Below are 144,179 nucleotides of genomic sequence, written 5' to 3'. Positions count from 1 at the left end.
TCCAAGCCCCAGAGCAGGAGCAGGTGCTCGTGTCCAGCCCTGTGCTTAGCCTTCCCCGGTCCCCAGCACTGCACAGCTCACCGCTTTGCCTTCTCACCTCCTGGGTTTGCGCTCTCAGGGTGTTTCATTGTCCCTATTAGCTGGGTCAAGTATAAGGTCTTGGAGCTCTGGGGTTGGATTTTACTCCAAGTGTTTGACAAAAAAGCCCATCAGTGTTTAGGCTTTTTGTTATATCTGGTTCTCCACTGCTTTGTTAAAAACTACTATTAAAATATGCAATATGCATAAGATGCATATGCATATGTGCAATATGTATATGATGACTGACTTAGAAAGTAAAGCCAAACCTAAACTCATTGCACCTTACACACAAATCTGCAGTGCCTGGGCAGCCCCATGTCCTATAGCTCAGCTGAGAACCTAGAAAACTAGCCTTTGAATGAAAATTTCTTTCAAAAACCAGCACAAGTGACTGGAAGTTGACACTGTTTGTCTCTCCGCCTCGCACCCACTCAGCTTTGAATACAAAATGAGTTTCTGCCGCTCAGACTCTCCTGACTCTCATTTTGCCCTTAGCTGTGTAAAACTAGCAACAGGGCATCAGTCCAAGACCCTCGTCTCAAGTTGGACGAGTCCTCTAGATGGCGGGATTTATTGTTGCCATACTAATATAAACCTAAGAAATGGAGTGCTTCACCAGTGAAGACAAAACTGCTTCAGTTTTATAGTTTATAACCAGCTTGTTCTGCTGGGATGGGTTAAAAGAAATCACACTCTTTCCCTAAGCAGGGATGAGACAATCCTGGCTCATCTCCCGCTGGTTTTAGTTCTTCTCTTCCCCACGTAGCCAGTGTTCAGACTGACACTGCTTTACATCACAGGGTGGAACAGCCTGATAAGATACCAAGTGGCTCCCTTGAGCACAGTACCTTGCATAAATATTTGTCCCAGCAACTGTAATAGTGAGAAGAGCAGAAAACTTCAGCTCATCAAGAATTCTTACTCATAGCTGAATTCCTATGGTATGTTTCCCTAAGCAATATCTGCATTTTCAACACTGAATTGGCTTCCTTAAAGCCTTTGACAACGGTAGGAATTAGTAGCAGGGGACTGGATATTTGTATTGATTTTGACTAGCAATGAAGGCATTGTTATATTTAAATATCAAGTTCGGGGTTGATTTTAGTGCACATTCTTTTCAGAGGAACTGCCAAATGACCATAAATGTAATTCCTGCTGGAAAAATTGTCACAAATCAGTTCTATTACCTCTCATCTCAGCAGGACCACGAGGTCTGGTTGCAGCCATGCCTTCCGCTGGAAGTATCATGAACTCCCAGAGAAGTACTAGAAGTGGACTCGAGCCTTCTAGCGATCTGGCTATTCCATTTCAAAGTGAAGTTATATGGCTCATATCATAAACCAGAATAAATGCTGAGTCTGACTTTCATCTATTGGAGGGAATTTTACATGCATTAGAGGCCAAGCAAAACATAAATAGTCTCATTTATTTGGTGATCAAGACCTAGTCACACAGATGAGCCATTAGAGGATAAGGCCTATGGTCTGCAAGAGAGGACTGTGCACACTTTGTGTTGCAGCCACCTACAATGAACGTTATTTAAAGTACTAATTCCTGTCCTTAGAATAGAAAATGCCAGAAATACTGCATAATTTTAACTTCTGCCAGCAGTGGATAACCAGCTTTCATTGGCACACCATACACAAGCTGGGACCTCCAGGGACTATTTCTGTGACTAAGTAGCTGTGGTATTGGGTTATCAGCATATGTACTTCATGTTCACTTCTTCTGTACTTCCAAAGATTGCAGTGCAACCATTTTAGCTCTTTCCCTGCCTTATTTATGGCTTAAATCGAAATACCTCCCTGAACATACACCTCTGTTTGCTTGACATTAGTGGAGACTGCATGACTTAACACCCTCCCTCATCTCCCACCTTAAAGTCTCAAACTTGCATCTGTCTCATTACCTTTCAAGTTAAAAGGGCAGTCAGTAGGATAAATTCATCAGTTCACAGCTACTTCTGCCTTTTTGCATCTCAAGGTCAGTGCAGCCAGAGGATGAACCAATGCTTTTAACATCACCGTGCCCCTGAGCAGAGGCGCAGTGGTGCTGGCCTGGGCTGTTGGTACCAACATCCGTCCTAGACCACAGGGATCCAGGACCAGCAGAGCTGAAATCAAATGCTGTGCTTTCAGGGGTTAATTTCATGGTCACAGATAACAGGAACTCAGGACAGACCTCCTTCTGAGGAGCCCAAACACAGGGTTAAAGGTTTCAGTAAGAAACAGAAGCACAAAGCTGTTTCCTCTCACCCCAAGACTCCAGCGAGCTGTTGCAGTCGGCTGGGCTCGGGTCAGAGCAGTGCCTCTAATCTGCTTTCAGGTTTGCATTTTCTTTCCGTAGCTACTTCCCAGACCACATCCCCAGCACAGGTACAGCAGGGCAGGGCTGAGCAAACAAGCACCCAGCGCCCAGCAAGCTCACTGCCGTGGGGTGGATTCTCCTCCCAGTCCAAAGGGAGAGCAGCACGCTTCAGTAGCACATCTATAAACAAAAACCAGCTTGTTGAAGAGCGGTTTGCCTGAACTTCTTGGTTTTAAGGGGTTTTCTGTAAGTGTTGAGTGGGCCCAGAAGTTTGTGGGATATTGAATGAATTATATCAATTACTGGTTAATGATACATTTGCATTTAGATAATGCATTATAAGAGTTCCAAGTATTTTGCAGACTTGTATTAATCCAATTCTGCAAGGTCTCTCTAAGAAAAATTATCTCCTTTCCACAAAAGTAGTGCTGCCGTCAATTCCAGGAATTCAATAATTCAGGCCCCAAAATACCATGATAGGCTTAAAAAGGTCTTAATAAGAACAACAACATGAATGAATTTCTTTTTAGTCACCTTTCACTGTGTGAATGTTCCTTTATAGTTACGAAGATTAGACTTTTTTTGAACAAAAGGAAACTTCTCACATATTCATATAATTATAGAAGCTCTCAAACAAAAAATAAGATTGTTTCAACACAATGCACTGAGAAAACAAAGATATAACTTTGTCTGAACTTTCTATGTATTCTTCAGATGAATTAATATGCTGTTTGGAACTACAGAGATATTTAGCTCCTATCTTTAGGGTAACCTCTAAAGTATAAAGAGGTTCTTATCAGTCTAAGGACTTTGAGTTACATTCATGAAACGGTAGTGCTGGTAGTAAATTTTTATGAATTACTTTTGCTGCAAAGTTAAACAGCACCATGAGCAGATAATTTAGAAAAAGCAGCAATACATGTCCAACACCTTTGATATCTGTGTAGTCTACTGTGACAAGATCACAGAGAGGAGAAACAGGATGAGGGCAGGGGGTTGTTTTTTGTGGTAGTTGGTTGTGTTTTTTTGATAAAACTGGAGGGTTTTTTTGTCTTTTGTTGCCCAAACATGTTTACATTTCTGTTTATTTTGGAAACATTTTAATTTTTTATTTAGTCTTCAGATTTTTGCCTTTCATAGGTTTTTGCTGAATTTCTCTTAGCCTTAATCTATTTGCATGTTTTGGTTAAGGTGCTGCATTACTTGTGCAAAAGTGTCTAATACTTTTTTTTTATGCTTCTCATATTTAGAAACTGAGAAAAGCTGGTCAGGAAGTGTGTCCATCACTTTTACTCTTGCGGCAGTGGTTTAGCGGGGCAGCTGTTCACCAGCCTGCACACCACACAGGCATTCCCAGGCGGGTGTTGCTGTGCACTCTCCTCACCCCAGCCAGCTGCGCTGTAGGGAGGGCATTCCTCTTAAGCTTCAGCTGCTTTAAATACAAACTCCGGCATCTTTTGTCCAAGTCATCTTCATTTACAGCACTGTGCAGCGCTTTGCACCACACTAACTGAGGCATCTGGACATTTTCCCTCTACTCTGCTGCAAAGTCAGCAATTTCCAGTGGAGTGGGCAGCAAATAGAATCATAGAATCATAGAATAGTTTGAGTTGGAAGGGATCTCCAAAGGCCATCTAGTTCAACCCCCCTGCAATCAGCAGGGACATCTTCAACTAGATCAGGTTACTTAGAGTCCCATCCAACCTGACCTGGAATGTCCCCAGGGATGGGGCATCTACCACCTCTCTGGGCAACCTGTGCCAGGGTTTCACCACCTTCATTGGGAAAAATTTCTTCCTTATATCTGCTCTAGATCTATCCTTGGTGACTTTAAAACCATTACCCCTTGTCCTATCGCAAGAGGCCCTGCTAAAAACTCTGTCCCCATCTTTCTTATAAGACCTGTTTAAGTACTGGAAGGCTGCAAGAAGGTCTCCCCAGCGCCTTCTCTTCTCCAGGCTGAACAACGCCAACTCGCTCAGCTTGTCCTTATAGGAGAGGTGTTCCATGCCTCTGATCATTTTGGTGGCCTCCTCTGGACCCTCTCCAACAGGTCCATGTCTTTCCTGTGCTGAGGGCTCCAGAGCTGGACACAGGACTCCAGGTGGGGTCTCACCAGAGTGCAGTAGAGGGGCAGAGTGCCCTCCGTCAACCTGCTGGCCACCCTGCTTTGGATGCAGCCAGGATACAGTTGGCCTTCTGGGCTGCGAGCGCCCATTGCCGGCTCATGTCCAGCTTTTCATTCACCAGTACCCCCGAGTCCTTCTCAGCAGGGCTGCTCTCAATCCCTTCATCCCCCAGCCTGTACTGATACTGGGGGTTGCCCCAACCCAGGTGCAGGACCCTGCACTTGACCTTGTGGAACCTCATGACATTCACATGGTTCCATTCCTCGAGCTTGTCCAGGTCCCTCTGGATGGCATCCTGTCCCTCAGGCATGTCAACTGCTGGTGTCGTAGGAGGAATCATTTCATCTGTTGGCGGAAAGATCACCTTTGTCAGACATTGACATTTTTATTAATTATCTCTTAAATGACAGTTATATTTTAAAGTTCTTTTTTTACTAAGAATCGAATCATGTTTACTTTAAAAAATACAAATCAGGTTATTCTTTTAATCCCTGCTAAGTAACAGTCCTGTTGCTTCCAGTAACACCTTAACTCAAAAAAGAAATAAGAAAACACAAGGCTATTCTTGCATTTGCTATTATGGTTATTTTTAAAAGCAGGCATGAGAGAAATAGCAGGTTTTGACAGTGGTATAGTTTTTCAGGTAAAAATAAAAGCTGGACTTGTGTGTTTACAGTTTGACTACAAAAGCGTATTTACAGCTAATTCCTACAAAGTACTAATTATTCTTACAGTTGGCAACTTCCTGTCACTGCAAGTTTTTACTAAATTAACCTTGGTGAGCGTGACAGAAGCAAATTTATTTTCCTTATTTTGTTTTTATTCTTTACTTTTTGGATGTTTGTGGAATCCAGTTTTAAATATGCCACCTTTGCAGCCTTTCTGCTACATTTTAAGAGTGGATGTCAGTTTTGGTTTTAGGTTTGTTTTTCTTTGCTTTTAATATCTAGCTACTGTGGAAGTTATGTGTGTATATTTTTATGTAGATATTTTCTAGGTTGCTTGCAGAAAGGAAAGCATTTTGTTAAGGAAGAACAAGTATTTGACAGTAGAAAAGCTGTGAGGGGCACATGGAAGGGAATGTTACATAAATGTTAAACAAGTTCTACTTAAATAGCATGCCATAATTGTCTCTTATAAAGATTTTATTCATATAACATAAATGCATGTGTTCTTAATTTATTTGTAAACGTTAGTTCTTTATCTCTTATAAGGCTAATATAAACACTTTGTATCTTTAACACAGTACTATGTATCTCTAGTACAATCCTAAAGTTTCGTTTCTAATTTTTACCCAATCTAAAAAAAACCACAAACTTTGACCAAAGATTTTATCAGAGATCACCCAGAAATATATTTTCATGCCATTGGGGATTTCTGTAGGTGACCTTTGCTTCTGTATTTAGACAACAGTGACTATTGTGTGAGGATCTACACAAGATGCAGGTCATGACTGCAATCAAGACTTACTTTTACAGTGGTTTCTACTGGTTATTGAAAACTGGAGTTAGTCAAGTCAATCTCTGGGGAAGGTCTCTTGGCCTGTGCCACAGAGCACATGGCCAGCTTTTTGTCGGAAGAGTAAAGCTATTTAAGAGGAGGAACAAAGTTTCTGGATGCACGACAGATAGATACATTATTTTACGAGAAAGAGAATTCAGTTCTGAGGACAAGAGCTGTGATCATCCTGTGTGCCCCCAGGAGGGCTTCCAGGAGCAACGTGTGGGTCCAGCCGTACTGGTGACGACCCAGGCGCAGCTGCCACCCACAGGAGCCAGCACGGCTGAGCTGACCGGGCATCTGGCACAGAGTGAGCCTCCCCTCCCCTTCATCTGCTGCTGCTATCTCACCACTTTCGAGTCGGATGCTGGCCCCGTGCGTTGTTACCAATTCAAATAATAATTTATCTCACTCCTGCCATTGCCTTACTACCCTTACAGGCAGAAAGGAATCTTTCTGGCTGGCTGTGTTACGGTTCCAAGCCACATCTAACTCTCATTTACTCGCACTTCAAAAGGGAAGGCTCACAAGAGGAAGGCAAGAAAAGGCGAAAACGAAAGAAAAGAAAATGCGACATTCCTAAGGGCCTTAATTATATTGGCTTGCGCGAATTCAAAGACAACAGGTCGCTGGCTCACTCCTCTATTTTTCTTTCCAAACAGAGCAGGGCTTCTCATTTACCCCTCAAGGTCCTTGCTTGCTTGCCGGTTTGACAAGGAGTCCGTAGTTTTCCCCTGTATATGCTCTGTTCGCTGAGCAGCCATGGGCTGGCCCAGGTCAGCTCCAGCTGAGCCATTAGAGTCAAGGGGCTGTCATCAGACCAGCTAGATGGTAGCCAGGGCAGCACCTCTGGCTATGCGTTTTTTGCTGATCACTTTTGATGCAAAGTCCTGTTGCAAAACAGCAGAGACCACAAAGGAGAGAGAAGCGGCATGAAGTGAACAGCATTAGTGCTACTTACGCCACCCGGGGTGGCAGGACCTCAGTGGGCAGAGCAGGGGGATCGCAGTCTTCCAGGGGATTTTCAGAGGTGGTGTGCAGGGATGCTTCTGCTGTGCTAAAATCCTTGCAGATCTGTGGAGAACCACATTAGAATCACTGTGGGGTTTTTTTTATTTAGCTACAATAATGTGGCTTCTGAAGATACATGCAATTTTTAATCTTGTAGTCAAGGTCAAAATCTCAACACTGTATCTATCTAGACATCTTACACACACTGGCCTGCCATCACGCTAAACTGATTTTTTAATTAGAGAGGCAAGAGTTTGTTAGTTTACTTGTATTTCAGTAAACTTTGGCAAAGACTTTGCCGAGAATAGCCAGAATCAGTGCCATAAATGCACAGTGACAGAGCCTGCACAGTGTCTGAGGCTACAGTTCTGCAGGCTTTCCTCCACCACGTGGCATACATCAGTCCAGACTGTTGTAACCAAGAACTTCTGGCTCTAACAGCAGGTCCAGGAACTTGCATTTTTTCCTAAGTCACCACTCTGGAAACCAAAACTGTATCTGGTAGCTTGTACTTCAGCAGTCTTTCAGCAGGTGCCATCCACCAGGGATGCAAGTGTTCTTCACAGTCCCTATGGTACTCGTAGCAAATCCTGCCTTCCAGAGCCAAGTATTTAAATCCTTTTGTAGATCTAACGCACTCTGGTCATCTCTCTCTTCTATTTAGCGTGCTCAGTCACTATGCTGACAAAATACTGCAGGTAGGAACTATTAAAGTAGTGGCCTTCAGATGTGGAGCTGGACCATGGGCAAGGTTTGCTTGGACCTCTCCCAGCTGGCAGACCCATAAGTCCTCAGCCTCCTCAAGGCAGAGCCCACGTTTCTCAACATCCTCTTGTCCCTGAGGAATAGATTCACTGTGCTGCGCGTGGGGGCTGGCAGGACTGGAGGTCACCTACTGCTTCCTGAGGAACATGCCTCCCAAAACGCAGCAGGCAGCATTGCGTCCTGCACAGGCATTCAAAATGACATCTTTCACCCACATATGGTAGAAAAGGAGGCAGTACTGCTCTCAGCATGCAGAGGGAAAACTGAGATATGTGTTTGTTACGTAGCCTGGCTATAATTGGCTCTGAAGTCAAGGAAGGGATCAAGAATAAAATTAAGATGTCATCCTTAGCCCTGGTGTTGCTGTAAGCTCAGAGAAGCCTCTTTCCAACCAAATTCTATGCATGAAATTACTTCTTCAGAGGAAATGTGAATCAACTAGCGTATCTACATGCTATTTCATGACTTGTAGCAGTTTTTAATGGTTTTTGGTAATCTGGACCGCAAGTTATGGAAGAAGTTGCCTGTACAATCTGAATGGAAAATTATACTTGCACAGAAGTTTGATTTTTCTCCATCCAGCATGCCTCCAGCTCTAAGCAGTTTAGAGAAAAATCTGTATTTAGTCTCAAGAGAGTATCTTTTTTCAGTGTGTGCCAAAGTGCAGAGTATTTCCAGGCCCCACCTGTCAGAGATAAGACCACACCTTAAAGAAAGTATCGGATGTACCAGACGAAATCATGACGTATTTTCTTTTCATGTGGGAGAATGACATAACTTCTTACTCACAGACGAAACAACAGATCCTTTTTTGGCACTTAGTCCTTTCTTGATTCAGTAAAAAGGACACTGTCTAGTCCTCAAACACCACTGGTGTGAGTAACATCAGGGGGACTACTTGCCTGAGCAAACATCTGGAAGGACTAGCAGCAGTTCTCTTCTCAACTCTTCTTGTTCATTGTATGATGCAATCCCAAACCCTGGCAGGGTTGACAGAGATGCCCTTTACCAACTCATCACCTCTTTTCAGGTTTCTGTATAAGATTTTTATCTGCAAGAAGGCCTCGATCCAATAACCTTCATGAAGACAAGTTTTGTTGCACTCAGAATATAGCAGTCATATCCTGCAGCCAAACATATGTATTTAAATCCCTAATTAAGAAAAGAGCTGTGTGGTACAAATTGGTTGTTTTCAAAGTAATGTATGAAAGAGATGTTCAATGCATTTAAATGGAGCATAGTTTACACAAAAACTGTTCTTGGTGATAAAAGATCTCATAAAACCAAGTGAGTGGGTAAAAAGATGGCAGGTGACCAGTCACCGTTGAGTGTGATCTGAACACAGTATGCAATGGCAGCCAAACATGCCAACAAATTGTGGACCCTCATCAAGAAGAGTACTGAAGACAGGAAAGAAAGCAATGTTTTGTCACTCGCTAAAACCTAGCATCTTGAGTAGTATGTGTAGCAGCCTCTGCCTCTCAGGTAGGATAGCGTTAGAGAAGGAAGAGAGAAGAGCAACAAACACAGTGAAGTGGTTGGAGCAGCTGCCTTAGGGGAGACACTAAAAGGATTGGGACTTTTTGGTTTGGAAAGGACATGGCTGAGGAGGAAAGGACTGATAATTTCAAATTCACAAAGCTAGTGGAGAAGGTGTGAAAAACTGCTGTTCATAAGGTTCCATAGATGATATCCCTAAATAGCATCTCCTCTTGCCCCTTTTCCTCCCCCCTCAGAGGCAGCACAGGGCTGGAAGCACCACTGGTCCATAGCAGTAGGGTATTTCTCCTCACTGGGTTCTTAGATTCCTTTTTGATAATTCTCCAGGGGCAGTCTGAAGTCCATAAACCAAGGAATATCGATTTGCTTTGCCAAAAGTATCAGATGATGGATTTCTGTATGGGTCGAGCACTTACCTGAGACACCAGAGGGACATATTTATTACAGAATCAGAGAATCACAGAATCATTAAGGTTGGAAAAGACCTTTAAGATCATCAAGTCCAACCATCAACCCAACACCACCATGCCCATTATTGCATCACTTTAACCCACAGGGTTGCATTTATTGATAGATTGTGACAATACAGCTGCACTGGGCAGCTCCCTTCCCAGGGCTTCATCAGCTGGGCACAACATCCCGGGCACAGCACAGATGCCAGGGGAGTTTCTCCAGTGGAAGCCCATGTGCCAAAGGATTTTAGGCATATCCTAGTGGGGCTGGGTGGCTCCCAAGTACAAATGGTGGCAAAAATGTTGTGATGGAAGCTAAAGGAGCATCCAGCCTCAGTGGCTCAGTTCTGAACAGAGCAAGTTCAGGAGAAGCAAATGCAGTCAGTCATGCCACAAGAATGCATGAAGGGGAAGAGGAAAATCTTAAGGCACGGAAGACTGAAAATATAGCTGAAAAGAAACTGAAATGATATTATGATGGCAAAGCTTGAGAACATCCTACTAGGCATCACTCAGTGATTCAACAGTATTTAGAGATGAAATACATGCTGAGCACCCTCAGAGCAAAGCTGTGAATAGGAGAAATACACATGTGCTAGTGAAAGCCACAGGAGGACACAGAAACAGTATCCTGGTCATGTAAAAATTATTGAGGTCCATCCTAGGTTCAGCAAAAGCTAAAACGTTAAGCAATTCAGTGAAAACCACGCAGAGTCAGAGGAGAATGAGTGCAAAACTCAGCAGGGCTGTAGGTCTTTCCTCCAGAGAAGCTCCCATTCGCCCTGGGAGTGCTGCCTGCCCAGTGCCTGCCCAGTGCCCACCCCAACTCCCTTGCCTGCTCACCTTCCCTCAGGTGGGCAGTATCAGGTCCAGTGGGGGATGTGGCATCCTGGGGATGGCTGCACCCACCAAGAAAGCAGTGCAAGCGGGGAAGAAATGCTAGTCCCTGTATGCAGTATGTACAGGTGCAGCATTTGAAATCAGACGTCGTCAGGGTATCCATGTGATAGTCTGAATTTTCCCATTAAAATTTTCCACCTCCCTTTCTCCTGTTGGTCCAAAAAGCAGAGTTTGGTTCCAGGCAACCCACGTCTAACTAACTGGAGGCTTTTCATCACACACACACAGAGTCTCTGCTTTCTGCACACCATGCTGCTCTGAAATAGGATGTTTTCTTGATGTCAGAGCACTTGCACAAACTTGCTGCTTAACCTAGAGGGCATAAATACATAGACACGACTGCCACTTAGAAAATAATTTGACTTGAAAATTACTCAAGTATAACTTTCAAAACTTGGAGGAAGCGTGTTACACTAATCATTTTCTTAGCAAATTATTAACCAGGTGATGAGACAGTGCTGGCACTATAAAGTGAGCCACACAGGACTAGTGTGCTCTCACCTGGGGGTGCGTTGTCCTCGCCGTCTGACAGCAGGGAACATGTTGCAGCAAAATTGCTAAAATCAGAAGTAATTAGTACACTGAATTTCAGTGTCTTTAGGCAAAAAGCCTTTGATGATATTACCTATGTGATTGCAGAGGATAAATGCAGAAATACTGCCAGCCCCTGTGTGAGATGGTCCCTGAGAGAGGAGGTCCTGCTTGCCCCGATGTCTGTAGGAGATTTCTGGAGTGAGAGCACCACGAGGAGGGGACAGTCTGGGGGGTTGTGTGTCAGGCTGCCCACTAATACGTCGTGCATTCCCTGGTCATGGCAGATACCACACTACTTCCTGCAGCCATCCGATGTTAGGTCCCTGCAGGTCACTGGCCCATGGTCTCTTCTGGAAGCAACAGCAGGAGCAAGGCTTCTCCACAGCCTTTCTGGGGCATAACACAGTTGTGTTCCCTTTTTTATACTATGGGAGGCTACATTTAGAGACCTGGAAGTCACTAAATAAATCTCCCATGGAGTCTGCCACATTTAGAAGTGCTGGTGGAATATGACCATCAATGTGACATTTAGCATAACTTTAACACCCGATGTCACATGTACCTTGGGTGCTACCACACACTTAGCATTGCATGGGTTCTACAAGTGGACAAACACAAAAGAATCCACATTTTGTCCTGGCCTGTCACTCCCGTGCTACCCCACTGAACCAGAACTGATGGGGACTGCAGGCAAGGTGGGCAGTTCTCATTAAATATTATTTTGTGCATCTGAAAGACACATATGTTAAACATCAGCAGTATGCTGAACACCACCACAACTCAGAGTGTTTCCCCTCTTAACTGAGAGACACTCTCTAGTGAGTCCAGAAAAGAGAGTTAGGGGAGGACCAGCCCCACAGTTCTCACCAGCTTTTCTCTCCTGCATTTGTGGTTCAAGCACAGGAATGATTTAGAAAGTACATTCAACTCTACAGTCTTCAGAGGCATTGCAAGGAATGAGTTGCAGGATTCACTTTTGGAAATTCAAGAATTTATTAGTCCAAGGATGTCACCAGTAAAACACCATTAGTACCGCTTGCCACCTCACCTCTTCTCTAGCTAATCATAGAGGGTCTCTTCCCACACCTTTCTACTGGATGGACTGCAAGACTGGGACTGGAGGAGCAAAGTCTCTCCAACTGTAAAAGATCAGGTTCAAGACCACCTGAGGAACCTGAGTATATACAAGTCTATAGCACCTGATGAGATGCATCCCAGAGTCCTGAGGGAATTGGCTGATGCAGTTGCCATGATATCTGAAAAGTCATGGCAGTCAGGTGAAGCCCATGGAGACTGGGCAAAGGGAAATATTGCACCCATTTTTAAAAAAGGTAGCAAGGAGGACCTTGGGAACTACCAACCTGTCAGCCTCACCTCTGTGGCTGGGAAAATCATGGAACAGATCCTCCTAGAAGGTCTGCTAAGGCACATGGAGGACAGCGAGATTATTCGAGACAGCCAGCATGTTTCACCAAGGGCAAGTCCTGCCTGACCAACCTAGGGGCCTTCTATGATGGAGTGACTGAATCAGTGGACAAAGGAAGAGCTATGGATGTCGTCTACCTGGACTTCTCTAAGGCATTTGACATGGCCCTCCACAACATCTTTCTCTCTAAATTGGAGAGAGATGGATTTGATGGATGGACTGTTGGGTGGATGAGGAATTGGTTGGGTGGTCACATCCAGAGGGTAGTGGTCAACAGCTCAATGTCCAGATGGAGATGAATGACAAGTGGTGTCCCTCAAGGACCAGATGCCATCCAGAGCGACCTGGACAAGCTTGAAAAGTGGGCTTGGGTGATCCTCATGAAGTTCCACAAGACTAAGTGCAGGGTCCTGCACCTGGGTCAGGGCAACCCCCAGTATCAGTACAGGCTGGGGGATGAAGGGATTGAGAGCAGCCCTGCTGAGAAGGACTCGGGGGTACTGGTGAATGAAAAGCTGGACATGAGCCGGCAATGGGCGCTCGCAGCCCAGAAGGCCAACTGTATCCTGGCTGCATCCAAAGCAGGGTGGCCAGCAGGTCGAGGGAGGGAATTCTGCCCCTCTACTGCACTCTGGTGAGACCCCACCTGGAGTCCTGTGTCCAGCTCTGGAGCCCTCAGCACAGGAAAGACATGGACCTGTTGGAGAGGGTCCAGAGGAGGCCACCAAAATGATCAGAGGCAGGGAACACCTCTCCTATAAGGACAAGCTGAGTGAGTTGGCGTTGTTCAGCCTGGAGAAGAGAAGGCGCTGGGGAGACCTTCTTGCAGCCTTCCAGTACTTAAACAGGTCTTATAAGAAAGATGGGGACAGAGTTTTTAGCAGGGCCTCTTGCGATAGGACAAGGGGTAACGGTTTTAAAGTCACCAAGGATAGATCTAGAGCAGATATAAGGAAGAAATTTTTCCCAATGAAGGTGGTGAAACCCTGGCACAGGTTGCCCAGAGAGGTGGTAGATGCCCCATCCCTGGAAACATTCCAGGTCAGGTTGGACGGGGCTCTGAGCAATCTGACCTAGTTGCAGATGTCCCTGCTGATTGCAGGGGGGTTGGACTAGATGACCTTTAAAGGTCCCTTCCAACTCAAACCGTTCTATGATTCTATGATTGTGTGATTTAATACTGCATAGAAATCAGCTGGTTCCTGATCTGCTTCAGCCCTCTGTAGATCACATTATCATCACCAGGACTGCGGCTGTCAAGAGCCCATTTACGTCTACATTTATGTCTGCACTCCAAAGCAGCCCAAGAGAGATAACTCTGGTCCATGGTCTTTAAGGCTTTCCAAGGGATTGACGTTGAAAGGTCTGTACATGTGAGTGTTAAATACACAGTGCATCCATTGATTTTATTGAAAATGTCTTTCTTCTACTTGACTAAATTTTACCAATAATTCTTTTAAATCTGAATATACGTTGCACCCTGCAAATCCACATAGTGCCATAATAATGAATAATTTCTTAGTGGAATTTTCTCCCAAAGCATAAGTAAACCTTTCTTCTTGCAGTTAATCTGTCATGATTAAAGCTGGGCATGGTCCCTAATTCCTCTTGCTGATCTGATCTATCTTCCTAAAAAGAGCTTTTTATAACAGCTATTACGCTATAATTGGCATTTCGCATGTTCTTAGAATTTTTTTTGCTGTATTTATTTTATTTTATTTGGACTCTGTGGGTTTTGCCGTTTTGGCCTTGGTGCGCTCACTGCTGTGACTCATGTATTCCACAGCTACTGCCAGATCTCTGAGGCCGACATTGTAATTATCACATTAGGATCTGTCATTGTAGCTCTGACTTAATAAATAGCCGGAGCAGTGATTAGAATCGCTGATTGATCCGTTCCATGGTTTGGGACACTCACATCTGAGATGAACAGAGGGGCTGTGAATGTTAAGGGTTTGAAATGTCAGCATTTCAGGTTAAATTAGTATTAATCCGTCGTTCCAGGTACACTAGCTGTTACATGTAGTAAGCATTTCTGTATTTGATAGTCTGGTGATGATCAGCTAAAACCGTGACTCAGATTCATCTCATAAACTGCAGAAGAAAGCCCTGGTCCTTCCCCTGTGCCCACAACTTTCTGGAGCCATGCAGCGCACAGCAGGTGACCGGGGTCCCTTCCAGATGAAACTCACGCTGCCCTTCAGGAGTGCAACTCAGGCATTGCAGTCCCAGGTGGGCATTTGGTCCATGGGACCAGACTAGACCTGGTCCAAAGCAAGAAAAGCCCTGTAACGTGCAGAGTGTGGATCCTCAGCACCAACCCTCTCACTCCACATCCAGAGGTCAGACAGTAACACACCCTGACAGTGTCTGGGCAAACTGAAGCAACAGCTCCATGGAGGTGCTTCTTCACCCCACAGCTTCCTCCATGCTCTCCCTGAAAACTCAGGGCAAGCCAGGAGCCTGCAGGGTGGACCAAGAGGGCCAGTGAGAGGTTGACTGGAACATGCAAGGTAGAGGCAGCTCTTTAAAATGTTTTGATCCAAAAGCAGTGCTGTGTTATTCAGAGGGTCCTGCTGCCCTGGTCCAGCAGAAGCCTCAGAAGACAGACTTGCAGTGATGTCTGTTCCCCCTGGCCAGGGGGGAAAACGTGGTGATACGGCATGCCGTGCATGACTACCGCACGGCTCTTTGAGGCATCTTGTGGCAGCTCTCAGGAATGGGCCTCCCATACTGTTTTTTTCTTTAAAAAATCATATGTTTTAGAAGGAAGTTTTGTTGTCCTGGGAAGGAGCAGAAGAAGATGAGTGAGGGCATCAAAACCTACTATGTAACTCCAAACTTTTATGATAACATCTATGCATCCAGTGGTGATGTGAACATGGATGGCTTTTACCCCTAAAGGCTATGTGATCAACATGGACATTCGATATTTCTTCAAAACCTGCTTGGTTTAGATATGTTGTGTCCATAGCTTGACAGGCATAGAACAGACTAAGGAAATGTGCTGGTTTTGTCCAGCTATACTTTCAGTTATTAAAAATAATATTGAAACTTTGTTTAATTTGTGCGATTTTGTTTTCATTCTTCAATGGGGAAAAGGTTTTGAGAGTTTAAAAGTTCTGAAAACTGTTGTCGGAGTGAGTATCATTCTCTAGACTGCTCTGGGTTGACCTTAAGTTGCATGCTGACAACTCTACAGCATTCGTTCAAAATCCAGTGACAGGGATCTTGTCTGCTCTATTCAAAATGTTGTTTTCTGTTCTTGCCAACAGTTTATTCTAGATCAGGAATTCCTTTCCACGGAGATCTGAATACTGCATAAGCAGAGAGTCATCCTGCGTAATGATATTTTACCCCTAGAGAACCGCTAAAAGTCATCCCCTCAGCAGAGACAATTTTGGGCAAACACTCAGCAAGCTCACTCCTTTCCAAAGCATTTGGCGCATGAAAGCTGCACAGCCCAAGATGGGGAACCCAATCTTCACCTTATTGGTGCTGCATTTTATTGTCTTCATAATCAAGGAAGATGAGCTGCCAGCCTGGAGATTTGGCTTTTCTGAGCCACCTGCGGGCAAAAAATGTAATAACTGTACCTCTACCTTGGACTCTGGGGTGTGCCCACAAAAAACAGCGTAGTCAGGAGGAAAACAACACAATTATGCCCAACAGTAATTGAGAATTAGGGCATACCATGCCAGCTACCTGCTTTCTGTCCCTGAATGTAGCATTTTACTTCTTTTTGTCTCCAAAATTGGGGTAACAGTACTCATTTAAATTTCTAAAGTGTTTTCAGGCTTAGGGCCAAATACCTTTTTTAAGAATGATTTATTTTTATCTCTGTCACCACAACCCCACTTGCACATGAGTGATACCATGCACTCATAGCTTTGGGGCTGCAGATGATTCTTGTTTTGTAATCCTATGTTGCTAAGTAGCCTGTGTTGAGAGACGTATGGAATCCTCGCTGTAGTTGTCATGTAGCAATCCTGCCCAGCATTCAAAATATTTTCTCAACTTCAAAAAATTCTTAGGGATTTCCCACTGAGGCTCAAAGGCAATCATATATTTTATTTATTTTATTACAAGGCATGTAAGTAAAAACTTGTATATCTGAAAAAAAGATATTAGATAGAAAACAGTAATAAAATTAACATTATTCTTTTAAGAAACTTGGTAATAAATACAATTCCCCTCAACATTAAAATGCTTGTTGTTTTGCACAACAATAAATACAGCATAGCTCTGGCATAGAGAAAGGCCAAGGCTGGATACAAGAAGTCCATGTGGTTTCTTACAAAAGCTCAGGTGATTTATAAAGGTTTGGCATCCTGCACTTGATGCACTTGCACTTTAATTTTAATTTTACTATGATTTTTAATCAGTCTCATAATATGGAAATATGAGAGGAAAAATTGTTTGATTAAGATTTTTCCTTTAAATATTTTCAAAGTAAGAGATGTGTAAACTCATTGAAACCAATCCTTAAAAGAAAGAAAAAAAACAAACACACAAGTGTCTTGGTGGCTATTCTACAAAAATGCAGGTTTTTTAGCTGTAGGTGCTCAAGTCTGACCAGCCAAGTGGCAAAGGACCAATCCCCAGTCAGTTTCTCAATTCTTTACACAGTTTAAAAAAAAAGAAATAATAATAACAATGAGAAAGAGTAAAGAGTGTAGTATTCACTTCCCATGTTTGAGGTTCTTACACTATTATCTGAAGGTGAGAGGAGAAAGAACAGGTATACTCCAGAACACTTCCCAGCATAACTTTGGGTCATTCTGGTCTATACTTTTCTTTTAATACTACTGACAAAAAAAAGGAAAAGAGATATTTCCATGCACTGTGCTGTTCTTATGCCAGCACGTATCATCACAATCACAGCTGTGAACCTAAGTCACTTTGATAGCCCAATCTAATATAGATTGATTGATTGTCCCACGACATAGTTAGATAATGTCCACAAAATGCCACAAGCTCTGCCAGAGTCCAACGTTCTTAAAGTACTGATAGGTCATGGCAAGACTTGGACTTGAGTTTGAAGGCCATGTTCTTGTTGTTCTTGGCAACTATTTTTCCCCAAAACCTCCTGGCTTTCTTGGGGATGCTCTCTCTCCGTTTCTGGTATGCCAGCCGCTTCTCATTCTTTTCCTTGCTGTCCCTCCGGAGCCGGACTTGCCGCACGATGCCTTCAAACAACTCTTTCACGTTGTGCTGCACGGCTGCCGAGGTCTCAATGAACTTGCAGTCAAAAACGACAGCGCAGGCTCGTCCCTCTGCAAAAGTGCAAGGTGGATATGTCATGAGGCATCACGGGCAGGGGGGAGGCAAAGCAGCCCCAGGCTGCCACGTGTGGGGAGCCGGGGCCACTGGGGGAATTCCTCAAGCCTAATATAGCCATGGATAAGTCTTTAATCACCCGATGCTGCCTGCTAGCCCATGACTTATCTGCTCTGTGTCACACTCCCTTCCCAGACAAGGAGGGGTAAATCCCCTCCTAGAAAAGCCCAGTCCCCGCTGTTGGCTGTGAAGGGAGCTGGGGCTGACCAACTCATGCTGAGACACTGAAGGCTGAGAGGTCAGCGATGACTCAAAACCACCTGGTCATCTTACATGCAGACTCCCTCAAGTCGCATTAAAGGGTGATGACAGCACCCTCCAGACACACAGCACAGCTCTTGTCACCATAAGAGGCAGAGCCCAGCCTCTTCCATGGGTTGTGGGACAGTGGCAACTTCGGCGTGAAGAGGCACACGTGCAAAACCCTTAAATAAAGGCAGAACTATGCCTATCGTTTACCACACATCTGAAATCATAGTTCTTCTCCTCAGTTACATGAACCTAAGCTAAACTTGACAGATGCCTTTCACACACAAGCCAATTTATTCTGTCTTCCGGCTTGCTGTGAACTCATCGCCAGGATGACTAAAATAGCATGAATGCATCTATCACCTTTCAAAAGATTTTTCAAGTAGGGCAAAGAGAAATGAGAAGGCAAATAGACATCCCTGGGCTCCCGATGAGCTACCTCAGTTCAAACTCTTCACCTGAGGCAACTGTGACAGGGGCCAAAGGAGCTGTGCACATCCCCAGTGGGAAAAAAAAAAGAGTCTAGCTCAATTGGGAAACAGAAGAGCCAAATGGCAGCAAGAGAAAGAAATGCCAAGCAGAGGAGCCCGTGTTTCTGATGGGCCTAGATGAGATCATCTAATGCATTGCTGTGTGTTATGTTGTGTCACCTAAGCCTCAGAGAAGACTCTCCAAGAAGAGATATTACTGACTGCACACCTTGGGAGCCTGCAGCAGGTTTCCCACCTGTCTCTCTATTCCTATTTATGGGCTTAGGGCTCTCCAGGCTTTGGGAGAGTGGCAAAGGTTGGTTATTTGTTTGTATGCAGCAGTGAGGGCTGTTTCAGCATCCCAAAGAAAGACAGCAAGGAGACCTCTCCTGAAAGGTGCACAGTTCCTGCCCAGACTGGCAAAACAAAGGGTGAGAGGGAATTTTAATTCATCAGGGAGGACAGAGAACTGGTTAAATGGAGAGAAAATCTTTGGCAGCAGAATAAAGGAGGCTAAACATACTATGCATAAGCACATATTGGAAGCCCAAAGGGCTTCCAGCTACCAGAGATATCACATACTGCAGTGGTCTTACACTAGGAGCTGGAGGAGAAGACATTCGGGCTGCTTTTATGATGGTGCTTAATACATTCAGAAAAGTGATTAACTGACATGTAACAGCAGTGTCAGGACAAGCTTAAGGACCTGGCAGACCCCTCCCAGTCCCCTGCCCTCTGTTCCAGTTCTCTGCTGTTTTATTGCCCAGTCCTGATCACAGTGTACTCCCTCTGCATTTTGTTCAAAAGCTACTAGACGACTCTTAATGTTTACGTCGTTTTTATCCTCATCATTTTTCTTACCTGTCACTGAAACTTCACGGCACCTGACAAGGTCACTTTTGTTGCCAACAAGAATAATGGGGATGTCTTCTTTCTGGCGTGCCCTGCGGAGCTGTATTCTGAGTTCGGAGGCCTTCTCAAAGCTTGCTCGGTCTGTGATGGAGTAGACAATCAAGTATGCGTCTCCCACTTGCATGCAGTGGTCTCGAATCCACTCTCCCCCACGCTGTTCAAATGAAATGGTCAGACATCGTTATGACCAGAGCAGATTTTACTTAGAAAATATAACATTAGAGAATCCAAATACATTCCTGCTGTAACTGTAATGGGTACGGTTTGAATCACAACTATACTGAAAGTAATTCCAATGCTGTGATGGTATGAATCCTTCACCACAAAGGAGGGCAAAACTTGCCCCAAATAATTCATTGTGCTGGCTTTAGGCTGGAATGAACACAGTCTGGAAAATGGCTTGAATGTTTTGTCTTATCATTAAAAAAATAAAGCAAGCTTATGCTTCTCAGGCTCACACTGCAGAGTTGTTAGGCGTGCTTGGCTTGGTGTGGGGGTGAGCTTAATGTCATATTTTCCCTAATGTTGAAGTATGGAAAACACCTACTTTCTTTCCCAAAAGATACCTACTTTTGATATTAGCAGTCATTCATATGTACTTTTCTTTTGGCATTTTTCTAGAACAAATTAAAGTACCTTATTATCCCACATGTCGAGCAGTATAATGGTTGCACTTTCCCCATCCACCATCAGGGTTCTTTCATACGTGTCTTCTGGAAAGAAAATCAGAAAGGCTGGTAATATATTATTTTGTGGCATCATGCACATTACAAAAAACAAGTAGTTGAATATGTATAATTTGTTCACAGTTCAAGTTATTGAGCCAAATTTTGTGCTGGCTCACATTCAGTTCTTTCCTCATTTCCATCAGCACTGAAGCTGCCCTCTGTGCATTACTGGTTGTCTTACTTTCCATGATATATGAAGGAGGCTGAAAGATCAGGAAACGAAATGTTCATTATTTTGGCTGATATTCTCTTTATCTTATGTGGGAGAGAGAAAATAGAACCAGTGGAAGAAATAACCAAAGGCTGAACATTTGCCCCATGGGAGCAGCAGAGTCCAGCGAGGCTGAGTAATGGAAAATATTTGCTTTCACTTTAGCAGGGACAGTTTACGGGTGAACAGTCACTGCTGTGGAGAGCAATACAGCTAACAGCCTACCAAGCAATGAGGACAGGGTTTTGTGAGACAAGAGCTGTTGAGTTTTAGAGAGACTGAGTCTTCTGCTGCGTCCTAGTTCTCTCCCATTTCACGGTTTCCCACATTACCTTTGATGTCAAAAAGCAAAGGAATCAACAAACCACAAAAGTTCAGTTAGTTTGTACTGAGGCCATAAAAATTCATAGCTACATCATAAACACCATGTGACGAAGTTCTGCTTAGATCTGGGGGGGGCTGTTCCCACTCATAATTTCGATCAACCCTTGCTGTGAAATCTCAGTCTAGCTTCTGCTTCAGATACTAATCTTCCTTCTTTCCCTCAAATCTGGGGACATTTGGATGAGCAATATGAGGTTTGGACCTACCTCTAGTCTCGCACTATTGGTCAGTGAAAAATACCAGGCTTTGGACTTCTGAGCAAACCACCCCTCTCACTACAGTGTTTAAGGGGTCTGTCCCAACCACGCTCGTAGACAGGACTGTGTCTTAACCCTTGCTTCATAAAATTTCTGTTGGGCATTAATGGAGTGAACTTTCCCCTAAATTGTAATCAGAGTCTTTCCTTGAAGCAAGGAATCTACATCCATGCAAAAGAATGAGACCAAAATATTACACATTTAAAATAAAATAAAAAAAAGGACAGGCTTGACGCAGCTTAAAATGGCAAGAAGAAAAGGGTGAAGATAATCAAGAGGAACATTTTCCCTTGCTGGCCCAATAGCATGACACTTGTGTTCATGAGTTTGATTAATCTTACAGGCAGTAGCAAAGCCAGTCCATAAAAGCAAAAGCATTCTCTCTGTGAGTTGGCTACCCTGAAACCAGCCTCTCTTGTAATAAAATATGCAGTTTGCAAGCTAGATTTTGAAGAATAGTTTCTTCAACTGACCAAGCACCTGCATGGGAACAAGCTCCATATACACCAGAGGACAACATCGAGAGGACTGCTTCTCCACTTGGTTACACACAGAGAGGCTACGAATACGTAATCACGCTCCTCAAAAATAGTATGCCCAAATGGTCATATTCAGCACTGATTTGCACCTTGGTCAATCCTAAGGAACTTCCGCAGGATATAAAACACACTGATAGCGAGCAATTAGTTCATCTCGGGCTTATTTCGAAGCTGACACTAAAAAAGGAGAGATATAGCAACAGGAAGTTTTCCAGTACCTCAGCAGAGCTGGCCTTGAAAATCTGCCACTGCTACACTGCAAGCAGTATTGCTGGGAGTGCGAACGAGAGAGGCTTCACATGAGGGAGAGGAAAGATGTCTGACAGGGGTGTGCACAGCAGCTCAGCTGCATTTTTTGACTGCTCGCCCAAGGGTCCTACTCTTAGTTCGCAAGGGTAGCACTAGGAAACTGTTTATCAGAGATACCCCAGGCTGAGGAGCTGGTGGGATTACGGGAAAAGTTGGTGGTAGGAGCTGAAGACAAAGCACACCTGAGTAACTGACTCAGAGTGACTGAACCGTGGGGAGTTTCAAATCCCCCAACGCACAAAGCGCTGTGCCCCAAGTCTGCGACAGCAAGCAGGGAAAACGTGTGTCTAACCGTCCTGATGCTGGGCTGTATGAAATCCAGGGTAAAACCCAAGAGATAAAGACACAAAAAGCTGTCCTGCCTGTGCTTCACTGAGGACTGGAAGAGAAGCCCAGAAACCCCCTGTGCTAGCACTGGCACCATCACACCAAGGCAGCACTGGCTGGAGAGGGAAGGGATACGGGACAAGGAGAGTCCTGCACGCTGACGAGCAAAACCAGCCAGCAACCTGCATGTCCTCCGAAGGTGACAGCGTCTGCCTCCTTAGAGCCACAGCGGATTTCTGTTACAGCACAACCCTTCCACATCAACCTCTTACAAGCTCAGGGCTTGCTGCCACCTTCTGCATCATCTGACCTTTGGGATTAAAGACGACTTTGCAATCCTAAACAAAGCAGAGGAGGAATAGCAAGGGGGAAGCATCAAAGAAAAACCTACAGCTTGTGCCTTTTCCCCCTCTTTGGGCAATAGGAAATTTCCTACACTGCTGAAGGACTTTCGTTTTTCCCCTGGGGGAACCTGTGCTGTGCAAGTTACATGAAATGAGGAGGAGATATATTTTACTCAAACTCCATACAGCCTACGTGGAGGTAATGCGTTTATACAGAACAGCCGAGAAGAATTCTAATGGCAAATATTTTGGAGGTGATTACAGGACTCAACAGTGACTTTTTCTTGATATATTATTTCTAAGCATTTCATTTTCAAAGACTATGAAGACCTTCAGCTATTTTCTCTCCCCAAAGACCATGGAGCCAGTGGTGATACAAATATTAGACCAGCATGAAAGCTGAACTAGCCTCCTGTGTAGCATCATCACAGGCAGGAATGAGGCAGCTTCCAACAGGTATTCTAAAATGAAATAGCATAAGAATCTGAATTGTTCTCTTTCAGAGACTTTCAGTCATTTCTGATGAGTATCTTACTCATCTTATTTTGCTTTCTTGTTTTCTTAACAGCTGCATGTGATGAATCAGTTTTGATGATGAGATGCAAATGTTTGTTACCTCAGTTTTTTAGAAATGGCCCCTCCGATTTTCTGTACCAATTACTACTGTCAGGGCTGATAGCAAGCAAACACAAGCACCCTCGGGCAAACACAAACACCTACCTCCCAGCACCTCACAGTCGCTGTCGATGCTGTCATGCACCCCCGCAAAGATGTTTGCTAGCGAGGACTTGCCTACGCCGTGCTCCCCGATCAGCACCACCCGGTAGCAATTGCTGCCGGACTCAGAGGAGATGACAGAGTCGGATGACTCTGAGGACCAGCTCCTTCGGTAGTATTCATCGGGACTGATGGTATATCGCTTCTGTGGGTGGTACTCATTGGAGTCTTTCTGGACTAGTAGATTCTTTCCATCCGCAGGGATGCTCCATCGCTGCTGCTGCTGCTGCAGGCTGCTGTTGTGGGTGCGACGCATGGTAACGTTGTTGAGGGTCATTTTTTACCCCTGGTGAGAAATAGGGAAGTCACAAGCGTTACCCACAAAACATTTAGAAATGCATTAACTCCCTCTTATTAACTTCAAGGCAGCACATCCTGCTTTTCTATAGGGATCTAGTACACAACAACAGAAAAATGAGACTTTCTGGCACTCTTTCGTAGTTGCTTGTACACGGATATTTCTAGTTAGTGAGTCAGAGGCTTTTTCTTAGGGATGATACCGTACTCATATGCTAAATCCTATCTTTGTTTAGCCTTTACAAGCTCCTGGCTGTCCTAGGTGCAGCCCAGCCCTGGAGAGAGTGAGGCAATGCTGTGTCCCAGGAGGGGAAGGAAGGGGCAGCGTTCACCAGGACCGTCCCACATGGGAGCTGCATCCCTGCTGAGAGGCAGCCTGCGGTACAGGCAGCACCTACAGGGACTGGTCCCCATCTGTTGTGCTCAACTGGGGGCAAACAGTGACACCAGTCCCAGTTGCTTCCAACTCCCAGTGCAGTTGGGTGTACGGAATCTTTCACATTGTCTCTGTTAAGAGATGAAACTTTTGGGAAAGCAACGAGGCATCACTCGCTGCACTCTTAGACAACTTTGCTGTGAGAAAAGAGCCATGCAAGCAAGTCTGGCTATGGTAGGGTGGATTTGGGTCTTGTCTACAGCCAGGTAAACAAAGAATGACTCTGTTTCAGACAGTGGCTTTTTGGCTGGTAAGAGGGAGGACACAGCCAAGTCCAATGGCTTTTCCAAGGAGGTACAGATTCTAGCTGCTACAGGAGGTAGTGCTGGGAGAAAAAGTTCATAAATTTACAGATACTAAATGAACAACTTCATTTGCTGCACAATCAGCTAGATAGATAGGTTCACTCCCCTTATCTAAGCATGGCTGTTAATTACATTTTACTCAGCAAACTCTGTTTTGCCTTGCTTGGAGGCAGAGGACAGTGATGTCATGTTCACAGGCCAACAGCTACCATTTTTAGGAAAGTTACTTTGATGCATTCCAGTTCCCAAAGTGACAGTAATTTAGACATTTTGCTTTTTTGCCATTTTTCTGATGTTTCTCGGCTCTCTTCTCTATATTAGCAAATAGGATAACTGTCCACAAAATGCACCCGACCACTTTCAAACCTGAATGATAGGTGGTGAACAAAAAAAAAGTACAACACAAGAAAAGAACATGTACAAATCAGTGTTCCTCTTCCCACAAACTGCCTGTAAACTTCTTTGAATAAACGCACAGCAGGACATAGAACAAATATACAGAAAAAGCACACTCTAGCTGTACTTATTACTGCATACGCAATATTTTCTCTGTGATGCGCAGTACTTAGTGGCAAAATGAGATCATTTGCATAGTCCCAGTCACAGTAACTTTTTCGGCAAGAAATATATCTAAACCAGAAATCACGCACCAAGCAAAGGCTGCTTCACACACAAAATTAAATATTTACTGCGGTTGAATTTTAAAATGCATCTTTTTCCTTGCAGTTTCCCTGCTGAAAAGACCAGATGAGAAACGCCAGCTCCAGATCAGTCAAACAGAGCATAACCCACGACCCGCAACAGTCACCCGCTAAACAGTCGCAAACGTGAACACTTTACGATTTTTTGCCCCTAACAACAAATTATCCTCCTTCACTAAACAAAGCCGAACGAGTCCCTGTCGCACACTGCATTCCAAGTTCAAACGGGTTTTGATACCCCACACTGCATTTAGCTGCCTGGGTCTCTCGCACCGATGGCAAAAGGCTGCGTCCGAACCAAGGCTGCCTTACTTCTGCCAGGCTCCTCCAGGCAGCGGGTCCTCTGCTCGCGCTGCCCTTCTCTCTCGGTGGGCTGCAGTACGCTGAGCTGCTCGGCCGAAGTAAATCCTCGCCTGCTTTGGGGCTGCCTCTTTAATTCTTTCTCGGCAAACCTGGTTTATATTAAGCTCATCTGATCAGAGACAGGGCTTTTCCGTGACGTGGTTGGTCTTTCCATACAACAGCCAGCCCCCAGCTGGGAGGAAACAGACGTGCAGGGGAGCAAAAACTTGCAAACAATCTCAAAAGTCTTACTCAAAATCATATGATTGTCTTAATATTGCCAGTGAAATAAACACATTTGGTTCTTGCATGGTGAAAACAGGAAAGTTGAACACAAACAAAATAATACATGTCATTTCACCTCACTCAGTTTTTCATTCAAACGTTACCAAAATAAGTGATGTTTAAAAAATGACATAAGTTTCATTAATGCATAAAATGCTGTAAATGTATCGTGTTCCCTGTCTGCAAAATGCACTTAACCCCCTGCTGGACAAAACGTTTCTTTGGAATAAAGTACCTGAATGTTATTTTGGAATTATCCTAAACATAGGAATATTATTCTGTTTGCTTAAAAAAAAAAAAATCTAATATATACAATCCTATTTTTCTCTGTCAGCATCCAAGTGACTGCACCCAGTTTCCTGAACCGCATAATCAGCTCTCACTTCTGCTGCAACCCTTTACTAACAGGGGCTTCAAAAAAACATCCAACTGCAAATTCATCGTTACTCCAGCTGGATGGTGGCAAAGCTGCATCAGAACACACAAAGTCTGCACAAACTCGGAGTAGCACCGTGCTGATTCTGTCTGCAGTTCATTAGGAAAGATGTATATATAGTGTACATGCTACAAACCCAGGGTCTGCTCCTTAAATTTTTATGATCTCGTAGCTCATTGGCAGAAGGAATTTTGCCAGAAGGTAAAAAAATCCAAACCTGCAATGCGTGCTGCCAGGTGACACTTCTAAAAACATACACAAAATGCTTCTTTATTAACAAATGAAAAGTAATAATTTTCACAGAACTACTTGGTAAGGATACCACAACTTATATAAAAGCATATGGAAACTCTATAGTTGGCTCTCAACCATCCAGACTCTGGGTTAACTATGATGAGCTCAAAACCAAGCTCCTACAGTTTTCCTTTACATTTACAATCTCCTAGTTACTCTATCAGCCCCTGAAACCAAGAGGTGACTAATTCTTATCCCACACGTCTGAGGTCTGAACAACTTCGCCGCTGAGCAGGGGCAAGAATATATTTTTTCATGAGCCCATTCTTCTCCGTTATGGGGAAGCAAGACTTTAACTGACAATGTATCTTTATTAAAGGGAGCAGTGATATGCAGAAAAGAATATCTATTATTATGATTGCAGCTTAGCATTTATTTCACATTCCTCCACTGTAAAATTGATTGGTTTTCCCCTGAAAAAGCAGACCTTTATGAAATTCTTCAAGTGAAATCTGCTTGCTTTGTTTCCCCTTTGGCTTTATTGCATTCCTGTGTCTTTCGTGAGGATTTTCAGGGCCCTCCAGAGCCCATTCTCAAATTTAATGAGCCAAGAGCATTTCCCAAAGTAATATGCACTCATCAATGCACATAGAAATTATTCAGATCTACTGAGAGAAGACTTGGATAAAAATATGTCCTGATTTTCCTTCACCTGTGTTTCACTGCTTGGCAGCAGCTGAACTGGCCCCAAATCCTGCATCTTCACCTCACCTGTCCTTTACACAGCAGGCTCTGAGTCTCTGCTGCTATGTGACGATCCCAAAGAGCACGAAGTGCCACATCCCTCTGTGTAGGATGCACAAAGCCACGGCTAATACTCACCACACAAAATGCAAAAATATCTCTATTGGGGAAGGTTTATGGCATGGCCAGTGGTTTGCAAGAAGACTTGCTGTTGGCATACTCAACTGAAGTTGTTCATTTTTCTGAAAGATGCTGGAAATCATAAAGTTGAGTGGGTGGCTGGAGTACTGTGTTCTGCACCTCTGGTTCACTTAGCTCTCTTTAGGTTGTCTGTAATTTGTCACCACGAGTGAAAAAGCAAAATCTATCCACTGCAGGCCTGGAGAGATTTATGGCCAGACTGATCTCAGCAGCACCATGAGCTCTAACATCTCACCCAAATGTTTAACGTATATCATAGCAGAAAGCGCAGACAGCAGAAATAAACCAAAGTCAGAAAAGTCATTCTGTTTTGTTATGGTTAGTGTTAGATGAAGAATTGCTAGACATCATCTTCCATATCCTCTTCATAAAATTCAAGACAGACAAAGAAAACACGGCCCTTGAGTGACCACACAACATATCTCTTCCATAAAACCACCCATAAGGGTTGTCCCAACTGTGGCATAAAGCGCTTGCGCTTGAGAAACTTGCATGTGTCTTTTCCTTTGTATTGCCTTTTCTGAGGCTATTCTGGTTTTCCAGCTGGGCAATTAACTCTCCAGATCCCATTCCGTACTACTGTCTGCCTCCACGTGATGAAGAGCTTTTGTTCTTCAGGGAATGCCATCAGCACTCATGAATTACAATCACTATATCTGTGGGGAAAACTTCTCACTTTTTTTTAAAGTTGATGAGAGCTGTAGGATTTTCAGTCTCCTGGTACTTATTTATGAGGGAAAACAGCAGGTTGATTAATGAAACATATGAACTGAGCCCTTCTCGGTAGGGCTGACTATAGGCTTGGATTTCCAAATAAAACCCCATAGACCGATGGAGGCTGATGCAGTCATGGACTGCTCAGCCCTCTTGCATGCTTCATTGGTCAACACTTCTGCAACCCAGATTGCCTGAGACACAGGCACAAGCAGAGACAAACCACAGGGCCGCGTTCTGTTGTAACGCACAAGAGTGCTTGGATGTTACCACCTGGTGCAATATTAAAACTCAGAGTGATTGCTTCTCACCCGGCTTATCCATTCTCTGCTTCTATAATCATTTCTTAAAGGAATGCTCCTTGAAGCCAAGATGAAGTAAATGTTGCAGAGTAACAGCTCTGCAATCCGTCTTCAGCCAGTTACAATTAGACCAGGTGATGCCCAGAGCAATTAGGTAGAAATTTTCCATTGGATATAAAAAAGCAGTGCTTTTTAGCTGACACTTAATTAGCCATTTTGTATTTATGTATATGAAGGCAAAAGTAGTTCTTCAAATCACCTTCTGGCATAAGTGTCGTGTGTAGAGAGGATCTGAATCAACTTGGAGGGGGAGGAAAATGAAAGAGGGAAAAAAACTCAAAAAAAGCAGGAAAAACAAAATTCAGAAATAGAAATTGAATGCAGAGTGTCTGAAAGTGCATTTTCTCCCTATGCACTTAGCAGGAGAGTACATCTTCATTCTTCCCTTCATAGGACCTGACTTAGCATAGAATCATAGACTCACAGAATCATTAAGGCTGGAAAAGACCTTTAAGATCACCAAATACAACTGTCAACCCAACAGCACCGTGCCAACTAAACTGTCCCAAAGTGCCACATCTACACGTTTTTTGAACACCTCAAGTGATGGTGACTCCACTACTTCCCTGGGCAGCCTGTCCCAATGCTTGACCAAAGTAGGTTGTGTTCCCAAAAGTTAGTTGCCTGCAAGGGCAATGAAGGAAGTCCACCACCTTCTTTTCCTCCAGACCACTGCGGCATTTCATATGTTGCTCTGCTTCTCACACCCGTCAGTGCTGGCTGGCCCTTGGCAGTTCTCAGCCCCACCAGTAGCATCAGCTATGGACAGAAATGGTTTTGGGTCTAGGCTGGATAGTGCCAGACACACTGGGAGTACCTGCAGTTACTGTACGCCCTGGGGGAGCTCCAGTCTCATCATCTATTCCTGCAGCACAGAAGGCCACAGGCAACTTAGTGAGCACGGTAGAATAAAAAGCAAAAATGTCTGTGCAATGAAGGTGAATTAGGCCCACAGCAATGGGACAGTTTGCTTATTTACACCAGCTCATGCCTACATCTTTGCCTTTGCCTTTGCCTTTGCCTTTGCCTTTGCCTTTCCTGCTTCACATCCAATGACCGGGTAAGAAGTTTCATACTGAGTGAGAAAGGTAACAGGGATAAAATACTCTGAAATTGGGAGGTATGAGGTAGGGAAATGAAGGATTATGTGCCTGAGGAGAACTACCCAGGGTCTTAAGTGGGCGACAGGGCAGTGAAAGACACTCTGGTATTAAGGAATAATAAAACTTGGATTTGGTTTAACAGAAAGAGTCAGGAGCACCTGAAAATGGCCCCCGATCTAAAAAAAGGCCACTGCTCCCCTCAGAGGAGCAGATTTGGCAGACTGTCCCCAGCAATTGCTTTCAGAGGGTACTGAATTTGTTCCAACACCTTCTTTCCTTCCACACCACAGCAGCATTTTTACAATTCTTTAACTGAGCACTAAAAGCAGAACATGATCCTTTGGTGGTGGAGCACAAGGATAGGGAAGAAGCACTGATCTGTACTCCTTGTGCACAAGGTAGCAGTAAAAGCCAGCATTAGAGCTCTTGGGGAATAGGGTTGCCTTTAAGCAGCTACCTCATTAGAGAACTCCTCGTTAGTCTATTACTTGCAGATAATCTGGATTTTGATGCACCAAAAGGAAGGTGCACTCCATATCCATGCACTGCAGAGCCGTAGTGTCTGCAATGGGTGCCCAAAAGGTATTTCCCCCATTAATGCATTAAGGTGGCACACTCGAATGCTTAGCAGAGAGTGAGACGTGAGCAGCCAGAGGAAGTAATGCAGTTCAGTTCATAATAAAATACAAGTTACCTTTTAGTCTAGTTAACTGAAAAGACAAACAATTAAAACAACTATCAGCTGGGGGGGGTGGAACCCAATGGTAAAGAGCAAAAGGCAAAAATGGATTATTTCAGTAAGAGTTACTTAGAAAAAGGACTGCCTATTTCCCACCCTTGCAATGAATGATGTTTACGAATTCTGACAATAATTGTCCAGGGAACAGGATTAAGTTGTGTATGACATAAATAAATGTGCTTTTCAAATTGAATCAGTGCAAATAAAAAAAAATCGTAATATACTAATAATAGTAGGATGTGAGTTAGCCATAAACGTTCTTCGAATACTAAGCTAAAAAAACCTTCAGACAAATGGCACCAGCACAGACCATTTTTTGCATTTGGGATCTTTGTAGTATGTCACAGTCCTCAATGCAACTAGGTTCGGGAGCCACAGTCTCCTTTGCAGCCACAGGATTCACAGGTTTCAAAAACTTGATTTTATAGTGCTAAATCATGGTGGTAATTTAATGATAAGCAACTTCTGCACCAACAAACCCAAGGTTAGAAACTTCAGCAGGATAATCTGGGCCTCTGAACTTTGAAACTGTTGAAGGGAGATCCAGAAAAAGGCCTTTTGCACTGAACGCAATTTCTTAGTTGTGGCACTTCAGGACATGGTTTAGTGGGCATGGTGGTGTTGGGTTGATGGTTGGACTTGATAATCTTAAAGGTCTTTTCCAACCTTAAAGATTCTGTGGTTCTGTGATTTTTCTTCACCGTGGTGCCCAAGACTCTTACACTGAGTGCAACCAAAAATGACTACCAATACTCAGAGGGGCTAGGTTATACTGTTTCAACTCACACAAAAACTCAGAGGAAGCCCTCAAAATCCTGCCAATGAAAGCAAATTTACTTCAAAAATATTCCACGTGGTGGCCAGAGATTGACTTTCAGGTCCTGATTGCATTTATCCACACAACAAGCCTGCCTGGCATGGGAAGGGAGCACTGCTGAGCTCTCCAACCCACCTCGGCTTGCAAAAGTCCCTGTGGTTTCACGTAATTAAAGGGTGTTTTGGGCTTGTTGTATGGGTGGTAGAATCCCATCGCTGGGGCAGGGGCTGACACAGGGTCCTGGGCCCACTGGGGGAGCCCTGGGGGCTGGGCAGGGCTGTGGGTGCCCTCAGGGCCCCAGCACCGACCTGGTGCATCCCTTGAGGAAAGGTGGTGGCACATGGTTGAAGTTCGGCCGAGGCAGAGCTGAGTTCGGCCGGGCCTGTTTCAGTCGAGGTCACGCCAGTGTGACTGTTGTTCACATCTGCACCAGGAGAAAGGTGACGTGTAACAACACACAGCACATGACTTGTGGCTAAACCAGCTACGCTCTTCTTCCAAAACAAGATCAGGCCACAGCTGGAGTATGGCATCTGGGCATCTCATCCCTCCCCAGCTCTCTCTTTACTTCAGAGATGACTAGCGGTAACCAAACCACAGCTAAATATGGCCTGCTTGGAGGAAGCCAACGGCTCTTGTCGTTCCCCGTTTACAGTACTGTCCACCTGGTGCCCCTGGTTCAGCGCTCAGCTGCCCACTTGCTGCACCAGCACCTACTGAAGCGACATTTCAAGCGATTGCTTTTGGTGATTCATGGCCTTGTTTGGATTTTCTGGCTCCTGGGCTCGTGTTTATCAGCAAAACACGCGCGCTCTCCAGCGTCAGGCTGTAAGTGGATTGGAGCCATACAAAATGCCTTTGAGGGAGATGCTCTACATGGTTAGGCATAATTAATGTCTATTTAATTGAACAAAGGCACCTCTTTTATTTACACGGCTTTATTCCCATGTCTTTCAGCGTGCACTTTCCACTTTTCCAAAACGGAAGATGTGAAAATGAACATATAATGAGGATTTGTTATTTATTTTCTTTTTGAAGATGTAATTCTTCATCTCTTCGTCTCTCAGTTCTGTTGTACTGTGTTCATGACAGCACAACCGAGCGCTTGGCCCTGCAGGTAGGATTCACTTCACCTCATTTAAACTACTTGCCTTGGTTCCCAGAGGGAACCAGACGGGGTTAACAAGGCAGCTCCAGGGTGATTCACCTAACACAGGTTGCATGAGTCATCCATGGAGATGTCTCTCTCCCCGCTGACAACAGAGGGACCTCAGGAAGATGAGTCTCGCTGTATTAACACTAGCCATGGACTGCAAAGTCCGAAAGCTAGACTGGCGGTCAAGTGAAGTGAAACAAAGCAACCCCTAACAGCTTAAAGGCTAATTTTTACCGGTGCCTTTTCAGATGGACAATAAGTAAGACAAGGTAAGATGTAAACATTACATTTAAGATGTAATCATTACATACACAATGCTGAATAAAACTATCCTGCTGCAGTACAGGAGATGCATAAATGCACAAGCAACTCGGCTACAAAACTGCAGAAACAAATGCATGTGCCATGTTCAGCCTGGATGGCTTCTGGGACGGAATTACTTCTGTTGCCATCCACACTGACCAAGCACCAACTGCTGTTTCTTCACAGTCGCTGACATGTGGCAGCATGGCTTATGGAGTTTTCTGCCCTGCTTCTGCAAGCCAGCACATGCTATCACTGTGCATCACAGGTTGGACGGGGCTCTGGGCAACCTGGTCTAGTTGAAGATGTCCCTGCTCACTGCAGGGGGTTGGACTAGATGACCTTAAAAGGTCCCTTTCAACTCAAAGATTCTATGATTCCATGATTCTATGATCACCACCAACATGTCCTGCTACATCCAGACAACCTCCTGAAAATAGGAAGATCACAGCCAGCATGTTTTGCAGGGAACATGCTCAATAAAATACTAGCAGTTACAGTGCTGTCAGCTTCAATCTGACTTCACAAAGCCAGTTCCTTGGCACTGAAGGCTCTCACATTCCTGTAGGAGCCAGAAAGAGGTTGCGCAGCAGGCTCTTCTCGAGCTCTCTAGCTGGGACGCACATGTGCACACACGTATGTCCATGCTCAAGCTGCTGGGTGACCTCCTACAACCACCATTAGTTTGTCTTTTGCTTTCTCTCTGTTGTTTTAATAAAACTTACTCATTTTGAAAGCAAGCAGTAAGAACAGGAGCTCAGCATAATAAAAAAGCCATCATTAATAACTAAAATCAACAAGTCTGATGGCTAGCAGAACCTTTAATACTTTCACTGCATTGTCCTCCAGTGCAAATCATGCACCTGCAAAATGTACATCTCTGTGATAATGTGTTGGGCAACACCATCCTTTTCAGAAGCAGTAGACTTCAAGGTCTCTGTCATGCACATTTTTCCTTCTTCATGGTAATTAACACATTTAATGCTTTCTGAGCATTTTCTACACTGAAAGCTACTAAAGTTTCATATTAATAAGGGAGGACTTGTTCTCATGAAGCCAAGGACACTGAGCATGCTACCGACTCAAAGATGTGGGTGGCTAGAAAAGGGAATGTCCATCAATTGCTAAACCACATTTCTCAGGTGAGCTGCTCCGAAGCTGGGTACCTGACATACATTTTTCCTGTGAAACATGAAATGAGAGAAACTGGTAGGAAAAAGCTTTAATTTCTTGAGCATATGGAAGTAGCCACAGCCCTAGTTTTCAAAAATCCTCTGTGTTGCTGGAAGTTTAATCAGTGGCCAGGCTGGCAGATTTAGAAGTTAAAAGAAAAATAGCTAATTCAAAGTCACATGCTCAAGGAACATAATTCTAGCGTGACTCATAAACTAGATCTGATTGTTGATGCTTTACACATCTCAGTTCCAACTGTAGTTTGAAATTTGGCCAACGGAGCAAAGCGAGTGAGCCGGCCAGAGAGGCACACTCTCCCTCCTGTCACACTGCGTGCTCTCTGCAGCCACGGTGTGATAAATTCTAAACAGTTCTGTAACACTGTAAAATATAACCCAATGTACCACAAATATAGAATCAGAGAATCAGAGAATGGTTTCGGTTGGAAGGGACCTTTAAAGGTCATCTAGTCCAACCCCCCTGCAGTGAGCAGGGACATCTTCAACTAGATCAGGTTGCTCAGAGCCCCGTCCAACCTGACCTGGAATGTTTCCAGGGATGGGGCATCTACCACCTCTCTGGGCAACCTGTGCCAGGGTTTCACCACCATCATTGTGAAAAAATTTCTTCCTTATATCTAGTCAAAATCTGCCCTCCTTTAGTTTAAAACCATCACCCCTTGTCTTGTCACAACAGACCCTGCTAAAAAGTCTGTCCCCATCTTTTTTATAAGCCCCCTTTAAGTACTGGAAGGCTGCAATAAGTCTCCCTGAAGCCTTCTCTTCTCCAGGCTGAACAACCTCAACTCCCTCAGCCTGTCCTTATAGGAGAGGTGCTCCATCCCTCCTTTGGTGGCCCTCCTCTGGACCTGCTCCAACAGGTCCATGTCTTCCCTGTGCTGAGAGCTCCAGAGCTGGATGCAGGACTCCAGGTGAGGTCTCACCAGAGTGCAGTAGAGGGGCAGAATCCCCTCCCTCGACCTGCTGGCCACCCTGCTTTGGAGGCAGCCCAGGATACGCTTGGCCTTCTGGGCTGCGAGTGCACATTGCCGGCTCATGTCCAGCTTGTCATCCACCAGTACCCCCAAGTCTTTCTCGGCAGGGCTGCTCTTGATCCCTTCATCCCCCAGCCTGTACTTACACCAGGGGTGGCCCTGACCCAGGTGCAGGACCCTGCACTTGGTCTTGTTGAACCTCGTGAGGTTCACACAGGCCCACTTCTCTTGTCCAGGTCCCTCTGGATGGCCTCCCATCCTTCAGGAATGTCAACTGCATCACTGAGCTTGGTGTCATCTGCTAACTTCCTGAGGGTGCACTCGATCCCACTAGCTATGTCACTGATGAAGATATTAAAGAGTACTTGTCCCAGCACAGACCCCTGGGGGACACCACTCGTCACCCATCTCCATCTGGACATTGAGCCATTGACCGCTACCCTCTGGATGTGACCATCCAACCAATTCCTCATCCACAAAACAGTCCACCCACCAAATCCGTATCTCTCCAATATAGAGAGAAGGATGTTGTGGGGAACCGTGTCAAAGGCCTTAGAGAAGTCCAGATAGATGACACCCATAGCTCTTCCCTTGTCCACTGATGGGGTCACTCCATCATAGAAGGCCACCAGGTTGGTCAGGCAGGACCGACATCTAGGAGCATCTGCTCCATGATCCTCCCAGGCACAGAGGTGAGTCTGATAGGTCAGTAGTTCCCAGGGTCCTCCTTGCTACACTTTTTAAAAATGGGTGCAATGTTTCCCTTTTCCTGGTCTCCATGGACTTCACCTGACTGCCAGGACTTTTCCAATACCATGGGGAGTGGCTTGGCAACTACATCAGCCAATTCCCTCAGGACTCTTGGATGCATCTCATCAGGTCCCATAGACTTGTGCATGTTCAGGTTCCTCAGGTGGTCTTGAACCTGATCTTCTCTTACAGTGAGAAGGATTTTGCTCCTCCAGTCCCCATCTTGTTGGTCCATTCGCTCGAGAGGTGTGGGAAGAGAGACTGCCAGTGAAGACTGAGGCAAAGGAATGTTAAGTGAGATGATAAAACATATCATAGTGAACAAAGAGAGACATGAGGGGGAACAATACAGACACATCCCATTACAAAAGGCCGAGAAAATATTTGCATCTCCTAGTTGCAAGCCCACTCCTGTTTGACTTCTGACTCAAGGCTATGCTGCCGGCAATTACATCACCACTGCTGGGCGGTGTAACACTGCCTCCAGATGCTCTTTGCTTCATTTGCAGGGAATTCACAAGGGCAGCTTTGGCTCAGTGAGTCAGTGGAGGGAAATGGGCTCCTTCAGAAGGGACAGCAGAGCAGCTAAGGTAGGCTTCATCGCTGAATTGCCTCCCATGCTCTCCCTCACTGTCAGCTTAAGGAAAAGATGAAGCTAAAATTAGCAGAACCCTTAGGGAACAAAATGTTCTTTCATTAGGGGATCACATGGAAAAACTGTGTCTGACAGCTTACCTGAATATCTTCAAATATCTGCTCTTATGAAACGCTTCCTTCTCCTCTCACACTGGTATATATCAGAAGTCACCTTTAAAACAAGTCAAAATCAAGCATAATTGAGATTTAAAACATGTCCAAATTAAAGCGAAAACATCAGTGAGAGTCCACACGTTCCACAGGGGATGAAGACCTTATGCCCCATATGCCTGCAAAACCTGTACAACAGACGTGCCTGGGCGCGCCGTACACTTCACACAAACGACAGAACGTATCTACTGCCTTCGTTACCCTGGATTCTCCCTGACGTCTGCCCTCACATTGCAGGAGGACTTCAACAGCACCTTTGGATTGTTTTCTGATTAACCAGATGATTAGTACTGTCCTTATATGTTGCATATGACTTGTTAACTTGTTAACCTTCTAGCTGAATAAAAAAATAAAAATTGAGGAGAGGAAGAGAGGTCGAGAGACGAAGAGACAGAGAGACAGAGAGAGAGGTTTTACTCACAGAATAACCTTCTTGAGATCGTGCAGATTCAAGCACTGTCCCTTATTTGAAGACATTATATCATTTGAGGAGTGCCACTCAGAGTTTTTTGTATTGCCAGCATCCCAAGAAAGTGTTATCTTAGGAAGTCCTTAGACTCCCAGCTTCCAGTGTCTCAGTCTCATAGTGCTTACAGTAATGTGATTATATCAAAGAGCCAAGCCTCTTCGACCCAAAACAACTAGGAGAGACCTAAGAGCTCCACCACTTTGGCTTTCCAAAGCATTCCTCTGTCATCAGGCGGTCCTCAACATGGATTTTTACCTAGCCTACAGGCAGGAGAGGCCTTTCTTCAGCTTTCTGAAAAACCAGAAGTTTCCCCACCAGTGCCCTGGCTGACTGCAAGACACTTGCAGCTCTACCTGAAGTGGGTGTCGGCTGCTCTGGTCATGCTGGGGGCTGTGGAGCAAATATACAAATTCATGGACAGTCCTTGTTCAAATTCAACAGAAAAGGGTACGCGCACATTTGATCAACTTCAGGCCCAAAGTCTGTATAACTGGGAGAAAACAAAGATGTGGAGATGAGGACAGCCTGCATTAACAACATTTTATCAATGATGAGAGGGGAGTTGAGACAACATGAGATTACTTCTTCCCCAACCAGGAAGCAGTCAAGTTCTGGAGGTATCAGACATGAAATGTAACTTTCTGTGAAGGATATACCTGGCTTGCAAGCAGCTGGTTTTCAGCTTATTTTATTTTCCATTTCTGAAGAACACTGGAAAGTACTTTTCACAGCGAGGGGAAAAGTTCCTGAATTTTAGAAAAGTGCAACAAAAAAGTCATGGAAGTGAAAGGGCAGATTCTTAACAGACAATATGTGGGAAGTGAGCCATTTCATGGGGTTGCTCCACATTTTGAATGTACTTGGCAACTCTCTTCTCTTGGCCTCACAACTCTAACTTCACCTCCAGACCGTGCCAGTGATTTCCCAGTGGCAACTGCATGTAGCATAGTCCCTTGCTGCAGATTCCACTTTCACCCGTGCTGCTCCACCTTCACCGGATTAGCGCTAGGAGAAACTCAGCTGTCTGTTGCAGGTTTGGTCTAGAAGCAACGGAAGTAGCATTCACACTTATTTATCATTATTAAAAAAAAACAAAACCCAGTGCCAGTGACAAACACAGCCATGACTGCAGACTGGCCACCACACCAGCTCTCTGCATCCTGTGGCAAAACAAAAGACAGAATAACTCCAAGTTCAGACATGAGAAAGTAAGATATAGTGTCTTGCAGAGTCAAATGCAATGCACTGTCTCAAATATTAATTACTAATTTCATTAGAGCTGCATAAATCACCTGGTAGTAACCTTCTTGTTTATTTAAAGTCTGCATCACTGTTTTAGTTATTGTCATTCCATGATGCACTTGTGGAGCATATACTTCCCTGAAAATGGAGCAGCAAATTCCCAAACCCCACCTATTTAAATGCACAAACTATGCTTATTGCATTTGGGGGAAAACTGATCTATCAAACACCAACATACAGGGAGAAATTCCTGAGCAGGTTGAACAGACCCTGCTGCTTGCTCTGGCCTCGCCAGCTGCAGTGGAGGGAAGGAGCTGCCAAGTTCAAAACACTCACGGCTGCCATAGGAGCTGCCTCCTGTAGGGCTTGGGCAAGCCAGGGACTTCAGCTGCCACCCCAGATGGGGAACCTGCAGGAGATCACAGCTGAGCCAGCCCAGACCAGAAAATCTGAGGGTCATCACATCATTACATACCCCAGCCCATGTGGCTGCAAGTGACAGCAAGTGTTAAAAAGCTTATCCCAAGCTTTTATTTAACACCGCAAGTCTGAAACATCTTAACGATATAAATAGCCACCGTTAATACTCCATGTTACCCAATGGCTGAACTAGGTTATAGTATTTTTCAGTTTAATTGGGGATAGCCCAATATATAAATAGGTTGTGGTTATGTTTAGCCGGGTACAAGGATTAGAGACTGGCTTAATGCAGAAGTAGATCCTGATAGACCACTTAGGAAATAGAAAGAGGTTAACTTGATTATAGTAATAGAGCCCAGACACAATGACGAACCAGCGCATAGTGGGCTTCACTAATTAAAGCAATGACAGTGATCTGACGCCTCTCATGTTTATGTCATTTCCTATGCTAAGACAAGGGCATCCCTTAAGTATTAGGAGATAGGTAAATACTCCAGCGGAATAACACCAGAGGTTACATTATCACCGACACTGAGGGCATATGCCAGGTATTAGGTGGCACATGTTGTACTCCTTGTCCTGCCTCTCGTTTAGCAAGGCATTCCCCCAGAGCAGCAGCGCTTGCGTTTCAGTGGTTGTACTACGCAGTTTTATTCGGACACCTGGAGCAGATCTCCATATCCCTAGGTCCTGGGCTTTAAATCAGTAAAATGATACAGGCATAACACAGTGCTCATGAGGAATATTGGAAAAAGTGCTTAGATTATTAAATCATAACTCGTGGAAAATATTGCTAAAATAATAATTTGCTTCTAAGTATTTAGAAGAGAACTTCTGAAACAGATACAAAGATGGAGATTGAAAGAATTGGAAACAACATCATTATTATTTGACACACAGAGTCAGAAACCAGGCTCCATCGTGCCAAGGACTATACAAACATACATCAAAAATATAGCCCTTGTCCCAGACAACTGTCAGCCTCACTATTAAACTAGAGGCATGGAAAACGGAAGGAAACAAAGAGACAGCACTGGTCAGTAGCAAAGGCAATGGCCAGAGCAAATCAGCATCACAACAGACATTAAATATTTGCAGAATAATCAAAGGTGACTTTTATGTAGACTTTAACGGAGAATGAAATAGCTCTGTGGTCTAATGGGTCTTCTAGGCACAAGGCACAGCACAGGAAAAATTATAGAAGAGTGGAAACTGTAGATAAATTCTTCACTGCTCTGGAAAAGAAAGAGATTTTCTTTGGAGAGCAGTCAAATATATTTCCTGATAGAATTCTAAATAGCTTTGAGGCTTTTAACATGCCTTTACGTTGCCTGTAGAATTTATCATCCATGCTGATAATCTATGACATAACACAACATTTGGCCTTAGACAGTCTGTTAGTCTGAGTCCTGCTTGATTTTCTCAAAAACAGAAATCACAGAAAATAATTTACTTGCACATATTTAAGTTTTCTCATTTTTTAATTTTTAAAAAAATGTTTAGAACACCTTAACCTAAATTTCCAGAAGATAGCAATAATTTCTTGGTGCCTTGGTTCCTTAAGACTTTCTTCAATTCCATTTTTAAATCTTGTAGCATAGGAAAAAGAGTGTCTGAAAACTAAGTTCTTACCATGCATATTGAGCTGGGCATGAAAACCTGTGCCTGGAAATGTAAAATTCTTTATATTAAAAGAAGACCAAAGACTTGCCTATGTAAGAACACAAGGAAATATTAAAACAACCACAATGGAAAAAGTGGAATAGATTTGCAGTTTTAAAATAGCACGCATGATACAAAAGTTCATGGGTCTATTTAAATTTCAACAAAAAAGATGGTGGTTTTTTTCATCAATGCAGAATGCATTCATTGTGGGTTTTAAGAGCCTCAATTTAGAAGTTGAAGGCGTTTTTTATTAATAGCACATGTGATCCCAACACAGGAGATTCCTGTGGCAGATTCATTTGCTCCTTAAACAGGCACCCTTGGCACCAGTAGGAGAACGGGCTGAGTAAGAACTGCTTGGCAAGGGGGGCTCCTGGTGACAGCAGGGTCCCTGCTGGCAGTGCCACCTCGCCGCTGTCCCCCGGGCAGGGTGGGCACGCTGGTCACGTCCCAAGGACAAGCCAGGAACGTGCCTCCTCTTCCTTCTGGAAGGAGGCATCGGCACAAGGACACACATGAGCCAAAATAGGTCCCAGGTCTAAACATCTGGGGGACGAAGACCCCAGGATGCTGTTGGGTCAAGGGTACAGACACAGGCACCGGGAGGGCGAGTGGACATGACACTCCAAGGGATGCAGGGAACGAAAGGCCACCTTCTTGGCTGTCGGTGGCTGTAGCTGACAGCTTTTTTCTATTTCACCTTATTTATTCCAAGAGCTCCTCTGACATACAGGGAACGCTGGCAGAGTAGGACTGACACCATCACTGCGGTCTCTCTGGTTACTATGTATGGATTCAATTCATCGCAGCCTTTTCATGGAAATAGTTTGTGTGAGCCAGGGAAAAAGAGAAAACATACTCCTCCCACCTTCCTGAGAAGGCAAATAGCCACCAGGAGCACCCTCTGTCCAGAACAGCTTGACATTATAGTAAAGGAGTAACCAAAATAAATGTCCCAGTATCCACCTTATCAGAAGCCTTGGGAAGTGCTGTGTTTCCCAAACTCATAGATCCCCCATCTCCCCCTCTTTGGAGAAAGCTGCCTTCTACTGCATGGCCACCAAAACAGGAGGCCACAGCTCAGGAACTGCAGTGGGCAGCCAAGGATGTTCAAACCTGCACGCAGCAGCCCACCCCTGCAAGAAAGGGATGAGATTTCGTCAGAGAGCCCTGGAGTTAAAAAGTAACCATAGTCCAAAAGGTATCTGAAAACTCTTTAGAAAGGCAAGGAAGAGTGAAAAGGCAAGGGGGAGGTTTCAAGAAGAGCATCACGCAATAGCAAAGCAGTGGTGAAAGAGAGCCCAGAGCTGCAATGACATGTCTCTCCCTCTGACTATCCTTTGAAGGAATTTGAGGAATGCCCAGAATGGGTCTGAATACTGTACAAAATGCTTTTTTTTTCCTGCTTGCTTTAAAATCGATGCTTGAGTGATTTCTGGCCCTAAAAGAGGAATTCCAGGCCATCCTGAAGGTAGAAGGGCAAGAGCTCTCATTACCAGGGGAGTCTCTGAAAAGAGCTACAGAAAAAGACTAACAAGTGATAATTTCCAGCTGCTGATGCTCCCAGTATGCAGAATAGAGCTGTCACGAGCCACGACAGCTCCCTGGAGAGAGGAGAGAGATGCCAGGATTGTAGAACCCCTTTACATTAATCATTCTATATAAAGTTTCCAGTGGAAACATTTTGGCACGTCTGCATTTGAAAAAGTCCATAAAAACCTTGTATGAAATACGTTTCTGCTTTTCCAACTTTCCTTTCTTTGTGTATTCCCCTAATAGCTCAGTTTTTGCCATCGAGCTGCCCCCGAGGCAGTTCTGGTGTTTCATAAACCAGCAAGCAGCAGAAGCGCGGGACTTGCAACCTCAGCCCACACCCACCGGCCAGTTAAGATGCTGTCTCACCCGTTCCCTCCCAAGGTGACTCCCCAGCCATGCATCTTTATCACACGAGATGTTGTGAACGTTTATTTGGTGCTGTTATCACAGCAACAAGAGAGAACTCAAGGTAACTGCAACTCCCTGGCAGGGATCTGAATTAATGTGGAAATCCTTTACTGGTGCTCGCTTCCACAGCATCCTCTGCTCCGTAGCAGCACAGTTACCTTCTCTGCTCGCTGCATGTGTCGGCGTAGGTGGTTTTTGCTCCTGAAGAGGTGGTTCTCAAAGCATGCTTTGGAGGATCTGAGGGCACGGGACGTCCTCGTGACGGGAGAGCTCAGGGCGAAGTCACCCCTTGGCCAGGTCTGCAGCAACGGCGTCAGAGAGCGGAAAGCAGCGACGGCGCAGGGAGCCCCAGGGGCCTGCTTGGCGATCGGGGGGGTGGCCAAAGAAAAACAGCGAACAGCTAATGGAAAAGGTACCTGCTGAACCTGGGCAATCCCTGCCAGCTGTGTCACCTGGTTTTTAAGCGTTGCATAGCAGAGAGGGCAGTCTCTCCTAAGCCAACACGAGAACCGGGCAGGGTCAGGGGGGCTCTGCAGCCAGTGCGCACAGCAGGGATCTTGAAAACATTATAAAAGCTCAATACACGTTTTTTCAGCGTAACCCGCCATTGCGGTCCAGTAGAATAAAAGACCCATAGTGTCATGTGCATGATGCTATACCAAATGTATGTATTGTTCTCCAAGACCTTTCCAAAAATGACAAATGATGTCAATGCAGATGTTTCTTCGTATATTATTCCCTTTTCATACATCTGCTTCTCCTCTTACGGGCATTTTCTGGCACTTAGGTAAATGATTCAGTAGATTTCAGATCTGTCAAAGGCCCAGGCAGTTGTTGTCATGATAATAAGGATAAGAGATAATACATATAGTTTGGCATCCTTTTATCACACACACAGTCCTCATGGACCTTGCTGGTGAGATGAGTATGAATAAGGATTACCACACAATAAAAGTAACTATAAAAGAAAGAAAAAAAAAGGAGGATGACAGAAGGTCAGAACAATTTATGTGGGATATCAAGAAACTATCAAAACAGAAACACTTTCCTCCCTTCTCCGTTTTTACTTCTTATCAACAAATATTTTTACAGGCAGTGCAATGCTGCATCCCCTGCTGGCTTCTCCACTGGTGCTTCTGCACGTGGGCTTTGCATGAATTGACACGTGCGGCGGTGAGTGCATAAAACATGGTTTGCACAAAGAGCTACACTACGGTACATGCAGAGGGACACACAGCTCAAATATCGGGTTTTTGGGGAAGACAGCTTTTTTCTTCAGTGCTAAAGACTACGAACAGATGAATCTGTTGGCATTATAAAACAAGAAGTTTAAGTGAGCTCACAGATCTAACAGCTACATATTGTGGGACACAGGCTGGAATGTGTGAAAAAAATTTGTGTATGCATGTAGACAGCGGTAAGTTTTCCATTATAGCTCTTTCTGTGTCAGAAAATAAAGAATTTCAACCTCTTGTATAGGCATTTAAATAACTGTGCACTTTATAGCATTTCCATTTTGTGTGGTCTTGCTTGCTTTATTTCATACGTGCCATTTACCATCTCCTGTTGCCAATGGTTTGGATTCCAGTTCTGGAGGTTTCTGTTCACTGCTGCAGCAAATACCAAGCAGCAATGCTGGCTGCAACAGCATGTACACTCCAGTCATGATTCATTATTTTTGGTTCCTAAGAGTATACACGACCCTAATCAAATTCATCTGTAAGCGAGTCAAGTGTGCTTGATTAACACTAATGAGGAAAATGTGAGGGCAGATAGGCATGAAATTTCTGCTTCGTTTGAAAGACATATTGAAAACTGAAAAACTATAATGGTGCAAAAAAGCCTACCTCTAAAGCATTAACTATGCTTTGTCTTTCCGCATCTGTTAGCTATAAGTAGTGACAGGGTAGGAGCAGGGTTTCTCCATTGCTGCTGCAATGTTGTTGTTCTTCTGGTGCCATATGTGTGCCTCGTTTTGCAGCCACATCATAGTTTGTCCCTGAGGCCATGAAATATTTATAGGGGTCCTTCTGTGCATTTAAATTACAGCAGGCAGAACAGGCCCACAGGTCCCACATTCCTGAAAAATATTTAGAGGTCTAGTCCCCACTGATTTCAGTAGCAGGAACCTGAACAACTTTGCAGAGTCGGGGCCACGATCCCTCACCCAGGAGGTGCGAAGTAAAAACCAGTTTGGACCTGGCTGCATTAAAAGCCACCGTTACGAGTGACTAACAGATCGGCAGCAGTACGGGTTCTGCGAGCCCCGGAGCGGTGCCGCAGGTGCTGGTGTGTACCTGGTTGTCGCTTCATGTGTTGACACAGGCGGCTGTGAGTCAAGAAGCTGTAGGTACCCACAGGTATGAAATATAGGCTTGCATGGTAACAACTCTTCTATGCAATCCTTTTGCTAGGAGCCACATTGCTCAAAGAGAGGTGCCAGCACCAGTGGGGCACTGTGTTATTCCTGCGTAACCTTCCTTTTCTGGAAGTGCAGGGGCAGCTCCACGGCCGGATTTACCGTAGCTCCCACCGCCTGCACGGCAAGTCCGTCGGCTGCTGTCTCAGTACGTCAGCAATCCTGCTCATCAGAAAGAGCGGAGAGCTGCCGCTGCAGGCTGCAAAACAGCTTACAGGGTGAGCAACGCTTTCATGCTCCAGTGCTGCAGGCAGCACTGGGACAACGATGCTGCAGTGCCCGGGCTCAAAATGTCGTATTGCCCAGGAGAGACAAGGCTGCTCAGCCTTGCCCCCTCTCAGCTGTGGGCAGGGGGTCTTCTATGCTGAAGGTAGTGAGGAAGGGTGCAGCGTATAGGAGAAAGCAGTGATTATAATCACTTCTAGCACTTGTGTAGGAGCCTATGTGTTACTGTGAGTGCAGAAAAGGCAGTGACTGCATCAGTCCTCATGTCTAGCACTCATGCACGGGACACAGGGGAGTGAAAATGTGTGCATGAGTCCTTGAAGTGCAATGCAAGGGGGAATTTGGGGGACTAACAGTAACAAAACCAGCTACCAAACCTCACCTAGCCCAACAGCACACCTGAGAGGATATAGGCATGTAGGATTTTGAAAAACAATGTTCTCAGGTGCTTAAAATTCCCGCACTGTGTGTGCCCTCAGGTGCCACTGCTGAGGCCGAGATTATCATAACTCTTCTGCTGAGATCCATAAACAGCTCACTCTCATGACAGCCTGGTCCCTTAGGGATTCCCAGCACGTATCTAAAGTATTCGGCAATATCCATTTAGCAAAAGACAATCAAACAGAAAGCATCCCAAACAGTAGTCATTTCCACCCCAAAATAGCTAGGGGATGAATTCCAACAAGATTTTCATAGCAGCCTTGTGGATAGAGCACTCGTGCAGGAAACGGGAAAGCAGTATTTACTCCTCTCTTCCCCTGGAAAAGATTCGGAGCCATACATTCCCTGGGCTGCTGCTGCAACGTACCCCCAAGGAACCGACACAGAGCCCAGTTCAAGCCTGCCCCTCCAAACTGAATCTTTTAACCACTAGACTACATTCCTGCTTTTATATATTAGACCGTTTCCACGCATACTATCAGCCCAGTGTGTCAGTTTTGGCAAGAAGTTGCTCCCTATCACTTTGCAATTCTTCTGTAAGCTAGTGGCTCAGGCATGCTCCTGAGAAGAGGAGGCTGCAGAGCTGAATTCCTTCAGGATAAAGAGCTCCTTACGGATAAATGGCGTAAGGATCTGACTACTACGCAAAGGTTGCCTTAACTTCTGTGCAGGCCCCTCTTTTCAAGGATGCAAGAGAGAGAGAGAGAATAGAAATACCTCTTGGGTGCGCACGGGGGCTAGCTGTGATTCTGTGGCTTGCTCTGTAAGGTTAGTCCCCCACGTTTCCCCTACACTGCACCAGAAGACCTCACGCGCTCATTTTTGGGTCCAGTCTTCTCCCTTCCTGACATCCCCCATGAGTGCTGGACATGCTGCTGTGATGGCACCCACTGGTGGGGGGCTCTGAATCCCAGCCTTACACAGCCCTTAGCACAGAATTATCCCGAGGAGCATCAGCCCGATGGGATGCAGAATTAGGGCACCCATCCCTGGTCCAGGGCATGTTGAATACGTGACCCCTGGGACCAGTTGTCTTGAAGCTCATTACGCAGTGTCACCAAGCTAAGGGCTTTCGGGAATTTGAATGCCGTGCCTGCCTTCCAGCTGCATGCTTATCAAACAGCTGAGGAAACACCTGACTTCAGCTGAGGGGAAAGGAAGTGTTTTTGTTTGGATAGCACCTCCCAGGGAATGGATGCTAGGAGCCAACTAGCAGCAAGCTCGCTTGTCCAACATGTTTAATGTCTAAAAGCATTTAAAATCTGTGTGGATTCAATGCTTAGTGTGTGAGTGTGGCCAAGACTGCCTCATGTCTACTACAGTCTGGGGCTTTGGGCACACATCATGGTCTAGTTGAAGAGACTGCTCCAAGCTCCGTTAGGTTTTACCACTCTCCTCCTGGCTTTTCTGCTTTGCCTGCTGACTTACTGTTATCCCATCAACTTCCCCACCTGTTTTGCCTTTGTTAAACCATATTGATGAACATATGTGATCATATGGGCAGCTCAAACAGCTACAGTAAATGAGCTGTAACCTGTGGTGGCATCCCCTGCTCTTGCAAAGGGCAAACCAAATCTCTTACTTGTGTGTCAAGAAAGTTTAGCACGTTGCTTCAAAACTGGACCAAAAATCTTCGCGCTAAATATCATCCTCTTTTCCCCATTTAGCGGAAAGAGGAAAATCTTTTGTACTAGCAGAGTCTTGGCTGTTTCTGTGTCGCTGCTGCCTGTAACAACGTGGACAGAGGAACAGCTTCAACAGAGGAGATAGAGCCCGAGCACCTCTCATGGGCCTCACAGTTTAGATATTTTTTTTTCTGCGCAGTATTTTGTAATGACTAACTTTTGCCACAACTCTCTTAGTTTAGTGTGTGTTTCTATACGTAAAGCTCTCAGCCCAACAAGAGTCCATCATGACTTTTGGCTTTGGAAACCTCTCTTTTATATCAGCAATGATAGCAAACAGAAGGCACAACCATCCTGATTAATTAATCCCCACACAGCACCTCCTAGCAACCAAAGGTTGTTTTGCTAACACTTCCAGCCGGGACTTGCAAGAGTATAACTTAACCACATGGGAATGCACTATCTCATTCTCATGAGCTCAGAAGTCTTTAGAGGAAACATTACCTACCTCAGTGCTTTCTCTGAGATGCCATCAGTGGCTGGACGGACAGCATGACCAACAGACAGGCTAGTCACAGCAGGCAGGAAGAGAAGGTCCGATGCCAAAATATGTGGTTACAGTTAGCAACTCTTCCATTCTCCTGAAAGAGTGATGAAGCCACCCGGTCAGACCTTGGCACGTGGTCAGACCTTGGCTCCAAATGTGTCCACTACAGCAAATTATAAGGAATTCCAGAGCATAAAACTGATGCCTTTCTGGAAGGCACCTAAAACATTGAACACATGTTACTGAGTTTGTACAGCACCAAGTGCCTCCAGCACTAAAGCTTCCCAGATCTACTAGTGAATGCAAAGTGGCATCCCGTCCTTAAAACCACTCTGCTGGTTTTGGCTGGGATAGAGTTAATTTTCTTCATAGTAGCTAGTATGGGGCTATGTTTTGGATTTGTGATGAAAACAGGTTTGATAATACAGGGATGTTTTCGTTACTGCTGAGCAGTGCTTACACAGAGTCAAGGCCTTTTCTGCTTCTCACCCCACCCCACCAGCGAGTAGGCTCGAGGGTGCACAAGAATTTGGGAAGAGACATAACTGGGACAGCTGACCTCAGCTGACCCCAGCTGACCAAAGGAATATTCCATACCATACAATGTCATGCTTAGTATATAAAGCTGGGGGAAGAAGAAGGACGGGGTGGACATTCGAGTGATGCCATTTGTCTTCCCAAGTAACCATTACACGTGATGCAGCCCTGCTTTCCTGGAGAGGGCTGAACACCTGCCTGCCGATGGGAAGTGGTGAATGGATTCCTTGTTTTGCTTTGCTTGCGTGCACGGCTTTTGCTCTCCCTATTAGACTGTCTTTATCTTTTTCTCACTTTTATTCTTCCGATTCTCTCCCTCATCCCATGGCGGGGGAAGTGAGCGAGCGGCTGTGTGGGGCTTAGTTGCCAGCTGGGGCTAAACCGCGACAACCGCTTTCAGCAATGTTACATTAAATCTTGCCATCTGACCTGGCATTGACAGGTTATTAAGGTGTTACTCCAGTACGTCTGTAACCTTGTGTTTTTCAGATGCATCTTCTACTAGAAAGTCTTAGCTAAGCAAACCTAGCAGAGAGTCATCTCAGCCATCCTGAAAGCATGAGGAGAAAAGTAGCTGGCTCCAGCGCTTGCACTTGAGACAAACCAGGAGACTCTGCAATCAATGCAGTTGATTTACCTCCAGTAACTGCTTTACATTGAAATGCGAATCCACCTGCTGTGCTTCACCAGCCACACGCTCTTGCTGAAATTAATTAACATGAGGAGAAGAAATTTATATCATAATTAATTAATTTTCAACACTCTACCAGGAAGCCCGAGGAGTATTTATAACCAGTGGATCTCCTGGAAATAAGGATATACACAAAGGGAAACCGTTCGGGATTAAGGCCCTTGCCTGGAGTCACATACCGGAGCATGAAGGTGCATTTGATGGACTGGGACAACCTTCACAGCTGCAGATTAATTCTTTTAGCCCGGAGTGCACAGAGGGGCATCTCAGGAGTTGGCAGCAATGTTACCAGTAATTATAAATATATGTTTCTGTTCCAACACTTGCAACTAATTTTTTGAATTCTAGAAACTAATTTTTTTAATTCTGCATTTTAGCATAATAAGATGTATTTTATGTCAGAGTCCCTGAACTCTTCTCTGGTATTGAGAGGGATGTCAACGTGATGTGGGAAACGCTGGTGCTCCTCCCTCTGGGCAGGACTGCATTACCCACTTAGGATGTCGAGAATGGCTCCTCACCAAACTTTCCTCCTCTGAGCAGCACGTCACGTCAGTAACCACAACGCCATCTTCTCTGAAGGTCTCCTCTCACACACATTTCTAGGGCCACAAAGATGTGACTCCCCTCCTAAGAAGGAAGGAGAGACCCTTTACTGGTGATGGCGTGCCAGACCATCGCCGAAAGTTGTTCCTCCTCAAGCCCAACCGCTCGAGGCAGCGTTAGGTGGGAATCTCATGATGGCAGTGGGAAAATATTTGGGTGGGCTCCCACGGGGACTCAGCTGGGCGTCAGAAAGCTGCAGCCTGCTGCACGTGGCAGCAAACAAGCTCCCGCACTTGAGCTGGGGTCTCGCTGGCAGCATCCTCACACAGCCTCCGGGTCCAGAGCCACAGCTGGACACATCAGGACAACCCTCAGGAGCTGGGCTGGAGGACGGGAGACAGCTGCCTTCTCTCCAATGCAGAGCAAAGATCAGAGCTTCTCCTCTGTTGTTCATTGCAAATCACGTACCGAATTCTCTAAATCAGATGCCACAAGAACAAAGGGCCATATGTTTCCTGGCTTTGCAAATCATGTGGGGAGCTGGAGGAGCAGGAAGAAATTACTTTGAATATTGCCTCGTTGAAAGCAAGCTATTTACCCTTCTGCCCCACCATGCCCAGGGGCTGGCATGAGTCCCCACGCCCTGACCCCGACCCGGCTGCAGCCCCTCGCCAGCCATGGCTGCGAGCAGGAGGGGTGCTCCCGCAGCCGGGGGGGAACCGGGGAGTGTCAAGGGAGCTCAGCACGGAGAGAGCTTTATTCCTCGTGACTCATTCCAGTCTAGAGGAACACCTGCTCACTGTAACTTCTCATCCTCCTTCCCAGCTCCTGGTTTTTTGCTCCCTGACTGATTTCCCTGTAAAAGCCCCATGACCAAAGTGCAGTGATGCAGTGTGCATCTTCTCCTAAGAGGCACAGACCACCATTTGGAGGGAAAGATTTCCCATTGCAGATGTCCTGCATGGCTCAGCAGAAGCCTGTAGTGGCTCCAGACACGGCTCCTGCCGGGACCCTGCAGGAATTTCAGGTGGGGCCATCCTGCCCAGGGAAACATCCCTTTCACAGCTACAGAGTATGATGGCATCTCATGTCCAGGAAAGGCAGAGCTACCTCTACTGGGCCTTCCAGACGGACTGTTCCTCTGAGCAGCCAAACCTCCCCCTGAGTTCAAAGCGGAGCAGGGACCGTGGTCCAGCAGCCACCACCTTCCGCAGGGGCCAGAAGTGATGAAGCCAGGGTGAGCCCACAGCCAAGCCACCAGCTGGTACTCCCCGAGGAGGGTCCAAAGGTCTCAGCAGGTGACCGCACTGTGGGTTGGAGCATCCCCTCTAACACTTCCCCACTTTCTCTCCACATCTCCCACAGAAGAAAATCTGCCAAGAGGCCATCCAGGGAGAAACTGTGTGCCCCTTGCAGACTCCTTGCACAGAATCTCCAGGCCAGCTTCAGAGCTCAGGTTCAGAAGGACTTTGTTTCACTCCAGCTGGCACCCTCAGCCACCCTGAAACAGGACCTGCAGCCAGGGACTGGACATTGCGTAATTAATTTTAACTTGTCATTAAACCTGTCTGTGCATTAGCCCCTTTGGCAGAGACTGTTTAAAAGCTGTACTCATTCAAACACAAGCTCTCATCAGTCCCGTCTCCAGGAGGCTCAGTAGCTTCTCCTGGGTTGGGAAAAGCAAAGCAGCAAGTAGCTTTGGCTAATAATAAACAACCTCTACAGGGCATTTCTGGTCACCTGAAGTTATCTGCCCGGCATATTGCAGAATGAAATGGAAGCAGCACGCACTTTGATAGACAATTATCAGTGATGCAGACAAACGTTTCCTCACATTTTACTAGACTTTTCCCCATGGCCTTTCTTGGGTGGTACTTTCTTGATTCTTAGGAATGCACTTCAGATGTCACCACACTGAAATCAACCCAGCCAGGTTTGGCTTGGATGCTGTAACAGGTATAGATTAGTGGGATGTATACTATTCACACGGTGAGCACACGGAGGTAGAATAGAAACTGTCATTTCTGAAGAGAGAAAGCGAGCAAGACACATTAGCTTCAGATACCTTCCTTAGCAGGTCATCCATATGTATCTTAAACTCTGTTCTGTCTGCAGCTGAGCACTCTTAAGGTATGATGGCTCATAACATCAGGGAAGAGCAGCTGGAGAATGCAAGGCTTGCTTGGACTGGCTCTGAGGACATTCGTGATTCGGAAAAAAAGCAAAGGGCCAAACTTGAAGCATTGTTCCTCTCCTACTCAATTCTTACTCAAGGATTTCAGGAGAAGTGTAGCCTGAAAGAAATTTTGTGTGTGGTCTCAAGATTTTATTGCCTAATTGTAATGCAGTACGAATTAACTCTGTCCCATGGGACTCTGGCCCTCCCAAACGAAACACCAAGATCCTGGATCCCGATATAATGATGCAATGTGGCCAAATTTGGTAATGGATAGAGCTGGGACCTTCCATGGTCTTAACCACCACTGAGGGCACGTCTGAAGGTTATAATGGGTTGTGATGGAGCAACCTCTTTGAACTATTACCAGGCATTGTAATTTAGAGAAGCCCTAGGGCTGCCTTAAGTTACTTACAAGATCCTACTGTCTTCTGCTGGCCCTGGAAATGAAAAGAATAGAGCAGTTCTATGCAGTCATTTCTGCTTTTCCCTCTTGGCTCGTAAGCAAGCCTTGGAGAAGGATGCCAGCATCAGCCAGATTTGCAGAGACACAGGTCCTCTGAAACTCAGCATTACGGCACCAAGCCTTTCAGTGCCTTCCCCCTTGCTCAGAAACCATAGCCCTGAGTTGGGTGCACAGGCACACTCTGCAACACCTGGGGAGAGCTGGGTACCTCAGCTGGGGTCCACAGATGTCTACACCATCAGAAGACAGACATAAGGGCATTCCCAGCCTTTTAATCATGGTGGCAAGTCTTTGGCAACAAAACACCAACTTGAGATTACCCTTGGGGAGTTTATTGGTCCGGGTAGGTGTTTAGTGCATTTTGATATTTCACAGCTCATCCTTGCAGCTGCAGATTGATTTCAGAACTATGAGGTTTTAGGTGCCTATAGCAGCACTAGGACAGCACTTAGGTACCTAGATCCCTTGGATGCCGTAACGCATCATGACTGCACTTGGTTCCTTGGGCTGTCAGACAACCATGTGCTGGGTACAGCTCTGACTTATGAACCATGGTCTTCTACATCAGTTATAAACCCACGCGGCTTGCCCTGTCTTCACTGGAAGGTATAATCCCATCATAACTCATGACAGAGCTGGTCACCGGACCAACGTGTACCTCACCTATTTAAGGAAGTGATCGTGCCCCTGTACTCGGCACCGGTGAGGCCGCACCTCGAATATTGTGTTCAGTTTTGGGCCCCTAACTACAAGAAGGACGTTGAGGTGCTGGAGAGTGTCCAGAGAAGGGCAACGAAGCTGGTGAGGGGTCTGGAGCACAAGTCTTATGAGGAGCGGCTGAGGGAACTGGGGTTGTTCAGTCTGGAGGAGGCTGAGGGGAGACCTTACCGTTCTCTACAACTACCTGAAAGGGGGTTGTGGTGAGGTGGATGTTGGTCTCTTCTCCCAAGTAACTAGCAATAGAATGAGAGGAAATGGCCTCAAGTTGCACCAGAGGAGGTTTAGACAGATATTAGGAAAAATTTCTTACCGAGAGAGTGGTCAATCATTGGAACAGGCTGCCCAGGGAGGTGGTGGAGTCACCATCACTGGAAGTGTTCAAAAAACGTGTAGATATGGCCCTTCGGGACATGGTTTAGTGGGCATGGTGGTATTGGGTTGGCCATTGGACTTGATGATCTTAAAGGTCTTTTCCAACCTTAATGATTCTGTGATTCTGTGACTTCAATACAGAAATAGAGAGATCATGCCTTCTGGCTGGAAGCAGCAATCAGGTTCACAGAAAGACTCCTTAGTCGCCTTCCTGGTCACAGGCACTCCTGATGCATGGCAGTGATCCTATGTCACCTATACCTTTGAGGGCTCCCTTGGGCCACCACCCTGTAACTCAGTGCTCCCCGATGAAGGGCTCTGCAGCCTCCTGACACCTGGGGTACAGGCACTTCTGCACTGCTCAGCCTGGACCGGCGGTCCTGTAGGCAGCTGCTGCCACCCTCAGGTCACCCTTGCGTGAAACCTCTGCCTTTGCTGAACGCTGTCTTTAAAATCGTTAAAAGTGAACTCGGCAAAGCCACCGGCCGATATGATTGTCGACCCTTATTGGCACACTAGCATTGCTTGCCGCGGATGAGTCAAGGTGTATATTTAAATATATTTTCAATCTAAGATGCCTTGGGAGGGGAGGTGGCTCTGACGCGGGTGGCACGGAGGCAGGAGGACCGTCGGGGCCACAGTCCCACCACACGACTGAGTTTCAGGTCCAGGAATGAGACCGCAGGGCAGACCTGCACCAGGGAGCAGCACACGCTCCCTCTCTGCTGCGGGACGCCACAGCTCCCTGCCACCCAAACCCCCCCGAGCCCGGCCCACCTGGGCAACGGGCCAGGCAGCTGCATCAGGCCTGCAGGAACAAGAACCTCAAAACAAGCTGCACCCGCCCTGGGAATGTGCCACCTCCACGGGCTGGAGCTGCAAGAGGGAAACTCGAAACCAGAGCTAAAGAAGAAGGTGGCCTGAAGTCACCTCAGCTCCCCGCTTCCAAACCCCCAGGTAAAACCCCGGCTGGATTTCGGCACTCGCATCCTCGCACTCCTCTTTCCCAGCTGCAGCAGCGGCGCGTTTGCAGCTAGCCTCGCAGCTGCGGCCAAGGTCGGAGAAGAATGCTGCGTCAAGCAATCCTAATCGCTTTTTATCAAGCGTTTCGCTTGTGTTTATACCAGCCCGCACCGTGACTGCATCCACTGGTATCAGTTGAGGTCTTGACACACTTGAGACGAGACAGCGACGGGCAAGAAGGGCCGGCGCTGCGACGCAGGGTGCTGCTCCGAAGGCAGGCAGTGCCCCTCCTCGCCTCCCGCGCCGCGGGAGAAGGGATGAGCTCAGCGGAGCAAACTTCGTTTCTGCCCGTCCTTTGTAGCCAGGGGGTTGGCTTTGACTGCCTAGCCAGTTAAAGAAAAGCCAGTTTGAAGGTGGGGAAAGTCTTTGTTCGTATTGCTCTCGTGCTATACCTATGATCTTTTTGCCTCTGTGATACTTCTGTAATTCTCCTAGGGAGAGGAAAAGAAATTAATTGGCTGGAGACCACTTTTATTGGCACATATAAGTGCAGAACTAAATAAACCATGTCCTAGGGGAAATTTTATGTCCTCTCAACAATGTACACTTAAGGCTACTGCTGGTGATAGGGATTTTTCTTGGAAGTTGCTTTATGGAGGATGCTTGCATGCTGAAGCAGGGAGCAAGGAGAAATTCTTTTCCAAAAAAAGTTTTGTTCCTAAGAGTGTCAGGGTCAGCAATATTTTCATATCCAGCATGTTCTTCCCTCCTCATAGTTTGTCTGTCAGATTCTGAGGCCATCATAGATGCTAGGGAACAAAAGCTCCAGCACGGTAATTTCCGGGCTCTGTTTATCTTTCAAAGCCAAGTTGAGATTTTAGAACTTGCAACATCTTACCAGTTTCTTAAAGACTTTGTCAGGCCATTAAAGGTTGCAACATCTTTGGGAGGGGAGATGTGGATTACTATTGCTTTTGAGTTATTCTTTTCTTTATTGTACAGCTATGCAAAAAAACATACACAGAGAGTCAGTGACTAGATGAAGAGTAGAGCCATTGCTAAAAGCAGGTTGAGGAAAGCTGGTACTACAATTTTAAGTGGCTCTCAGGTTTAGGCAACCTTCCACTGTTCATCTGTATGCTGCCGGCTCCTTGGTTAACACTCACTTCTGGGAGCTGCCAATACGGTTAGTGAAAGATCTCACAACCCCTTCCAAGCCACTGATTTCATACTGGTGGAAATGTGTTTCCCTCCACAAAGCAGGATTCCTGAATTCTTTCATCATATTGGACTTGAAATCTCACTGTTTCTAAGCAGCTTCTGTTGTTCTACATCCATCACAGAATTGAGATCCCAAGGAGCTTTTGAAGATAGTCAAAATATAGTCAAGATAGTCAACTATTAGTCAGTCACCGATCTTGCAGATCTGTACTTTCTTCATACTCCTAACACCATCCAGGAGGTCACTTACATTGGAAGGAGCCTTTGGAGGTGATCTAGGCCAACCCTCTACTCAAAGCAGGGCCAACTTCAATGTTAGATCAAGGTTGCTCAGGATTTTGTTCAGTCTAATCTTGAAAACTGCTAAGGATGGAGCTTCTGGGAGACCCTCTTTCAGTGTTAATATCTCTTGCTGTGCTTTTTTTTTTTCCCTTTTCTTTATATCCAGTCAGAATTTCTCCTTCTGCAGTTCAGAACTGTCACCTCTTATCCTTTTGTTGTGCACCTCTGACGAGAGTTCAGACCCATCTTCTCTCTAAACCCTGGGTCAGAATTCTGACCTCTCCCCTATACAGCCAAGTGTTGCACACAGTTTGGTTACTTTATCTTCACATCACTATCAGATGAAGAGTTACTAGCCACACTTAAGAGGTGGAGCATAGAGACTGAAGGCATCAACTAAAAGTCAAAGAAAAGAAAAGTCAAAAACATGCGTTAATTTGGAATGCCCCGTTTGAGATAAATCACAGAATCACTAAGGTTGGAAAGGACCTTCAAGATCATCAAGTCCAACCATTAATCCAGCACCACTATGTCCCCTAAACCATGTCCTGAAGCGCCACATCCACACGTTTTTTTGAACACTTCCAGTGATGGCGACTCCATCACCTCCCTGGGCAGCCTGTTCCAATGCTTGACCACCCTCTCAGTAAGAAATTTTTCCTAATATCTAGTCTAAACCTCCTCTGGCGCAACTTGAAGCCATTTCCTCTCATCCTATCGCTAGTTACTTGGGAGAAGAGACCAACACCCTCATTGCCACAAACCCCTTTCAGGTAGTTGCAGAGAGCGATAAGATCTCCCCTCAGCCTCCTCTTCTCCAGACTGAACAACCCCAGTTCCCTCAGCCACTCCTCATAAGACTTGTGCTCCAGACCCCTCACCAGCTTCGTTGCCCTTCTCTGGACACTCTCCAGCACCTCAACGTCCTTCTTGTAGCGAGGGGCCCAAAACTGAACACAGGATTCAAGGTGCGGCCTCACCAGTGCCGAGTACAGGGGCACAATCACTTCCCTACTCCTGCTGGCCACACTATTTCTGATACAGGCCAGGACACTGTTGGCCTTCTTAGCCACCTGGACACACTGCTGGCTCATGTTCAGCCGGCTGTCAACCAGCACCCCCAGGTCCTTTTCTGCCAGGCAGCTCTCCAGCCACTCCTCCCCCAGCCTGTAGCATTGCATGGGGTTGTTGTGACCCAAGTGCAGGACCCGGCACTTGGCCTTATTAAACCTCATACAGCTGACCTCTGCCCATCAATCCAGCCTGTCCAGATCCCTCTGCAGAGCCCTCCTACCCTCCAGCAGATCAACACTCCCACCCAGCTTGGTGTCATCTGCAAACTTACTGAGGGAGCACTCGATTCCCTCATCCAGGTCACCTATAAAGATATTGAACAAGACCGGCCCCAGAACCGAGCCCTGGGGAACACCACTTGTGACCGGCCACCAGCCGGATTTAATGCCATTCACCACAACTCTCTGGGCTCGGCCATCCAGCCAGTTCCTCACCCAGCGAAGAGTAAATCTGTCTAAGCCACGAACCACCAGTTTCTCCAGGAGAATGCTGTGGGAGACGCTGTCAAAGGCTTTTCTAAAGTCCAGGTAGACAACGTCCACAGCCTTTCCCTCATCCACTAGGCGGGTCACCTGGTCGTAGAAGGAGATCAGGTTGGTCAAGCAGGACCTGCCCTTCATGAACCCATGCTGGCTGGGCCTGATCCCTTGGTTGTCCTGCAGATGCCCTGTGAGCATTCTCAAGACCAACCGCTCCATGATCTTCCCTGGTACGGAGGTCAGGCTGACAGGCCTGTAGTTCCCAGGATCCTCCTTCCGGCCTTTCTTGTAGATGGGCGTCACATTGGCAAGCCTCCAGTCTCGTGGGACCTCCCCTGTTAACCAGGACTGCTGATAAATGATGCAGAGTGGCTTGGCAAGCTCCTCTGCCAGCTCTCTCGGTACTCTCGGGTGGATCCCATCAGGCCCCATAGACTTGTGGGTGTCCAGGTGGTACCAGATTTCCACATACATAAAAAGCACAAATTCTTTTCACATCAGCTGCAACTCAACTTATACCCAGGTCACTGTCCATCCTCTTCGCTGGATGAAACAAGGAAAGAGAATACCTGTTCATGCAAGACTTCATTGTGATGCGTATGTGCAAGGCCATTAAATGTCCACAAGGCAACATTAATCCAAAGCAAAATAGTATCTGTATCCTTTAAGAGTTTGTGCTGCAATGAAAGGGCCAAACATTTTCAGCTGGATCACACTTTCAAATTTCCAGTGATCCACAAATCGATAGCAAACAGAATTCAATGACTCTGTAAAAGCTTATAAATGTCAGCTGGGAGGAAACGATTGCTTTACCAGTGACTTCACAGGCACTTGCCAAGGGCAGAATGGTGAGACTCAGGAATCACAGGCTTCACTACAGGATCTGGAGGAGAGCATCCTCCCTCTTTTCACCAAACTTGTTGCTTCTTTCTTTTTATCAGTGGTATCTGGTTCCAACTTTGATTTCTGAACCATCTCATCCTCACCCATCCTGCTCACTCAGCAGGACCAGGCCTTTGGCTTCTCTGCCTAATTCTACATGCCATCTTAACCTTTGTCTGCCCAGTCCCAGCCCTCGCTCCTACCTGTCCATCTTCTTGCTCCCCTAGGTTCCCTCCACTTCCACTTTGTCTCTCTCTGTGCCAGTCTTGATCTCGTCGGTTTCCTCAACCCATACCACCTTGGGTCTAGTTTCACCGCTTTGACCTGGTTCTTTCTCCTCCTTGAGGCAGATGGGATGTTGGTAGGCTGATTTAACGCACAGATGAGACAGTTCCTTGCTGTCAGCTGCTGCATTTGTGTCCTGCCCAGCAGAAAGCAACCGGAAGCAAGAATTACTGGAAGAATCCCTTGAAACAACTCGGGTCAGACTGTGTTTAGTCAGTCTGTGGGATGTGGTATATTCAGGGCCTGATCACAGGTAAAAGCTCTGAGGGAATCGCTCAAACTGGTAAAACCTAGCAGTTATGAGTCTCATACAAGCCTGGCGTGGAAGAAATCAGGAGACATTTTAGCCACTCAAAAGAAAGTTGTCTTTACCATACATACTCCTACTGCCTTTTTCTTGCAAATATTTATAAACTGATGCAGATTCTAAGGGGAACTGTGAAAAACATGCTAATATTTTTCTTTCTATCTCTTCCCAGTTCTATTTCAAGTCCTAATCCAAAATATGAAGGCAAGAAGGCATTTCAGCAGAAGGGTTTCCAGTTCTGGAATAAGGACAAAACAAACTATTTTCTCCTACCCACAGTTTTAGGAACAGATCAGCCATTTTTGCTGAAGCTTTTGACCCAATGCAAACATAAATCAACCTGGCAGCAAAATACTGGGGGGCGGAATTTAGTCCAAACAGGAGAAGTTTCAAAGTGACAAGTGAATGAGAAAAGTGCTATATAGCGGGAAGTGCTGGCCAGCTTCAGTGTTAGGAAGTACTGCGAACCCCTTCTACATGTGTAGTACATACATCAAATATGACATTAGCACGAGAAGCCTATAAAGGTTCATCTGCTTAACTCAATGATTTGGGCATCGAAACCAGATCACCGGTCTGCAAGGTTCTGGATAAGCCTTGACTTCTGCACAGAACTCTGTTGACTCATTGAGGCTGTGGAGACTTGTGTGCCCAAGCTAGCCACAGGATGGGACCAAAACCCCATCAAAGGCAACACCTTCCAACTGGAGGGAGAAAATTTCAGGCTGCACTTCTATTGTTGAGCAAACTCCATCCCTCAGAAGGAACCTTGAAAAGTCAAGGGTCATGAGGGAGCTCACTGTTACGTGACGTAACTCACACTCGAGAAAACTAAAGCCTGGGCCAAGGCAGTCAGAATGAAGAGAGGGAAAAGATCTTTAGCTAATTAAGAGAAAATACCCTAAAATCTAGCTTGCAGGGACACATGCTTTTGTCACAGTGACTGACATTTTGCCTGTTTGGAAGGAAATGAATTAGAGGAGAATGAAGAGCATATGCTGTCAAGTGGGTGTAAATCAAACTAAGCAAACAAAGGAGCACAGGGAGAACTCGGGCTGACATCAAGGCTGAGAGAGAAGAGAAGAGGCTGGAAGCAGTAACAGCTGCAGATGCTTTTAGACAGGCATATTACCTTCAAATCAGCTTAGATTCCCACATGTTGATGGAAAGCTGGGTGAAAGGTAGCAGCAACCAAGGCACCTAACCAGGGGAGTTTCTAGCAGAATACCCACAAGCTGGTTGTGGTGTTCAGTATTACTTAGCTGGGTCCTAACTCGTGGTGCTTGTGCAAACACGTATTGCCCCTCAAGAGTGGGACACTGCCTCATAAATTATAAGTCCTGTAAGTACCTATGTCCACAAAAGCAGTCTTGCTTTTGTACTAATAGCACACAAGGCCTTGTTAAAAACAGATTTCAATTCAGCTTATTCTTCAGTTACTCTGTAAAGCCAAAAGTGGTTTTCCTCATTGTTCTTTATAGGCTTCCCAGATCTTCTAGCCACAAACACATAATTTATTTAAGCCACACATAAACAACTATGATTTACGTCAACTTTTCATTCAATGGAAAGCACATGAAAGAACTACTTTCCTTCTGTGTGTTACTTGCCTGCAAGGCCTGGAGTCTCTCTTTGCAAATTCCTGGTGCTAATCCCAAGCAGTTGTCAAAGCTTGTTCCATATTCGGCATTTTAAGAATTTCCCGTGAGTTTATTCCATTACAGAATCACTCAGTCACCATTTGGCACTTTTTTTTTGCACCAGATGACAAGTCAAAGAACTTCACGATCTCTGAAAAAGGCAGACCCTTAACCGGACTTGATGTCAACCTCTCATCAGAATAGAAGGTATAACTACTGCAGTTACCATACAAACTTGTATGACATCCAAAGCTTGTTATGCAGTTCCTTGTCTGACAATAAGTGAATAGTTATAATTCAGATTGCTATTCTGCCAGTGAATGATGATATAGGGCCACCATCTCAATCACAAAACAACCTGAGCCAGGATGGATAAAAGCTGAATCAACAAAAACAGTCACATGAAACCAGTTAAAAAAACCCCCTTGCTGCAATATACAAAAATAAATAAAACACCACCCCTTCTGCTTTTTAAAATTAGGGTTGGTCTCAGTTGAGAACATGTAGTACACTTGCCTCTTTGGCAGTATGTCCTATACCAGAAGTAACAGAATTTCTCCAAAGTCCCCTCCTCCCAGCTAAGAGCTGGCAATGAACACAATATTGATTGCTGAATCTGAGGGCTGGTTGACAGCCCTCCCTGCCCGGTGTGATTCAGAGCCCTGCAGTAGCTGTTCTAAGATTAGCAGTTCCCCAAGAGAACGTGTCATCGTGATCTGTTTTCCTGACAGGGTGAGCAGTCCTCTCTGGGCCCACTGGTGCAAAGCAGCTCAGATCAGTGTCCTTCAATGGAGTGCCTCACAACATGTCTGGGCTCAGGTGGAGCACACCCTGACTTGATAACCCTCAACATCTCACACCTATAAAGGCACAGGGACATTTAGCTGGCACTCCACACGCCACTTTCTGCCTCAGACATACCTCTATGCACTTTTGCCGATTAATTTGACATTAATAAATGTCAAATACTGGAAATACTTGCTTACCATTTGTTGAAAAAATATGTTGCTTGCCATTGTGCTTACACCTGTAGTTTCTGCTGCTCTTCATGCTGCACTTCAGAAGCTCTTCATGCTTCTTCAGAAGCCACCATTTGAGATCTATGGTTAGGCAGACTTGCTTTACTCTTTGGCTTGGGTCCTTAAGAACTACCACGTGGTGGATGAATGCTTGCATCCTTCAAAAACTGGAAAAGTCAACCAAGTATACTAGTCAACACCTTGTATTTCAAGCATTGCACTAGAACACAGCCATGGCTTCAACAGCCCTTGCCTCCCCCTTTCTGCAGAGAAAGTCTTGGATCTAGGATACAAGGACTGATGGCTGGAACCATGCAACGTAACTAACACTGTGCTTTACAGCTGGCATCACTGGCAGTGAATCCAGAAGACACATCTGAGACCTGATACTTGCCTTTCAGCACCAGCCACCTTCCCCATCCTCTAGGATTTCACAATTGTTAAGAGAAGTGGCAACATGACTTTGTAGAGACTTGAAATCCTCAATATACCTCATCAGTCAACAGTCAGATCAGGGTAAATTCTTTTCCTAGTAAACATTTCTCATCCATGGGTGAAGAAATTCCCATGTCCACGTGCTGCACTCTGGATAAAAACACTGATTATCATACTATGATTATGTGAGCAGGCTTTTCTAGACTACTGTGGGAGAATCACAGACAGCATAATAAATTAGAGTCTGTATTCATGCCTTCTATATTTTCCACAACCTATTCTCCCAGTGAGAAACGTATTTTTCCAGGATACCTCAAATTTCAGAATCAGATTTTCAACCTGCATCATGTTGTAATGCCATGTGCGACCTGTTATTTGGGTACCATTGTCTTACCCAAACAACCAAGAAGCACATGCGTGCTTCCATCACACCCAGAAGTCATGAAGGGTTAGTGAGAGGCGTGCATTTGGCTGGATGGGCGGATGCTGGAGGAGCCTTCCACTGAGCATCACCACGCAGCTGCCACGGCCAGAGATCTGGGGCAGCTTGGCGTAGCAGGGCACAGACAGGGAATCACACTGAAGCTATAACTGGCACCATGTGTGTTTGTATAGGCCGCTTTGGGCTGCTTAACCTTGAAGCAACATGACTTAGTGTGATAGCCCGTCTGCCAGAAATCCCTCCCAGAACAATGATCTGAGCCTGGATCACCTTCACACATACAGCAGTATGTGTCTGGGGGCTCATCTCCTCTGGCCTCCCAAGAGCTCCATGGTGGCCCAGCACCAGCTTTTATTTTATTTATTTAAAAACTGCCAAAATAAAACTACCCCAGAGGCAAAACAATAAAAGGGCTTCTCTGCCAGACCTGTGTTCTGCCAGCACGCAGCTACAGCTGTATTGTGCAGAGTGGAGCAGGACGTGACAGCAAGTAGGACTGTCTGAGGGCAGGACTCAACAGGTGAGGTGAGAAGGCCTGCTGAGGTACCCCTGAGGGACAGCCTTAGGCAGAGATGATGAAACATAGCATGGTGTGGATCCTGGAGCAAAATTCCTTCTCTTATACGCCCAGGTTTCCTCAACGGCATTGCTAGTTGGTTTGCTCCAAATCAGAGCGGGCTCACGTGTGTTCGGTGGGGATGACCAGGGTCCCACAAACCAACCAGCAATGGAACCAAACTGGCATCTACTTGTTCATGCAGACGCAAGAAACCACATATATGAGATCAGCATCAGCAGAGAATGCCGGCATTGTTCCTACAGACAGGAAAAGGAGCACAGCTTACAGAAACTTAGGGGCAGCATAGATCTAAGTATGATCAGTCTCAGATAATTATTAATTACAATAATCATTATTACACAGATTAGCTAGAATCTCTTTCTTAAGTTACAAAGCTGCAGGCAAACCTTGCCCTTGCTAATTAAAACATGCTGTGGGAGCTGTAAAATACCAGACAGCCTTTGCCTAACAGCAAACGGGCACCACAGCAGCACAGCACCTGGATAAGCATGACCACCACACCCTACCATATACAGGGTGAAGAACAAGCTCTTTAACAGCCAGCCTAAAATGTTAAAGAATTAAACTCTACCTATGAGCATAATTGTAATTGTTACCAAGGACATAATTTGCATGACAAAAAGCTGCTCATAATTGATGACTTTCTCAACCATTCTCTCACTTTGGTCTTCATTATTTTCTAGTGTCATTCAGCATTTAGAGTCAAAAAAACCTCTGAAATAAATGTGGATGGCGAAGAGAGGTCAGTGCCCATGGCTTTCGGTTTCCACACTGCATCAAAATGGAAGGAAAATGTTTGATCATGGGTTAGGATGGCCTGTGAATTCAGTGACAGTCTAGGGAAAGAGAGAGCACTAACTGTTATAACATGGAGAACAAACAAATTTTAACTGTTTTCTGAAAGTTGGTTGGGCTTTTAGCTACTGCTATCACATGTACCAAATATCAAGAGGTTGTACATCTTGTGGCATAATGCAGGATTACCACAATGGAGCCATATTCTTGCTCAAGGTCTTTCAAATTATGTAAGCTTGCGGTATTTCTGAAAATTATCCAATCTTCCATTCTTCTGGGCCTTTCAAAGTACTTCACTTAAAAGCTGTAAACTGATTACAAACTTTTGCTCCTTCAAAGATAAAGGAAAATATAGTCATAAAAAATATACCATGCAAATATGCTCAGTACTCTAGTGTCTGGCAAAAAGTGTCCTTAAAAGGAGTTAGCTAAATGTAGATAAGCCTGTACTCTGTACGTCTAAGAAATAAAGTTTGTTTATTTTCCCAAGTAAAAGCAATAGGAGAATTTCAGAATATTTTGACACAGTATCAAGCTGTGGTCTCAGAATTTTGGACCTCAGTGGCTATTGCTCCAAGTTTCACTAAACTATAAATTCAAGGGAACAAACACCTACCTTGTTATAAAGCCGCAGTTATACATAACTTATTGTTGTCAAAACAAAAATCCAACCAGAGTCTTGTTAACAGCCATATACATGTATATAGCATTGCCTAATCTTATAAAATTTGACTGAAGATTTGCCAGCTTTACAAGCAATAAATCATTACGATCAAACAAAAACTGTAAAACAAAGTAGACATACATAGGAATGTGCATAAAAACAATCTTACTAATTATGATATCAAAGGAACAGAAGACCGGGAAGCAAAGTTAGTTTTAAAAATCTGTATTATAATTAAAGTAAGTATGATTAACTTAGTAATAACTGTAACTTTGTATAAACACCAGGAATCACATTTACCCAGAAACCCTGTCAGAAATACACAAAACAGAACTTGGCAAAAAGAACAAAAAGTAACTGCACGTCAGTTGTTTACTATACCTATGAGGAGGAGGATGCAAGTGGTAGGGAAAGACACTTGAAGTTTTATTAGGTGGGGGAAGTTGGACTGGTTACATTCTGGAAAATGAAAGAAACATTCTCTTTTATCCTTTCAAGGAAAGGATCAGCGAGAGTCTCATGTTGCCCAGAGAAATGTTTCCATTGCATCAATTGTGACATGGAGAGTGGTTTCTTTGAATTAGGCTTCCCATGGTTTTGTCCAAGCTGGCAACTTCTAGATACAGAAGGCTTTTCTGAGGAGGGATCTGAAAAAAATGATGCAGGAGACTAATCAGAGAAAACTAAGACAGAAAATTTCGGTCAGAATCAATAAGCCAGTTGGTGATAACAGATGAGAGAAAACAGAACAGCATAATATAATCTTTCTCTGTCAATGAAACACAAACGCATGTATCCACAGTAAGAGGGGAAAGGTTTTTGCTCATTGATTGAGGTTATCGAAATCACTGTATGCTAGCATAAACACAAATCCTTTTACATATGGATGGGAAAGGAAATATCTTATCTGGCGATTTCTTTTCTCCTGTCTTCCTAATTCTGTGACATTTGGGCTGCTCTCATTCTTTAAGTAAATCTGAATCTGGAAGTATGTTGCAGCAAAATTCATGCTAGCTTCTATTTCCTCCCAGAGGAGTCATTCCAACCAGCTAAGAATAGCTTGAATAGCTATTTCATTGACTCAGCACACTAGAGCTGTGTACTCTGTGCATCCAGATTATGCCAAGTTGTTCAATATACACAATATTGTATACTGTATATGAGTAAGGAAAAGACTATTGCTGTGAAGCACAAAGAGAGGAATTCACTTTCGACAAAGGATCCTAAAGCCCCAAACAACACCAGGTCATTGCAGGGTATGTTACACATTGCTGGATTCATGATTCATCTGATGCATGTGATAAATGAAGAAATCATTTTGGATGGAAAAAAAACGTATCAGTGCTGTTGTTGGTTTAAAACCTGTCATCAAATATTTTTACAGAAGTGTTACATGCTTCTTAGGAAAGACCAGTGATATGAGCAGCACGATGACTCAGAGTATTCTTTTTTAACGTTTTTGAGAGCCCATAAAGACTCATACATGCAGGACTTTCCTTTTGACTGACATATGATGCACATTTGCAGTAGACTTGAAACATTCCTTTACTGGCCAGAAGAAAATTTAGCATAGATGCACTTCTCAAGTCCTTACAGATTCTGTGTTCCTCACTCCATAAATTACACCATGATCAGGTAAAACAATAGGCTTACAGCTTTGTAGCTGATCTGAAAGCCATTAGAATAGCAAGCAACCCATCTGCAGGACCCACGCACAGTTAATTTCTTCCTTTCAAGAATCCTGTGGTGTCCTAAAGATGACCCTAGTGTGAATGGACAACAGGAGCTTGGTCAAGAATATCCAGTCTCATTGGTGTATCTAATGGAAAGCATTACGAAAAGTTCATATATTGTGAAGCCTGTATTATATTGTTTGGCTCCTCTTTAGTTTATCTTTTGATTCATACTTGCTAAAAATGGAGGAGACAAATCAGTGAAAGTTCTTGGCCTTTTCTGTCAGTATCTATCCCCAGTAACCTGGAATCTGGTTCCCTGATTAGGTAATTTGACAGTTGTTTGTTTTTAGGAAAGGCAAAGAGACCAGCTAGTGGTAGCTGCATTCTGGGGTGATCAAACTGAACACCATGACTCACAACAATTTGACTGGGGAACTGATGAGCCAGTTTGTCCTCTGCTCTTTAGGAAATCAAACCTTCCCCTCACTCTATCATTTCCACCACTTAAGCCTAAGAATGACCTTCAGGTTTTTCCTTGATTTACTGCCAAAAGGTTTTCTTCACTGGGACCAAGATATAATTACTCTTGAGGAAGCCTGCATTACAGGATCCAAGAGACCAATGCTATGCTTGAATTGATGGAACCAACATGTGTTCAAAGCATAAGATAAGCAGTCAAGAGTGTTAAGACAATTTGAAAATGCTAAATGTAATTATATACATCAGTGTTCATCACAGTAACAACATAAAATTTTGAGCAGGAGCTCTACCTGCCTCACTGCACACCAGTGAGAAAATCTGGCTAACGTTTAACACTAAAGGTTCCTTTTCCACACAGATCCTGTAAAAGTACCTAAGTGGAGGCTGGTATACTTCAGAACATCACTTATTCATGCAAAAACAGAAGGTCTAATTTTTCAATCATTAAGGAAAGATACAAAAACAACGAAATCAGTATGTGGAACAGAAATAAAGGAGAAAGTAAAATTCTTATAGCTACAGAAGCACTGTGCTTTCAAGAGCCAAGTCCTCCCCATTTTGGGTAGAATGAGCTGCGAAAGGAACACAACTGGCCTGGAGACATGCAAACCATCAAGCAAAATAGTGTCACTGGGTCTGTATTACTTAATTTCTCGCCCACGTCTGTTGAGAACATGCACTCTTGTACGTATTTCTTTAGTTCTTTTTATCATGGTATCTGTGTGCATTTAGAAGATACCCGTATTGGTAGCTCACTATCACACCTGTAAATAACATATATGGATACTTCATGCCCAAAGAAAAGAAACGTACCAGGGCAATGGATACTCTTTCCCTTAAGAAACTAGATGAGCTACAAAAATTAAAATGGGTAAGATGTAAACATAAACATAACTTATGATATTTTTTTCATCCTGCTCCTAAATCAAACCTATATACGTGTATGCAGCAAGGTATTAAAACAATTTTGATATGCCGAAAGAACAAGAGACGGGTTCCTATAGAAAGGATAGATGCGAATATTTGCAACTTGGCTTTACAACTGCCAGGGGATCTTCCAGCATTTCTCAAATAACTGTTTTAATCATCCTGCATCACCTTTAGTTAGTAACTGTGAAATGAAGGCTTCTATGCAGAGATCTGGTGTAGATCTTCATCTGGTATAGCTGTCCTCAGATAAACAGCTTTTGAACTAGCCCTCACCACCTATTCGTTACTGTCCTTGAATATTTAGAAACAAAACACCAAATAGTGTCATTTGGTTGTAATGAATCTCTAGTTGAGCTGGCCATAGCTAATTCAAGGAATTAACAGGCATAATACATGAATTGGTTGTTAATGCAAGGAATGAATTTTTCTCCTCTTCACTTTGTGAAGAGCTTCCATGGATTAGAAAAATCAGCCAATATCTGGAAGATCCCATAATGAACCTCGTTACTTCAATCCTATTTTACTGAGCATCAGAGTTTTCTCCAGTGACATACTATATATTCAAAATGGATGTACTTCCTCAACAACGGCCAGAGATAATGAAAAAGAAACTCACTTTGATGGTCTTTCTTTCCCATACAGTCGCACTCAAGCAAGTCATGGGTAACACAAATGGAATCTTCATGAAAAGTAAAGAGATTTCTAAGCTCCTCAATGGAAAAATGGATGTGTTCAGATGTCTTGGAAAGGTCTACAACTGCCCCAGAAAGGTCTTGTTTGCTGATCTGTCTTTGATAAATCTTTTCTTCTATTGAGCCTGTATTGGGAAAAAAATAAAAATAGATACAATGAGATAATTTGTGACCAGTACTTGCCAAGAAGAAAAGTCAAATCCATTTCTTGATAACAATATTGATAGGAAAAGCTAAATCACTATTTTCAGTGATTTTTCTAGCAAAAGCAAAGCAAAGGCAAATGAGTCAATGTGATGTCTGTATTTTAACTGAATTCAAAATAAATAATATTTATTTTTTAAAGAATAAATTATTTCCAAAAAACACTCCCTCCCTTTCTTTTACAGACAAAATTTCAATAGCTGTCTCACTGTAGGGTATGTTTGAGCAGCATCTCTGACCTGTGGTTAGCAGTCTGTAGATATATACAGTATGTTTCTGACCATCTCTCCACACTCTAGCCATTGCCTAAAGAAAGCAAAAAGTTGAAGAGCATTAACAACCTACTATACAATGATATTTCAACTAAAACTTGTAGCCTCTGCTGATCAAGATACCAGTTCTGCTTCCTCATTCAAAAATACGTTATCCAAAGAAAGCATTCCTCAATAGCTGTCTTTGTTTTTATAAAAGTCTTCTGGTATTAACTGTAAATAATTTTGAAAATATAATATACTTTCTGCTTATGCTCCCCTTTCCTTCTGTGTACTATAGTAGGAAAGTAGGGGTTTCAACTCTTTCCTGCCAGAAAACCCTGCTTCATATTTGTTTTCTAAGCATCAGCAACTGTTTAATATTTCAGCAATACTCAACATTCTCCCCATCTCCATTTGTGCCACAATACATCTTTAAAAATTACTTTTCCATTTCTTTTAAAATTGTAAAATTAGTGTTTCACACTCCCTTTAATTCTTAAAGAAACAATATGTAACTGAGTACTGCTATGTGATTCTTTTAAAAAATGTAAGGGTTACACCTACATACTGGGCATAAGCACCCACAACATGGTTTCTGGTCTTTGGCAATCTGTAGCAATTTTGCTGATTTAGCAGACCATGTTTCGAGCAACAAGACAAGTGACCACATGAGGGTACTAATTCACACTTGGAACAAGAGGAGGGCCAAGAATCAGAGCTTATTTGAGGTATTAAGCACACAGCATTACTCTACAATAAAAAGTTTCTTACTGCATTTATAAAAAGGGGTTTTTTTAATTGTTACTTTAAGGAGTATTTTAACTGAACACTCTTATGCCAAATAAATAATCCGTTGAGGCCAACAGTGCCATTACAAAAATGCCACAGCAGTGGCTTTGTTTTCTTTCTTTTGGCATCATTACCACATGATTTTCTCATTTGCTTAATTCTGATCAGAACCTCTCCCTTTTTCTCAGGTATCGCAAACAGACAGCAACATTTGCTATGCAGCCTAATCACGGTTTTCCCTTCTTTTTAGAAACACAGCAACTTCCCTGTTAAAAAGAGGTCAGGAGACAAAGGAGATACATGACTCACTCCTCCAAAGAAACCAGAATTTCATCTCTTTCATTTCTTACTGCAAGAGAGCTTCTAATGATCCCAAATAATACGACAGAGAAATATTTCTTCTTTCCTTCTCAGAAAGAGTTTTCCTTCAGTATTGTACTTGTCCAGATGCAATGTGATAACTGGGTAGCAATCAGACGTGTAAAGCCAGGCATTTCAAAAATCAATCAAGAAATCATTCGATGCCCATCCCAACCCACATGTACACAGTTGTTATCAGACCTGAATATCCGTAGCTGGATTCCAGTCGATATCATACAGGATCAAATGAGATGCTCCGACCAGATTCAGTCCTACTCCGCCAGCCTTTGAACTCAGCAGAAAGATAAAAGCTGGACTGAATTTACTATTAAAGGTATCAACAATCTGTTGTCTCTGGGAGACAGGAGTATGTCCATCAAGTCTAGTATAAGAGTATCCATAACATTTGCATGTCTCTTGTAACATGTTTAACGTCTGAGTGTAATTGGATACCAGCACGACTCTGTCAAACAGTAAAACAAAGTTATCTTAATCGTCTTAGACCTTGGTAAACTTAAAGACCAATAAAAAATTACTGAAGACACCTAAGAAAATAAAATTACAGGTCAAGCAAAAATTACACATCAACCTGAAATTAATCCTATTTCCTAAGAAATAAAACATTTCCTACTAATTTGAAGCTCATACTGGATTTGGGTGCATTATACCTACTGTCAAGCATTCAAGTGTTAAATAACGAATGTTTTCCTTCGTGACAGAATTTGGCTTAATGCACAGATTGCAGGGATCCAGAACCAACCACAAAGATAGATTAAAAAAAAAAATCTCTATTTATACAAAATAGCTGTTGTTAAGGCAGCATTTGCAGAGGGTGTTGTAGCAGCTAATAAATAATATATATGACTCTACTTACTGAAAAAGCTACTGTGAACTTCTATTGACAACCTCAGAAAATTTTAATAAACAAAATTATGAAAGTCTAATAGGAAAGCAGTGACTCTTTCCTACATTTTGTGACTAAAAAGAACTGGGATGAAGGATAGTGAAAGATATCACAAACAATATAGTCTGGATTTTTGTTGTTACTTTTTTTAAAGCAAAATCAGTCTCATTCCTTATACTAATGATCCATACTATATCATTGCTTTTTCTCTGAAATTTTGACTAAATAAGTTTCAGAGATCTGAAATGTAGAATTTCTATCCTCCCAGATATTGAAGACGATTCTACTGAAAGGACAAAGAAAGATCATTTGGATTTAAGCCATAAATAAAATAATAAAAACAGTCAGGGCATTTTCTGGCAGATCTTCTTTGAAGATCTTTCATACTCTAAATTAAATGTAACAAATTCTATCAAAGGTGTTCCATTTTCAAAAACAATTTTGGTTAAAAACAAGTACTGAAGAACTAGACAAATAATTTCAGGGAAAACCTGGCAAATTAACATTTTAAAATTGCTTTGAAGTATTTTTATTATTACACTTTACAACTGAACTACATCCAAGATTTCTTTGTAAAGACTTTGCAAGACTGATTTTTTTTTGTCAGTCAACACCAAATTCACACCCTTGTTTTCACTCAAAAATAGAATATAAACTTCAGAAAAGGACTGGAATTGAGTCTGTATATTGCAAAAACTGTTTAGTACTAATGCGAGCAGAGAAACAAAAGAAAAAGAAACATGAGCAGCACTGAATTAAAGTAACAAAACTTCCAAAGGTGTAAAATAATGCCTCAACATCAGCTGTAATTCAACAGCTCCTACAGCACTGATACAGGGAGAGGTGCTCTTTCCTGATAACCGTTTCTTTAGACCTAAAGAAATAACATTTAGATATTTCGCTGTCATTGATTTCAATGGATGTTAGGCATATAAACTCCAACAATAGTCTCAGCTTTCTGATTTGTAAAAAGAGAGCATCTTGTAAATTCCATTACACCAGTGCCAAGAGATCTGCTGTTATCTCCCACTACGAAATTACAGCATGTCCTATTTAAGCATTCAATTTAAATAAAATTTAAAATCTAAATACTTTTGGAATTGCTGGGCTTTAAGACATGAGTCCATAAAAAAGTTATCATGGGACACAAGGTCATGTGAGATTTCCATCAATCAGCAATTGCACAGCAGTTAACTGTATGCATCCTATTACCCCATGATAAACAGAGGTTTTCCTACATGTCAGTGGCATTTACCACAGGGGAAATAAGCAGCTGCTGTGCAAGTTTGTCTGTTGAGACTGGTTACCTTAAACAGAAAAGGCAGCAAGCACTGAGCAGTTAAACATGATTAAAGAGGAAATAACTTATAATCTAGTAATTAAAAATATTTTAGTGCAATTTAAAATATTTAATACATTAATACATCTCCTCAAGGAGATACAAAGCATTGGAAAGTCTCTCCAAGTACAGATAATATGTCATAGTACAGAGGCTGTAGCAAACTATCTTACTTGCTGGAACTCGGTACGCAAAATACAAGTATCTTTATCTGGAAAAAATACGAAGAGCTTCTCTGACAATTACGTCGGCTGCAAATCCTAGTTTAGTAACTTAACAAGGAAGAGCCAGGAGAACTATGCATAAATATGCTTGGCACCTCTGCAAGCAGTTGCAGTGCCTTTATTTTGAATATTACGTCCCCATGCATTTGAAAAGCAAAATGACATCCAGAAGGTGACTCCCGTTATCTCCTTTTTACCTTTCTTTCACACTTGCCTTTCGGAAGAGTTGAGCTCATGGATTGCTGCTAACAACTTCACCAGCACCTGCAATTTTCCTGAATCATTTTCAGAGAAAGTGTCCAAAGTATAATTTTGTGGAAAGACATCCATTAGACCTTCGTAGAGGTTGGACTCATCATGTTCATCAAACATAGGATCACAGCTTTTCTCCTATTGAAAATAAAAGGATTCAAGTTCCATGTTCCCTCTGACATGTTTTGGTTTTTTTTAAACTTTGATATATCTTTATTACAAAGCATCAAAATGCTTTTATTACAAAGCATCAAAAGCTACCACAAAGTAGTGTATTATGTGAGCACAACAACGTCCCAATACTGTATTGAAAGAACAGTTTTAAAATACTGATAGTGTTTACTTTGCTTTACACTCTCTAATCCAAGATGTTCTTTGCAGCTGAGTGGAAAGCTGAAATACTTAAAACTGAAAAATGTATTTTACTTCTGCTTCTCTACTTAAACCACACAGATATATACCCACAGCAAAGCTGTATCTAAAACTTGGGGGGGGGGGATCAATACTCTGTTTATTCTTTCTGAATCCCATAATATCTTACTATGGAACTTCCCAGTCATTGACTTTTTTTAGAAAGATGCTCTCATTAAGATTCAGTCATGCAACCAGAAATGAATAAAAGCTGTCAAGTAAAAACAATAAAAGAGAAAAAATACAGGTAATATTTTGCTGTAATTTGAAAACCAGTGTTTCACAGGGAGGAAAAAGCCAAACTACTCAAACCTCAAAATCACAATGGCAATAAATGACTTGCACATATAGTCCTTTCCATCCCTACAGTTTCTAAAGGCTTATGCTTTCACCTACAAAAAACTTTTAATGCTTGTACTATGAAGTAAAGGCAATGAATGGCAGCGTTGAAAGTTACAGGGAGGTCTGTGCTGTGGACATTCCTACAAAGTCATGAAGTATGTCTTTTAAGAAAGATTTACGTTTCCACCCACCTTACCTGGACTTTGACTAGTGGCCATAGAGGTTAGTATTAGCATGTTCTAACTATCACATTATTTACCTAGAGGAATGAGAACATTTCTCTAGAAATACCAAGGTGTACAGTGTGACAGCATCTCAGGAGAAGTGAAAATGGAGACATTTAGTACCAGTGACATCTTGAGCCTGCAGCTCCCAGTGTCACTGAGCTTGAGACAGTGAAATTATCGTGTTGGACAGGGAGGTTTCAGAGGAACTAGCAGACAGAGTACACAGAATAATCTCTAGTTAACAGTGTTCTTTGCAAAACATTTATACGCATTTTTACAAATACTCACACACAAGATTAAGAGGGAAAATACATGATGAACAAGAAAATACCATAAAGCAATAGCAAACTGGTGAGATACCTTTCCTGAATACATTCAGATTTCCTGACATCTATGTTTTTGAAAGCAGATCTCCTAAAGCAAGTTCTATGTGAGAAGAGAGTATGACCTTAAGTAACATGCACATTGACCATAACATAGTTTTAGTGACCTTTGCCAGCTGAAATGACTAGTTGCAGGCACCCACTCCCACGCAAATAGATACCTTTATAGCTTTAAACAGAAGACACGGATGATTGCAAAGTTTTTTCAAGGCTCCTATACATATCAGGTGAGGACTGTTTTCTAGCCTGCCTTGTAGACAGGACTTAATAACTCGCGAACTAAGCAGTTTTCGATACAATTCAAGTTGCAGTGTTGCTGGTCGGCAGAAGACTATGCTTTCCTTTTTGGGGGGCAGAAATTTGTTTATAATCTCCTGTGTTCTCCTTAGAATAAAGAGTCCAGTGAGGCGTGTGAGTTCTGCTGCTCTTTTTTCTCCTAATTCCTTTTCCTCCTAAAAGAACAAAGTACAAAATTAATTATAATCTTGCATTTCATCATAATAATCTTCTGTACCATTTTAATTAGGTATTTAAATAACATTTTAAAAGTATGATACCACTTTCTGACATGGGACTGTAATGACCAATTCTTCTCCAATTAGTACCACTGCATCAGCTTAGTTCTAGCTGTGGTTTCTACAGTTAAAGAAAGGAAGATAATGTCCCAGAAGACATCCAAGGCTTGAATTCTATTCTAGAATTTATTGAGATTCAATAAAATCATGCAGATTTTGCAATACTGGGGAGAAACTAAGAATGAATAAAGCAAGCACTGTCACATGGTAATGCGCATGGCACTTTTGGGAATGCAACGTATCGGAAGAACAATTTTTGCCTGCTGATTAATAGGCAGCTGAAATGACAAGATCTCAGCATGCATGTATTCATCCTGCTCCCTTTGGAGAACAAGTGAATTTATTTTAAATAGGAAGGTAAAAAGCTTTTGCTACTATTAGTAGGCCTGAGCTTCATTTTATTCCATAGAAAACAAATTTCACAGTGCTGTCTATGAATTTTCTTCTATAACTGCATTTTTTAAAATACTATACCGTTGTTGCTGAAGGTTCTCTAGATCTGACTATCGGTTCCTCATATACCTTTCTATATGTGGATAAAGAACCAAGTATTCCCGGATTCACAAATTCTACTAATGCATAAAATTCTTGCAAGTCATTTTGGATTGGAGTACCTGGAAAAAAAAGTTCTGTATTTGGTAACTTTTCCTTGAAACTGATAGAAGTACAATCATTGAATGCAGGGTTTAAAGTTCAGAATGCATCTTGAAAACAGATGTTTTGTCTCAATGTGAATTACTCAAAAGTTCTGAATTAATTTAAAACTTCATCATGATTAATAAGCTACTGTCCCCCTAACTAAACAGAGTACACATCTAATTGTTTTGACAAAGGAATTTAAAAAGTCAAGTTCTAGATCAATTTTATTAAATAACTACAAAGAAAAACAATGAGCATATGCAAACAGTCCTGATTTCCTCACAGAAGTTCCCCGGCTCCTTGACTGCCCCCGAAGGTAGAGAATGTTTGCATTTATTTTAAAAAATTTTTACAAGACCCATGCTCCTGCCATACTTACGATATCTTTTTCCTTTACACCAACCTAGCACTAAAAGTATCTCTATATACTAACCAGTAAGGATAATTCTTCTCTCACAAGTCAGACTAGTGAGGGCTGTAGTTGTCTTAATAGAGCTATTTTTCAGACGATGTCCTTCATCACAGATTAGGAGGTTAAATTCTATAGCCTGAATTTGATCCAAAGATCGCAGTAGCATCTCATAACTGATTATCATAACTGAATAAAGTGGAGAACCAATGAATTCTTCTACTTTGTGGTCCTGCAGGCATAAAGGAAAATATATCATACAGCTATTTCTTTGGAGATCATTCACCATACTCCTTAAACATCCAGTGTCTACAGAAATTTTTTCTTGCATGACACAAGACATTTACTATCTCCTTCATGAGTTTGGATTATTGATTCTTTTCTAATTTGCAAAGGAAATATGGGATCTGATACAGCAATTTAGAGTTTTACCACCTCGTTAAAAGAAAATTCATTATTCTTTTAGGCCTTCAAATCCTCTGAGACACATTACTGTGAAGGTGAAAAGGACAGGCTCCTTGTAACAGCTTCCCACTCCTGGCATTTAGGTAAGCTTCAAATGAATAATGAAAGCCAAGATAACAAAGAGGCAAAAGTAGCTGCCTGTACATTCACTTTGGGATCTCAAGCTGCAAGGTGCAGTAATGTGGTCCAGTAGGAAGTCATCATGTTCTACCACAATTCCCCTTATAGTTTTGAATTTAATACATTAACTTTGTTACAAGCCCTTAGCATTGATGGGTTGGCCAACAGGTAAGGGCAGCCTGGGACTCAGAAAATAGAGCCCATAACCAGCCCCAGAAAATATGCCTGTCTACCGGTAAATAAATGCAATTCATTTCTAAACTCTGTATTACTGGTCAGAAAATGTCTGAGAGCCCCTCTGCTCTTATATACTCTTCAAACCCTTTTCCTTCAATAGATATAAAGACTTTTGATGTCTATTGAAGGAAACAGGCACACTAAATAAAAAGTCACTGTAATTTGACAGGGAGCTTCTTTCAAAAAAGTTTCCTAGAAATAGTTACATTTCTGTGCAGGCTTGTGAACGTAATAGGATTGCTTACCTGTCTTGCAACTATACGCAAAAATGGAAAAATCTTTTTTTCTGTGGGCACGTCCCTCACCTTTCCGCTTGGCTCCAGATGCTAATTCCCTGCATGGTCCTTCCTATTTCCTAACGGTGTTCACTAACTAAGCAGGCTACGGGTGCAGCTGACAAGCGAAGAACCTCTTTAATTTTGAAAGCAAATCGAGCAAGAGCCTCAGAAGGTATTTTATTTCCAAACAAGATCAGTTACCAAACACAGACAACTAAGTCTGGAGCCAGATGGTGTAATACACTGTAAAAGCAGCACCTCTTAATTATCACAACCTTTAGAGCCTCCTAACAGGTGATTCAGATGAATCCAGGGGCCGAATCTGGCACATTAATCTCACAAAGTACCTCGTGGCAGATCGGTCCCCACGTGCTGCTCACAAGGAGGCCCAGCACACGTCAGAGGAAGCAAGGAGTAGTGAGGAGCAGGTAACAAGGGCATGCACCAATTTCGCCAGGTGTTTGGACTGGACCCGAGCACTCCTGATGTTTCCAGGACTGTAGTTAACTGCCTGTTTTCTGGCCAGTATTTCTACTGCCATTTTCAAAATAGGAGCAGAAAATTTCCCAACGCAGGAACAGAGACACAGAGGAGCCCCATAGACAACACCCAATGTTGTCCCTGCCCAGTATTCAGGCTCCACATCACAGCCCTGCAGACAGAGGCAGTGCCTCTCTAACCTTCTCTTGGGACGGTCAAGCATCAGAAGATGCCCAGGGTTCAGAAATCATTCTGCTTTCCTACACTTTCGCACTGTAAGCTGGGACTGCGAGGAAAGTGCTGAGGCCCTGGGGAACTGCCTCCAACATCCCTTCCCTGGTAAATCATCAACTCTTCTGGACTGTTTGAACCCCTTTAAAAAAAGCCAAAGAGTCCTAGTATATTATAAGCCCCCTGAAGCCAAATATAATATATTCCCTGCTATATATAACAACAGCAGTAGATGATGGACTAAAAATTAAAATAAATTTACAAGCTAATTTCAATTAATTAATTTATCCTCTTAACTGGCTGCAAGATATGTACGTATTATAGCCTCCATTTTCACAATTACCCAAAGTGACTTGACAGGTTTAAGCGAGTTGCCTGGAGCCACACATATGGAGCAACTGTCAATCAGTATTAGAGCTCCATAATGTCCCAGACTTACTCTTTGAACAGACCTTTCTTTGCTCTAGTCCAAATCCACTGTAGCCAGTGGAGTGTAAATTAAAAAATGCTGAATCACGAAGCAATGTAAACCTTTAATTAATTAATATTCCAGATATTTTGACTTAAAAACCAAACCAAAACAACCCCAGTAGAAGTGGTACTCTGAAAACAGATAAAGGAGTTATTCTCTCAAACACATCTCAAATGCTGATAACATGAATTAACAAGACCTAAATGCAACCTTTGTGGGCATGCCTTCATTTTAAAAGCAATGTCCTCTACATGACATTTGCATTTTAACTGTAATAAGTAAACTGTAATAACATTTTAAAAGCAGATAATGTCCTGTTTTTTTGAAGAGTCTATTACTGAAGGGTTAGGATCAGTTCATGGTGTTTCAGCACGGAAGTGAGGAAAACATGCCAAATACATTTTAAAAAGTCTGCCAGTTCTTTGAATGTATTCCTTATAGGCAAGAATAGTAAAAAACCTTTGAGACAAGCTCTGCCTTTTAAGTTATACTGGAGAAATAACAGTATGGTAATTGCTGTTTTTCTGGAAAAGACAGACAGTAAATTATTTTGAAATACCTCATTATACCCCAGGCGAGTCATATTGTGTCTTCCTTTTGCATGACAATGTATTCTTTACTATTTGGGAACACAATCTTAAAAGCTGCTGAGTGTCCTCAATCCAAATGGCTCCAACAAGATGAGTAAGAATATTAAAGTTATTTAAATCAAAAGAAATGAAAGCTACTGTCATTTTGGGTCATAGTAACTGTCAGCAAATTCAGGTTTTCTCCTCCCAACTTTATTCATAAAAACTGCAAGAAAACATTCAATTATTTCTAACTACCTTTCTAGTTAAATGTGGCCATATTATATTTTGCCTTGTAACCACTTCTTTTAGAAACTTCCATATTTCTCATCCTAACCTAAATTACATTACAGCTCCTGACAAGTCAGTTTGCTTCATTTCCTTACCTTGAAACAAGTTATTAAGAAAAGCAAATGATGCAAAGAGTACCTATTACGTGTGGATTGTCCTCAGTGGAAGATGAGTAGGTTCAGTAATTTCAAGGGTTTGACAATAATGAGAGGAATTCAAGAAAATAATTATTGTTACAAAATTTTGTATGCTCTACAAAAGAGTTTAAAAACAGTTTGAAAACTTCCATTTCACCTGAAATATTCACTCTTCCGTACAGACTGTAAGGGTAATGGAAGAAACTAAAAGCAAATCTGGTTGATATAAGAATCGGGACATCTTTAGAATGAAGTACTATTATTTCCTCAATCTAGTTGTATGGAACTATTAGATTAAAAAATAACTTTAGAAAATAAGTATTTTTATCTTTGTTGCAAGCACCAATGCAGATACTGTAAGTTTTCCACTTCCTCCCATTGGTACAATTCAAATATATAGGAGTAAGGAAAAAGTAGGGGTACAGCAGATTGCTGAATGTACATATAGAAACCACAGTTTGCTGAACAACTTCTCTTTCCTTTCTGCTAAGAATGCCCACTCCATATGGACATGGGGACCAGAAGTCTTAGGAAAAGAAATACTGGATGGTTATAAACAACAGCACTTGAATCTCAAAGCTTCAGAAGCATTAACGAAGGCATGAGCAAGTCCCCTGTTCACAGCTTCACGAATGCCAGTCCTGAGGGGACCCAACCCTCTAAGATACTGAGCCATGCTTAACAGGAAAATTTACATGCCAAGAAAGCCTTACTGGATCACCAGAGCAAGATATGGCTCTCCTCCAGAGAAAGCCCTCAGTCAGTGATGCTACAGCCTCACTCCTTGAACTCCTTTGTCTTTTATTTGGCCAGGTGCTTTTCTGCCTGATGTGGTCAATAAAGGTCACTGAAGCACAGAGTCTGTGCTAGAACATCTAGTCATTGCAGTAAAGGATGGAGAGAGTTTTGTGTTTCAAAACCAAGGGCAAGACCCTAAAGGTATACCAAGGAGATTAAAAGATTAAATACTTTGTCAGCACATAGGATAGGCACTACAAGAACTTGGGAGTGTCATTACCAGCGGGAACAGCTCCACTATAGGAGGGGACAGGGATCAGCATCATCCTGCTGCTTTATTAAGATTCGTACTTGTCTGCGTTCTTCTAGAGACAAGAGATATCCACGTTATCTAACACCCAGACTCTAGGCTTGCTAACTCATGAGACTTTAAATCATCCCTACAGAAACCTAATTCTTGACAGTGACAGTAAAGGGAATAATCTTCTGAAGTAACCTGAAACAGACAGCCAAAACAAAGCGGGAAAAGTTTTCAGTACAGAACAAAAGCAACTACCACAGAAACAGAGTACAAGCAGCCCATGTAGGTGCTCTGGTACATAAAACAGAGAAGGTGTGCACTTTGATACGACAACAGAAAGCTCCTTAAACCGAAGAGGTACAAGGAGGAGTGTGTCACCCTTTACATGTCCGAAGGTGAAGCCAGAGGAAAGATAAGACAGAGACAGGCTACACAGGCAGGTGAGCTTGAGTTATGACCTGGTTGCTGACAGCTAAATGCCTGCATGGACAACTATCTGAAGGAGAAATGAAGTAGTACCAATAAATAGTAATAGAGAATACTAGTTTTGGTTTCTGGTTAAAAAAAGAAAAGAGGGAAAAAAAAAAAATCACAAGTCCTATATTCTGAGCCACATATGACCTAATCCCCTTTTGGAAATAAATCTTACCTGATCAACTGTAAAGACTTTGATCCTTTCACTTCCCAACCACTTCTGAAATTCTTTTTTCCAGTTTTTTACCAGACTGCCAGGGGTGACAATTAGTGCTCGCTTTAGTACAGGTTTGCATCCATAGACCCCTTGACGCAGAAGAGTCCAGACAAGTGCAATGCATTGCAATGTTTTTCCTAAGCCCATTTCATCAGCAAGAATAGCTCCAAATCTGCCACTAACTCTGTAAGATATAATCAGGCAGCAGTAAGATTTTAAAAGACATATATATAATTATTTACAACTGGTTTAGGGAATTGTTTCTTGTTTTTTTCTGAAGTATAAAGAACCTATTTATACTTCTTATGCTCTACAATAGGTTTTCATTCAGTTATACCAGAAGACCTTAGAGTGAAATTCCTTGTTTTCTAGATTAATGCATTAGTCCTCCAAAACCAAATACTTTAAATCTGCTTTCAGACTTAAAATTATCATCTAATATTTTTAAACCTTGTATATATCTTAAGGAATCTATGACTTCAGAAAGCAGTTCTAAAGATAGTACTGTATTTTTCTCCACAGGTTGGTATAACAGCTTCTTTATTCTAAATGCCTGAATTATGAATTATATGAATTATAAATCCCAGAAAGCAGTGTTCTTTAGCATGGGTTAGACTGTATCTGTGTTTACAAGACGTGGTACTTGCAGTAGAACTGACAGGCCTTTTGGTGCCCTAGCTTCTCATCACATCTGGCAAAGTCATAGCAAGCACAAAGCTACAGACAGGTCAGAAAAAACTTGTGCAACCTTTACTGGGGGAAAATTACTAATATTAATTAATTGAACAATTGCTCAAATCTTCCCATTCAAATTGTCTGCATTTCAAATGTGGGCATGAAAATATTACAGGTATTAAAAGCCAAAAGGATAATTATCATCTTACCTCATTCCCATTACACATTCATATAGAAATACAATTCCTTCTTTCTGATGCGGTCTGAGATTATTTGCAATGTAAGGATCCACAACTACATCCACCATAGGTAAACCAGCCTTATTGAACATCCACTGATGACTTGCATTTGGTCTCGGCATAACTACAGAATCTTGAAGTTCAAAACATATGCAAGTATTGCACAAAAACATTATTTTTCATCTGTTAGCAAAGGATATTATTTCTCTAACTCAGCTACAGAATAAAGTCAATGATCTAATGACTGTTAAAAATACTGTTTAATATATTGACGATTCTCAGACAGAAAATACATTTACCAACAGAGTATCTAGATAGCCCTCTAAATAAAAAAATCCTTTTACAGAGGTTTCCCAAATAGTTTGCACTTTTCTCAAAGGTAAAGGTGACAAACTAAAAAACCTGAGTATTTTTTTCCTGCTGAGGTGAAACTAACTGCCGATCTAATAAATGTTGCATACTGACTTTAAATGCATAGCGTTAAATCAGAAGAAGTTCTAAAAGGCTTCTGAATGGAAAGTTTAAGAAAAAGAACATAAACAATGACCTACATAAAGTCTAGACATTACATTTCAAGGGGATACTCTTGTAGCTGCCCAGAAAGATTTCTCTGCCTGAGAAACAGAGATAAAAAGACGACTATTTGTTAAAAAAAAAAGTGAAGGACTGAGAGTGAGCTGACAAAGGCTGCCACAGTGCATGAATAAAAGAAGTTGACAGGTTTGAAGACATACAGAGGCAAAGAGAGCATGAAGTATTGGGCTACATCTAAATAAGAGTTTTTCTTGAGATAATTTGTTTACAAACTCTAACATCATTATTTTGCTGCATAATGTCCATACTGGGTTGCTTATATAGATGCTACACATCTTTACTGAGAGGTTGTATTGTCAGAGGACAGAATGAGAAAGTAGTTTACAGCTGCTGGTATTGTTATGCCAGTAGAGTAGACCTATATTGACAATTAATTCATGGGAATAGGTTGGTTGAAGGCTGGTATCATTCAGGGAGATTTTGTTTTCTACTGACAAAGGGCTCAGTTCTGATGGATTACATCAAATTGTATGTGTATATATATAAAAAAGCCAGTGGTGACAAAAAGATAACTTTTGTGACAAAATTTTGCAGCCTCAGAGATAGGGAAGAAACAAGGCTTGGATGAGCAGTGGACTAAAAGATTAGAAATCATACATGGAAGATATGGCTTTACACCTTTGCCACTGTGCTCCTTTCTGCTGAGCACAGGGATAAATGGCTTTCCATTTTGAAGAAGTTGGATTTTAATCAACTATAGTCATAGACCTCAACATGAAAACCTCTGACTGTTCCAATAAGAGGGTCTTGGTCTTGCAAAGTATCTCCGTTACTTCTGAAAGAGGCTACGCAACAAGGCGTTAAATAAACTATGTGATTCTCCTTGTGTAAGCAACCCTAATGACTGAGAGTCCAACCTACAGATGTGTTGAGGGCTCTCGAAATTTCATAAGAGGTACTCAAATTCACCAGAAGAGAAGTCACAGGAGACAACTAGAAAAAAATTTAGCTTTTTAAGAGACTAGTGCAGAAACAGTGAAGAAGTTAATTTGAGTGTTGAATATATCAGCTCTTTGCCAGATTTTAGGTTAGAAAGCTAATGCGGTATCATCTTGCAACCACAGGAAGGAACATTATTAGATACAACATAATCAAGTTGAATTCAGACCAGAAGCTGGTGTTAATAAGGCTGCTCTACAAAAGGGCCAGTGACATCACTAATCACCACTTGATTAAAATTTCATCGTTTATTTACATAGCAGCCAGGTAGCAGCTTTGAAAAGTCCCACAGTGTCAGGATATGAGGTAAGAAGTAGGATGGAGGTATAACTATAGTAAGAATGTACAACAAACTTGTGTTTTTTTAAAATATGCACTGCTCTGCTCAGTAATATTTCTTCAAACTCATTTCTGTCTTCCATCTGAAAGATAAAGCCATCAGCAGAATATAGCTCCTAAATGGTTTGCTACTGACAGACAAAAGAGTACTTCTCCTTTAGATAAGCAATGCCACTTCCTGCAGCTATCAAGTGTTACAGGATCCCTCTTATACAACTGCTTAACCAGCCTGTTTCTATGCAATTTGTGAACTCTCATGGCTCTTCAGCACATGGCACTTCTAGTACTAACCAAAACTTTTATTCCAAAACCAAATTTTTATTCCAAAATCTATCTGGCTGAGTTTGGGCAGTGCAGTTACACTCACTGTCTGTGAAGGATCAGGCACTATCAGAGGCAATTCCTTGAATCTGGCTTAACTTCTTTATTTACTGATCTTCCACTGTAATTACTGTGCCACCATACTATTTCAGTGCTTCACTGACCCCAGTGGGAAGCTGGAACTCATCTAGAACTTCTAGTATGTGTCAGACTGCTTCTCTGATCAATAAACTCATTTTTCTTGGCAAAACTTTCAGAAACTGCTCTAACTTGTTTCTACAGCCATCTGTAACAACTATGAGAAACTTTTTGCAGTGCAGAGCATTTGACCTGTTAGAAACACACATGATAAAATCATAACATGGTATTGATAGACACACTAGTATTGTATGTCAGAAATTCTTTAGTAATACATTGTGGAACAAGACTTGGTTACATGTTCCACTTTTTTAAGAGGCAGAGGATGCTTAAATAAACTTAAAAATCTGAATCTTACTTGAAGCATTTGGATCGTGGCGAGGTTTGTAGCTTTGAGAATCTTTGAGCACACTCTCTTTAGTATTGGATTGACAGACACTTTTGAATGGTTTACAGAATGTTTTCATACTAGTTTGAGATAAAGCAGTTGGGACTGTGTCACAAGTCCCTATTCCAGCCTGAAAACACCTGCCACTGTTGAAGTCGTCTGCTGAAATTACAGCCACCACTTCAATTTCTTTTCCTCCAACCATCAGTGTTTGGCCTTCATCAAGACTGTCTAGCTCTTTAGATTTATATCCAGTACCTAAAAGAATATAAAAATTTAGCAATTAGGACAGAACAGCAAATAGTACTTCCTTAACATCAGTACACATCTGCAGGAAGGAAAACCAAAACTGTCAACAGGTATTTGATTCTTAAGCATTTGAATTGTTACACATATGAAGTCATAAAGCTCTTCCCTCCTTAATAGAGTTTGACATTTCAGTGCTAAAAATCAGGTTTAGATACCAGAATATCTAAGCAAATAGTCTGTCATCAGCATCCGCAATCAGTTCTACTGAATGTCAAATATCCATTTAAGGGAATTTACAAAAAACAGCCCCATATCGTAAAAACTAGCAGCTTGCCTTAGTTTTAAACTTTCTCAAAACTAATGATCATTCTTTTTCCTTCCTTTCATGCCCCGAGATGAACACCACTAGCCCCTCTTGCTGTTGATCTACACAGAATATTCTACTTTTTAAATAATTCTAAATTAACTTTTTACAATTAAGGACTCCTATGCATCTAAAAATCTTTATTTCTACACATGCTCTGAAACATATATGCCTTATTTTTACCAGGATTTATCGTCAACTCAACAGTTTGCTCATTCAAAACCCTATCAGGGAGATGATGAATTTTTCTCTGCCCCCTCAGGGACTCTATCAGGTGGGCATTTTCAGAGCAGCTACCACATACTATTAGTCTCATTGCAAAATTCACTGGCAGCTGCCACTTTCTTTTACGATAAAGATGTAGGAAAGAGTGCTGGTTCCTTCTTCTACACAGCACTCTAGTGGTTGAAGCTCTCACATAAGAAACGGAAGATATATATAGTTTCTTTTCTTAACTCAGGGATGTCAAAGCCACATCTCTACCTCAAAATTAGAAACAGTAATGTTCTTTACCCCAGTTGTGGAATTTGTGCCACTTTGAATAAACAGGCTTAGATCCTTAGTTGGGTCAAAAAAATAAATAGCATGACTCTGTAGGCCAGCAGTTAAAGCACTCACCTGTGAAAGAGGCAAAACTCTCCAAGGTTTTACACATATTTTATCCAACGAACAGTACATCTAAAGACTGCTGGGAGCTGTTTGCAAAGCTCAGGCCTCCCACTTCTAGGAATGTCCCTTCCCAAAGGGTTGGAAGGTGAAGATCTGGATTTTAATTCCTTTATGAGAATAAATTTACTGAGGTGTTTTGCAGTCTAAGTGCTGAAGCAAGTGCTGAAGTAATTTTCAGCAAGTGCTGAAAAGTAGCCTGGCCGAAAGGGAGCTATTTTTCTTCTCCTCTTCTAAATGCATGCAAAAAGCACACAGTGATCCTTGTTTAGTTCTTGAAAGAACACCACTTGCTTTCAAGAAAGAGCAGAGGATGCCAGAACACAAGAGAATGCACGAGCCTTCCTAAATGAGGTGCCTGGAGAAGGCATTTATGACCTCTCCTTTGCTCTGCATTTTTCTTTTCTGTTACTGCCTCTACACAGCTTCAAGCTGAACATACTGAATGCAGCTGTATCCCTGTGCAGGATCTTTTGGATTACGGTCTGAAGAGATTCTAAGACAGAATGGACTTTAAGGGCAGATGGAAACTTAAAAAAGGCAAAAAACAAACCTACAAAGCTCGAATGTTTATGCAGCTGCCAGAAAAAATAACTGTTTCCATAACATAGAGCAAATTACAAGAGAGCACTTCCTAAATTCTTTGTAACACATTATTAAGGAATTAGGACATTTGCAGGGGAGAAAAGCAAGACGTCCTGCTGCCTCGAAAACAAGCTACAGGCTGTGCTGGTTTTAGGCTCCCATGCCCCTTCTTAGATCCAGCCCTAGTATGCCTAACTTTAAAAAAAAAAAAAAAAAAAAAAAATCTTCCTTTGCCCTTTATTTCCCATTTAAAAATAATAACCCTGGATGCCCATTCGCATTCACTGTAAACTTCCTAGTATTAAATGCAATTCTGGAGGTAAGCACCGCTACCAGACCTTTCCTTGTCACTCACTGGGTTTGTAGAATAATTGGAGAAATTTAAAATTTACACTGTTTAAATTGGTCAATTTACGATTTTCTTAGAATCAACAAGCATTGAAAGCAACTCTGAATGGGCAAGTCAGCACCAATGACACTGGTATCACTGTGCTCCCTGACACCATCAAACACAGCAAAAAGAATTTTACCAGCAAAAATCAGAATATTCATTTTTCTATTGTGTTTTCTGCTAATTCAAGAAGACAGGACTTGAAAAAAACACATGAAGAACAGGGTGGTGGCTGATGCATTCCAGGCATTACTCTCTTTCTCTGTGCCTTTTTCAAAAACAAACAAGTCTGTACATATATTGCTTTGCTATAAATAAATTCATATTAACTTCTAAGTCACAGACTGATTTGCAAATCAAAGCTGCCTGGTCCTAACAAGGCTCACAATGTCATGACTGTAACAAAAGAGCAGAGAAATCATCTCAGCCCTAAAATTTTGTAGCAACATCATCCAATCCTACTCCCTTACAAAATATCTTTGGCTTAATTAGAAAAGTTAATTCTTGCTTTGCTTTCAGTAAAAAATTATTGCTTCAAGTTGACTGCAGCCTATAGTTTGCAAGTCTTATTTTTAACTCTGATATCAACCCAAACTGTGTCTTATAGCAGCAGCTGCTGCTAAAACTACAAGACTAAAAATTGCTACACAGTTGACTTTGGCTTGGCTGGAAAATGTTGCCGTTTGCTTGTCTTTCTAACAAAGATAATATTTTTAGCTGTTTGACTGGCTGAAAAGCACAGATCCAACCTCCGACATTCCCAGTTGCCATCCTACTGACTGGAATATCTACAAGGAACTTACTTGTATGTTTTCCCCTAATTTTAACACCTCCTCCAATGCATTATGTGAGCAAGCAAAATCAACTACTCATCCCTCACTTGGCATCTCCGCTGAATTAGTACAGCCATTCATTTCCAGATCCTCTCCTTGGACTAGCATTTGGCGTTTCATTCCTGTTTCTATTCAGCCTGCCGCAGCCTCCCCCATGCATTTGCCTTATATGTAAGAAATATAAAGCTTTCCTGCTGTCTCCCCCTCGCACTCCCCCAAAAAAACCCTAATGTTTTTCCATCCTGTGGTCGACATTGGCATGGAGAACTCTACATTTTAATCTTAAGAGCTGGGTCTCTGTTATTCAAAGCACAATAATTTTAAGCCAGTTGTTCACTTACACAAGTATACAGATCTACAGTACCTCTTCCAATGTCTTTGCCTTCCATATCTTTCAACATTACTGACCTCCCTTTTGTAATAAGAACAGCATCACCTTCCCACTTCTTGTGCTTTTTCTTTGATGCCTTACACCACACAACACTGAAGTATTTCGCAAGGCAGTCAGGTTCTTCCTGAGCTGCTTCTTCCTTTGCTGTCCCTGATGTTGGCAAATACAAAGTGTCTAAAAAGGAAATAAAATAACAAAGAATATCTCAGGTTCTCTTGATGAAGTGTACAGTCATTTGCATTTCAAAGAAATCAAGGACGATCTACGCATTTCATCTTACATAAACAAAGCGGCGTATTTCCTGTACTGGGCTGCCAATGGTAAGTTTGGACTGAGACAGAACAGCACATAAGGACTCAGCCTGAAATAGGAACCAATGAATTGTTTTGGAAAGTATGCACTTCCAGGAAAAGTACACTACTTGGTACATTAGTAAGTGAGCTCCTGATTTGACATACATACAAGACAATGAGAGTGGAGAAAGAACAAAAGGAAAGGCTGGGAAAAAAACAAAAGGGAAACGAGCATAGGAGAAAATGAAAAAAGGGTCCTGGTGAGATGGTGCTGGGCAGTGTTCTGGAAGCAAGGACAGGAACACAGAACTCAGGAAAGGTAGCAAAGGAAGCCAGTAACCAGATCTGGAGTCATTAGTACTAAGTGGCAGAATAACCGTAATTGTAATAATGCACAAGATTTCTTCAACTCCTTTCCCTATATCCTTTAAAAACAAGTAATTGTGCAAATCTTGAAACAGATCATCCCTTGAGTTTGCAGCAACTCAAATGTTGTTTCTAGGCTTAGACTGATTTAGATTTGTCAGCAGTTACCTAATTATAAGTGTCAAGGGTGTAAGTATCAATAGGAAATATTTAGGTTAGTAACATTAAGAAACAACACAACAGACAGCAGTTGATTAAAATATCGATTAAGAATAAACACATGCTTTCAAGAGTTAGCAATCTGACATAAGTAATGGTAGCTAAGTCCTCAGCATTACCTAAAGGAATATCTGTAGCATTCCTTTTCAGCACATACACAGCTTCAAAGGGAGAATCAGACTAATTTTCATTAAAATACCCTTGCATGCTGGTTAAAGGCTTAAATCCGTTTGCTCCTTTGATTCCATCTGGGATCCAACGCTACACAAATCTGTTACAAAAAGGTGCTTATGCCACAGACTAACCTTTCCAAATTTTCCAAGTGTGCTGGTATTTAAAGGAGAAGCGGCAAGAGTAAACTTTTGCTCACAATAACGGTCCAATAAAAAGGCAACTTTATCACTTGTACATCAAGTCTACATATTCTTAAAACAGTGAAGCACTCATAAGTTGCATGGCTAAAACGACTGCAATTTTTCACAACTAGCATTTACTAAAAAGGTATTATCTAGATGAAAAATGCTATATTTATTGAATAAAATTTTCTTCCCAAAGCACTCTAAAAGTTTTACTGTCTGTATAGAACTCTATGCTATCACAGTGCCTAACGTAGATAGGATTTTCCATAGGTGGCTGTTTCTTCAGGGCATTAGCCAAAATCTGTAGAGTTTCATGCCACAGATGTCCCCTTCTCCAAGGGGTAACAGAGCACCTACTGAACACCGGCACACCACAGAAGGATGAGAAAAGAGAACAGAGCATCTCCTTTTGAAATGCAGGGGATTCTTTGTAGATGAAACCTGGGAAATGAGCCAGAGAGCAAGAATAAACTCTTGCAGTTTTGCAAAAAGGTACAAGGGCTTTATTGGATCTTCAGTAATCACAAGCGATAAGATTCGGAGGAGTGAAGGAGAGGGGGAAGAGAGAAAACCCATACATTGCTAAAAGTACAAAAGACTAAGCTGATTCTATATTGAGTTTGTGTCAGCTGACTCAACTAGATAAATACAAGATTGTTTCCTCTTTGCTTTTGAAACTGATAATCTTAGTTTAATCAGCAATTTCTTTCTTCATATTAAGATTTTAAGTAACTTTTACTGCAAGACCTGGAGATTTCATTGCAGAATCCTCTTCCCTCTGGAAGGATGGCCATCCTTAAACAAATGACCACCTGCTTGTCTCCTCCACTGACCTCCCACATGAGTTTGGTGACCCCCGAGATCTGTTTTATGGTCATTGCTCTTTTACTCAGGGAGTCCTATGTGGTGTGATCTAAATTGCCGGTGGATTAACTTTCAGGTCAATAACAATTCTTGAAACTCTTCTTATCCCTACTCCATCTAAAATAGTAAGAAAAACAATAATTTAGCTGGAAACTGCTAGCATTTTGCAATAGTGACTTCTGCTGAAAAGGATTTCTAAAGCAACCTGCCCCCAGTGAGAAGCAAACTGGGCACCAATATTCCATATAATACTACCATGTTCATATGGGAAAAGTGAAAAATAACATCATCTGCAACGCTCAGACTTCTTCCCTCAATTTGTCTTCTGAATTATCATAATTTCTGTTTATAAAAATATCCAATAACAATCTGTTTCTATGCTACATAAAGTATCCTACTTTTACCTGTAACTACAATAGAGTTTCAGATAAAAGCGTTAAGGTATTTTTCTTTTTTAAAAAATTAAATATTTTTATTTAAAAATAATTACGTCTTTTCAAAATTATCTTCCATAGAATTTCTTCAAATAGAAAACCTAAACCTGTTCACCAACAGTGCTGATCAGGTACTTGCATTCAACCTTCTTTTTATCTCATAATTTTTGTTTGTATCCATCATCACACCTATTTAACTTCAAAGATTTATTCCAGTACAACAGCAGAATATCCAAATTTGATAAATACAGCGTCGGGAACTTTTCAGGAATTGAAATGAAGCTGATATGGTAGGCACAGGGACTAAGTTCAGTGTTTGATACAGGGGTACAGAGAGCAATGGTTTCAACACTAAAACCCTTGCTGCTCACTGACCGTTGACAGTATCTTAAATAGAGCTGGGTTTGCAGAGACCCTGGAAGATAAACTGCAACTTGAAATTCTGAGATGTGCTGTTAATCAGTTTAGACTAAAAATAATAAGTAACAGGAACTATGTGTACACCATAGTAAGAGAAAGATCAGGAAATCATGCCCACTGATTTCTCTCCCAAATAGCAAACTGCCCAGCCTGGTTTCTTTAACCATGAGGAAACTCTAGCAAGTGACAAGTCTTTCCTCCCAGAACGAAGGGCTTGAGAACTTTAAAGACGTGGCTAAATAAGGCTTTGAAAAGCTTCCACAAATAAAGAGCTTTCTCTCTCTGGTTGAGAAAGCACGGGCTTAAATTTCAAGATATAAACCATAGCCTAGCTGATATGAGGAAAAGTTTCAGCAGCCTCAGGAAGGTGATGATTTACAGAAAGCGGGACAGGATCCAGGAGAGGGGACGGGGGAGCGTTCCAATGGCAAACTAGTTTAACCAGTTCCTTATGAAAAATACTTAGAGAAAGTGCATCGATTAAGTGCGTTAGGTTACTCCCAATGCACCGAGAAAACAGCTGCCTTACGAAAAGACTACAGAAGGTAACTGAAACATGCATTTCCAGTAGACTATACACTGCAGCTTGCAGCACTGCAAATCCGTGTTACCGTAAGGAGTGCGGCATGCTCCAGCGAGCAGGGCACTAGACACCTCGGCCTGAGGTGTGGTTTAATGGATGGCTTAACCTCGTCCAACTGCAGGCTGCTGCCAAAGCCCAGGCGCTCACCTCACCTCCCCTCTCCCCCTCAGCTTCTCATCCACCAGCTGCAGACCAGCTAGCCCAGAGAACCCCGTCAGCAGCTACAGCCAATACTGGGAAGGGCTATGTGCGGTTCGGAAGAAGGAGACTGGGAGGCTGCCCCGTTCTTTCCGGCAGCTACCGTTAGATTGGGGTGATTCTGAAGCCACAGTCAAGTTACCCAACACCTCTGTACCTGAACCTCCACATTGTAAGCGTGCACGGAACGACAGGGAGGTTTCCCTCAACCCCTCTGAATCTGCTAAATAAAAAGCACTGTTTGAAATGCAAAAATTACAATTTAAAGAAGACAACTTTGATTAAGTTGTGCTTTATAGTGCTAAAGAACTAAAAAGAGAGGTAGGCAGAGCCAAAAATCTGGACTGGGGCAAGAGGAGATTTGGGCTCTGAATGAATCGCAGCCGAAACTCGATGAGGGTGCTCTGCTGCAGCCTCTGCACCCACTCTGCACGCCTGCCATCGATCTGCTCCACAGAGCCAGCATCATCTCTGTCTTCTGAGTAAAGGAAGTAATAAAAAAGTTCCTTCATCAAATTAATTCATAACATTCAGAGAACAGATGTTTACATAGTAGTTAAATGTCTTGTTCCATATGAGAGATCTGTATGTTAAAGACTCCTAAGATATCCCAGGAATATTTAAAGAAATATGAGACAGAGATAGCATCACCCTTCGTTTGCAAAGCAATTTCTGTCTAATGATAAACTTAATGCTAAGCTAACATGCATATTAATGTGCCTTGAAGATGGAAAAATATGTGATAACTCCTCTCACAGCACTTTTATGAGACTTATGAGGACTGCAACCAGCAAGAGCCAAGTTCACTTGCCCTAAAATGGCAGGAATCAGTCACAGCTAGGATTACATCTCAGAGCTGCTCGATTACAATCCAGTGCTTCACACCCCTCTTTTAAACACAAGAAGTATAATACGTAATTTGTCTTGCACACATCAGCACTGCTAGCAAACTCACCTAAAGACTGATTTCAAGTAGGAGTATTTTCTTGGAAAAACACCTCATTGTTTTACATCCAAAATTATTTTTAAACAAAAATGCAAATGATCAAATATATTTTAACATTTGTAAACATCTGTATCAAAGTCACTTTACATGCATAGCTTTCATCTGAAACTCCAGTCAAACTAGCCACTAGATCGCTGAATGTGCATTACTACGGGGATCTCCATTAGTAGATCCTATTTTAAATAGCTGATAACTTTGCCAAGCCTTAATCAGTCCGTATGCCATCTTCCACGCTAGCTGCCTCAGTTTAAGCACACGTATTCACACACGGCACAATGTCCATGAAAACTTTCAGTGAAATAAAAATCACTGTTTATGAGGAAAAAAATCACAGATTAATGCAATTTTAGTCACAACAAACTATTTTGCCAGGTAGAAGCTCTAATAACTCAATAATCTGGAGAAGAATCTAAAAATCTGGGGAGAAGATAGCACTTATTTATTTTGGCTGGGATAAAACTTTTTCCATTCCTGAAACCTAAAAGCTCTCGGAAATAAATGGTTTGCACATTCTCTCCAGCTTAATTTCCTGAGGATTACACACTGGACATGCTCTAACTGCGGCCGAGAATAGCTTTCACTGTAGTCACAGCTCTCACTGCTCAGACCAAAGAGCCAGCACACCAGCAGGGAACTTCTCCTCATCTCTCTCCTTTGGAGACATCATCTCACCTCCCAACACCAACCAGGGAAAGATGGCAGAGGGGATACGCACCAGCTATAAGGAAGAGCAATTTGGAAGAAGTAGTCTGAAAAGAAAGACTACCGCTGGAAAGGAAGGTTGATGTTAAACCAGTGGAAAATTGACAAGTGGGTCAAAGACTGTAAGTCTGAGCTGGAAGCAGAACACCCAGGGAAAGGCTAGAAACAAGGCAAGGAGTAAAAAGATTAGGAAGACAACAGATTATGTTAGGAGAAGGGATGGGGAGAATGACTGGGGCAGACTGGGACTGGTTCCGTATAAGAGTGAAGGAGCAGAGAAAGAAAGAGTTGGGATTTTCTGAAGAAAAACTTACTGCCGCTCATCTCTGTCCCTCAAAATTCATGGTTCACTGAAAAACATACAGCTGGAAGCCATCAAGGGGAATGAAGAGAAGACTTGGGAGGAATAAACACGAACAGGAGCTGATTAGGCCGTGATAGGGAAAATAAAGTGAAAAATGCCAATGGAAGAAACCAGCTAAGGACAACACGGCATTGCCACATAAAAGATGTCAAGCAGGTGACTCCAGAAGGGCACTCACAGCAACTCAACCTCCTGCTAAACAGGGGCCATTCTTTTTCCCCCATCCTTCTAGTTTAACTTTTTCCCTAATTCAAATTTTAATACTACCAAGGTAGTCTTAAAGATAGTCAACATAAAACTACAATAATTATTACGTTGTTCCATATAATTTTACAGAACAGGACTTAGCAGCTGCTCTCCATGAGGTAGGGCAAGGGGAGATTTAGGTGCAGCTGGATCTATTTGACTGATCGTATGCGAGATAAACCAAAATCAATTCTGAGTTTAGGACGGAGGACCATGTGAGATGTCAAAAATAAGACTGTTCCAGTGACCTGGTCTGCCCCATGGTGTGTATGCATTAATGATAGTGTCTTTACAGAAAACATGCTGTACTACATTGCTGCGGGACCTCTGGCTCATCCAGTGCAGAGAACTGATCGGCAGCGGCAGGAAAAAAAGAGGCTGCTGCTGCCCGTGTGATCCCTCAGCTGCTTCGCTGCAAACTGCAAAAGGTGTGTGATGAAGGAGGCCGAGACTGCAAGGACAGAAAGTGGTTAGATAAGCTGAATAGTGCCTTTGAGAGCTGGATTTTACTTGCATGTCTTCTAGAGCTCCTCTGTGGTGTAAGGGAAGTCACTTAACCCCAACTTTTCAGCAGTAAACATTTGTCTGAGCGCCTGACTCGCAATTCAGTCTCATTTGTAGTAATTGTGAACACTCACAGGTGCAAATGGAAGTTGGGGTTTGGAAAGATTAACTGTACAGTATGCTAAAGCACTGAGATAATGCAGTCCTAGCCGATTTGGTCTGCACCTTCAGTAATAATGGTACCTTTCTTGTTTTTATTCTCTGTGCCTCAACTCCCGCTTTATCTCCTAGAAAGTGGAGATTATACCAACCTCTTATCTCACCAGGATGTTGTGAAACGTAATTACACCTGCGAAGCACTCGGATACTATCATGATGGGCACCACAGGCAAAAAAAACATTAGCTAATTAATTCAAAATCATTTGAATAGTGTGCTGAAAACAAGGCGTAAGCCTAGAACTGAACAAAGAGGTGGAAAGAAAATACTGAATAGTAGCTCACTAAGTGGACACAGTCCATTCTGGCAAGGAAGCCTACAGAAATACAATCCATAATCATGTAGTTAATGACTATACCGAACAGCATGAGAAGGTCCCTGATCACTGCAGGGGGGTTGGACTGTAAGTTCAAAGGTCCCTTCCAACCCAAACTATTGTGCGTATTTGCAACTTTTTGGGTACTTGAGTTTGTAACCTTAATTTTCTTTTCAAATAGGAACTTTCTATATACAAGATCAGATACTAGACGTACTTAATTTGCACAAGTAGGAACAATCCTTTCATCACCATTTAATTAAACAATTACCTCTTAAGCATATCTGCTGCAGAGAAGGGAGGATGGACAGCGTATACTTTCAAAATTACAGCTCCACGGTAGAAAACTGTTCTTCCTAAACCTCTCAACTGTCTAAAAACCCAACCGACTCCAGCTCCCACTGTAAAAATTTAATGAACTAAGCTGAAAGCTTCTGTCAAGTCCACAGAAATAAATATGCAAGTTCTATTATCAAAGGAAAAAGAAGCATCACTGGGAATTCTGAAAGGCTGCAGGCATCATTCAGTACGGTGAGCCAGATCAACTCCATATTCCGAAACACTGGAACCAGTCAAATGCTATGCAAGTTGACTGTTTACTACACTTCTTAATGTTGCCATCCACACCGAAAGTTGTTTTGATTAATTTGTCAAGTAAAGGCTCTTTTACGCAAAAAAAAAAAAAAAGCAAAAGTGATGTCAGAAAGAAACATTTACACTTGGGTTCTGTAAATATTGACTGTTATTGCAATAAATCATAGTCTAAATGGGACATAAGTGGGAAAATTCCAAATATTTAAATTACCCAAAAATCCAAATTACTAAGAAATAGCTATTAGACTATTACACAATCACAGGCTAACTGTAGCCATCTCAAAAAGCAGTCACTTTTGAAGCAGCTTGCAGAGATGCAAGTATGCATGTTTTTGTGTTTAAATGTTAGTGGAAGATACACAGCTAAATCCGTATGTGGTACTTTGAAAATATATAGTTTGGCATTCTCTTACACATTTGTTATTACTTCTACTGGTTTTTACTAAAAATAAAACTATTTCTGTGCTGTGCAAAATTTCCATTCCTAAAATGCAAGGACTTTTAGATCTGTAACAAAAAGCGAGCAGGCAGAAAGGGATTTATTAAGATTACGTATCCTTGATATTAGCATCTGTTTTAGCACATATTGGAAGGGAAAACACTTTTAATGTACTGTTTGTTTGTTAATTGCCATCTTTGATTTCCCTGGATTATAATAAAGAATCCTTAAAATAAAAAGAATCAATAAAACTTATGCCCACTGTCACAAGCATGAAACACAATATATTCCTATCCTAAATTATTTAAACAGGGCTGTTTAAAATTTATGACATTACCCTGGAAAGAGGCACACAAAGGATGAGTCATATTTTTGAGAATTTTCATGTGTTATGCAGCAATGATTACTTGCAGAGTGGTTGACGAAATATTTGGAAAGGGAAAGAGCAATCTTTCCAAATCAAGTTACATAACTTTGATTTACATAAATGTAATCCATTCAGTAGTCCAAGCAGAAAAGTAATAGTTATGGCCCAAGCACAAAAACCTAGAGCTCTAGTTGTAATTCTTACTAGGAAAGCAAAACCGGAACAGGGAAGATGAGGGAGGAGGGAAGAGGATAAATTCATCCTTGTGGAGGTAAGCGGTGCTTACTGTGCTGTCTTTGCTGGCTCTGGATGTAAGAAAATCGAATACAACTTGAATTGCACAGAAATTCCAATGCAAATTAATAAGATGATTCCATGCCGGAAGCGGTAAATTCAGGATGCTTTTAACAGAGTATACTTTGTGTCAACCCCATCTATTTTTGGTCCTGAGCAGATCACTTCTATAAGGAAACGCTAGCTAGAAGGCATGGAGATGTGGCATCTTTCCATCAGCAGACTGGGTCCACCTGCTTTTCCCAAGGGACTGCACTGACCCTTGATGTTGCCTGAAAGCCTCTGCAGCAGCAGAGCTCTTCTTATCAACTTACCGTATGTATATCTCATTGTGTATGTATGTGGGTGTGTGTACGTACATATGTACATGTGCATACTCATCAGAGAAGGATGAGACTTAAAAAAAGATCAAATTTATCTCTACTATATTTAATCTGAAAACAATCTTTACAGATGCCTACTGTATCTTCAGAGCTAAAGTATCTGAAACTCTCAAAATATATTTAACTTCTGGACTGCTGAAAAACATCTTTAGTACCATCTTGGAAGTTCACTTAGGCATCGTGTATTTACAAAACTCAACTACTGCAAATTAGCACATAGTTACATAACAAAAACTCTTCTGAAAGGAACAGATTTTATCTAGCAGAAATAATTGTAACAAACAACAATGGCTAAATTCCCTAAGCAAGCTTACTTCAGTCCTTTTCTGCACGCACACTATGCAGCACTCTGAATCACAGAGCTACAAAAAAAAATTTATTTTCCTGGCTGTTGCTGGTCTTTTTCAGAAGACATGGGCCATTACCTATCCAGCTGTATAGTCCAACAGCTCTGAAATCCTTACCGCACCAAAAGAAGGGCAGTTGTGCTCGAGATCTTTGCTGTCATCTGTCACCCCCTCTGGATCTAAACAAAGCGGCTTCCTCACTGAGGCTGCCTGGCCTGTTAGTGGCAAAACCAGGGACACATTTACTTGCTTTCATCCAAGGCATTCACAGCTGAGAAATCACTGTTTGGCTCTCAACAGTGCAATGCACCCAGGTTGGACAGGCTCTCCTCAGAATTCCATTATTAGGGACTGTATCCAAAGTATAAGTACTGAAAATGACCAAATTCTGTGTTTGCCAATGAGTTATGAATTAGACAAACTTGAGTGAGGTTTTATAGGAATGGCCAGAGACCAGCTTAATGCCAAATTTCAAGTACTTTTTCAAAAGCACAGGCAAACTAGATCACTACAAAGGTGATGAAAATTCAGTATATCTAAACCAGAGTATTTTCCCTGCAATCATTTCACAGAAAAAAGCTGAGGCACAAACACACACAAACATATATATAGAACACACACATTATAGCTTGAGAGGAGGTAACCCAGCACAAAGTAGTTTGGCCAAACTGACAGTTGGAAGTCCATCATGATGTACAGCCTACTGCCAAAGCTTCCTTACAATGCAAAACAATGCAAACATCACCTGGATGAAACCTGCAGAGTTTAAAGTCAAAAATAAATTTTTTTGGCTTACAAATGCACCCCTAAATGAATGCCATATTATGATAGAGAATGTATCAATAGTAATTTTATTATACATACCCAATTTTAATTCTGGTACATGCCACACATAAATGTTTCAGCTCCACAAAATGGCATTCTTACTAGTATTGACAAGTGGGCTAAGTAAAATTTACCTGCAAACTGCTGCTGACATGATAAATTACTTACTTTCACATGACATCTTCAGTGATTAATAATAGCTACGACTCGAGACTACTGCAACAGGCTTTGTGTGATACAACACAGGAAACAAATAATGTTGTAGTAACTAACCACAGGCAGTTCAAAATCCCTCCTCCCCATGCCCAAACTAGAAAAACATTTTGTCCTATTGTTTCAGTTAAATTAAAGCTAAAAAGTCAGTAAATTATAAATTGACTTACTTATTTCAAGCATGCAGAAAGTTCTGAGCTTTAAAAACAGGCTTTTTGACAAAGTATTAGCAATACAGACAAGGATCATACAAAGACATACCAAGTAAGCACATGGCAACACACAGAGTACTGTAAACAAAATGACTGAGCTTTAACCAAACTAGGTCCTGACATCAACTAAGTATGGAGGGGCACCATAATCCAGAGGAATTAATTTTTTGGCTGACATTTATGTTAAATTATGATAATTATTGTGATTATGCTAACTACCAATGAAAATCGAGAGCCAACAGGAAATCGCCAGGAAACAATGACTTTTTTAAAAATTAATTTGCATACGTAAAATACAAAAAATTAAGTAGGATTTTTAAAGTCTACAGTTTTGCTAAAGAGCAAACAGAAATCATAAATCATGCCGAGTAACTGCTCATTAAGTATTCAATGAAAATTGGATGCTCTCCTTCCTGTGTGAATAATACAGAGTCAAACAAGGCGTTATGTTCAATCAGAGATGTTTGGATACACCAACAAATCATTCAGTGTAATCACTAAGTTAAAAGAGTGCAAAATCCCATAGCACTATGAAAGACAGAGGCAGCGGGGACTGCCAATGCCTGCAGACAGCTGAGCTTTCCTTGGGTTCTCTGACCCTCACCCCCCCCTTACACACAAATCACAAGCGAGGTTTTCAACTACTTTAGCACTGAAAAACTGTAGGTTTTACAAGGAAGAATTCACAGAGACTAATTTTGTTAGCTAGTATTCAAAAAAACCACAGGAAATTGTACCATTATTACGGAGGAAACTTTGCCCAGGCTAATTTGATGCCATTTAAGACCAACCATCACTACACAGGCAACTTGGCCGACATCAAGGCGAACACTTTCATTTTTAGCAGAGATAAAACACAGAAACATAGCTCACAGAATGACTGGAATTTGGCCATGTTACACACCAAGCTAACAGACTATTATTTTGACTACTGTAAACAGCACGCTTTTTTTTTTTAAATCTAAGACTTAGACAATGAGATTTTTCAAATTATTTAAGACCTGGGTATCTAAAAACAATAAAAACACGACTTGTTAGGAACACACACTGAGGAGCTACATTTCATATAATTTAAAACCTTGAAAAATGCTAAAACGTATTCTTTTTAAAAGCTTCACTTTATTTTCACGTGCAAAATAGAGAAGCAATCAACACGCTAGGGAAACAACACTTTATCATCTTCATGAGTAACCTTTGTACAATTTTATCAGAGTTAAAATTCATGTGGAACCATCCTCTAGCACTTTAAAATAAGATACAAGAAATTTTAAAAGACAGCCAGCCTAGGTACCACAATTCCCCATTTCCTCCTCCAACTTTGAAACAACTCTTTTAATTATAAGCAACTTAATGTCTTTGCCCATTGGAAATCCAGTAGACACAAAATCTGCCCAAAGAAGATAGTATACAAGCTCTAGTCTGTGCATTTTCATTGTATAGGGGAAAAAGTCTCAAGCCAGAAAATGTGTCAAAATATAAATGAAATAACGGAATTGAAGCTAGTGAGGTGGAAAACGTTAGACAAGAAGAGTATGACAAGCAAGATCAGCTATAAGTAATTTCTCCTGGTCTTGGAGTACATCTCTCTCCTACCATTTTTACCTGATAAGAAACCTGATCGAAGGCAAGCACATCAACTGAGAGGATTCCACAGGAGTCAAAAGCTTACAGTGGGAAGCAGGGAGGGACAAAAAAAGCAAGATAATTAGGGAGCAGCCGACAAAATTATAAACAGCTCATAAGACAATTACTCAGATAGATGAAGTTACACAAGATGTTATCACAATTATCACAAAGTTATGACAGTTACAGTTTTTTACTCTAATCCTAAACGTAATTCCATTAGATTTTGGGAATTAAATTACTCCTGGACCCTGTTTATTTCAGTTATCTTAGTAGAAGGACAGGAGCATATGGTAGAAATTTGTCCTTGCCTAAAATTACTCTGCTTGTACTATGTACATTATAAACGTGCAGACAGGGAATAGCACTGCCAGATGTAGCGAAGGGAGTAAGAGGGTAAAAACAGAGGTGAAGGAGGGAAAGGCTTCCTACCATCTCTTTCACACATGCTAACAAAGTATCATCTGCTGGAGCAGTAAAAATTCATAGCACTTCAAGGTCCAGAAGGACTAGCCACAGCTGTGGTGCATGTACCCACATTAGGAATACATGGGAAAAAAAGACAGGAACAGGCACTGAGAAGTGAGAAGTCTGACTCAGACAGATAACCTGATACTGTAAAGCAGATGTGGGGTGAGAAAGAAATGCAGATCCACCAGCATGGAGAGGTATAATATATAGTCAGCACCATACCACACTGACAGAGCAATCTAACGTCACTGAAGGAGGAAATACTTCTGTAGTGAAAGGAAATAAATGTCATATCACTGGTAAAGAAACAAGTGAGCTCCACGGGGACTCAAAAGATTTTTTTCCCCCACCCCAGGCTCCCCCAAAACCCAAAAGAAACACAACTGCAAACAAAGGAAAGGAAAAGCATGAGAGATCTCTGAACTAGAGGTGCTGCCTGCAGGTAAGAATGAAAGGTCTTCCACTAAGAAATGAGACAAAGAACGAACAACCACACATGGGATAACACTGATTACAGGGAGACAAGTTCTGACCAGGCCAATGTATTATATTATTTCTGTACTCATTTGCATCCTTTCCAATATCAAGAACACAAGGGAGACTTTGCTCTACCCAGAGTCCTATTTTTGCATCTATTTTGCCTTTCAATTCAGAAAGGACTGCAAGTTTTCAAAGACTGGAAATTCCTCTGGTTCTAGTCCTCAAAATAAAAATAACATGCCAACAGAAACCCTGGAGGTCACCTCTTCATCTAGCTCAAGGAGAACGAAGAATTCAACAGAAAATATTCTAGTCTCTAGAGTGTTTTGGTGGCCAACATAAGAGCAGCTCTAACACAAAATCACCGCAAGATCATGAGCCGTATGGGAATTATTTTCTGAACTATTAAAAACTTGTTCATTTGCATAATATGTTAAGGACAGAAACAACAAATAGAAATTAATTCTTTACTACTGGAAAACAGAATTCTGATTTTCAACTGAAAGGATAAGAGAAAACATTTCTAAATTAAGATGAGTGCAGAGAATTTAGTGCCATTTCCAATTTCTGAGTAGTATTTCAGATGGCAGAGTAGAACAAGTAAAAGCCTTATTTATTTATTAAAGCCAGTATCTTGACTCTTGTAAACTCAGGGAAGTGAGTACCTCATTGAAGTGTTTCCAGCTATACAAAAACAGATCGATGTTCATGAACTGAAAAATACATCAGAAAGCCAAGGACTGTACAGAAACAGAGGTCACTTATTCAGGCATTATCATTTCCAGCGCATGCACAAATTCCCAACAGAACAAACACTCATAGTGCTCTCTTCTCTAGAAAACAACTGGAAAAGTATTGGGGAACTCCGTATTGATGGCATCTGTTTTCACTGTCTGTATTTTTCCTCAGTTTGTAAACAAACGACTTGCTTCCTCTATTATTCCTACCTGTAACCTGTTAAAGTTATCCTGGGCATCAACAGTCAAGATTATTTCTCTCATACCACTATCATAAAATTTTAACTACCATTTTTTAAGCTCCACTAGCCCCTCAGTTAAACTTAACACGCTTCGCGCCTCCAGTTTTTAATAAGCATTTATCCCTGCGGTTACAAAGGTAACCTGATTCACTCAGAAGACCAACAAGGAGGTGCGAGGCTTACCTCATTCAGAGTCTGCTGAAGCAGACCAGTGCCCCATGCTCACACACTGAGGTTCTGTGGGAATGGAGAAAGAAGCAATTTTGGGAAAACAGTGGTGACGAGTGAGTTACAAGAAGCCACAGGAAGAAATATTCTCCTCCCTATTGCTTTTGTTCTTTCTGTTGTTGGGGCCCACTGAGATGGGAGACACAGGAGGAATTACATCTCCTTTTTTCCTTGATGCTGTGCTTCATTTCCTTTTGTTGTGCTAAAGGTTAGAGGAAGGAGAATGAATTGTTACCAGGAATAAGGAGCCGGAGGTCTAAAGCAGTCATGGATCCATTCACAATAGGCAGGAGACCAAGAATTATGAAGAAATAAATCACCTGGGACTTAGGCTTTCCAGGTATTTTTCTACCAGTTACGAACATTGATCATAACTGCAGAGGAAACAGCTGCTAGTAGGACAGACAGAAGAATCAATTTCTTTTTCATTTTGGGCTTTTTATTTGAAACTAATCGAAAGACCAGAACAACAGCATTTATAAAAGGTACCCAGAATAACAAAGAATATTCTGTTGATTTCAAGTCACATGTTACTTACATACAGAAACTATTTCATTTCGGTAGCTTATAGTCATAGTGATCAAAGGCACCTGCAACTGTCTTGGTTGCACATGCACTGTAGTAATTATGCATGCAAATGAGGAAATTAAACATTTTTATGGTTGATCACCAGTATAGTTACTATAACTGAATATACCATCATGGTAACTTGTACACACAAATTACACATGCATGCAGTTTTAAAAACCAAGCGTTGCATTCATTGTTTCTATTTTGATAACGTCCTATGGAAACACTCCTCCACTTGGAAACAATAAAAAGTATTAACTTTTTAAAAGATGTACATTTACTCAACTGTCTATTGAACATTAAAAAAATATAACAATCCAGTAATTTAGTTTTCCAAGCTGATATATCAGCAAAATCTCACCATTGTCATACGATTTACCAACTTGAAAAGAATAAGACATTTAAACATAGCCTCTTATTCCTCCTTTTTGTATGTATTTATTAACCTGTAAATTCAGTAAGATACTAAAGGATAGGTAATCATTTGAAAAAATAATGCATATGATCAAAATTTCCATTAGCTCATCACGACTCAGAGATAAATGGAAATATTTTTAGAGTTTGGATTTTTATCAACCTAAACACTTAAATATACAACTTTTGATTATACTTCAGACCAGAAGAATTGGTGCATTCAAACCCATACAAGGTATTTTTCTAAGGTACAGAAACAAAAACATGGAAAATATGCTTTCCTCTGTCAAGCACAGATTTTGATCCATCCATATTAACATAAGGAACAATTTTGCTAGGGCAAAAGCATTTAATATTAAGTATTTCAAAGAATATGACAGAAGTAATAAAATATTTAGATATTGCTGTATTCTGGCAGATCACGGCGTAGTCGTATTGCCTTCAGCTTCTCTACTTTGATTTTTGTTCGCAACAGTTCTTCTTCCAGTTGCTGCTTTCTTTTCAAACCATCCCTTTTTTCTTGCACATAAAGACCAATTTTTCTTTGATTTTCTAATATTATTTGATGCTCTTCTTTCAGCATTTGTAACATCTGTGGGTCATACCCACACATTGGTCTAAAGCGTTCTCCAACCTCAAGCCTAAAAAATTCATCTCTTCTTGGTACAGGAGAGGGAGACATCATCACTCTCATATCAACTGAAGATACTGATGTTGAAGGAGACCTTTCCATAATATGGACCAGCTGGTGTTCTTCCTCTTGTTCTATGTTCTCATTCTGCTGTGAGTCTATAATCAGAGAAGGAGGAGGTTTGACATCCTCTTCTGATTGCAACTCCATCAGGACTGTCGCGGGATGGTGATCCAACATTGCCTGTGGTGAACTGGTACCAGCAATTGTTTCTTTATCGATACTAGCACTAGAACACACAAAATCATATGTAAATAATCCATTAAAAACTATTTTTAAAAGGCGTAGCTGTAAGTAACTAAAGCTTCATTTGAAATACTGCTCTGCTATCTATGCCTGGGACTCTACTTCATTACACGACCACCACCTGTATCCCTCCTTTGCATCACACGTATACAGCCCTGTCTTATTCAGATTCTATTGCTATAAAGGCAGTATAGCCGACAGAGGACTATCCTGGTAGGTCCTTCTTCTGACAGTGGAGAAGCAAGAAGGGCTATTAGCAACAAACGAGAATAAAAACAAAGCACCAGCAAGTGATGCAAGTGACACAGGAAAGAGTTTATATAACATACAATGTGATTTTAAAAGGGCATACATTTAGATTGAGTGGACTGTGACAAAAACATTTCCATCTACCAAACTTATTTGTCTCCTCCTGTTCTATGTGTTCCCTGTTTCTGATTCATGCACCCACGTATTTCGGTCTTTTTAATGTAAAACAATCACTGAATAAAATTACATAAAGAGCCTTGGGAGAAAAAAAAACAGAGTCCAAATGATGACCCTGCCAGTAGATTAGGGAATCAAGCTAATACTTGCTCCTTCTCTTTCAATCAGTGATCTCAGTATTTTTCTCAAGCTTCAAGAGAAGACACAGAAATGTTTCTTTCCATTAAGAACATCCTATAGTTCTGTGCATTTCTTTTCGAAAGTACAACGCCCACCTGACTCATCTGTCTTTGTGTAAATCCTAGAGTCAGCAGCACCTCAAATCATTATTTGACACTATGTTGGCTTTGACGATAATAAAGGCTCAAGCTGTTCCTGTCTATTCTCCACCAGCACTTGTGTTTGAAACCCTAAACTTCTGCACATCACTCCATTCAGGTAATGTTTTTTTAAGCCAGATCAGCTTCTTCATCTATTTCACAGTACATACTTTCAGCATGACTGGGAAGGCAGTGTAACATGCGAACAGGAATACATAACTTGGTACTGATACCAAAGACAGTGCATCATCATGGCCATGACCATCTAAAACAGAGCCTGTAACTGGTGGTTGATGACACATTCCCCAACCCCTGAAGAACTGAGCTACTGCTAGCGGCTAAAAGCAACCAAGTGATTAACTCGGTTCATGGATGCTCCCCAACCGTGGAGGGCCCAAGTGGCTGCTTATTAAATTGGGGGGTGGGAGGTGGTATCTTTTTTTTTTATTCTTTTTTTTAATCTTTACACGTTTTAAACTCCTTGTGAGCCCTACAATCCACAAATTGAGAAACACTATCTGATTACTAAAACACTGTCCTGGTTAGCAGTAGATACGGGGTTCAAATTCCCAGAAGCAAAGGACAAATTTAATTTGTACATCCTACTTCTTGTGTAAATGCACTAACTCCTTAACCAAAAGGTGGCATGATCATCTCCTCTGCATCTCCCATGGTCTTCAAAATTCTTGGTTTAAAAGAAATAAGCAGTCATGGTTGCAATTTCCAAAGTAGCCTGATCTATCCTGCCACTCATGAACATGGAAGTGCAATTTCTATAACGAAAGCCTGAAAGCTTCTCATTACTCAATTGTAAAAGTGTTCAACAGGATCAGGGCAATATATTTACCAAAAATTAATCCTGTCAAGCACCCAAACTATTTTAACTAAAGATTTTTTTTTTTTTTTAAAAAAAAAGGTCCACCTGAAACAGGTATTGAAAATAGACCTTTCATTTATTCCCCAAAGAAAATCCCAGGATAATCTTAATTCTAGTGGCTGCTACCTGAGCTATCTATAAAGTATCAATTATATCACCCTACTCCCTCCTCCTCATGCCACAAAGCTTCACCTTTTCCCCTATACCTCATTCTCACATTCCTTTTACTCCTCTCATTGAGCATCGGAAATACTATCCTGCACACAAATTTTCACTTGTTTTCCCCATGCTGACTGTAATTCTCAGGTTCCCGCCTCTTCACAAGCGCAGCTTCTAATACAGCTTCCCTACTTCTTATTTGCTGGCTCCTGGCCAGCTTCTAGCCTGAGAAAAGTGGAAACAACCAGCAGGAGAAGCAGGTCATTCTGACAAAAGGAAACCGAGAGAGAGAGAGCAGAAAGAGAAAGTGAGAGAGGTTAAAGAGACGAAAGATAGGTAAGATGTCGCCTAACATAGACTAGAGTCTCCAAACAGTGAAAAATCTCTCTCTTAAAGTGTAATCCACGCAGGACTAGAAAATTACCAACTCTTCAGGTAATTCTGATGAGGCTTTTTTGGTTTTTTCCTTAGAGTCAGAGTCTTAAGAGGAAAACAATTAGACAGCAAAGAGAGAACGAAGGAATTGAGAAACAAAAGAGCTGCCTGTATGGTGGTTACTAATGTTGTTTCTGACAACTTGACTGAAAGAAAGACAAACAACAGTTACCACAACTGGGGGATGGTGTTTATAAGCCTGCAGGCACCCATGATTCACCAGGTTTTGTTTAATCACAGCAAACTAGAAATTGCTTAAAGGTGTGATTAAGAATTTAGATTCATTATAAGTTGTACTTCCCTCCTACAAAACCTAAGCCATATCCTGGTGAGTTAAAACCCAATACAGGGTTTTGAAAATTAGAGTAAAATGCAACTTAGAGTTAAAATGAGGACTATCAAATAATGATGTATTTGGGCAGGGAAAAAAAAAAAATTAAATTATATTCTTTTCCTTCAGCACACGGTGTATTGGCTGTTCCTAGGAACAACCATTTTGGGTAAGCAGTAATCAAGTCAGTGTTCCCAGAGCCATAAGGGACTGCAAAAAATGTTTAAATTATAGGAGACAAACTATGGAGATCATTAGCTCTTAATCATTCACGAAAAGCGTCAGTGCTTTTTATAAGCCGATCTACAAACCAAAGTTCTCACACTGTTTTTTTTTTTTCCCCTCCTTATAAAAGTTGGTAGTCAAGACACTGCAACCTTTATTAGTGCAATTAAAAGCCTCGTTTTGTTCCAGAGAATTCTTTGGAACGGTTCCTCCAGGGGCATTCACCAGGAGCAGCAGCGCAGCCCAGTTGCTTCAGACTTCTTAACGCAAAGGCCCCACAACAGCATATTTTTAGAGCATCTGGCATGTTGGGATTTAGACAATTGTTACCATTCAGTTCAACCAGTGGCACCATGAATCCAATTCAGCGTGTGCGTGCATGCCAGCTTTTCTTAGTGTTACGCTGCTGCACCGACTATCAGTATATCTGATTAAAATACAGAAAGTTCGCTTCCCATTAATCTGCTTGGGAAAATAAGAAAAATCAGAGCTTTCTCAAGCTTGTTGGGGAGTTATGTGACTTTTTCCCCCCTCCTCCCTAGCTCGGTTTTTGTATCTGGAGGAACCAAAACCTGACCCAGGCATTTTTTGATCCCTCAAGGACCAATACAGAATCAGCAGAGTGTTGCAAGTCAGATATGAGGGGCATTAGCCAGCTGTGGGAGAAAGCCTGCATGCTGCCTGCCTGTATTATGTCCGGCTCAAATCTAGACAGTGTGTCTCACTTTACTAAGAAGTTAAAAAAAACCCACCTACAAAAAACTTCCAGTGCTGTACCTCTCGTTTTCTCTCTGTACTTAAACTACCTAGCGTACGATACAGAACTGCCTGGAGTTTAGACTGCAATAAGCTTTGCTCCGGTTTCAGGGAACCACCGTCAATGCAAGAAAAGTATAATTTAAAAAAACATTTGCACTCACAAAGGCACTGTGGTGTAGGGAGTCAATTTTTTTTAAAGGACTCGGATCAGTTAAAACACAACATGCAAACATCAGAGTAAATGAGAGAAAAAAGGTGTATGAGCAAGGTTTCTTAGTTCTGTGAACTAACTTTATTAAAAATCCCATATAAACTGGTAACAGCTCCATATGTTGCAAAATGACTGCAGTATTACCTTAAATGGAGGAGAACAGCCATCACTTTGCCAGTGTTTGAATAATCTGCCTATTAAAAGGTAGGGGAGGGGTAGAGGTTGGAGCTACTATTTCTCTTTGATTCCCTCTTAACCCTCACTTTCCAGAGTATGACAAAGACTCTGAAACAGGCTTTGAAAGAGGGCTGAAAAAATGAATGCAGTGCTAAGTCACCATAAAGCTTCCCATAAAACAAAAGCAATATTATTTTGCCATTGCCCCCCATCTGGGGATTTTTTCCCTGACAAACGTTTCCTTTAGGAGCCTGAACACAAGCAAAGCGTTACAGAGTAGGTAGGAGGCGCCATAATTTTCATTCAGTAACAAAATAAAAAGAATCATCTCACCTTGGAACACCGCTCCTGTCTCTTAAACACACATTGGAAATCTGTGGAATCATCTCCACAACTTTCTTGGTTGGCTCGGAAATGCTGCTTTTACAATCTGAGTGCGTCTCCTTTTGCTGCAATAGCTCCTGTTTGGCATATTCTTTGAGCCTCTTGTACAGCGTGCGCAGGCCCTGTGCAGTACGAGGAGGGCGATCTACTCCGATGGCATTGTAGTTATCAGCTATGATATCCCAGCATTTGTTTTTTTCCACTATTACAGAATGCTTATTGGTATGTTCCTCGAGAATTTTAACGTACGGCTTCACGAGTTTTAGCAAATCGAGCTTTTCAGATAAGGTGAAATTAGAAGATCTGGCCTTCCCAACCATTGTTATCTTTGAATTAAGGAAGCCGTTTCTGAAGCCACCATGCAGTCCCTAGCTCTGCTCAGCTCTTTTTCACAAACAGAAAAAGATCAGGCTTAACTAGGCTAGTCTCATTTAGGCCCACGCCTACAAGGGAGGGTTTATTAAAATTCCTTCAGCTTAAGCTGACGCAGGTTCAGGAAATCTGCTTAAGCCAAGCCTGACCTACATAAGGCTTCAGACTGAAGAAGACGAGAAGAAACAAGCAAAATACACTTTTGTATGAAGAGACCAGACATACGCAGGATTTAAAAACATAAAGGTTTAAAGATTAGCACGTTACCCAGCTAAAAATTACCTAATTTAGCTTGAGTAACAAGCTCTGACACATCTCCCTAGCTCTCTCACACGTATCTCAAACTGAAACCGCGCTGGAGATGATTTTTACATATAACGATGCCCCCCCAAAAAGCAACAATTGCTGAGGGGAGCGCACGGCGCGCCGCGGGGGGCGGGGGCGCGGGGGTAGGGAGCTCCCTGACAGAGCCCCCGGCCGGCGCCGCGCGCCCCTGCGCCATTTGCATAATGCTGGTCCTGCTGTCAATCAGGGGCGGCACAGCCTCCAGCCGGTTAGGTTACACTCAGGCGCGGGCCTCGCAGTAAAGCTGAGCTTCTCCCGCACTTGGCAGCCGGCTCCAGCTACCTACACGGGGGCTTCTTAAAGAGGCCGCTCCCCTCGGCCGCTTCCCTCTGCTCCGAGCGGGAGCAGCTGCCGCGCCAGCACGGAACCGGCTTTTTATCGTAACGTCGGCCCGCAGCCGTGCCCCGCCAAATCACGCCTGCCCCGTGGCATCGCCCCCCGGTCCGATGCTGGGAAAGGGCACCGTCTCGCGTGGGGGCTGCCGGCAAGAAAGGAGACAGGCAGTCGTGACAGATTCACCGCGCGCACCGTAGCGTGGGGATACTGGGATCTGCATAATACCTGCCAGGAAACAACCTACTTTTGTACTTCCAGGCATTCTTTCAGAATAAAAATCTGATTTTTTTATTAACAAGATGTGCACGTTGGGTGCGTGCACGTCTAATGTTTGCTCGAAAACATAGCACCTTGAGCCAAGTCTTCACATAAAATTGCACGCAAGGCTTTAAACTTTTGCAGTCTAAATCAACTAATCGGAGAAAGAGGAAAAACCTGCAGATGTAAGGAAAGGTGCTCTCAAATACAAAAAGCAAAAACTAAGTTTGAAAAATGACGTACACGACTGAAAGAGTCGGGAGGGTGGAAACAAACACCATTTGAGAGAGTGGCAACAGCTTCTCAAGCTTAACGTGTTCAGCCTTGAAAACAAGGGAGCCTAGAAGGGGGGTGAAGGAAAGAGAAATCTAATTATAGTTTGAAATACCTTAAGGCTATAAAGATCTAGGTATAAACTTGTTTGCTCTAAGGGGAAAAAAACCCAAAGCAGATGCAAGCTGTGTTCAAAACAAGAAATTCAAACTAAACAAAGGGAGACTTTTAACTGCTAAAAATCAATTAGCATTTAGAATAACAAGCACGTTTGGAACCATTTCTGAGACTTGGCTTGTCCTTACCACCTAACAAAATTGCGACCAGTCCACTTTGCTGGAATTGCTTTCAAGCCAAGATTAAATAAAGCATTTTATAGTCTGAAGCCCATTACACTAAAATTTGAGAAACAAAATACTCATGTGGTTAGAAGCACTGTATGAAAACCACCGCTTTTAAACACCTAACCCTTCCCTATTTCCCCACACTTTGCACTTTACTAACATTAAGAGTAGAAAGCTGGTGGTTATCTTTTTTTTTTTTTTTAAATGGAGGCACTTGGTTATTCTTCATCAACTGAAAAAAAAAAGCAAACTGAATGTGCCTGAGATAATTTAGGCTCTGGCAGTATCAGAATTGAGGAGTCACAGGCAAGCCTATGCTGTACTCTCTGCTGTGCAGTGCCCAGTCTCTTGAGTTTTTAGTGACCAAAAGAAAGAAGTCAGCGTTAGATTGTGTGATTAAAGGCTGCTCCCCACAGACACAAAGGAGCACAGTTGAATTGTGTCAGGTAGAGGAATCCCAATAACCCAAATGAAAGAAACTGAGCTCTCAATCCGGCTGCTCCCAGGGCTGTCAGAAACACAAGCAGCCCAGTGGGCTGGGGTGAGACCCAGACAGATGAGTCCACAGGAGAGGCTCACTCTAGATCACCTTGCAGACTGAAGGAGAGGTTTCTGCCCACTGGGTACGGGACTCACTATGAGATGCCAGGAGGAGTATTTTAGGATTGTAGATGGCATAGTAGAGTATATTCAGAGGAAGAACCAAAGGCAAGAAAAGGGAAGGATGAAAGTGGTTTGGGACAGAACAAGCATACGAAAACGCTGGGGGAGAAGGGAATAACAGGGGCCAGATGCATGTAAACAGGTGGCTGCTTAGTCTGGTTGTCCAGCCATGCCCTGCACCTGATCACTGCAGTTTCTCCTATCTTCTTGTTAAACGACAGTTGTCGCTATTTTCCTGGGTGAGGGGAATCTCTACTCTTCATGTATGACTGTGCATGGAAGTGTACATGCCAGCAGCTGGAGTTGTACCATGGGTCACAGGGGCCCGGGTGCTTGGGGCGCCAGCAAGCAGAGGCCAGAGCCCACAGACACTGCCTGTGTATGTGCATGGTACCTGGCAAACACCAAGCCGGACTAGCCAGCAAGTAGGCTTGGGAGCCAAGTATTGGCACAACCATGAGTCAGACCCAGTTACTGGAGAGGGCAGATGGTCTGAGATTTGGCTACTGGAGGGACCAGAACACCTGGAGACTGGCCACTGCTAAGGTCATAAATCAGACCAGCTGCCAGAGAGACCCAGTGCAGGTTTGTGAGGCAGCTGGGAGAGCAGGGGATCCAGGCACCAGCTGCTGAGCAGAATAAGAGTCAAAGGCCACTTGCTGGATGGATCCATATTGTATACGTATGTATTTTCCACAAACAGGCTTTCATCCCAGTCAGCCAGTGAAGGGAAAGCATGAGTCCATTGATGCTGCTGGTGTTTGCACAAGTGCTGCATTTTCTGTATGGCTGGGCATATATATACGTATAGTGTGTACACATGCACGTGTGCCTCTTGGGAATACAACCTTGCAGAGCTGGCACAAGGAACTGCAGCAGTCTCCTCCATACTGGGCTACCAGATGCAGCAACTCCTAATACAGACCTATCTAAACTTGTATTACTCTATCACCTTACTGCTTAATGTTGCTAGAGACACCAAGTTTCCACACTAACGCAATTATAGCAAAATACCACTACAAAGATTTCTTTTGAGCAAGTGCCTAAAGGAGTCAGTCTGAATTACATATTGTTCTGCAGGAGTGTAAAATAACCTTTCTAAAAATGAAGCTGGCTGCCAAACAAGATTTTTTTTCCTTGGGTTTGGGTTTTTTTTTTTCCTTTTTAAAGTACCTTTGCTCATCAGCCTAAGGTCATATCAGTAATTGGATGAGAAATCACAGAAGGTGAGAAGTCTGGATATTAACATTACATATAGACTTCTTTGAGCTAAAACAATAGGTGTAGTTCCAAGACAATTACAAAAAAAGAAATGTTGCCGCAGTCCACCCTTCATCCTATACCTTCCAACACTAGAATTTATGCAACACACTGCACAGCCAGTTCAGGGAGGTGATCCAGCTACAGACTCTTTTTTTTTTTTTTTTTTTTTTTTGGCAAGCATAGAGTTTAATAATTGGTTTAAGTCAACATAAATGTGGGACCTTGCCAAAACAGCAATTTCTGCCTCCCCCCAACCCTGTCATGTTCCTGCCCCTTCGCTGTGCTGATATAAGCACTCACAAATCTGAGCGAGTCAGATCAGGGAACTGATTTGTCTGCAAATTAATAATTTTTTCTGAGCTGGGTTAGATTTAACCACCAACAGTTCCCTGAATCCAGTCTGCCACAGGACAAATAACTTACACAAAAGAAATACCTTGAAAAAGCTTCTTCAGACTCTATCTGGATCATTTTAGGAAAATAGTTTGCATGCACCCTGCAAACCACAGGTAGCCCAGAAGAAATTCTGGTCATTGATGAAGAAAATAGCTATACACATACCCCTCACATCACTGTCTTCTATACCTCCTGTTTTAATCCTATGCGCAAGTTACAGCTCACTTTTCCTTGATATTTTCAAGATGGAATTCACTAATCTACTTGGAATTCTGAAAACAAAAAAAGTCATGGATTCAGCTTTTTTTTTTTTAATTGGCTTGATTCTTTCCTTTTAAAAAAAAAAACACAGATGCTTCCCTATTTAAATGTTAATATTTAAAAAACTCAGTTTTCAAGTGGATGAAATCTTCATATTTGGAAGTTCATGAAAAATGGGAGCCGTAAGAGTAGATCAGAATATTTTTCTAGAGAAAGGAAAATCAGCATGATTATTCAAAAACTGAGCAACAGCCCCTTGCTAAGGTTGCAGAACTTCAGCAGTTGGGAAATAAGACTCAAAACTACAGGTAACAGGTAAGCTCAGGTTTTTGCTGTGGAAAAGTCTAGAATTAATACCTAAAAAGTCATACAAATAGTGCATCCTGGAGAGCTATGAAGAGGTGAATGAATCACAGCTATAATACAGTCAGGGATTAAAGTAGCCAAATAACTATGAATTGTTGAAAAAGCTCAACGGGCCCAAAGTTTACAAGTGACAGATTTGTACCATGGCCAATAACTGCATCAACTGGCCCATGTAAATTTAGGCACATGACAAGACAGAACACCCTGTAAAGGACAGTATCTTAAATCAGGGGAGCATCTTGGATGGAGGAGAGGAAGGATCCTTTGTCACACAGAACTGAGGAAGAATCTCTCCATGACAGACTTCAAAAAAATAATAAAAAAAATCACTATAAGGTACATGATTCAAAGACAAACATGAGAGAATTAAGGATGCCCTAAGAAGGAACATTTCTTGAAAGATGTAATTTGCATCAGACAGCAGACTTGAACATTGAAGGGAATGACACCAGCTTAAGTGATTCAGGTTGGGACCTTGTAGTGCAAAAAATATCAAATCAACAGATAAAGGATTGCTAAACTCTGTGGAGGTGTTCTGCCCACAAAGTGGTAGCCCCAGAATAAGTCTGAAGGACATCGGTTCTTACTTAATAATGTGCAAGCAAACCAGCTGTGCAGAGACCTGGGTTTAGCATTTGCCATCACCTAGGAGCCTGAAAATCTTAAGAACAAGAGGACGATTGCAAGATTTGAATCAAAGCTGAAGTGAAACCCTGATACCCTTGTGCTTACGAGAAACTGTAAGAAGATTCAGCAGCTAGGATGGTATATGTTACACATCACTGAATATACTGGGGTATACTGGCAGCAGAAACATTTGGCAAGTACTGAGGCAGTTGCTTACTCTTGCAAATGAATTTGGCAGCTGCATAAGATGACTTGAGAGTGTCTATAGGTAGTAAGGGCTGCAAAAGTTCCATTAGGTCATCATATAGTCCTCTTTACTGACACGACAGCAAGACAGTGCCAAGTCATTCGATCTGCCTGTCTCAAGAGCCTGCTGCAGCAAAGGGTGGGTGAGAAAATTTTCAACTCCATAGATCTCTCATAGGGACAGCTGTTTCATGGGTAATCTCCAAGACTAAGTGTTGCAGGCATTATTCATTAAGGAGAGGATTGAGGATTTGAGAGCCAAAAGTTGCAAGATGACTTCACCTGGAAGTTACAGTGCTTAAATATATGCTCAACAGACTTTTCAGAAATACTTTTAGATCATTTAAGTTGTATTTCAAATAGCTTTCTCATTTTGCTTGATTTTTTTCCTCATCTTCATCAACACTGCCACCGTAAATTTTGCACTTTCTTGTTCTTATCCTTGCTGTCCCTGAACCTCTCAGACCACTCCTCTCCTTTCTCCTGCACAACTATTTCTAAACATTTCTAAACCTCTGTCCTGCATTGGGGGCAGGGAGAACAAGGGGAAGTTTTAACTCTTCTTTTGTGCATCTTTTTCTGTGATCACCATCTAGCACGTATTAACTTCTAACAGTTCTTGCAGCTGCTGCAGGAACAGGAGTACATGTATCTCATGACAAGCACAGAAAACACAGATGTTAAACAATGTAATTATTACCTTTACACTACTCTCTCTTGAAACTAGCCTGAATTACACATGGCCTACTCCAGAGTTCTTATCAGCTAAAATTCCAAGCATAAAAGCTAACCACACTTCTGTCCCCTCTGCTGATACAAGGCATTCTCTCAGAATTTAGCCCAATGAAAAGGGAAATACTCAAATTAGACAATTAAAATGCCCCCCATGCCAAATTTTAAAGAATTTATCTTCATCTCAGTCTGACATTCCAGGGCCCACACATTCAGATCTGTAACCATCCTCCAAACTAAGTTTGGCTTAAAGCTACAGAACTATAAATTATAATACTAAGTGACTATACAGCACCATTAATTAGCTTTTAACTTCGTAAGTCACATCCTTAAAAAAAGAAAAGTTAAGAGCACCAGGTTATATAAATTCAGAAGTGCGTCCAGTTCCTAGTACATGCTTGTATCTCCTCTGATCCTCTCTTCCAACAGGCTTTTTGATGACTGATTAGAAGCAGCTGAGAAACACAGAAAGATTTGAAAGTGTGATTTTTCTTAGGAAATTGTGCTTAAATACTTCAATGCCCATTAGCAAGATAGCCTCTAGAAAAAGAAACAGCATAAGAGAAGCCAATTCTGCAATTCTCCCATCATTTCATACAGATGAAAATTTTGGAGATTATGCTTTAAATACCAACTTCAAAATACTTCCCCATGCACTATTCCCTGCATTTGACATAAGGAGCAGCTTCCTCCTTTCTTTTAATTTTGTTCAGCAGATATTTTGAGGACAGTGAGATAACCATCTTATCACTATCTTGTCAATTTTAGGAAAGTCATATTGTGACAAAGCTTCTGTTCCAGCGCAAAACTTAAGGCCCAAAGCCAAAAGCTGGGACTGAACTCTAGTTATGCTGGCATGGCAACAAAGGGGATCCAAACAATGAGCATAGCCACAGAAAGATTTGGCGACTATCTTTGAAGGGATCCGGGCCAAGTCTGTAATAATACTCATGATAGCTCAAAAAAACCTTTCAGTTCCCTTCAATAAGGCATCTCTTGTCCCTCCATCTGATAGCTACATTCTCTTAATCTTCCCTTAAATCCACCTTTGTATCTATTGGAGACAGGAGAAGTGGGGGAGGAAAAAAAAATCCAACCAACCCACACACCCCAAATTAGGACTTCCCAAAGGGTGGGAGAGTGGAAAAGAATCTGATAAATTTAGAATAGCCATATAGTTCTCTTTTGCCCATCTTCACTCCTTACACACATACAGCTTGATAATAAATTTTGATAATCAAGAAGAAGAAGAAACTATGTGTTTTTGGTTTGTTTTGATCATCAAGAAGAAGAAGCTGTGTACAGCTTCCCTCAGAATGAATGAGGAAACTGAAACAATTATTACTGCTAAACCTGAATCCTTGAAAATAGTCTCTATACATAGTATTTCCTAAGATCCTCATTTTTAAAGTTACGGCATTAGATAATTTCATATTCTATATATTGCATGCTATATGTTTGTGCGTTTGCATGCAACTCTCAGGAACTAAATTACAATAAATATATTGGGATAGTAAGTTAATTTCCCAACACATCTCCAGCAACCTCTTGGAAAGGGGAGTTTGCTTTACATCTGCAGTTTCAAGATTAGGCCTCTGCCTCTGCACAAGAAAGAGTATTTAAGTCTTTTTTTCTTGTTTACAAAATTTTCAGTAACTTAACAAGTTAAAGAAAAATGCATAAAAGATTATTATTTTTACATGCAGCACAGCTCTCTTCTATAGCATATGTATCGCTACTCAAAAGTAAAGAACCTAGCAATTTACATTCTTTTGATTGTAAAGAAGCAATGACAGTTCCATTCAATAAGCAAGTTACTACTGCAAAAATTTTAATCTCTCCAACTTTTTGCAAAATGTTGAATATCTTACATGTAATATAACTCTGTTTTTCTTTATTTTCTGACCCTGTAATACCCTTCTGATGTCTGGTTTCCTTCCCCTCTCCTTCATTATCTCCATTCGTTCAAACAGACATATCAGAGCACACTTAACTAGGACAAATGAAAAATATATTTCACTGCCAATTCACTACTATTTCCTCAAACGTGTGAATATTCTGGTTACATCATCTATCATTACATAAAGCCTAGTTATTCACATGACACCAAGATATGATCATATCAAATTATAAATTATGTTGTACTAACTTGTGGAAATATCACACTAGAATTATGCGAGTCTGGATTTGTTGTACAGCAGCCTGTTATACTGCATTGAAGATGGTTACCTTGTCCAGGAAAGCAGCTTTGCAGTCACTGAACGCTATACGATGTTGCCTTTCGTTGTGAAGCTGGTGTAAGTTCCTTCTTCCCATGTCACTCGTGGTTGCTAATTCTACTACCACAGTGTATCTTACTACTCAGCTGGTGGGCAGCCCAAATTCAAGATAAGTAACACTGGTTAGGGGTGTGAACTTCTTCAACCGGCTAGCGTATCATGTAAGCACACTATACTCTTTTGCCTGCTTCCAGTCTATGGGAACTGACTCCACGTTATCTGACTGTTGCTACAATCCAATCTACTGATAGACTTCAAAACTAAAGAAGTAGGGGATTCATGGCCGCTGCATTTGGTACTTCTGAGCACAGAAATAGAAGCACTTGAGGACAGTGTTTCTGCTCAGTATGTAGTTCACCATCACACAGAAGGCGACGAATCCATAGGAAGAGGAAGGCAAAAAAAAAAAACCCAACCCCGAAAAACCGTGAAGAGTCATGAGAACAAGCAATGCCAGACTAAAGAACCTCTCATGTTTTCTTTTTTTTAAGTCCTGAGAACTTTGAACACTTTAAGATTACAGTAGTAAAGTTACTTTGCTAAAATGATGTTTCTACTTTGCTATCATACCATCTCCATGCATAACTGTAAACAATGCGTGACCGCTGCCAAGAGGAACTCTTGGGTGTGCATAATCAGCTGGGGAAATGCTAGGAAAAGTCTTATGCCAGCAGCAGAGTAGAAGACAACATCTCACATCACAAGGAAGAGCACCAAGCAAAAGGTGGTGTCCTCAGGAGATGCCCGAGAGCCCCAAAGCTGCAGACCAGAAAACCAAGATATCTAGGACTAAATAATCACAGAAGAGAAGTCTCAGAATCTCAGAAGATTAAGAGAATCTCAGTGAGAAGTCTACCTGCAACATGTTGACTGCTGGGCAGCAGGGTACTGGGCTAATAGGTGACAATTTGCACATATACCCACCATGACTGATGTATAAATGAACACTTCTGGAACCAGTGTCAGACCAGAGATATGGTCAATTTCTCTTTTGATACATTTACATCAATCTAGTTTTCTTAACCAGTCCCTGTCTCCTGAGATGAACTGATCAAACGGGTACAGATGACACCTAAACAGTAAAGAAAATATCCTGAATTTAGAAACAGCTTGTCTATGAATTTGTCTGTTCCCTATTATAAACTATTCTGTCTATAAAACTGCAGGGAGAAGAACTAGCAAAGTAATTTGATACTATTTTGAATAAGAATTTGTAACAGAATTTACAAACTTGTAAAATCTAACTTGCAAACAGTGCAGTAATAAATTATTTGCGCTCAGGCATCTGGTAACACCTTAGCTGCACTAAGGTGTACTTGGTAATTATTAAAAGCTGCAGATGTTTATGCAGTATCTTTTACCCAACGACTTAACTGCTTTACCACCTGTTTATAAAAACATTTGAAGAGCCTGCTGAACTGCAGCTCCACCACTAAAATAGACAGACAGTAAAAATACTCCTGACTAGAATATCTTTTCCAGTTCAATCTGTGAAGTACAATAATAGAAATGAATGTAACAACAGAAATTACAATTAATACTTCTGCTTTTGCAGATATCCAAGTAATTCTAGCAATAATATGTTTCATTATGAGATGTCAGGCCTTAATGTTTTTATTTGTATTACTTAGAAACCAAAAGTGGGCAGTTAGACTGAAATCGGACAAGATGACAAAACCCGAAAATAACATTTTTTTAATCTGATTAAAAGTGATAGGCAATTGATTGCTGCTGTCGTAACTGAATGAAAAGTGGATTTTCTCTTATAATATTCAAATTAATTGCTTAAGAGGGTTTTTATGCATATCCAGTGACAGAGAGGTATCAGACTAACCTATAACAACGTTCTAGAAAGCTGAAGGAGCCAACAAACATTCCGATTATGAAAATAAAACTGACTTAAATGAGCAAAGAGTCTAAACCTTATAGACCAATGTACTCAGTAAAACATTAACGTTCCAGAGAAGACAGAGAAAATATATTCAAAACTATATGCAAATAATAAATGCAGTTAATATCACAGGCATCAAAAACATCAGAAACATCTGTCAAGAGACATAGGGCGAACACATTAACCCTGTTATGGAATACAGTTACAATCTGTTTTCATTTCTAGATCAAATATAGTATTCGAGTATGACTTCTGACAAAGTTCCTCTTGGAAGACACATTAACAGATGTTAGTGATGGATGAACAACAAAGTACTCTCAAACCAAAAACCAAACAGGAGGTGAGCTGTAACAGAAGAGTACATCCAGCTATTCTGTTCACCTACATCAGGTTCAGACAATAAATTCTCAGTCCAAGTAGAATGTTGTGTCTAAGTATGCAGGTGAAAGAGCTATTCATTTCGACACACAATGTAGTAAACCCAAAGGAAAAAACAGAGCAGCATTCTCCTAGATTAAAAATACCAACAGAAAGCAAGCTGCTAGCTCAGATAATACACATAAATTAAATTCATTATGTATTTTTTATATAAATAAAAAAATATACATTTAAAAAGTTAGGTTGAAGAAGGCAGTGTAGGCAAAAACCTCAGTTCTGGCCAATCCCGCTTACTAGCAACACCGAGGAGATACTAAGTGTATTTCAGAGATCTGCCTGTCCATTGGTTCTTCAAATTCACATTATTTGTATTTTTTTGTTTTGCTTATAGGTCCTCAGAATTAATGAGGACAAGTAGAAACCAAGCACTTTAAGAACGGCAATAATATCCTTCCAAACACATTTATGATTTTGTTTTCAATTACTGTTAAATAGTGTAGGAGTGTTAAAGTAACTTTTTCTTTTTAAAGAGAATGCAGACTTATCTGACAGAATTCTCTGGAGACATGTGAGAAGAAGCTCTAATGACAACGTCAAATAAATTACCTCCATATCCGTTGTCAGTGTCAACAAGTACTATATTCTGAATACAAAACAAAGGTACCAAAGAGATTGCTGTGCTCTTTGCCTCTTAAAAACAAGCAAACACTCATTGATAAAGCAGTAAAGTTCATTTTCCTACAAAGATATGTATTTATGGAAAAACATCATTTTCCAGTATTTACAACTCTAATAACAATTAGTAAACTGCCTGCTGACCAGCATGTTCAATATCTTACAGTTCAAACTGTCTTAAAATTACAACACATAGACAGGTTTCACTCAACAACAATTGCTACAATCTTAGTAAAACATCTTTAGAAATCTGTCATCTCACAAAATTTCAGAGTCAGACTTTACTTTTACTAGTCAAACTTCAGGAAAAAAGTTCATTTTGAAAAGAAGCCTAGAAAAGCAAGTCTTTTTTTTTTAAGCCAGATATGCTGTAATTTTTAGACTGATGCTATCTAATTAAATCCTTACTTGTCTACTCCAGGAAATGGACACCATGTGTCAGATAACAAGTTTTTTTTAAAGAATGTGCAGCATTTTCAGGGCTGGGTTTCAGAAAGATTAGCTTTATGAACAGTGCAGTTGTCCAGTGGCCCACAGGTGTTTCACAGGAATTTCAGTGGAAACTGGAGTATTTATTTACACATTCCACTGCTGCACTGGAAACCCAAACACAGCAGCTTTGAGCATGATAAAAAGGTAACAAACAGTTTATCATCTGCATTAAATGATATGAAGACAATAAACCAAAATAATGCATACACACAGACTTTTTCAATACTTAAATTATTTTAATGACCCTTTAACAGAGAAGTCTTCTTTGGCTGCAGAGATTGTCAGTCAGATATAACTCCATTACAATATTAATAATAATAAAAAACCCAAGCTGACTCTGACTTTCACAACTGGTTTCCATTACTTCCAAATGTCATACCAAAACCAGCTTTGACAAAACAATTTTATTTCACACTATGAAGGAGGTTATGGTTTACACAATCTACGTAATTGCTACATTGAATAGCTGTAATGAATAGCAGACAAAAGTGATGTGAAGGGCAGAAGCTATCTTGGAAAATCTAAGTGATTAAGAAATTACTTCAGATTTAACAGAACCTGGATGCAGGATTGTTTTCACAGCACAGTGCTTGCATCACCAGTGAACCCGATGACCATAACCAACACGGACATTAGATATCTTTATTTTATACCACATTTCATCGTAGCTTTACAAAGACTTGCAGGGTTAGCCCCATTCTACAGAGATAGAAAGGCTTTGGCACAAAATGGCTTGGTCAGTCACTCAGAAAGGTAGCAGCACAACATCAACAGAAACAGCTCACCCAGTCTCACTCCACAACTTTTTGGTTATTTTTCTAAAGTCATCACAGAGAACTCATACCAGCTGCACCCAGAATTCATGATACTGAAAAAGCATTTAGTATCTTATCCACTTCACATTTTTTGTTGGGAAGACTGCTGATTTCCCAGATCATTTTGGGAATAAATGAACTAGTTACCTTTCGAGTATGCTGCTAGACAGAACCAGCAGACGCAAATTTTTGCAGATGTACCTACAAGGAAGCACGACCACTCAATCAGCTTGTCCCATAGACACTGAAAATTTTCTGCAAGTATGAGCATAATCAGAAGAATGGGAAGTTACACCATGCAGCAGATAAACACAAAAGCTATAAGACCAGAAGGAGTCAAGACATACAAGGAGGCTGAATGTTCCCACATTAGCTCTGCCAAACAGAGTGCATATACTCTGGGTTACATAACATGATAATGGCAGCATCCTCTCAGGGCTGTTACAGGGAACTGATCAACCCCCATTTTCTGGGTGTGAAACCCAACAAGAAGAGTCAATGGGAAGTGCTCTCTAGAGCACCTTAGAGAATGAAGAGGGTTGCTGCCTACTGGGGCCTGGAATTTGTAAGATGCTAGAAAGGGCATCTGGAGATTGCACAAGGCTTATAATAAGATTTTTGAAGGAAAAAAAAACCCAAGGACAAGCAAAAGGGACAAAGGAAGGTGATTCAGGGAGGAACAAGCACAAGAAAATAAAAGGAAAAAAGCAGCCACCTTTAAACAGGTGACTGGTCAGTATGCTTGTCCAGCAATGCACTGAACCCTATTGCCACAGTGTGTCCCATCTTCTTATTAAACTACATTTCTGTTTTTTGATATTTTCCTGGGTGAAGGGACTCAATTCTGCATGCATTAAGTGTGTATGTAAGTGTACCTTCCAGCAGCTGGAGCTGGACCACACACAGATCATGGGTCCCAGGTACCTAATGTGCCAGCAAGTGGAGAGGCCATGGGTTCCCATGCATACTGCCTGGGCATATGTGTCAGTGATTGCTACCAAACACCAAGCTGGACAAGCTGGCAAGTCATATAGGCGGCTTGGGAGCCAAGTATTGGAGCAGCCGTGAGTCTGGGACAGATACTGGAGAGACCACAGAGTCTGAGAGTTCGCTACTGGAGGGACCAGGAAGTCCAAGTGAGTTACTGGAGAGACCAGGACATCCTGGGTGTTGGCTACTGGTAAGTCTAGCTAGCAGAGAGACATGTCTGTATGTACGCATCCCTTGTGGACAAGGCAGCTGGGAGACCAGTGGATCCAGGAGCCCATCAGTAAGCAGACCAAGTATCTAAAGCCAGTTACTGGAGGGATCCAAAGTGTGTTTTGACCTGTGGGAGCACAGGTCTGAGTACCAGCAACTGGACTAGGAGCTGTGGGCCTTTGTGGTTCACATGCCCACGTGCCTGCATAGTCTATATTCTCTGTGTGCATATATCTATATTAGACATATGTGTATTCATTTATTTTCCATAAACAGTCTTTCACCCAGATCAGCCAGAGAGGGGAACAGGATGTGTCCACTGGTGCTGCTTGTGTTTGCCCGAGTGCTGTGTTCTCCGTGTTGACCTGTGTCACCAGCCATGTGTATATGTATATATGTATTGTACATATGTGTGCCTGTTGAGAATATATGCTCAGCCTCAGTATTGGCTGGACCTTGGGACACAGAGCTATGGCAAGCTATAGAGCTAGAAGCTATTGCTTCTACGAGGTTTCCAGATTTAGCAGCTCTTATCACAAACAAAATTAAATATAACTTTGTTAAAGCCTTCTGAATTCTAATTCCAACCATTATGGAATCAAGGTGATAAAAGCAGTCATAAAATGCTCTTTTAAAACCCCACTTATTACACAAAGTATTATCAATTAGATGAGCCCTAAAACAAAGATCGTTATCAGTGTAATTAATTATGAGGAAACAACAGTGAATTAACTGTAAGACATGTTGAAATGCCTGAGCAGGCTCCAAGAGGAGTGATTTTCAACCAGCAATGTTAGTAACCCCATTCAAGTGCAATGCTTTCAAAGTGCACTCAGCTCCGGAGGTCGTACACCTGCATTCACACAACGCAGAACGTCCCTGTGCTGTATCTGTGGTCAGGGCACAGAAAGAGTGGGAAATGAAGACACTGAACCCCACAGAGTTGTTTGGGTCCATCAAAGTGCATTTGCTGCAGTTCAGACACTTCAGTATCTTTGCAGTGCTTACTACCTAGCTATTCAGAGTAATATTCATTACCAGAGATAACAAATGAGTAAATGCACACACATGAATGAACAGAGCCAGTCCTGCTATGATTCTACACTAGAGTTAGCAGCCCATGTTTGAACCTTGAGTGCGCACTGGAGACACTGAAGAAAACAGCTCAGATCTTGCACAGAAGAGGAGAAACCCTCATGAATTCTGAAAAGCATGAATCCACTCAGAACAGTTAGAATTCTCTGCATGAGGGCAACAAGGTCTCCAAATTACAATACTTTTCCACTACTTAGGGTATCCCAACTCTCATCTTGATATTGCTCTGGATTAGAGTGACTTGACTATAGTACCCTTCTGGAAGACACACACCTGAATAGCAGCACTACCACCTGGCCTCTAGAACATCAACTTTTTTTTCCTTTTCTATTTAAAAAAATCATTTAATTTTATTTCTTTCACTCTCTGCCCAGTAGAACACCAAATAATGCCACCATTGCATGACCCTTCTATTAGTATTTCATAGAAGTTTAGTAAGTAGCATATCATTCATAAGCTTTAAAATTCTCTTATGATATATGGCAGTAAATAAGAAAGAGCATCTTACCAGCTTTGGGCGTATTTAGTGTTTTCATTTTCACCTTGCTACACTTACTAACACTGAAACATGCTTTTGTAGTCTTTACTTTTCCAGTTGACTCCACAAACTGTGTAAAATTTGCATTTTGATTCTGGCCATGTATTTCAGAAAGCAATGAAGCATTTCCCTCTTTCTCATCTATCTGCAAAAGAGAAACAAGTTCACAATAGCATTTCCTTCATGCAGTTAAAAAGAAATGGAGAAAAGAGCAATGAGAAGGGATCTTAATAGATACTAACCCTCATTATCAAACTATCTATGTAAATATATACGTCCCTACACAAATATATGCATCCCAGTGTTCACAATAAAAAGCGCATGCATACAATACCAAACACCACCTGTGCAAGTAGTTTATGAATTTAATTTGATAGAAGCCTTCTGTAGATAAAAATCAATAAAAATTGTGTTGCTTTTTTTGGTTGATATTAAAGGTTTCAGAGAAAGTTCCTTGCAGCAAAACTGCAACTCAATGTACTGACATTTCATTACTAAGTATCGTGGTTTTTAACTGCTTTTGCCCAAGCATTTCAAACATTTGAATCCAACAAAGCCCACACCAAGATGCAATCCATACCTCAGCTACACTGAGAATTGTATTTGGGCTTAATACTGATTACTTTTATTTACTTAGAAAACATTTCTCTGCATCCACTTCACAGAGTGAGAGAAACCTACGTGAGAAGCAACATCAAATGTAGTAAGAGCAAAGGTATCAAAATGTATTCTGAACAGATTATTTAAACAGTTTGTGGTGAGCTCAGATGCTATCTTTTAGTAGTAATACTGTACAAACAAATATACTTTTTAGAGCACTGTTCAGTTTACCTTCTCTAATTTCATTTCTTGGTCCATCTCCTTAGTTTCGTTCTTGTGAGAAACTGTAATACTTTTTCCTGGTGGTATAAACCTTGGCTTTTTGGCTACATTTCCTAGCACTTGACTTGGAGCTGCTGATCGCCTCATATTTAGTTGTACTGGTCTGGAGGATGGAGAGGAAGGAAGGAAGCAGATAAAGACAACTGCAGTCAGAATAGGTTTTAAATATAAAAATATATCCATAGATAACAATATAAGCACTATTTTAAGACAAAAGATAGCAAAAGATTTTGAAATAACTATCTTAATTCACAAGCATAATAAAGCTTAAGAGAAAGTAGTATCTTGCAATGCATTAAGTACTAAGGAGGATTGACTACAGCAAATTCTGCAGTTGAACATTGCCTTTTTCATTTGAAAAGCCAATAATGCAGTTCTCAATAGCAAGAAATGCTCTGGAGATGCACAGTGAAGGACTGCTTAACAAACTTGAACCAGTTTGTAAAAAGAAAGAGAATTTGAAACAGAACTAACTATTCTAAACACTTGAAACAATTTTGAAAAGCCCATTATTAGTGCATAAATGAACAACGACTGTTGAAGGTAGGTTTCATATCTGGGAGCAGTATTTTGCATTAAACAGTCAATTATACTGGTCATTCAGATTCATTATAATGAGATTAGAATTCAGCTGAAAATTATCTCAAAATTACAGTGGAAATTATCACTCCATGCTGTGTCCACTCGAACAGTGGAAGGAATGTATTATAGATTTTTCCCTCAAAATATAAGACCATTATTTTCCTAAACAACCTCAGGACAAAACCAAACACACACCAATGTTAATATGACAGAGCATACTTGCAACCACTAGAATAACAAGTTATAGTTACACTTCAAAGTAGTAGAAACAAAATGAAAATGCCAATAGAATAACCCAGCAGCTGGAATGATGAAGACAAGCATGGTTCAGCAATTTATGGAACATATTTTGGTTTAATTCTCCACTCGTACATGGACTGTTTATTTTAATTGATCCCCCCAAATATTGGGTAAAAATAAACCATAATACAGATTGCAGACACAATCTTCTCTACCTCTCTACCACCTTGAAAGCATGTTTGCATCCTGTTGCAACAGCCAGTGTGTTTTCTGCACTTTTCTGATGCTACTGTGCACTCCAGTGGCTTGCTAGGGCACAACAACCTTTCCTTCCAAGATTTGCACAGTAGTAACAGAGTACTGTCAAAATACTTTGTAAACATGCAGATGCTAACATGAGTACTTCTGTCTCCTTCATATCTGCACAATTAGCATATATAAGATGCTGTTTACTATACATAAACCTTAATGGCAAATTGGCCTGAACTGCTGTCATTTCCATTGTGGCTGTTATTAAAAATACAAGCAAAGAAGTCTGTGGCTGTATCAACAGTTCACATAAGTTAGGCCTATGCAATAAAGGAGTAGCTTGGTTATTATAAAAGCAGTACCTGTAGTGTAAACAACTGATAGTCACTGTGAAAGCTGAAAAGGTGCCAACAACCTTTCAGAGAAGCAGAGTGCGAGTACCAGCACTGACCACAGCCAGCTTCAGGTGCCATGTGAGTTTGAACAGGTTCTCTACCCAATGCTATAATGCACAGTGACACTAGGGAAGACAACCCAGGACATCCCACAACTCTACATGTGGCCTATGCATAGCACGGCTGAACTGCTGCATTGACGCTGCCCACTTCACTTCTAGACCTTGTCATGTCTCCCATGGAATAGGGGAGTTGTGCAATTCATAAATTGCGTGTATCTGTGATTAAGCTGTTTCTGTTTCCAAATCCATTTGGACTTTGCACTGTCATTTGGTCTTGAACAACAAAACCAGACTCATTAAGAGATTTGCAAATTAGTAAGAAATGTAAAGATATGATCCTCAGTAACTTCACTCCCACTAAATTTAAGAACATGTAAGACTATTACCAGTGGTACCTACTTGCAACTACAAACACCACTAGAGGTTTGTCTTTTTAAAAATCTAACATTGCTTCCAGCAATACATCTCTCTCTTTCTGTGTCTTCAAAATACAACAAAAATAGAAAATGCAAAAAAAGTTTTTATTTATCTTTACAGTACTATGAAGAAAAACAGCCATTATGGATGTGCAACAAATGATGGATGTGCAATGAATGATTGCTGCTAGATCTTTTAGATGGTAGGTGTAGCAAGAGCAAGGAACAGTTCCACATTACAGCTAAATCAACTGACAAGTAAATACATCCCTTCCTTTGAGACAGCCACCAATACATTGAATCACCCTGTACTTGCCATACCATTAGGCATGGTTACAGGGAAACAGCTGGAGGTAACGACAAAAGCACTGCTCCTGCCTTTTATTAGCAACCTAGCTTGACCAAATTAAGCATACCATGAAACCACAGCCTAAAACGTCTCATGAATGCATCTGGGTTTGCACCACTGAATTCGGTAGTATTTTTCTCCTTAAAGACATCTTAACAGCTGCATTAAAATGCAATACATCCACAAAGAACACTCCCAAATTTTACACATTCGACTCAACATGGAGTCCTATTAAAGGCAGTGACATTACTCATCTTGGCACAAACTTAACAAGCTGCTCTCTTGAACATTTGAAGAGACATTCCCGGCATAGATGACGAGGTTAAATGGTTTTTATAGGCAATTACAAAGACGCGACACAGGATTAACTTTTTCTCAATTAAACTACAGGCAGCGAGTGAATAGCCTTGAATATCAATGTTAGTGAAAAATCCCTTCAAATGAGTAGCAACTATAAGGACTTGAAACAGGCCCAGAAAGCAATGCTGTTCAAATTGCTATTACCCAGCCCATCCCGCCGCAGCCGCCCGGTAAGGGCCGCGGGGTGGCGTGCGTGGAGGGGGTGTCTCCCTGCGGGCAAGTACAGGGGTTGGGAGCGTCCAGCCGGCTCCTCCTCCCGCCGCCCCCGCCAGGAGAGGCCAGCAGCCCTCCTGCCCGGTGACCCGCCGGCGGCCGCCCGCCCCCAGCCGTACCTCAGCCGCCAGCCCAGCCGCCGACTCAGCACTCAATTGTCCCGCCGCCGGCTCCCGTCAGCCCGCTGGCCGTGTGCGCATGCGCCCTGCGCAGCACCGCCCACAGAGCGGCGCGCTTCCCGCTAAGCGCGCATGCGCCGGGGCCGAGCGCGGGACTACGTCAAGTGCGCATGCCCAAGCCCTTCCGCCTAGGAAACACTGAAGTTGCGCGTGCGTAGTGCTGACGCGTGCGGCGGCGCTCGGCGCTTGTCGCTATTGGGAGCAGCGCATGCGCGAAGCCTTTGCGCCGCACACAGCATGACGGACAGGCCATGTTCCCTGCGGCGTGACGCGCAGCCGTCAAGTGAGAGCGGCCGCAAAAGTAACCTCGATTTCGCGACAGCGGGCGGCGGCGGGTTGAGGTGGCGGCGGCGGCGGCGGGCGGGGTGAGTGAGTGAGTGAGTGAGTGAGTGGCTGGCTGGCTGGCTGGCTGGCTGGCTGGCTGCGGCCGCTGTGAGGGCAGCCCGCGGGCTGAAGGCAGGCGTGCTGCGAGGGTCAGCGGGGCCGAAGCGGGGATAGCTGCGCGGAGCTGGGCCGAGCTGGGCCGCGGGGTGGGAGGAGGCGTCGCGCGGAGGCCTTAGCGTTTGCCTGGGGTTACGCGCCGCCGGCAGGCCTGGCGCTTGGACCAGCCCCTGTGCCGGGCTGGTGGTCGCTTGGCCAGCTGTTTGTTAGTGAGCATCGAGATGAAGCTCATTGTCTGTGAGTTGTTTCAGTCCGCTTGGGTGCGGTTGCCTGACGTTACGTTGCTGCTCCAGGTGCTTTCAGGCCAGTTTTGGTCGCTGTGACCAAGGTCGTTACCCATTCCTGAAGAGCCTACCCAGGCATGACCTAGAGGCCTTCCTCCTGGCGGTGCTTCAGAGGGACCCCATCCCCACCAGAGCCTCTGAGGAGCGCTCTTCTGTCCTTGGTCTTGCCTCTGTGCAGCAGAGCCCAGCCCTTCAAAGCCTAAAAGGTGGTCTGTGAGATGCAGCTCTTTTGTCGCTCTGTTTTGAGTAGGTTTTGCAGCAGGACAGCAAGTTGGATATTTCCTGGTACAGGCATAGGCCTTAAATTAATTGTATATCTTGTACTGGTTATTATAGAAGCTTTTGTTGGTTAAGTCCGGTTTTCACATCAGAATAAGCTGGTATTGCTACCCATTCATTCTTAATCCTCTTCCATTTCCTTTCTCTTCCATGAATGTTCGTGATACTCCACAGTGTACCAGTCTGGAGAGCCAAGCTGAGGGAGTAGCTCTATAGCAGCCTTAACCACAGACACAGCTGCTGTCTTTCCTTTCTGCCCTGGCTGTGGTTTCTCATCCCCTGTCATGCCCTGCTTCCACAGTCATTGGAGCTTTTGCTGAGCCATCTACAAGAAAATGTAGTCTAGCAAATCAGTGAGTAGTTTTCTGTGGGGTTGGTTGTTTAAGCCTGCTCAGGAAAAGGCCAAATTAAACGTTCTACCTGATTTAAGGGAGGAAGTAGAGGGAGGGTAGGAGGGCATTAATGAGTGGATAGTTTGGCTTGGGCTACTGTAGGACAACTGTCAAAGTTAAAGCTTCCCCTTCCCCCCCAAGTTCAGTCTTAAAATGGGTCAGTTACCCAGTATCATACATAAGTGGCTATAGAAACAGCTTGTACTGTCACAGTTGAAGGGGTGAGTCTGCCTCTTTGGGCATTGATGCTGGCTTGAAGTGGCTTACAGTGACTGTGGCAGAGTGGCATAAGACACCCTAAAACGCTGCTTCTATATAGCAGGATTTAAAGCACAGTGTATCTTTGTGAAAATAGAAGCTGAAGCAATATCATGTTTTAATGTCATCTCATCTCTGAGCCCTGCGTAGGTTGCGTGTTCTTTCGGACACACGCTCTTCTAAAAATGCTGTCGTAGTGATACACATCTGTAGTTCTGTTGTGATTCACTCCAGCCCTTCAAACAGTTATGCTTTGTTTTGTCACATGGAAAAAAAACCAGTTTTTAAAAATCAGAAACTATTGTAGATGAAAAAATTTAAGTCAGTAATCTGATCTCAGTGTCCTGATTTTTACAGTGGAATAGCTTTGATTAGTGCCAGAACTTTAGTAAGCTGTGTGATTATGTCGTTGGGAACTACATCCCATGTGTATTCTCCCTGCTATTACATCCATACAAAATCTCTGAAGGCAGTGCAGTACATAGTTCAAGGCTGGTTTTAGGTGTGCATCTGCCTGGCAAACAAGGTGGGATGACAGCTACTAAAAAATGACTTAATATCTGTGAAATCTGACGATTTTTGCTTGTCAAAAACTATGGGGACAAATGAAATACATGTGAAACAACGGAAAGCAGATAGCATGTAATAGTTTGTGGGTTTTCTGCTTTTCAGATTTGGCACTCACAAATTCCAGATATCCTTGTGGACAGTGTCGCTGGTAATGGCCAGGTGATGGGCAAAATTCTGGACCAGAGAAACCAAAGACAAGGCAAGGTTTGGAAGTGTTAGTGGAGTGTGGGAAGGCAATGATAAATAATGTAGTTTTTAGGTCCAAACACAAAAAGGAGTGTGACAATCAATGAATTGTAATAGGAATTAAAGAAGAGGTTTTGAGGCCGAGTCAAGAAGAGAGAAGTTTCTGGGGAAGAGCAGAAGTTGAAAATTACATTTTTTTGTGATGGAAGTACTGAGTAAAGTGACCTATACTGCTAGAGTGCATGGTATTCATCTAATGGTCTCTGTCTGCTTATCTGTTGACTAAAGTGCGTCTCTTGAAGTTGGCAGAAGGTAAAACATCTCTGTTTCTTCAGGTCAGGAAATTTCTCCTGGAAGAGGTCTGGGACTTCAGTGACAGCTGTTGTCCTGTATCTCAGACTCAAAGCTACAAGGATTCTGACACTGTGTGGGATGGTGGTGTGCCAACATCAGTCTTGAAAACACTGAAGTTCTCAGCAGAAACACCCCTGATTGTATTTTTTGCCTCAAAGTTCCCATCCACTCTCCATTTGAACTCTGGTTTTGGTTGGGGCTTTATATATATATATATAAAAAAAGCATATATATGTTGCCCTTCCTTTTTCTGTTAAGCACAAACAAAGTTTTTGTTTCCCACTCAATAAAAATACTCTTTCCTGCATTGTGATAGACTTCAAACTTGCTAAAATATGCCAGAGTGTCTTGAAGACTTAGTGCTCAGGGAATCAGCAACATCTGTGTAAAATGTAGCTTACAGCAGCTGCAATTCCATTAGAGCAGAAACCCTAAGGCAGCAAAAATACTCGCTGTTTTCTTGATGTAGCTTATCTCTCTATGAAAGTTTTCTAACAGCTGAATCCTCTGGGATCCACCAAGCCAAATCATAATTCAAATTATAGAATATATATGCTGTTTAACAGTCCTCCAGCATAAACATACTACATGTTTCAATGCTTTTATCAGTATTGGGAACTAGTACTTGACTTCACATCCTGCTACTCATAATTAGCATTGTTCTCCATTTTTTAACTTCCCATTGTGATCCTTGCTGTCCTTATAGTCACAGCTTTGTGCAAACATAGTGCTCATTTTGTTCACGCTGAACTAGCTACGTACTGAATTTCCTATTTTTGCAGGAGATCTGTAAAAACATACGAGGAAACAACAGTGCAAAAAAAAATTGTTTATCATCTTCATAATATGGTATTTTCTTGAGCAGACTCTTCTTAGACATAGAACGTCCGTGTTGTGGCCAAAGGAATAGCGTATCCCAGATACCTGCAAATTTAGTTGCCCTGTGTTGTCAATGTCAACGTAGTCACAGAAGCACAGAGCCAAATGCAGTCTGAAATCTGCCTGGGACCTTGTCAGGAGTCTATGTAGATTGCACTCCCTGCTGCTCTGGCAATACTGTCACTAAGTCACCCGGCTAGTAGGTGTCCCAGCTAATCTGAAGCTAGTTCAGGCATCTCTGCAAGCCATTGTGTTGTCTGTGCGATAAATTTGTCAGTAGAAACAAAACACAATATGGAAACCATGTAACAGATGAATTTTCAGTACTGGGGTAATATGCGTGCCTGCTTGTGTTATATATGCTTTCATTACATGTTTTATTAACTTTAATCTTGGCAAATACCCTTTTAACACAGGCACTTTTCATAATCAGTGAAGATATGCTTTCATACTCAGATATATAAGATCTTCTAAATTCCAGATTTATATTGTATTCATGAAGAGGAATTGCAAAGTTCTTTTTTCCCTTTAGAGCAAAATTTGACATTAGTCCTTAGAGATCCTTATTGTTCTTACACAGTTCAAATTCAGGTTGAGATTCTCGTTGAATGTCATATTGCAATTGCTAGATAACAGTTTACAGGATTTAAGTGATTACATCCTTTTTATTTTTTTGAGTGACCTTAGTTTTGCTACACATCAGAGTAATGTCACTTGTCAATACAATGAACTTGACTGTAATAGTTTCGTTTTAAAAGCAAACTGCATATAATGCCCAGGTAAAAACAGGTTAGATAAGAAACTTCCATCTTTTTAAGGAATATAATTTTACCAGAATTCTGTTGCAAAGTAGCAGTTCTTTTTTCGAATTTTATCGAAGAAAAAATTCTTTGATAATATTGAATTCTGTTGTCTTCAATCTTACAAACAAAACTGTAAGGCTTCCAAATTAAATGACAGCAGTGTGTTCAGTTTTGTGATAAGTATCTGCATCAGTTATAATTGAAAGAAAGATTGATGATTTCCCCCCCTCCAGTCTAGTCAAATCTGTTGAATTATGTTGAATTGTAGGCTTTACAGTGGCTTGCTTTGGAAAGCTTTTTTTTAATGAGCTATTAGGACAGCATCTATTCAGCAGCTGGCTGATTAGACATCGGACTCGGTAACTTAGGAAACACTACTGAGCCTTTTTCTTTCTAATTTTTCTCATAGGCATAATAAAGCAATGAAGATAAACTGAAGGAAGGAAGGTGTACATGTCTTACTGATCAGAAAACTTTCTGAAGTATTTGGACAAACTACTTATATAGGTAGTAAAATCTAAAAAAGTAAGATATCTTCCTTTTCTGTTTTATTTAGAAAACCTCATAACTAATGAAAACCTCTTTCATGACTCTCAGTGGAGTTACAAAAGTAAGTTAGTATGTTAAGGACAAATGTGAAGCCTACAACACAGTGAGTTCTGTGGAGTCTTACCAGATTCTACCAGGCTTTTTGTGGTAGGATTTTGATGAAGGGAGATTGCCTGTTAGTTCTTCACAAAGCTTCCAAATCCATTTAAAGGCTACCCAGTTTTAAAAAATAGACCATTGTAGGAGAAGACAGTAGCTCCTCATGATTTCAGGGTTAGCTGCAGTTTTGGCTTCTTTATCTTCCTGAATATAAAGTAATTCTCTAGGCATGTGGAGATTTAATGCTGTTCCCTCTGGAATAGAAGTCTACAATGAATAGAGAATCTTAGCCCTTTTTTTTTTTTTCAGTATGAAAGCAACACATTAAGTGATATGCAGTTCATAAATACAAAATCTGCTGGCTGAAAGTACCACAGCTATTGCTGTAAGGACCCTGTTTTATAAGTTTGTTAGGCATTATATAAAAGGCATTAAAACAGAAAGCAAACATTTGCATTTGAACTTCTGTGATGTTTCTGCTTTAGGTAGAATTCAAATAAATAGAAACTATATGTTTCACAGTGGCTTCTAGAACTATGTGCAATAACAGAGTTCAGAACAAGAGCAGCTGATCTGCCTTTTCTTTCAGATTTCAGAGAATCTTGATACAAAATTGGGATTATGACATCCAGCAATACAGTCCTCAAATTATACTAAATCTTAAAGTCTCCAAAGTACGTAAGCCTTTGCATTCTCACCTGTGAAGTTCTTTATTCACGTTAAGTTCTCCGTATTTCCAGAATTGTTTCTAGGTATTTTTGTCAATCTAGCCATCAAGATTCAGGACAAAGACTGCTTTATTTCTCTGTGTTATTTTAATAGGTTGAAAGTGCGTGGAGAGCATGGGTTATGATATTGACCGTTTCGTTGGCTATGTTAATGAAGGGCTATTATGCTCCATTTGCCGTGATGTGTTAGAAGATCCATTACAGGCTCCTTGTGAACACGCTTTCTGTACTGCTTGTATACATGGATGGCTTGTTCATCACAGTAACTGCCCTGAAGACAGACAAATGATTGATGTATCTTTACTACGACCTCTCTACAGGTATACAATAATCTTGCTGTACATTGAATTTAGGATTTCTCAACTTTGCTTGCATAGCTTCATATCTTGTCATTTACTTTCACTCAAATTGTGTTTATCCAATATGCCTATAGCAGAAACCGATTGCTTGCACGAAAGCATTAGCATTTTCTGTTTATTATAACTAACTTTCAAGGTATTAAGATTTCAAAATGTAAAGAACACTTAGTTTGTTCTCCACCTTTTTATATCTTGAATGCTGATTCTAGATTTCTGTCTGGATATTATTCTGAATGTCTTCTACAGCACCAAAACTTTCCCATATTTTTTTAGGGAAAGCAGGCAAAGCAACTCCTGACAACAGTCCCTAAACGCTGTATATCTTTTTTTTTTCTTTTCAGTCTGACCTAGATACTCTAGTGGGGTTTGTAATGAGTAACTCCTATAGATATAAACCAAACTTCTTGCCTTCAAATCCTTTTTTAAAAAGGTCTTTAGCCATAAGAATATCTATCTTGAGCCACCTTGTCATGTAAAGCAGGCTGTTTTCACAAGTGTCTTCTGTAATTGGTCAGGCAGTTGGACTAGATGATCATTGTAGGTCCTTTCCAACTATATTCCACTCTATTCTGTTCCATTCCATTCCATTCCCAGCACAGAGTTTCATCAGTAGATGCTGCTTGCTGTTTAACCCCTGCATTGTCTAATCTTGCTCAGATTAACAGTTGTCTTTAAAGCCTTCAGCCACAGATGTTAAATTAACTCCATTAGTACTCCCAGTATTTTTGCCAGTAATGAGATTTTACTGTCTGTAAAGTTGAAGTATAGTGTAGACAGAACCCTAGAGTTTAATTTATGGATTTTTTTGTCTGTACTTACTGTAGTCAGTTTGGTTTGGCATGTTTAGAAACAAAAAACTTAAATAATGGAGAAGTAGTCATAGTGTTTGTCATTGGTCGTATCTGCTGATTTAGTGAAAAACTTGCTCAAAAAAGTAAAGACTTCATTTGCACATTTAATTTTGGAGACTGAATTTTCCAGAAACATCGTTTCTTTTAAGCCTGTTCTTTTCCAATACGGTCACTTGAATTCTAAAAAAAAAAAATTAAACTCATTACTCAAAATTTTTCCTAATGGAGATTAGAATCTTACTTTCTTTTCCCAAAAGTTGAAAATACAAATTTTTCAGTAATGTTCCCAGATTTAAGAACAAATTAATTTTTTTTGCACATAGATATATGAAAAATGATTTAAACCGTCTTCAGCTACATTGCAAAAACAGAGAGCATGGCTGTGAAATGGTTTGTTCTCTGGAGTCTATAGACAGGCATGAAAGGGAGTGTGAATACAGTCAGATACCTTGCTCCAATGCCGGTGAGTAACATTCAAAGAAGTTGAATTCTTTCTATTCAGAAAACGTGTGTGTATCATCTTTCTGTCAACAGAACAGCAATAATGGCTGTTATTTCCAAACAGAAATTCAAAACTTTAGCATGATCTACTCTTTACAGCAGTCTTTTTGAACAAAATTTGTTACCTATTTACAGCAATCATGAACATTAGCAACAATTTCTTATCCAAGAACTAACCAAAATGACAGAGAATAGTGGACTTCAAATTTATGAAAATACAGTAGCATGTTTCTTTTGTTTTCTATCAAGTTATGAGTTTGTCTTTCAGTTTTGACTGATCATTTTGATATTTGAATCAATGTAATATCACCTCCAGAACACTTATGGCTCGCAATTTCTTCATAAAACAGACGGTTCCCTGGTGCATGTGCAGCCGCTCACAGTCTCATGGTTTTAACAAAAAAGTATCTTGAAAATGAGACTTGTTTTAAGTTAAATTCTGGTTAGAATTGGTGTGTTCATGTTAAAGTCTTTGTTTAAAACAAATATACACTTCCTGAGGAAGAAACATACTGCTAAAAAGAAACAGCCTGCTAAAATTTCTCAATTTTATTCAAAATGTCCTATGTTCCTAGACAAAGTTAGTTTCTAACTAATGATGCTAAGGGCATAGTCAAGTCTGCCATTGTAATTAATTATAAGAAGATAACAGTGCTAGGTTTGTTCCACTAGAAGTTATAATTTTTCTCAGCAGTAAATGACTCCTGCAGATGCTTCAGATTCACCTGGTTTACTTTCTACAAAAACAGTAGCATTTATAGATTTAGCACACCTTATCTCTCATGTCTGGTGCACAGGCTGTGAGGGCTCTTGCGTCTCTTGAACTCTTCCTCAAGAGTACATCAGAGCGTATTTTGAGTACCTCCCATTACAAATCTTTATATTTATTAGTAAAGCACTTCTAGAGGGCTGTCGTTTGTAATTTTCTGTATGGTTTGTTGGCAAGTTTCATTGCTCCATTGTTTCAGTTTTCCTGCATCTATTTTATCTTCAAATGAAATGGAAGGAACTATAGTATATATATTACATCAGTGACCCAAAGATTAGAAATAAAGACTACATGCTTCAAAGTTTAGCATGTTAAATGTATCAATAATTTATATAGTGTTCATTTTTGGTCCTGCACATTTTACACTACAGACTTGTAAAGTTTTTATCCCAGAATTTCTGTGGGAAAGCTGCTATTTTCACATCAGATATTAAATGTTCGTAAATAAATATTCTTGTTTATGTGGCCTAGTATGTTATACACAGGCCCAACCAATGTTCAGGAAAACAAGGTTACATTCCATCTCACCCAGTTTTGCTACATGTCCTTGGACCTTTTTTCTAAATTTGATATATAATGGGCAAGTTTTTTTTCACATGTGCATTCCTCTTCAATTTCAGTCATTGCAGTCTGTGGTGGAAGTGCAGACAAGACGCTAGAGTTTTAGCTTGGCATTAGTGTTGTCATTACTGAAGTTGCTTTAATGCCAGACCAGTGGCAGAAGACTTCACAGAAAATATCTACTTTTTAATATGTATTTTCAGTTAATGGATAAATATATTAATACAGCTTTTTAAGAGTGTTTTATTACTAGTATGTGTTAACTATCACATTTCGTACTCTAAAGAAATCACTTTTTTTCATTGCTTTAACAGATTGACAGTTGCCTTGCTCAAGATACTGTAGCTTGTTTGCTTGAGTGGTTTTGTTTGGCATTAATTAAAATGCTTTTTTTAGTTGTAAATGACAGGCTTACTTTACTGTTCCCTGTTCAGGTTGCACAGTTCAGATTGAACGACGCAACTTAGATGGTCACCTGGCAGTGTGTGAATATCGGAGCCGTGAATGCCCCAATGGTTGTGGGTACACCATTCTCACTGCAGAAGACACACAGCATAATTGTGTAGCAGAGCTAAGAACCGAGCTAGAACTACTTCGGTACAAATCTTCTGTTTCTTTGACGTTTGTATTAGTCTGGGCCTAAAATCACTGCATAAAAGCACTTCAAATATTAGGACTGCATTCCGGTATGTGTTAAATAGTCTGTTAATTACTTGATCCTAATGGGCCAGAGTATTATTATGTGTCAGGACAGACTTTAAATTCTTGCTGGTTTGACTTTTTTGATTTTTTTTTTTGTCCAAGTTATCATAAATCCTAAAATACCGATGCTTGCAGTTGAACTGCAAGCTGACTATAAAATGGCAAAATACCTAACAAGAGAATGAAGTGGGCAATTTCATTTATCCATTGGCCTGACATAGACCCAAAGTCACATTATTTAATAATTGTGTTTAGTTGTTTGGGTATTTTTAAAAATCCCAAAGATAAAAATCTCTAATTATTTTGTCAGGTACAGACTGGTAGATTAAAACACTGATGATCTAATTTTCAATTTTTATTAAAATCCTGCCAGATTAACAACAGTTGATGAATATGACTTTTCTTACCGGCATCCTCTTTTTACTCCTATATACGTTTCTATAGCTTTCCCTTTCCATGCTGTTCCAGTTGGGCTGTTTTTTTCCATGCTCCTTCTTATTTCTATCTTTCAGCTCACTGTTTGAGTCTTGTGGTGTTGAACCTTTCTGTGAAGTCAGGCTTAAATCTATTTTAAACGCACTGAGACACAAGGGATTCTGCTACCTAGTTTCTGAACTGAAAATGCAAATGTAGTAACAGCTAGGTTTTAGCTGTGAATCTGTGTGAGTGATTAGGTTATAATAATTTACTGCATACTATCATTTAGTGTCCGCCATAACACTGACAAGGTGACATGTTTAGCAATACTGTAGTATTCACACTTTTTATCTTGACTGCCTGTGCTTAGTAATACTAAGTAAGCACATACTATAAGTAAAAGGCAGTAAATCACTGATCTTGAGTTCACAGAATTATTTCAAGAATATGATACAGTTGTCCCCTGTATAGGCTGTCTGTGGTCACTTCAGTGCCCCAGGCACAATGCACTTTTTTATGCCAGTTCTATTTAAATTAATAAATAGTATTATCATGCCTTTAGAGAGGTGTCCTGTAGAGCATGATGGGAATCTGATTGGGCTGTTTGGCTGCAAGAAGTCTTTCTGGAATTTTCAAATAATTTTTGTCCATGCCTATGAGACCTAACAAGGTGAAATAAACTTTTTAGGTCAGAAATGATATGCAGAGTGGAGGAGGCAAAACATGAGATGGAGTCAAGGTTAGATTCACAGAGAAGGCATATGGTCCAAAAAGAGAGTATTCTGCAAAATGAAATTGAAGAACTAAAGGTAATTATGATCATTTTATTTTCTTTGTTTTTTCTTCTCCCCTAATAGTCTAGCTTTTTGCTTTTCACAGTAATAGTCTCTTATTTTATCAGTAAGTCTCTTATAAATAAGAGACTTATTTTAATATAGCCTGATACAGATGAGAATTCCATTAAGTATGGGAAGCAGAACAGGAAACATCACAGAACAATGATTTTTAAAGCCCAAAGCAATGGATGTGCTTTATTGTTTACATTTTTATTTTTACTGGATTTGATGTTGAATCCTTGAAGAATGTATCTGAACATAACCAAAACCTTATTCTGTTTGGGGTCTTGAAATACAAAATTTAAGCAGTAACTGGATAAATCTACTGTTTCTTATTAGACTTTATAAGAAACTTTTTGCACTTTTAGGAAAACTGTATTGGAATCTTTGAAACAAGACCATCTCAGTAGGTAAATGCTGGATTGTGTCTCAAATAGGTTATATTTGTTCTGCTATCAAAAAATTATTTTAGTGTTGCTTATTCTTTATAATCCATCACCCTACATGCATGGCCAATTCAACTTCATACCACCATCATTAGAAAAGAGTTTGTTTCTTGCAGAGTCAGATGTCACGAATGATGTCAGATGTACGCTCTCTGATGGCTGCAGAGAGACAGCACCGTCAAGAGCTGGAGCAGGCAGAGCTGGAAAAACGGGAATTAATGGAGCTGCTGAGGGGGCTGCAGAAGGACTGTCGATTAACTACTACAGAAGAAAGTAGGAAGTCAACAAATTTCCGCCCTCTAGCACGACTGGAGAGTGTAAAAAGAAAACCTAGGGAAGTTACAGTTATCTAAAGAGAAGTAAGCTCAAAAAGCATTTTTTTCTCATTTCTGTGACCATCTGGCAAACTTTCCTACTTTCTATGAATGATTGGTAAACTGTATATCATGTATGATTTACTTGCTTTCTTTTTAAATCTAGATTACTTCCTAATTTCCTCTTGGGGGCATAAAAACAAATGGGGGAATTTTCTTTTAGGGAACACTGGGCATTGAAAACCAATAATTGACAAATACATTTTTATCTAATGTTTTTATAAAAAGGGGGAAGGAGACTTGGTTTATTATCTCTTCAGTGCATCATGTACAGGAGTCTTTCAAGCCTGAAAGCCTAGAGCCTTTTAAGGTCAAAGATATTTAAAGGTTGTTTCCTTCCTGGTCCATTATAGTGCATTTAAGTGTGGTTTATGCTTATACTTGAAACAGAAGGAAAATGTAATCATCAGTAATGACATTTGGGATGTACTTAATTTTGGGAAAAGTCAGTAATAGAGTTAGTAAGTCAGTAATAGAAGTTAATAGATTTTGTTTGTTTATAGTCTGTAGAAGGTCTATTTCAAAGGTGGAAAGAAAGCATTTTAAATTGTCATTCTACAGCTATGTAACGGCTTCAGGTGAGGTTGAGACTTACTTTAGAGCTTCTCTAATTTCCCAGGCTGATACACACTTAAGAGACTAATACCAAAGCCCAAGATAATAGAGTCATCTAAAACCTTTTAAATAGATGCATGAATTAACTTGGGAGTTTGAGGGAGGGGATCTGCATTTTATTTAAAAATTTGAAGCTTTTCTATGTGAAAGTATCGACTATTTCTACAGGGTCCTTTAAGCTTAAGACCAGCCCGTTCAGTACGCAATATCTTTAAAGCATATATAAATACCTTGAGTATCCTTAATTTTTTTTCAGCAGGTTTAAGGCTATTTGAACATTAATATCCACAACGGACAAATATTTGCACAGTCATTTGGACTTCGGACATCTTTATTAGTACTCAAGTTTACAGCTATGTAAGAGCTAGCGTTTTTTAACAGACCCACAAATACTGCATCAAGGGGGCATTTATCTGTAAGGACTGCATGAGAAATCTGTACAGTTCAAAGGGTTTTCTCTAAACTTCTCACTCAGCCTGTTCATGTTGTTTTCAGTGCTATAATTAAGCCATATTCTGTTTGTTGCAGCTCTTCAGCGGAGTAACTAGAGGAGAACCTGGCTTCCTGCTTACTGAACGTGCTAAATCAGTTTTGAACTTTCAGGAAAATGTGCAGAGGTGCAACAATCTGAATAAGCTAATTTTATAGTTTAGAAAGCAAATACATTACTGTGCATGTCTTGCTGTCACTCAGAGCAGCGCTTTTATGGCAAACGGCCTGACCAAAGAGAGAGGCAGCAACCTTCTTTAGCGTATACACTACATTATGAAGACTTGCAGTCAGAGCTGTCTTAATTTCAGTCATTAATAAATCCCTTCTAACATGCTGTTTCTTTAGTACCACTGATGCAGATGTGCACATATTCAGGTCTTGTGCATTTAAAAACGGACAGATATAACTGTTCTGTAAAAGTTGGGTTTTTTCTGAAAGAAAACATTCATAAGTCCAAATATTTACTTGTTTTCAGTCCTTATCTTCTAGGTTAAATTAACAATCACTGGCAGTATTTAGGTTACTACAGCAGTCTCACCAACTCATGACATAGCACATCTCTTAAGCAGCCATATTTAACGATCTGAAACAGTAGCTATAATTTGGGAAGGCCTTCATTCACTGTAAGCATTCGGTGGTCAATTCAAATATATCAGTGTGTGTATTAAAGCTGTAGGTTGAAAGTAAGAATGCTTTTATTACCTCGTGTTCTAAATAAGCGAACTGTTAGTGTCTGTGGTCTGTATGACTATTTCAGCATTCACACTAACTTTGAACCTTCTTGGCAACACCAGGTTTCGTGCTATTAGAATCAATCAGTGCTTTTCTGTGTACTGTAACCTTGTGGTTCTGTGATGTAACTTTATCTACTTTGCTTAACGTGAAAGAAGAAAATTATTTCCAAATCCTATAGAACTCAGATGAGCTAGTTCATCTTTCCAAAGTTGGAGGGTAGTAATGATCACCCAAGCTTTTCTCCTCTGACCACAGAGAAAAACGAGTTATTAGCTCTGTGCTTTCACCATAATGAGGTCTCTGCATTTCTTTATTTTAGGAATTTCACCCACTTATTTATGACTAAATTCCTTCTAGTACAGGAAATAAATAAAAATTTAATATTTACTTAGTGTTTGGTCTGCTGTCAGGCCCCTAAGTGACAGACATGAAACTGCGTGAGAAAAACATTTCGTGGGTGGTAAGGATGGACTTTCTGCTACGTGATCTGTGTAGTTCCTAGTTGCCAGCTCTGGAGACTCTGAACTTCCCATGTTAAAATGTGGCAACACTTTGGGCCCACCTGCTGCTGGAATGACCTGGCAGCTTGGGTTTAGCAGCAGAGCAGCGCTTGCAGAGGTATTTCAGATGGGCACATACTAGCTAATAGCATCAGATCCCTCCAGTTACTCTCTTAATCCCATTCCTCAGTGTTGATAACTGTTCTGCACTTAAGATTTTCCTCTGCTAATACGGTCATCGTTTTACCTGTCTTATAATTAACTATGCTGAAATTAAATAGCCCATCATGTTAGTATTTTAGCTAGTGTTAGCTTTTCCAGTCTCATGTATTACACAGCTTTTAATAGCAGCTGGCAGGAGCAAGGAATTTTTTTTCTTTCAAATAGCCTGTTAATCCTTTTTATAAAAACTAAGGGTCCAAATAGTGTAGTAGACTTGGTGTAAGAGGAGTTGTTCACTTGGAAATGCTACTTCCCTAGTCATGACCTAGTCATGATCCTATAATCTTAGGATTATATGACACTGCTAGAAGTGCATTACGGGAGACCTCCAGCACTGAATTACTGGTATCAGTATTCTCATACTAAATCACACTTTAATCAGTTCCAGTTCCTCACAGGTGGAACTGTGCTGAGAGCAAGTTGAACTGTTACTCGGGTGGACCGGTAACCGTGCAAGTAACTATCATATTTTTAGTTGCTTGTAATAGAACTTTTCAGCTAGAAAAGGGCGAGCAAAGACTGTGGAGCCGGGAGAGTGGAGAGAAAGAGTAAGTGTGGTCCGACTGTCTTCCTGCAGCCCAAGAGCAATGATGCAGCTGCACCAGCCTGTGCCACCAGCTTAGTTTACTGGTGTAAACTGCTACAATTAACACAGCATTAGAATTAAAAGGAGATTAAGTCTTTAGCCACAAGTAAGTGGGTACAAAATGTAATAGTACCAAACCTGGGAGATTCACCAACAAAACCCAGAGAGAGCAAGCTGTTAAGTAAAGTACGTGAGACTAAAAGGTATTACAAGGAGTTGAGCAAATCCTTATCCTACATTAGATTGAGTGAAAGTAAGTAACAGGAAGGATGTATTTAAAGAAATTAACGTTTAAAAGCAAGTGGTAAGTTTGTCTTTGAAAGAAAATCAATGTTTACATATTTATTCTGGACACCCAAGAGGCCAGTTACCAGTACATGTAAACTAGTTCCTTCAAGGGACTTCTTCACTTGAGAGGTCAAATTCAAGACAAAATATTGTTTCCTCTGTTTCCTTCAGCATTAAAGCTGCACTCCCTGTTCTCCTGCACTCTTCCCAAAGCAAAAAATTGTCGGTGGTCATGGCCAGCGTGGACCATTGCTGCTCAGATTACTTTATTTGGAATGGGAACAGTAATTTTGGGGAGAACATCCCGTAGGTTTAGATGAGAACTGAGAACCATGCATCTCAGTTGGGTGCGGGAGTGGCAAGGAGGGATTTTGCTGGACTGTCTAATCAAAGTGGCAGTTTTTAGTTAGTATCAATTCTAGTACTAGATTAACAGTCTCATATGAAATAAATTAATTTAGTAGCACACATATACAAGCCTTTCTTGTCAGCATGGAAGGGAATGGAATTGCATAGTTGAGCAAAATACCTAATATAGTGAAGTATTTTGACTGTCCAAAAGTGGTTTTACCTCAAATGTTCTTAGGTGTTCTTAAGAAGCTTAATGTATTACTAGGTCCTGGGTGGCAAACAGTTCCTACGAGTTATAGAAATGGGTAGCCTTGTAAATTAAATTTTCCCTGTGCTGTCCTCTTGGATGTTTCTGGCACGGTGCTTTTCTACAGCCATTTTACTGGGAAGCGCTGGATAGTATTTGAAAGGAGCAGTACTAGCCTTGCCTTTCTCCCGTACTGCTTGCCGGATGAAGTTTGGTAGGTCAGGGAGATTTTACCACATAGACAGATGCCTTTTTATAAAGACCTACAATTCTATGCAACTTTCTGTTAACAAATAAACGTTGAACTGTCTTCCAGCATTATGGTTCACTGCCAATCTCTTTACATTTTCTACCTTTATATACGCAAGAAGGATGAAGCAGTGCTTAACAGATCTTTTATCTCTAGGCTGTAAAAGAAACAGAAACACTATTTGTATCACTTTGAAGTACACTTTGTATAAAAGCTGAGCTAATAAAGGATCTATACCATAATTAATGCAGCTGGGTTCACTTCTTTCTGTTGCTGAAGTTTGAGTACCCTCTTTAGCAGATGAAATAGCAAGATTTAGGTATGTTGGCTGCACAGCAGAGGAAGTCATGAATCAACAACAACAGTCTGTGCACTGGAGCAGGTAAGGCTACGTTTTGGCAAATAGAGGGAGTATATAGCACTAAACAAGGCAGGTGTTCCATCAAACAGTATCTCTTCTCAAGGATTTTTCTCCTACCTCACAGATGGGGCTTTTGAATGGGATGAGCAGCCGACCTGAAGGCAAAGAGCTAGCGAAAGCTGAAAACTCCTAGGCTACAGGAGTATGATGCTTC

At 41.7% G+C, this 144,179-nt stretch overlaps 4 protein-coding genes across 4 annotated transcripts; 1 reads left to right on the top strand and 3 right to left on the bottom strand.

Annotated features, from left to right (window-relative positions):
* Window positions 1–16,799: 16,799 nt before the first annotated feature.
* Window positions 16,800–23,842, bottom strand: GEM (GTP binding protein overexpressed in skeletal muscle). The gene is made up of 4 exons (XM_082015096.1): window positions 23,396–23,842; window positions 20,213–20,289; window positions 19,526–19,730; window positions 16,800–17,881 (listed from the first exon to the last, which is right to left on the bottom strand). The coding sequence occupies exons 1-4, from the start codon at window positions 23,727–23,729 to the stop codon at window positions 17,604–17,606; spliced, it is 894 nt and encodes a 297-aa protein (XP_081871222.1). The 5' UTR covers window positions 23,730–23,842; the 3' UTR covers window positions 16,800–17,603.
* A 40,511-nt stretch (window positions 23,843–64,353) lies between these two features.
* On the bottom strand, window positions 64,354–124,734 carry RAD54B (RAD54 homolog B; the record flags this gene model as incomplete). The annotated part of the gene is made up of 14 exons (XM_081996882.1): window positions 124,585–124,734; window positions 123,724–123,898; window positions 87,110–87,310; window positions 83,628–83,915; window positions 80,909–81,071; window positions 79,983–80,208; window positions 75,039–75,246; window positions 74,441–74,580; window positions 73,553–73,843; window positions 71,985–72,166; window positions 69,511–69,772; window positions 68,146–68,212; window positions 67,627–67,827; window positions 64,354–64,571 (listed from the first exon to the last, which is right to left on the bottom strand). The coding sequence occupies exons 1-14, from the start codon at window positions 124,720–124,722 to the stop codon at window positions 64,354–64,356; spliced, it is 2,760 nt and encodes a 919-aa protein (XP_081853008.1). The 5' UTR covers window positions 124,723–124,734.
* Window positions 103,062–108,228, bottom strand: FSBP (fibrinogen silencer binding protein; the record flags this gene model as incomplete). The annotated part of the gene is made up of 2 exons (XM_081996883.1): window positions 103,062–103,587; window positions 107,858–108,228. The coding sequence occupies 2 exons, from the start codon at window positions 108,226–108,228 to the stop codon at window positions 103,062–103,064; spliced, it is 897 nt and encodes a 298-aa protein (XP_081853009.1).
* An 8,882-nt stretch (window positions 124,735–133,616) lies between the features above and the next one.
* On the top strand, window positions 133,617–139,297 carry LOC309402909 (RING finger protein 151-like; the record flags this gene model as incomplete). Its single annotated transcript, XM_081996877.1, has 5 exons — window positions 133,617–133,822; window positions 135,036–135,175; window positions 136,978–137,140; window positions 138,351–138,471; window positions 139,061–139,297. The coding sequence occupies 5 exons, from the start codon at window positions 133,617–133,619 to the stop codon at window positions 139,295–139,297; spliced, it is 867 nt and encodes a 288-aa protein (XP_081853003.1).
* Window positions 139,298–144,179: the final 4,882 nt, after the last annotated feature.

This window comes from Phaethon aethereus, assembly GCF_964289735.1.
Source record: "Phaethon aethereus genome assembly, chromosome: 2".
Lineage (NCBI taxonomy): Eukaryota > Metazoa > Chordata > Aves > Phaethontiformes > Phaethontidae > Phaethon > Phaethon aethereus.
This window is presented reverse-complemented; position numbering and strand designations above follow the sequence as displayed.

What these genes read in the sequence shown, in the direction of transcription:
- GEM (XM_082015096.1), bottom strand. Translation starts at nt 23,729, where the DNA reads ATGACCCTCAACAACGTTACCATGCGTCGCACCCACAACAGCAGCCTG. An exon ending in CGACTGTGAGGTGCTGGGAG is followed by an intron (nt 20,290 to 23,395) that starts GTAGGTGTTTGT and finishes TTTTCTTTCCAG; the next exon opens with AAGACACGTATGAAAGAACC. An exon ending in TCGACATGTGGGATAATAAG is followed by an intron (nt 19,731 to 20,212) that starts GTACTTTAATTT and finishes TCATTTGAACAG; the next exon opens with CGTGGGGGAGAGTGGATTCG.